The following is a 117789-nucleotide window of genomic DNA, read 5'->3' as shown; positions in this document are numbered from 1 at the left end:
TCTTTTACTCACCAGCATCACCATAGATAAATTTGTTTATTGATGCTGTTGTTCCGTTCTGAAAAAAATTGGCAACACACTCAAATCGATTCAGAGGGTTGAACCATTCCCAGGCTGGCATCCTCAGCCGGCTGGTCAGTGAGTAGGTGCTCCCATTCTGTGTGGAGTACTCGTCTGTCCCCACCCCTTCAGTCCTTTTCACACCATTCACCCTCCACCCCAGAGTCAGGTGGTCAGGGTAGAAACCAGAGGCCAGGCACACCAGCGTGGCCTTGCTCTTCTGCTGGATCTCCTGCTTTGATGGGGAAAAGATGGCCACAGCTGGAGGTAGGATTTCATCATTCTTCCCTGAAACACAAAACAACATGGTCCAGAGCCTCCATCCCTCTGTTCAACCAGAACCCCCTGAAAATGGTCCTGAGTTTCTGCCGTGTTACTCCTGAAACACCTGGCCTTTTAACTGCTGTCTATTGGACAATTAATGTCTATTGGATAGGACACACCAGGAAAGTGGAAGGATTTCTTTTCACTCGTTACACAGAAACATAAAGGGTCTGGCCACAGAAATGCATGAGCACCTGAATTTCTTGTATTGCCTCCGTCAGAAGGATACAAAGCAGCAAAGAAATTGAGCAAACAGATGGGCAGAAAAGTCCCCAGTTTTGCTGTAAGTAAGGCCTGTATTTGTAATATTGGGTGAATAGATAAGGGAGTCTCTTTTAAGGCACGAACGTCTTCAGGAAACAGAGTTACATTCCTGGGGATGGAGTTAAGACATGGTGGTCATTGCAGTGTTCAGAATTGTACTGTCATGGGATATCCTACTTGGGCCCCCATCTACACAATAGCAAGGAAGGGAGGAAGGGAGGAAGGGAGGAAGGGAGGAAGGGAGGAAGGGAGGAAGGGAGGAAGGGAGGAAGGGAGGAAGGAAGGAAGGAAGGAAGGAAGGAAGGAAGGAAGGAAGGAAGGAAGGAAGGAAGGAAGGAAGGAAGGAAGGAAGGAAGGAAGGAAGGAAGGAAGGAAGGAAGGAAGGAAGGAAGGAAGGAAGGAAGGAAGGAAGGAAGGAAGGAAGGAAGGAAGGAAGGAAGGAAGGAAGGAAGGAAGGAAGGAAGGAAGGAAGGAAGGAAGGAAGGAAGGAAGGAAGGAAGGAAGGAAGGAAGGAAGGAAGGAAGGAAGGAAGGAAGGAAGGAAGGAAGGAAGGAAGGAAGGAAGGAAGGAAGGAAGGAAGGAAGGAAGGAAGGAAGGAAGGAAGGAAGGAAGGAAGGAAGGAAGGAAGGAAGGAGCTGATCCTTCTCTCAGTCTGAAGTGAAAAACAATTGAGGCAGGTAACATGAATCTGCCAGGGACAGGTTTTGCCCTGGGTCTTAACCAATCAGTTTCTAAGAATATTAACATGTCTATATGTAATTTGATTTCTACATTATTGTAGGTAATGAGATAGTGATCTGATCCTAGGCTACACGCCTTCCCCAAATGATGCAAGGTTCTACAGACTTGCAAATCAAGCATTGTTCCCTGTCCTAAGGTGTTTAATACCTACTTTTAAGATTAATGAGAACTGACCTCAGCCAAAAGGATCTACAAGGCAGCCATGAGAAGTTACTCAGAAGCCAAGCAGGGACCCTAAAAGCCAGGACGTTTTCATATACTGCATCTCATGCTAGATGAGTCAAAAAAATAGTTTTGACTCATCTAGCATGAGAAACCCATGAGGTCTGTAGAGTGCTGCTGGAAAAAGGAATGTAGGGAAACCTATGAAGCCAAAGAGAAAATTATTACTCTGGGTTGGTTTTTTTTTTTTTGTATCAAGGTACTGTTAATTGTGGTTGTTCTTTCTGACCACTCTCTCCTTTGCAGAGGAAGAGAGGTAGCAGAATGAGCAGAAATTAGTATCTTGCAGACATCTTGTCCCCTAAGCCCTTGTGTTTGCATTCAAATGATGCCTTAATTGTGACCACCAGTGCTTGCTCTGCAAAGATCCCTGGGCTGCTTCTGTATGAGCTTGTACAGACTTCAGATGACCTGGATATTAAATAGAGATAACTCCCTAGAGGGTTTAATATTGCTCTCTTTCCTTTTAGTGGGTATGGAGAGAGGTTGATCACTTCTGCTTCTCTCTTCCAGCACTTGGTGTTATGATGTTTTTTCCTATATTAGTAGTATCTCTGACAAATTTTACAGCTCATAGCCCTAATGGCTATTGAGTGAAGAGATGGAAACAGATAGGAGGACAAAAGAAAAAGGAGAAATTTAATAGCTTAAAGTAAAAAAGAAACAATCATACATGGATGGTAGGTGAAAAAGAGAGACAGAAAAAAGATTTATAAAAGTACTGAAACTACTGGAGAGACAAAGAAAATCAGTAAATTAGCATGCTTGAAATGGGATAAAGGGATTGGTAAATGCAAGGACTAGAAAAAAAAGTCTGATCAGCAGCCTATTGTGTTTTGGTCATCCATGCTGCTCATGGTAGACACTGACACAAAGCTTGATCACTTCCATGCATTAACTCATTCCCTGTCAGACAGACTTCACCCACCTGAGAGAAAAAGTATCACAGTTCCTTCATTCCCATCATTGCAAGGTCAGTTTCACAATTTCTTGTTATCTTTCTCTCCTACTCTCATTTTAAAATCATCTCCGTATATGCTACGTATCATGAATGAAAGGGCAATTTTCAGGTGTCCTCCACACTGAGCACTTGGGTTAACAACAGCTCCTTACCTATGACTCTGAGCACAGTACCGACTCCAAAGTTAAGCGGCTGGTTTGCACAGCTGTACAAAGTCAGGCTCTAACCCCCAGTGTCATTATGCTTTTCCTGCCAGCCACATAGTTCCTTAAAATAGTACTGTTTAAAGGAGCAGGCATCAGTGAATATTTCTACAGTTTGCTATCAGATGGGGCAGTAGCAGATAGAAAAGGTTACTTTTCCTTGTGATTCTGAAATCCCCTGATATAGGTGATGTTAAATCCTTTGCTGGGATGGGGGAAAACAAAGAAAGAAAATGGGGAAAAATAAAAAGAATAGAGGGAAAAAGTATACTAAGAGAAAAATAATACAGTCCTTGCTGAGCAGCAGAAGTTGTGGAAAGGATTGCTAGCAGAAGCCAGCGTCCCAAAGCAACTTTAGACAGCCTGCCAAACATCCATGGACAGGCAAGCAAAATGCCAGCAAGATTACTCCTTCCCTCCATGGTTTAGCACACAGGAGAATCCAGACTCTACCTCCAAAATGCTGCTTTGGATCATTACACAGATAAACTATAAAAACCTGCAGACTAGAGAGGCATTTTTCATTCCCAACCTCTATAATATTTCCTTGGAGAATGAGAGGAAACAGAATTATTTATTCCCTTCTCCCTTCATGAAGTTCCCTGAAATGAAAGACAAAGACTGCAGACACAAGGACCTCAGAATTTGTACCTGTAAATCCTACATTTCCATAATGGCACATCTCATTTTAATAAGCAACCAATAAAACATTAATCCTGTTCTCATGGCTGCATGAAAAATTATCATTATTAAGCTTTTAATTAAGAATGTTCTTGTCCCCTAAACCAGTATCACATAGATCACAGAGATCTGACTTCTTACTTACCTATGACTGTAAGTTTTGTCCCACTGCCAAAGAACAGTCTATTATTATTCACACCATTTTGCAGCCGCAGAAAAACCTCTCCTCTACTCCCAGTCCTCTGAGCCAAGCCTGTGTACTAACCCTCCCCTCATGTGGTACCAGAAAAGAAGAAATACGGTGTACATTTATCTCAGGTCTCCTAGAAAACAGGTCTGAAAGGGAACACCACCAAATCTGTGTGTCTAAACAGCTGTGATCAACATCAGAAATGCCCTGTCCAGAGCCCTTTTGCCCCAGGCTCAATCAGTTGTTGGAGGTTCCAACAATTTTTTGGATTATATTTATCTATTTATTTAGGTGTCATATTAGAATATTAGGAAAATATATCCCATATGTTGACATTCCCTGAGACCTCTTTCACTTTGAAATGAATCTTATATTATTTTTCTGTGGTTTTCAGTGGCTGTTTAGCACCCATTCTGAAATAGTAAGACCACTGTCCTTTGTGGTCTTTGTATCACCATCCTGGTGAGCCTGTACAGTGGAAAGAAACTGGCTGTGCTGTGGAGAGCGACTTTCTATAACAACAAGGACTTAAAAAGCTGCAGACAGATTTTAGTATTGCTTACAGCTCAGCACTTATTAATACCTTCTTTTTTATAAGTTAAAAATGCTAGCACATGTGTTTTTCCCGGTTATCTGAGACAACACATTCTTTAATTTACCCTGGGAAGATCCATGATAATTTAAGCTTGTATTGTCTTGATCTTGTTTTCTAGACCCCTTCAAAGTGCAACTCTAAGTCAGTTCTTTCCAGACAGATAGACAGCTTTTCACTGACTTGTCCTTAATCATCTCTAGCCCCAGCAAAACCAGTGTTATAGAGAGTAGCTATACTTTTGGGGAATTTTTGCATGTGTTGATTCATTAGGACAATTTTTTTTTTTTTTATGTCATGCACATATTATTTATACTATTCCTTATCCTCATTCTTTCTAGTGACAGCTTTTTCTTTACTGGAAACACATTCATTCAGTTCTCCAAAATGAAAGGTGTGTCCCTACCTAGAGGACACAACTTATTCTATGCTCAGAAGTAGACAGGGCTGCTAACACACACCAGTTTAATAATGATAGGGAAGTTAATGATTACATTCTCTAAAGAGAAGACATGGCCTTTGAAGCGAATTAAAAGTGGAAACTAAAGTTTCTTACCCATTACAGTAAGTTTTGTGCCACTGCCGAAAATCATATCAGCAGCATTCACAGTGACAAAGTGATGGATCATAAACTAAGAGAAGGCATGCACTGCAGCTGCACTGCTATAAGCACAAACTTTAAAAACCATTACTGTTTTTGGAATCCCACACATCACTCATTTTCTATTTGAGGTGGTTTGCCTGCAACAGAGAACTAAAACAAATGCCATTGTTTTCCCTTCCATGGCAGGCCAGCTGTCTTGAATAGTCTTTCAGGATCCCATTCAGTTTTCTGATAGGTTAAAATAATCCACACAAGGAGAGCCCAGAAGAATCTGTTGACTGGTCTCAGACAAACCCTTCATAGCCATTAGGAAGAACTGCAGTGAGACAGCAGGGACAGGGATTACAGGCAACCTTTGTTCTCACACACATGAGGCAGTCAGCAGATATTGGAGGATTATTTAAGACAGAAAACCCCAACACATTTTATGTAGTGCCTCTGAGAGATACCCGCTACATGTCAGAATTCTTTTTCTAACACTTGTACCACATTAAGAAAGAACCATTTTGTCATCTATCGCAAACAATGTTGCATCAGGAAAAAATAATAATTCCAGCTTTGCATGGTTGATTGGCTTTAGATGCATCAGCAGTCACAGTTTGGTTTGGTGAAAATTAATTTTGATATCTCAGAATTTCCTAGCTTTCTTGCCAGGGAGGGCAGGCTCAGTTCTCAGATGATGAAAGTAAATCCCAACATACAAGGTCTGTTACGAGAGACCAAGGCAGAGCACGTCTGTTCTGCTGCAGAATTCTCTGCAGCTGCCTTAACATGCTCTGCCACAAGGTTCATATACCCATGGGTTTTTGTAAAGGCTTCCTGGGGAATGTATCATCGTGGCCCCCCGCTGTTGTGCCACAATGATACAACCTGGTACAAGAACAATCCCACCCATGACTCCACCCCCTGTTTTTGTTAACCAGGAAGGATTGCCATGATTACCTATGCTGGTTTGGACTGTGGTACAGTTAATTTACTTGAAAGAGACTGCTTTGGGGCTGTCTTTTGGGCATGTTCTGCAAATACTGTTGACAAGATAGAAATGTTTTTGTTATTGCTAAAGTGGTTACACAACATTCAAGGACGTTTGTGCTTCTCATACCACCATGCTGGCAAGGAGGCTGGTGGTGCATGGGAACTTGGGAGGAGGGACAGCAGGGAGAGCTGATCCCAACTGATCCAAGGGATAGTCCATATCCCATGGTGTCATGTTCACTATGTGAAAGGGACAAGTAGGAGAAAGTAGAAGGAAGAGAGAGAGATTTGGAGTGATGGTGTTTGCCTTTCCAAGTCACCATTATGGGTGATGAGGCCCTGCCATCCTGGGAATGGCTGAACACCTGCCTGCCCATCAGAAGTGGAGAATGAATTCCTTGTTATGCTTTGCTTGTGTGCAGTTTTTGCTTTACCTCTTAAACTGTCTTTATCTCAAGCCATGAGTTTTTCACTTGTTCTTTCTGATTCTCTCCCCAGTCCTACTGGTGGGGAGTGAGCAAGCAGCTGCTTGGGGCTTGGTCCTGGCTGAGGCTAAACCATGACAGAACCACAGACCACATCCTTCCTTTGCCATTGCTGTTTCTATGTGATTAGTCCAATTACCTCTCAGTGTATCCAATATTCCTCAATTTATAATCTCAAGATTTTTTTTCTTATACTCAAAAAGGTAACCCTTTTTATTCTATCATTGTTTGGCTTTAAATGCAGTCATTTTTCACTTGGTAATGCCATGGCAGTGTTCATGCTGCTTTTCTTTCTACTCTTTCTCCCTTTACCCCCAGGAGGATGCCAAAAAATTTAACCCACCCTAACTGGTTTGCAATGAGAGTAATTTGCTTACAATGGGCTGGTGTTTGTCATTGTAGCTTGGTGTTGCTTGAGAGTCCTCCCAGGGCTTGTGATGCTGAAAAGGCTTCATCTAGGAGTAAGAGCAAGCCTTCATTTTGCAGACTGTGTGAAGGGACAAAAACTGATTGGGAGAGGTAACAGGCTACGTTTACCTCCTCCCTTATATATAAGTGGTGCAGTTTTGTCTCACAAAATGTCAACACATAGTTAGCAACCTAACCAAACATCTTTATATATTGTTCTTTAACAGCTTCACTTGAATTTTTATATATGAAAAATAGACTACAAAGCACAGAACAAAGTACTTCAAAACAAAGCCATTCTACTAGGAAAAATCACAATATGTTTTTTCTATTATTTTCATGTATCCCAGATCTTCTGCACTCAAATTTACACTGTTGCATCTCTACCATAGTCTGTGTTATTCATACATCTATGCAGGAAACATTTATACATAAAATATATACTCTGTTCTTCATTTAGCCCTGTGGGAGCTTCCACTGAACTACTAATGGTTCAACTTGTGGTGTGAGGTAATAATGAGATGCAAAGTGGATGAAAGATCTCCAGAAAGACTCTCCACATTTACTAATCCCTTGAGTATATAGCTTATGGTGCACAGAAAAGGTCACCACAAACACTGTTTTACAGAAACGGACTCTGGTTCCCTTTGCTTCGCCTCCACTAAAGGCTAGATTCTCTTCCTTATCTCTCAATTGCATCAGTTTTACTCTGTCTCTGAGTTATGTGTTTATTTATTTCTTTTCATTCTTTAAATGAATGTCTTTATTTTCTTACTCTTCCTAATCTTCCATTTTGCTCTTCTTTGAAAAGTCAACACAATTTAATCATACTTGATCCATTGTCTAGTGCACCTGGCATTCTCTCATACTTTATGCCTAAAAGCCCCACCTTCATTCTCACTAGCTGGTTTCTTGAAAATTGTAAGAGACACAGTGTAATTGTAGAGAAGTGGACTTTCATAAATATCACCCTGAAGACATCACTTTGTCCAAAGTGGTCTCCTGTATGGCTAGAAGGAGTGCCAACAAATGGGTGCAGAGCAGAATTCTACTTCTCTCCTTGGACCTAAGCTTCAGCCCCATCACAAACATCGTCTGTAGAATACACTCTTGAAATAGAGCTTGATGGACAAAAACTTTCCTTTAAACATACTTCAATTAAAAAAAAAAAAAAAAAGAGAGATATTATATGAGCCCAGATATGTGTCTGTCTCTCTTTTAAAGTGGTCTCTTTGCACAATCACCTCTGTAACAGCAGGAGTGTGTGAGAATGAGAATTACATGGCTTGTAGCAAGCTGGGAAAAGAACAGGATTGGATTGCTGACCTTGGTCTCAATTTCCAGTGACTGAGAGATATGAATTCACTGTGGGAACATTCTTCATATTCCAGAGTCTAAAGGGAAGCCTCTGTCATTTGCCAGATTCTTTTCTTCCAATGAACTGCTTAGTTATGTCCCTCCTTCACACCGTAGCTTGTCTGCTCCAAAATTCCTATGCCCAAGTCTGTGCTCTGTTCACTTTAACCAAGTTCTGCTGCCATGACCACTCTAAAAGTCTGTGTGTGTGAGGACAAGATTGATCTGGGCCTTTTTCTGACAGCCCTGATAAATTCAGCCATTTTCACCAAATGTCCTAATAAATCTTAATGTGTTTCAGGCTGAGCTGGAATTATTTCAGAATATTCCATTCTGCTGTGCTCCAGTCCATTCTAACTTCATAGAGCATGAATAAGGGGGTATTTCTTTTTCTTGGAAAAAGGACCCATCCTCAGAATGAAAATATGAATCTGTTTGTTTATCTTTGCCACACCCCCTGAAATGTGCCCCCCTTTGTACAACCTTCTCACGATTCCCACTTGCCGAGAACTGTTCCTTTTGTTTCGTCTCCAAAGAATAAGGGACGCCTTTCCCTAGACCAGCACGTTCACATCTTGTGAATGTAAGACCCCTTGAAGCACTTTTGTTAAAAGTATTTTTCAGGAAACAGTTCTCTGTTTTGTTTGGAGCAGCCACGAGATTACTTAAGTAATTTCTGTACTCAGAACACCAAATAAATCTCTTGAGTAGGCTGAGTTGGATATTTTCTCCTCCTCTGAAGTGTTTTGAGGAGATTGAAAGAGTGGCAAACACTGAGCAGGACAACAACTCCATTTTACAGCATTATACCCACCTGTCCTCTAGCCATAAGATACAGCTTTTTTCTTTAATGACATGAATAGAGGTATGACAGATTCCTCTCAAGCCTGTCATCAGATCCTTTTGAAACAAAACCATTAAGTTTCAGATGACTTATAATCTATTCACCAAGTTTGTCTTCAATACCACAGGGAATCTGGTGCCATCACCAAGGTAATCCCACAAAAGAACCAAGTGAAAGAAAAAGCAGCTCCCATGCCTTTCCCAAGAGGATGTCACTTCTCATCTGGCTGGAGTGCTCTTTCCTTCTCTACCACCTTTGAATTATGCAGCTGCTCTGGCTCCAAATCAGCCCCTGGCAAGGGCAAGCCTCCAAAGCCTGCAGCCCTGCTCTGCTTGTTGGTACACAGTGTAAGTACTGGATGAGTCTCTGCTGTTCCCATATCTGGTAAGTTATTTCTACAGGGACTGTCAGTGAATGATCTTTAATGTGCATTCCTTATGGCACTATTCATCACTGAAAGTTGTGCGGTAGGACATTATTACTACAGAAGACCAAATTTGAAAACAACAACTCATGCTTTTCAAGGGAAAAGAAGCAAAAACTTTATTCCTAAATCAAGGAGATGAGTTCTCAGCCTCAGAGCATTAAGAAGGTGCTACTTTTAAAGATATGTTACAATGAAATACGATACATTATGATATGGAAGTACAGGGAAAGCTCAGCAGTGATTACAAAAATGTGAAGAACAGGATGGCAACAGACAATTACAAAAAAATTATATTCCGAATTTCGTAGAAGCATCACTATTTTGCTATGGAAAGGTAGTGAACTTTTCATGCTCCTGCTGATGTGATGACAAGGGCTCTTCATTTATTCTCTAGATAACTTGACACCAGTCTAATTGAAAACAAAATGGGATAAAATAAAGAAGAACAATAAAATAGTAATGGTAACAACAACAACCACCAAACAACAGAAACAAATACAGGAACTGGCTGGATGACCTTGCCCAAAGAGTTACCATTAATGGTTGAATGTTCAAGAGGTTTCCCAGAGAAGCTGTGGATGTCCCACCCCTGGAAGTCTTTAAGGCCTGGTTGCATGGGGCTTTGAGCAACCTGGTCTAGCGAAGGATGTCCTTGCCCATGTCAGTGTGGGGATGGAACTAGATAATCTTTAAATGTTCTTTCTATCCTAAACCATTCTGGGATTCTATGACTATGATCCAGAATTAGACAAATCTATTCCCTCCAGTATATCTTTGCCAAAGGACCAAAAAATATAACTGAGATTGTCCTCCTCCTTGCCCCCAGCTCAACCAGGTCACTTTTCAAATACATCTCCCTGTTCTGCTTTTAAATGGACAAGTGCTGAGACTTCTGCTGCTCTCGCTGTGTGTATGTTTCCGCCATAGGAGAAACTTACTAATAAAAAGCATTCCCTGGCAGTTAGTTCAATTTATCCCATTTGTTCAGATCGATCCGCTGTTCTTTTTAAATCTTTGTAAATGTTTGATCAGATTTATCCTCTGCATCACCTCCAAGACCTGCCTATTATTATCACTGCTGGCGTAAGCCCCTTTGCAATGGTTACACAAATGTATGATACAGCTGCTCTTTCCCTTATTTACTTTCTGGGCAACTTGTCCTTAATTCGCATCTTTTTCACGTGTTTAAAGAAGATTGTGAGAAGGAATTTTTTCTTCTAGATAGCATTGATTTGATTTGAGTTCTGGAAAAACAGCAAGAGAAAACCCATCACTTGAGATTTTTCAAGTCGAACTGCACAAAGCCTGGCAGAGCAGCTGCAGAACAGCTACACCTCTGAGAAAAGGTTTAGCCTGCATGCACTGATCCTTGACTAGTGAGTAAGCCCTGCCTTCCAGGGCCACTCTGACTTACCTTGGCTGTCCACACCAGACCACTCACCAAAACTGCATAGACCAAGGCTTTGCCACAGAGGATGAGGTAAGTGAGCTTCAGGGAATTTCCATACCGCAAGTACGACTCTGCAAGTCAAACACCATTTGTATTTGTGTTTTCAATTTTCATCATCATCATTACAAGATGGTAGTTTTAATGGAGCTTTCATCAAATGAGAACCCTTGAAATCTTTAGCTAAGCAACATAAAGGAACTCGAGCCAAATGAGTGGCTCTGTTGACACCAGAGAAGCAGGGAAGGGACAGAACATAGTGACTTAAAGAACCAAAAGAGAAAGCAAGTCTAGGAAAGACAGAGATTGGCTTTATGCTGGGAAAGTACTGAGTTCCACACCTACTGATGAACTGGGCACTTCATCTGAGTCCCTAGTTAGGAACGCAAAATAGGCTGAACCGCAAGATACAAATGTTTTATTTTGTCCCGTTATTGTCAGTGGCCTTATGAGTGCTGACAATGTATCAGGAAAGTTTTACAAAGCCCAGAATAAGACAGCTTCTAGAAGTTTTATTCTCGTGGATTTTTCACTCTTAAGGGGTTGCCATAGTATTGAGATACAAGATCTGTCTTGGCTCAGCCTTAAGGTTCCTGAAGCATTAAAGAAGTTCTTGAAAACCAGGAGTGTGGAAATATGTGTACAAAGAGGAAAGAAATGTAATTTCTACTATGGATATCCTCCATACATGACAGCAGTGTGGAGCGGAATGTGACTTGTCATGGGAATTGTTCTGAGTTTGATACTGAGAAATATTCAGAATATCATATCCTAAATCTTGATGCCAGAATCTCTTGGGTAAGTATGGATCATTTCTTGCCTGGCTGAGCAAGAATATTCCCAATGGAAGTCAGTTTCTAGGACTGGAGGAGACGATAAAGAGTACATTTCAGTCTACAGGAAGGTACCATGGTTTCTTCTATTTTCAAAATGGAATCATATGGGAGAGCTAAACCCCAAAGCTGAGCTACATACAATGTGCACAAACAGCCCTCCAAAAAACTTTTCTTCTTTTTCTTTTTTTTTTTTTTAATATCACATACAAATCACTTACAGGGGAAAGAAGAAGCTATTCATACAGCAGATATCTCCCACACGTTGTACTTAATGTCAGTAAAACTGGCATTGAAATACACACTGATAATTGCCTGAGAGAAGAGGCAAAATTCTCTTTACGTGAGAAGCCACACGTACCTTCTGTGAGTGCACAACCTGAAAGGCAAAAATGAATTGAAAGTCATCTTTCTCTTCAGAGCAAACAGAATACAGGTTTTAAAAGTTTCACTTTACAAAACACTGCCTCATTCTTCCTACTGCTCTAGGTGTTTCATGATACTGTGCAATTTACTCTACTACAGAGATTTCTTAGTGGAAAGCCTGAAGAAACTCTACATGTAGAATGGTAACACAGGGACAAAGGCCCAGGAATGGGAAGAGACATATGCTAATGCCTAGATATTTAGGTCTGTATTTGTGCCAGAAGAACACCTTGTATGGAACCTATATATAGACGTGGTTCGTATCATAACACTTGCTCTTTTGATTTGTGATTTCTATCTTAGCCAGCATGGTAGGAGATATCTTTTACTCACCAGCATCACCATAGATAAATTTGTTTATTGATGCTGTTGTTCCGTTCTGAAAAAAATTGGCAACACACTCAAATCGATTCAGAGGGTTGAACCATTCCCAGGCTGGCATCCTCAGCCGGCTGGTCAGTGAGTAGGTGCTCCCATTCTGTGTGGAGTACTCGTCTGTCCCCACCCCTTCAGTCCTTTTCACACCATTCACCCTCCACCCCAGAGTCAGGTGGTCAGGGTAGAAACCAGAGGCCAGGCACACCAGCGTGGCCTTGCTCTTCTGCTGGATCTCCTGCTTTGATGGGGAAAAGATGGCCACAGCTGGAGGTAGGATTTCGTCATTCTTCCCTGAAACACAAAACAACATGGTCCAGAGCCTCCATCCCTCTGTTCAACCAGAACCCCCTGAAAATGGTCCTGAGTTTGTGCCGTGTTACTCCTGAAACACCTGGCCTTTTAACTGCTGTCTATTGGACAATTAATGTCTATTGGATAGGACACACCAGGAAAGTGGAAGGATTTCTTTTCACTCGTTACACAGAAACATAAAGGGTCTGGCCACAGAAATGCACGAGCACCTGAATTTCTTGTATTGCCTCTGTCAGAAGGATACAAAGCAGCAAAGAAATTGAGCAAACAGATGGGCAGAAAAGTCCCCAGTTTTGCTGTAAGTAAGGCCTGTATTTGTAATATTGGGTGAATAGATAAGGGAGTCTCTTTTAAGGCACGAACGTCTTCAGGAAACAGAGTTACATTCCTGGGGATGGAGTTAAGACATGGTGGTCATTGCAGTGTTCAGAATTGTACTGTCATGGGATATCCTACTTGGGCCCCCATCTACACAATAACAAGGAAGGGAGGAAGGAAGGAAGGAAGGAAGGAGCGAGCTGATCCTTCTCTCAGTCTGAAGTGAAAAACAATTGAGGCAGGTAACATGAATCTGCCAGGGACAGGTTTTGCCTTGGGTCTTAACCAATCAATTTCTAAGAATATTAACATGTCTATATGTAATTTGATTTCTACATTATTGTAGGTAATGAGATAGTGATCTGATCCTAGGCTACAGGCCTTCCCCAAATGATGCAAGGTTCTACAGACTTGCAAATCAAGCATTGTTCCCTGTCCTAAGGTGTTTAATACCTACTTTTAAGATTAATGAGAACTGACCTCAGCCAAAAGGATCTACAAGGCAGCCATGAGAAGTTACTCAGAAGCCAAGCAGGGACCCTAAAAGCCAGGACGTTTTCATATACTGCATCTCATGCTAGATGAGTCAAAAAAATAGTTTTGACTCATCTAGCATGAGAAACCCATGAGGTCTGTAGAGTGCTGCTGGAAAAAGGAATGTAGGGAAACCTATGGAGACAAAGAAAATTATTACTCTGGGTTGTTTTTTTTTTTTTTTTTTTTGTATCAAGGTACTGTTAATTGTGGTTGTTCTTTCTGACCACTCTCTCCTTTGCAGAGGAAGAGGGGTAGCAGAAATTAGTATCTTGCAGACATCTTGTCCCCTAAGCCCTTGTGTTTGCATTCAAATGATGCCTTAATTGTGACCACCAGTGCTTGCTCTGCAAAGATCCCTGGGCTGCTTCTGTATGAGCTTGTACAGACTTTAGATGACCTGGATATTAAATAGAGATAACTCCCTAGAGGGTTTAGTACTGCTCTCTTTCCTTTTAGTGGGTATGGAGAGAGGTTGATCACTTCTACTTCTCTCTTCCAGCACTTCGTGTTATGATTTTTTTTTTCCTATTCTAAAATTATTTCTGACAAATTTTACAGCTCATAGCCTTAACGACTAATGATTGAAGAGGTGGAAACAGATAGTAGGACACCAAGGAAAAGATTAAAACTGAAAAAAGTATACCCCACTAAAAAAACAAAAAAAGAAGGGCAGGTAAAAAGGAACACAGAAAGAATGACAAATCTGCTAGAAAGACAAAGGAAATGAGCAGGTTAGAAATGTAATAAGGGGACTACTGAAAGCAAGAACTGGAAGAAGTGTCTGATCCACAGCCCATTGTGTCTGGTCTTCTACACTGGCCATTTTCATTCCCCACTTCTATAATATTTCCTTGGAGAATGAGAGGAAACAGAATTATTTATTCCCTTCTCCCTTCATTAAGTTCCCAGGCTTAGAAAGGCTGCAGAAAGAGGGATCTCAAAAATCTGTGCCTGCAAATTCTACAGTTTCATAGTAGCACATCTCATTTTAATAAGCATCCAATAAAGCATCAATCCTGTTCTCATGGCTGCATGAAAAATTATCATTATTAAGCTTTTAATTAAGAATGTTCTTGTCCCCTAAACCAGTATCACATAGATCACAGAGATCTGACTTCTTACTTACCTATGACTGTAAGTTTTGTCCCACTGCCAAAGAACAATTGCTCATTATTCACACCATTTTGCAGCTGCAGAAAAACCTCTCCTCTACTCCCAGTCCTCTAAGCCAAGCCTGTGGACTAACCCTCCCCTCATGTGGTACCAGAAAAGAAGAAACCCAAACTACTCAGGTCCCCTTAAAAAGCAAGTCTGTAAGGGAACACCACCAAATCTGTGTGTCTAAACAGCTGTGATCAACATCAGAAATATCCTGTCCAGAGCCCTTTTGTTTTAGGCGTTGTTGAATTAGTTGTTGGAGGTTCCACCATTTCTTCAAATTATATTTATCTATTAATCTTGGTGTCATATTAGAATATTAGAAAATATTTTCCATATGCTGACTGAGTAATTTCTTTTTCTCAGCTAAATAGCCACATTTCTTTTAAATTTTGTTCCACATTTTGAATATTTTTCACTTGTAAAATAAATGCCTTTTTTTTACTTGCAAAAATTTTTTTTATATATTGCACAGTGTCCTGATCTACTCTGCCCTTCATAGAAGTTCCTAAACATGCTCCCTTTCCATTTCCCTTTCCCTGGAAGGCCTTCCTTGAAAGGAAGTCTTACTTTTATTCTCTGTCCTTCCTTGGAGATGATTATTCAAGTTTGCTGCATAAATGACTGTTGTCAGTGAGAGGTCAGCATATTCATTTTTACCAGCTCAGGCAGCACAGATAAACTTTGGATTTCAAAAAATGAGCTGATCATTTTTTTCCTATGGAGACTGAATTTTGCCGCTTGTTATCAATTCATTCTGTAGTGGCACAATGTGGTAGAAATATCTGAGGCATCAATTCTTTGAACTCCAGGAGCAACACAAGGAGTAGAAGAGATCTCCATCGTTTATCAGCATCTGAGCAGCAGCCTTCCTTTCCCCAGATTTGGACAATCCAGATCCATAAATGTGGCTCAGAAATAAACATTCTCTGAGAGCTCCTTCCCCTTGAAATGAATCATATATTCCTCTTCTGTGGTTTTCAGTGGCTGTTTAGCACCTATTCTGAAATAGTAAGATTGTAAGACTGTTGTCTTTAATGATCTTTTTATCACCATCCTAGTGAGCCTGTACAGTGGAAAGAAACTGGCTGTGCTGTGGAGAGCGACTTTCTATAACAACAAGGACTTAAAAAGCTGCAGACAGATTTTAGTATTGCTTATTATATAGTTGAGCATTTATTTTTGCCTTCTGTTTTATCAACCAAAAATGCTAGCACACGTGTTTTTCTTGTTTATCTGAGACATCACATTCTTTAATTTACCCTGGGAAGATCCATGATAATTTAAGCTTGTATTGTCTTGATCTTGTTTTCTAGACCCCTTCAAAGTGCAACTCTAAGTCAGTTCTTTCCAGACAGATAGACAGCTTTTCACTGACTTGTCCTTAATCATCTCTAGCCCCAGCAAAACCAGTGTTATAGAGAGTAGCTATACTTTTGGGGAATTTTTGCATGTGTTGATTCATTAGGACAACTTTTTTTTATGTCATGCACACTTTATTTATCCTATTCCTTATCCTCATTCTTTCTAGTGACAGCTTTTTCTTTACTGGAAATGCACTAATTCCATTCTCCAAAATGAAAGGTGTACTGCTACCTGGAGGACCCAACTTTATGAAGTAGACAGGGTTACTAGCACACCAGGAGAACATCAGTTTAATAATAAAAGGGAGGATAATCATGAAATTCTCTAAAGAGAAACATGGCATTTGAAGTGAATTAAAAGAGGAAATAAAAATTTCTTACCCATTACTGTAAGTTTTGTGCCACTGCCAAAAGAGAAACCAGAGGTGTACACCGTGACTGAGTGATGTATCATAAGCTAAGAGGAGGCAAGCACTGCAGCTGCCTTACGATAATCGAAGCCTAAGAAATCTGCATTTGGAATTCTAAAAATCACTCAATCTCTGTCTAAAGGGATATCACAAAAAACCAGCTTGAAATCAGTTTTATAGCCTATAGAATTCATAAAAGCATTTCCCAGATTTGTTTGATACTTTGTCTACATTTTACCCCAAGCTGTTTTTGCCACTTTACTCCAATCTCCCATGTTACATCACGATTTTCACTGCTGTACTCATTTTGCACATCTCGAAAACAATCAGACAAACACACAGACTGCCACTGTCTAGGAATAAAACTCTTCTACGCCTAGAACTTCCTCATTGTCAGTCTTGTATTCCAAACATTGTGATGCCTTATTTTCTGCAACTTGTGAAGTTAATAATCGAATTTTGTGGTTTTCATAGTCAAATGCAGGTGGTTGACCTTTGGCAGGGAACTAAAACAAATGCCATTGTTTTCCCTTCCATGGCAGGCCAGCTGTCTTGAATAGTCTTTCAGGATCCCATTCAGTTTTCTGATAGGTTAAAATAATCCACACAAGGAGAGCCCAGAAGAATCTGTTGACTGGTCTCAGACAAACCCTTCATAGCCATTAGGAAGAACTGCAGTGAGACAGCAGGGACAGGGATTACAGGCAACCTTTGTTCTCACACACATGAGGCAGTCAGCAGATATTGGAGGATTATTTAAGACAGAAAACCCCAACACATTTTATGTAGTGCCTCTGAGAGATACCCGCTACATGTCAGAATTCTTTTTCTAACACTTGTACCACATTAAGAAAGAACCATTTTGTCATCTATTGCAAACAATGTTGCATCAGGAAAAAATAATAATTCCAGCTTTGCATGGTTGATTGGCTTTAGATGCATCAGCAGTCACAGTTTGGTTTGGTGAAAATTAATTTTGATATCTCAGAATTTCCTAGCTTGCTTGCCAGGGAGGGCAGGCTCAGTTCTCAGATGATGAAAGTAAATCCCAACATACAAGGTCTGTTAAGAGAAACCAAGGCAGAGCACGCCTGTTCTGCTGCAGAATTCTCTGCAGCTGCCTTAACATGCTCTGCCACAAGGTTGCTGTACCCATGGGTTTTTGTAAAGGCTTCCTGGGGAATGTATCATCGTGGATCCCCCTGTCCCCACAATGATACAATCTCCTACAAAAACAATCTCACCCATGACTCCACCCCCTGTTTTTGTTAACCAGGAAGGATTGCCATGATTACCTATGCTGGTTTGGACTGTGGTACAGTTAATTTACTTGAAAGAGGCTGCTTTGGGGCTGTCTTTTGGGCGTGTTCTGCAAATACTGTTGACAAGATAGAAATGTTTTTGTTATTGCTAAAGTGGTTACACAACATTCAAGGACATTTGTGCTTCTCATACCACCATGCTGGCAAGGAAGCTGGTGGTGCATGGGAACTTGGGAGGAGGGACAGCAGGGAGAGCTGATCCCAACTGATCCAAGGGATTGAAACATAAACTTTAATAGATTTAGAGATTTTAGAGGGGCTAAGATTTTAGATAGAGATGAGCATTACTAGAGTTAATTAAAATAAGTGCGTAGGCCTTGATGAAGTTAAGAGTTAGTAGTTAACTAATAATTGATTGCTTGTCAACACAATGTTTAATTAGCTGGGTTTATAATGAAGAATATAGAAATTGACAAATAGCTTTTAGGAACATAAGACATTTGTGGGCCTCCTCTGTTCTGAAACCAATTGAAGACAGGGAATGGGAGTTCTGCCAAGAGTTCATTTGTCACATTTGCATTGAAAATGTAGAAAGGTCAGAATGAGGAAGACTTCATTTACTTCATCATTTTGGGACCCCTCCCCATGAAAGGAACCACCTAGCCATTTCAAGGAACAAACTATGCATGATTTATAGCTTTTGAAATGATTAGCATACGAAGCGAGGAATGGGATGTACCAAAATTATGAATATGTATTTCTATTTTGGGTATTTAATACTTGTATGGATAAAAGGACTCTGTAATCATTTGAAAGGTGCAGTGTGTGTTTGGGAGTTATCCCGCACGCTGCCCAGCGTCGCAATAAACATACACTTTCTAACTTTAAACTGTTAGAGAGTTTGTGTCCATCACAGTTGGATATTGGTACTAGATCAAAACCCATATTTCTTTAATAAATCAGGATAATCCATATCCCTTGGTGTCATGTTCACTATGTGAAAGGGACAAGTAGGAGAAAGTAGAAGGAAGATAGAGATATTTGGAGTGATGGTGTTTGCCTTTCCAAGTCACCATTATGGGTGATGAGGCCCTGCCATCCTGGGAATGGCTGAACACCTGCCTGCCCATCAGAAGTGGAGAATGAATTCCTTGTTATGCTTTGCTTGTGTGCAGTTTTTGCTTTACCTCTTAAACTGTCTTTATCTCAAGCCATGAGTTTTTCACTTGTTCTTTCTGATTCTCTCCCCAGTCCTGCTGGTGGGGAGTGAGCAAGCAGCTGCTTGGGGCTTGGTCCTGGCTGAGGCTAAACCATGACAGAACCACAGACCACATCCTTCCTTTGCCATTGCTGTTTCTATGTGATTAGTCCAATTACCTCTCAGTGTATCCAATATTCCTCAATTTACAATCTCAAGATTTTTTTTCTTATACTCAAAAAGGTAACCCTTTTTATTCTATCATTGTTTGGCTTTAAATGCAGTCATTTTTCACTTGGTAATGCTATGGCAGTGTTCATGCTGCTTTTCTTTCTACTCTTTCTCCCTTTACCCCCAGGAGGATGCCAAAAACTTTTAACCCACTCTAACTGGTTTGCAATGAAAGTAATTTGCTTACAATGGACTGGTGTTTGTCTTTGTAGCTTGAGAGCATCCTCCTAGGGCTTGTGACTCTGCCTATGAAAAGGCTTCATCTAGGAGTAAGAGCAAGTCTTCATTTTGCAAACTGTCTGAAGGGATAGGAAATGATGGGGAGAGGTAACAGGCTACATTTATCTCCCCTCCTTATACGTAAGTGTCAGGGTCTTGTCTCACAAATTTTCGGCACATAGTTACAAACCTGACCAAGTACTTGTAGTAACCCTGTTTTTCATATTGGTCTTTAATGGCTTCCTTTGAGTTTGTCTGGACATGAAAAATAGACTGTAAATCACAGGACAAAATCCCTCAAAACAAGATCATTCTACTAGGAGAATCACAAAATATTTTTTTCTATTATTTTCAGATATCAGAGAAGAACCCATAATTTCTGATACAGCCTGTTTAGCTGGGAAGAGGTGTTAGTGTCCCAGAGAAGGGAATGAGAAACATAGACTAAGGTGTAATATGTAGGACCAAGAGATAGGAGTACAGAACACAGAGTATCAGGCAGGTCATCTCAGCATGCTCCTGGGTTGCTCTCTCTTCTACAACACTGAACAGAGTACTTAAGTCACTAAATATGTCTGTTTATGCAGAACGTTTGTTTGTATATATTGAATTTTTCAAAAAAATACATTTAGGATTTTTTTTTGGCTGTCACTGCCTAAATAATAAAACCAATAATGGAGTTTTATTTTCCTGCCTTGGCCTTAGTATGCCTGTCACCTCAACACTATTTATTCAGGGTCTTAACCCATTGGACTAAAATTCATTTAAGATAATTCTGTCTGCATATTAGTCTAGAGCCCCATTAGTGTCCTTACTGTCACTTACACACTCTCTTCCATGAGGTGTCTTTAATTTAAAAAGAAGGAAGTCACCTCTCTATTAGTATTGATGGAGTATGTGGTGCTAGCAGCTCCTCAGGTCATGTTCAAAAAGCAATTTCCAAGACATGCCAGCAGAGACCAGTCTTGTTGCACCTTAATGTTCCGTGATAACCTGTCAAAAGGAAAGGACTTGCAGGCCATGAATTCAAATAAATGTGAGTGACAGAACAAAAGGGAGGGAGATCCTTGATTTTTATTTCCACGTCTTCCACAGTAGGCGTTTGAGCTTTGGAGGCTATGCTGCCTAAGACTTCAGACAAATAAAAAACAAGAATCTGTAAGGAAGAAATATTTAGGGATATATTTTCTAACAATTATATTATTTTGTGGGAAAATTTCACAGGAAACTAGAAATTGCATCAGTCATATCTGTCCTGCATTCTTTGGATTTTACAGAAGCAGCAAGTACAAAGAAGCAGGCCATACTACAGAGACTCCCTGAGCTTTACAGATTTGTTTTAGAGACACTAGGACACTTTCCATAAACATCCAGTGCTTTTGACCACAACCCCATAAAGTTAAGCAACAACTCTTCTTCGGGGCATATGTGTGCAATGAAAAGATATGATGGTGGAAGGAGGGATCTGATTAATAATTTGTCTTCAAAGAAGAGGTTGCTGCACCCCTCTGTCTCTCTCCCATTCAAAACATCCTGGGTCCATTGCATCAACGTCTACATTCTCTTTTTTCTGCTCTTCCTCTGCCCCTCTCCTGACTGTCTCACAATTTTCAAAGACTCCATCTCTCACTCAGAGAAGGTGGGGATTTTATCTTAGTGTTCAACCCCGTCGCTACACCGTGCGATCGCTTGCAGCACAGAAATATGTGGCTTCATCCTGGGGTGTCACATTCTTGATTGTCATCAGAGAGTAATCAGTATTCTGTCTGGATACTTCAAACTTGGCCTGAGAGTAACCATCTTCATAAGAGTTATGACTCCATGTACTACTACTGACTATTAACTTCAAACCATTTCTTGGAGGCTGCTGGTACCAGTACATATAGGCAAGGTTACTATAATTCTGGTAGCAGGAGATGGTCAAAAAGCCTCCAGGTCTCTGAAGGATTTTTTCAGGCCACTGAGCAATGTAGGCTCCAATCCCAACACCTGCATTAATAAGAGATAACAAGAGAGAGTGAGGAGTAGGAGTACAGATGATGACCAAAGGGATCCTCTACCTAACAATAGCCCTGCATGGCGTGGATGAGAGCCCTGCTGCAGATGGATTCGTTGTCTCTCACCAGGTAAAAGAGCAAGCACAACAGCCAGCATGGCCCTCCACCTCTCCCAGGACAGTGTGCTCCTGCTCATTGTGAGATAAGAGTTAAGAGAGACCAAAGCCCCTCCCCTTGCTCTGTCTGTCAAATTTGGGCAGGGAAGAGAGAAGGGACTGTCCAGCTTTGATAGTTTCTTTGGTGATACTTTCTTTGAGGCTCCAAGGTCTGCTTTAGCTTTTCCACAAGTCAGTGTTCTGAGCTCCTGACACAAATGTGGAATTTCTCACAGACCAGTATGTTGCTGGCTGAATGCTGAGCTGTCATTCCATGATTGAGAGGATCTCGGTGTCGGAGCTCAGACAGGAATCTAGGATTAGTGGATTCATAAGTGATTTTTTGGACCCATTTACATCAGTGGCTATAACTTAGGCCCTCTTTGCAGAAGGATTTCCAGCAAAAGTACACCTGTACTGTTTCATTCTGAAGAGTTGTTCATATCTGGAGCACGGCATTTCACAACTCGGATCTTATTAGTCAGAAGCAAAGATGATAGATCAAGATAGCAAAGGCACAGAAATTGCCTAAGATATGATATTAATCATATCTTAGTTTCTTCAGTTTTCCAGCCAGGGATGCATATTCCCTGCCAGTTAATCTTCCTGGGAGCTCTGATTCACTTTTACAAAAATCAAGGCATCTCCACCAGCCGTTTTTTCTCAAAACAAAAACCTATGTAGTTAAACATAAACCTCATGAACACTCTGTTTGTTTCTAGCCTGCCAGATACATCCTACTTAGCATGTTCTCTATACAGAATATATTCTATTTTGTTCTATACAGTTCTATATATTCGACCTATACACTATCCATTCTTTTATGAATATGTAAGATTCAAAATTATTGTTGCAACTGCTTCTTTTCTCCCTAGTACTTTTAAATAAACACACACATTTAATTCTAATGACCTTCAGTAGTCCTGATATTGCAACTTCCAAAAACTGTGGGATACTTCAGAGGTTTTCCCCTTTTTCTTCACATTTTGTTATTATCCCCTCTCCTCTATTTGCCTGATGCTCTAGAGATTTATATCTTCCCTTGGCCTCTAGACCTTTAAAAGGCGTGTTCTTTCTATGAGCCTGGCAATGTTGTACTTTCTTAGAGCCTAAGACTTAGTTCCTGAATCCTCCGGGATTCAGAGCAGTGCAAATCTCAAAAAGTTGGTAGTGAATGTTTCCTCTCTCACTTTTTAAATCATTCTTTTTAAGGGAGTTAACAGAACTTACCTGAGAAGCTATAGCTTCTCCCCAGTCAGGAATGAAAATTCATTTTATATGATGTGTCAAAGTTTTGTATGATCTCCAGTGTCATGAACATTTTGCATCTTAGAAATAGGGGTTTGGCCAGTTCTTGGGTTTTCTCAGGAGAAATTATTCCTTACCTGTGCTGCCATAAGGTTAAACCTTGTGCTGGAGATATTACAGTTTCAGTGACTTGTCAAGTAATTGCAGATGATATGGACCTTTTTGGTTTTTGAATTACCTTCCACAACATTTATATTTTTCTTTGAATTTTTATTCTGTTTTCAAAGTCAATACATCAGTTAGCAAATAAATTTGAACAAATTTAATATACTTCCATATCCTTTTATGTTTCAATACTAATTATTCTTTGATGCATATTTTTAGCTTTTACTCCTCATAAGCTTTTCTTCTTTTTATGGAAGGTTTATTTTGATTTTGCTTGTTCTTCATTTTATTTTATTGACATTTTGCCCTTTCACCTTACTGCTAGGATGGGACACTTTTAGACACTTCCATGGACCCTGCTGAGACAGTTTCATAGGACACTGCTGCTTTGATCAATTCCCCAAAATGCATGACTTTTGCATGAAGATAGTACAGGATTTTTAGTTTGATTATTGTCTGCCATGCCAAACCTGTTAAAAGCCTTTTTTTTTCCAGTAGTAATCAGACCTTAAATTCTGGAAGGAGAAACGGTTTCAGAGACTTGATGGGAAATGAAACAGATTGTGGAGGCTGTGGGAATTAATTCTAGGACTGTTCTGTGTAAGAACTCTGAGACAAGGCAAAAAACATTTCAATGCAGTTGGGCTACACCTTCTTCTTTAATCACTTATGTTAGAATTTATTACTCATTCCAGGATGAAGATTTTTATTCAGATTAGCTTTTCTGTCTCAGGAAACAAAAGATTGCAGACTCTCCAAAGGAAGGAAGCAACTGGAAGATGTAACTCAGGACATCTAGTGTGTCTCTTGGGAATTGCTTAATATGTTACTGCCTTTTGAAGAGTAGCAAAATTGACAACCCTTTCATTTTTCAGTTCAAAATGTCTAATTCCTTCAGTCTATTTTCTTCTAAGATTAAAGATGAAACAAGGGAAAACAAAAAAGATGAAACAAGGGAAAACCATGATAAAGGCAGGTATGGCCAATCTTCCCAAGTAAGACTCTGAACTACTATACTTGGGGAAGAATAGATGCAGAAGAGTGGAGGAATACAGTTATAAAATGGGCCATTCACAGGTGAACAGGATGCTGGTGAGTATGCTTGTCTGGCTGTGCTTTGTACTGGCTTAGCTCAGTCTTACTAAGCCCTGTCTTACTAAGTTCCATTTCTAAGTATTTACCTGAGGGAGGAACTGTCTATTCTATGTGCATGTGTTTTGTGTCTGGACATCTAAAGGCTAGCAACTGGAGTCAGACCACAGGCACCAGCAGCTGGAGAGAGCAGAGTAGGTGGACTTAAGCAGCAGACACAGGAGTAGGGCCACAGACTAGAGGGGCCATGTGTTCCCTGTGCCTGCAGCTGGGGAGAGGGAGGGTGTGTGAGTGCGTGATCACTAGTGAACATGAAGCCAGACTACCTGGCAAGTAAGTGAGGTGACCTGGGCTCCAGGGGTGTGTCTCTAATGCCAAGACAAGTGAGAGGTGGTAACCAGAAGGAGCAGGGGAGTTCCAGGCATTTTTAGGAGAGGGATCTGTGTGAGAGGTGTGTGTGTGAACATAATGATGACTGGACTGCAGCACTAGGGGACTCAGAGGTCCAAGGGCTGGCACGTGTGACTGGGATCCAGTGACAGCTACTGGACTCAGTATTTCAGCATGGAAACATATGGAAAGCTTGCACACTCTACATGTGTATACGTATATTTCCCACTTTTGAATCCTTGTCTAGAACTCTGATTTCCCACTGTGTACCCTAGCCAGAGAGGGAAAAAAGATGAGGCCATCGGTGCTGTTCTGTGGGTGTATCTATGTTGATCCATGTGTTCAGCTGTGTATACATGTATGTATGCTTGGTATTTATCTGTATAAATATCAGGGAGACATTCTTACTGCCAGCTGGGCCAGGGGGCCTGGAGCTGTGGCAGCTTCCCCTCTGTCAGCCCAGCCTAACAGTGAGCCTTGGGGGAAAACTGTGAGATCTCCTCCCTAAGGGTAAAAGAGACCATAGAAGAGTTATGACAATGAGGAAAGGGCTGAGGTACGTTGCCCACATGGAAGAGAACCAAGGGAATGAGGAAAAGATTCCTACTAAAGAGTGTTTAACATACACTGGGAATAGTAAGTACTGGCTTAGCAGGGGTTTGTGCTGGATTTGGAAACTAATGTCATGAAACAGAGCATCAGGCAGACGTGGTCTTCCCTGTCCCAAATGATAGAGAAAAATGCGTGTTGCAAAGCAGGAAGGCACTGACAACCCATTATCTGACCTACATGTAGGCTTAGTCCGTAAAGTCCAGACTAGAACTGCATCCAAGTCAGTGGCAATTTGCTGAAAGTTCCTTTTCCTCTATTCCTCTAATCCATTCTATTTCCCTGTGCCAGCTTTGCTGGCTACCACCTCTAAACTTCTTCCCAAGTTTTTCAGATCATCTGACTTTCCACATCACTACCTTTACACTTTTCCCAGTCCTTCTTTGTCTTTCTTTTTGTTTCCCAAACTCTCCATCCCATATTTTTATAGCAAAGAGTCAGCTTCTAGGTTTAGAGATGTTAAAATTGCCCAGTTTGTATAGGCTTGGGGTACAAAGACCTTCCAGGGAAGGTTCTTCACCTCTTCTGCTCTCTTGCAGATCATGTGCTGGATGAGATGGATTAATGTCACTGTGCCACTCCTTGTGTCCACTCGGGGACTCCCGGCTCGGTCCGGCACAGCGGACGGCAGGGGACAATCTCCCGTGCCTCGGGAGGCCAGGAGGGCAGCTAAGGCTTTTGGCCTTGCAGGGTGAGACAGTCGCGATGATGGTGGAAGTAAGGAGTAGACTCCAGTCAGGGGCAAAGTCCAGGTTTATGAAGGAGATCTCCGGGGAGATCCACAACCCAGGGGAACCAACCAACAGAAGCCCTGGATTGGGCTGTGCAGCACAATAAAAATGGGGGTGGAAACATGGGGAGAGATCACCCACCTACCAATGGGACTGTTCGGGACAGTGGACGGTGGGGAGACAGACACATGGGGAATTCAGTAGGGGAGGTGTGAAGGAGGGACCTCTGGCCCCCACCCAATCACTCGACGCCCTTTGTGGAAGGTCCTGGATGAGTGGGATGGGGAGTCAAGTGATGGACAAGGCACCAGGGAGGGGGCAGGGGAATGATCCAGCAAACTGGTTGGAGATTGACATCAGGGAAGGAGGAGGGGATTGACATACAAGGAAAGGGGTAGTTCAGGGTAAAACCATGGCGGGGGGGGGGGGTGGTGTAAAGGGATGAACCATTACAGAACTGGTACAAAAACATGAAACTTAAAACCACAATACAACAGATAAAATAAAGACTTTCAAATCTGATGTCCCCCTCTGCTACGTCCTTTCAAGGCCCTTCCTTTCTGGTCCAGCCATTTGCTGAAGATTACTGGGGCACAGTCTGTTTCCCACCTCAAAGGCTGAGGCTTTATATCCACATCTGGCTCAATGTAGGACCCCTATTATTAGGATTTTCCTACCCTTCTTCCTAGTACCATGCTATTTGCTTAATTTTTTATTCCCTCAGTGCCTCTGGCCATAGTCATCCAGAATCCCTTCCCAGTTCCTGAGCTCAGGCACTCTGAAAGAAGTCATAACTTTCCTTCTTCAACCCCCCAAAACCTAAAAAAACCCAGAATGGCTGCAAGGTAGTGAAGAAATCAGAGAGGACATGAAGGCTCTGCAGAATTGGACACTGTTGGACACTGGATGTTATAGCAAAATGTAAGAAACCGCAGGTAAAATATTTTTTGACAGTACCAGAACAGTGTTCTCCAAAAATTCTTAATTGTACACCCCTATCAGGAAAGTATTTTTAAACACATACACCCAGTACATGTACACTCAGTAGCTGATAATTAGATACATGTAACACTAAAGTCCTAATGCTTCCACCTCACACCTCAGTGCCTCATCTCGCACCCCACTTTGAAGACTCCTGCACAGGAACATCACAAGCCAGCAGTCTGTCATTGAATATGGATTTCAGATGCAAAGTCTAGAAGATTCACAGCCCTTCACCAAACAATCTCCTGATCCCCAGGAACTGAGGCGTTGATGTTCCAAGTCCTAGGTGTGCCTGTCCAGGAACACTTCACTGGCAGAAGACACTTGGGAAGAGAGGAGCAATTGCTCCTCCACCACAAAGGTCTGTGAGATCAGAGAATCACAGAATATTCTGAGGTGGAAGGGACCCACAAGGATCACAAGTCCAACTCATATGTGAATGGCTCATACAGTGATCAAACCCATGACTGAGATGCAAAATGACTAAGCTCAGAAACTTCGTGTTTTATGTTCATGGGAAGCTTTACCTCTGTCAGTCCATGGTTTTACCAGCTTTCTCTTTCCCAGGATCTTGCATCAGCCTGGACAAATATATTTCCTTTATCTGACTCCTGTGATGATACAGCTGATCAAAATACTTGAACTAGGAACATGGAGTTCCAGAAAAACAAGCTGCCATTGCTTATCCATTGATAATATCTAACAGAGCTACCTTTCAGTCACCAGTCCTCCCCCTTCCTGTGCCCCCAGGAGCCACCAGCTTTCTACTGTAGCATTACTGCATGAAATAAGAAACTTGTTTGCAGCAATGGGTGTACACCCTTAAGTGTATTCTTTGAAGGATATTATAAAAAGCCTTTCAAAACGTCTGTGGGATGTTCAGCAGCACTGAGCAGAAGGAGTTATTTATGTTTCAGACAGGGATTTCTTCTTCTAAAGAAATAAAGGAGAGTCATCAGAGGGTGTTCAAATTTCAGCTGTAATTCAAAGGGGTCTGTTCATCCTCCACATCCTTTCTCATGGAAAGGCCTGAAGGACTGCTCTGAGACTGCTTGATGGATGACTTCTGAATCATGCATCAGAAACATCATTTGCCTTCATTTGACATCAGTTTGCCCCATGAGCAGAACACCATGGAGCTCTGGGCTTTATGAGAGCCTCCAGAGGGGTGTCAGGGAGGCTGTTAGGAGAATGAGAGGGGCTTGGGTGAAATATGCTCACTAGATACCTGCCATCAAAGACTTAAGAACACAAGAGACACAGGAGCTATGATCCAGATCTTTGGCTGTGAGCTTTAGCAGTAGCCTAGGAAGAGGTCAGGAGTCTCCTCTTGCCAATTTAAGCAAGTAGCTTTGGGAACCTCAGAGATCATGTTCTGTTGCGGTTCAAATTTATTTTATTGATTCCTTGTTAAGTAGTTTGTTCTGTTGTACCCCCATGTTCTCCCCGAGTTGGTTTACCCGTGGGTTTTACCCTCCCTAAAAGCTGTCCCTCATGCCATTCCCCACCCCTTGTTCCAGCTCTTTCCCTGCCTGTCAAGGCAACCTAGGCCCTTTTGTTCCCAAACCTTCTCTGCCACTTTAACCACAGGCCAAACCCTGACTGCAACACCCTTTGGAATGCTCCTACTCCTGGAAGCCCCATTGGCCCATGTGACCCATCCTCTCCACCCTCCTACCCCAACTGGCCCCAGACACTTAATGTAATCCCTTCATTCCTCCCCTGAGGATTCCCTATTGATTAGCTGTTTGTGTCCACCCCCTGATTTGTATCTCTATAAAACCCTTTGCACAGGAGTGCACAAGGCTCTTTGTTTCTGATCTCTTTAGTTGGAATACACTGTTCCCTGTGGAACCTCAAGATGGAGAGCCTCCTCCATTCCCATCTGCCTGGTCCCTGTCACAGCTTGTATCTGACACCATAGAGCAAGTGGCTCTAAAGGTTCTGCCTCTTGTAAATCCCCATACCAAGGCAATTGCCCACTCCTGGCGTGGCACCAGAGTTCTAAGAGCTAGCCTGGCCTCCAGGTAGCCACTCAATGTTCTTCTTAGGGATTATCAGCAGCCCTATATGATGCACTTCCTGCTGTTAAGAATAATTTATATGTTAAAGACCAGAGAAGATTAAAAAAGTAGCAAAGAAAAAAAAATTAAAAGTGCCAAGATTAAGGCAGGTATGGTAAAGCTTCCTGATTCAAATGCTCACTTGCTAATTCACCTAAAATTCGTGTGGCTATTAAACCGAATGGAAAACCCTATGAAAGTAAGGAAAGGGAAGCAGTCATAGCCTAAGTGCTACCTTACAGGATATGAAAGCTATAGATCAGGAAAAATATTGCTTTAAAGCATGGGTCTGATTCTATGCCAATGGCATGTTTTGGACAAAGAAAATAGAAATCCACAGATCAAATGAAATACTATAGTAAACTGGAAATTTTTCTTGCTCCACTCAGTTACGATGGGATTGGACAGCTTTGGTAATTTTTGACCCTCTTAGACCGATTATGGGCATTTTCCTTTCCCACAGGAAGCTTCTAATTCTTCTTTCTTTCACAGAATAAAACATGCTTGTAAGAAAGCTGTGCATTAATACCAGTTTAAAGGCCAACAGAATTCATGCACCACCTTGGAGGAGTCCCTGGCCTTGGGCTTGGACTTCAACATGAAGGAAAATTTCCCTCTGGACAGTGACACAGTGCGTATCAGTCCTCCAGGGTCCATAAATAATTAACCAAGAAATGGAGAGGAAGTGTATTCCTGTTTAGTCTCCCAAGCTATTCCAGCATCTCCAAACCTATGGCTTCTCTTTAATGTCTCTGGAAAGAATCCTGTGTCTTTCAGGAGCTAACACGATGAAGTTGGCAGCTGCTTGGAGAATGAACATGATTATTCAGCAAAGCATTAAGCTTTAGTAAACTTTGCATCATGACAGAAATCCCCACTCCTGCAGAGAGGGATTTCAGAAGATCTCACTATTTGTATTCACAAGATTATTGCTCATCTACATTACACTCATCAATATCAGCATTGTACTGAAATTCTTGTGTGACAAAAATCAGTCTGTAGAATATTCCAAAGATGAATAAAAGCATGGTTTGGTACTTAGGCAGATATTTTAATGCAGGTTGGCAGAGAGAAATTAGAAAAGGGAGATGCTGAGCATTCCCACATTTGAACTATTTAACTTGGGAAGCAGTAGGAGGGCACAGGATTGTTTTTCTATCCTTCCTTTTGAAATTACAATGGAGGAATTTTATTTAGCAAAACACTGCGTTGCATATGATAAAAACACATTATTCAAGAAAAGGAATTTGCTAAAATAAACTGAACAAAGTTAACCACTGGGTTTGCTGGAGATTTGGGGTTTTTTTTCCCAAATAAATGCAATGTAACTTTCTGTCCACTACCTAAAATATGCAACTTTGGGTAAAAATGTGCATTTTTATGAAAGATACCATCAGCAGAGAGGAATCTGAAAGAGGTTTGAGAGTTGTTATTCCTGTTATACAGGTGCTGTGTATAAGAATGAGACAGACAAACAACTACACATCATCAAAGCCAGAAGGTATTTTTAGATTGAAGGCTACCTTACAGAATAATTAAAATAGCTCTCTATCTTAGCAGAGGTTTATGATTAACGGGTATGTTATTTGTACATTCTACCTATGCCTGTTAATGCCAGCATTTGGATCTTCAAATTTTCCACTGTGTACCTTTTGTCTGGAGAAAACCTTGGACTAGAGATAAGACCATTACCAAAAACATATTTCTAGCAGCTCCCAAGTCCAGTCAACCAGTCTGGGTTTGAGGTTGAATCAAGACCATGAAGTGCCTGCTGCTTCTCGCCTTTATTGGGGTGGCTGGTGAGTATATTTTTAATTTTTATTTCTGTCATTTAATAGGAAGCTGATTTTCTGAGCAAAACTGCAAGGTAGCCTATTGTGAGAAAGCCAAGTCCAGTTTTAACTTGCAAAAGTCAGACTCCTGCAACTTCCATCTTCTGTCTGTTCATAATGCCTTGTGCCACAAGCTGGGGAATGAACGCCTTCATAGGGGTTCCTGACCCAGCTATGGAGATGTGGCCACTGCTTCAGAAAAAAGGCTGCCTCCTTCTTCAGGACTATGGAGTGCACAGGGAATAGTTCTAGCCCAGGAAGTTCTGAGGCAATGGCAAAATTTTGGACCCTCAGTGGGTGCTCCAAGAAAATATCACTGCACACTTGTTTTTACTTTTTCCCTCAGTCAACCCTTGACTGTTTCAGTAGATGGGAACCAGGGAAAGACACACCCGTGATCCAATCCAACAAGAACATTTCTGCGTCCCTATGTTCCCTCAGGGAGTAGCCAGCAGGGCTTTCCTTGCAGATATGTGAGGCACCAGTGTAAGTCTGATCCCCTTCTCTGAGGGTGCAGCAAATGCATGTGCCTTAGAGCTGCCCACTAGTGCTGCCCTGAGTGTCCATAGAAGGGGAGCCTACAAGTGAGGGGCTGCAGACAGGCAGTGACAGGGCAGATTACAGGCCACATTACCTTAGGCCAGCTGTTGACACATGGCACTTCTTGTCCCCCAGTTGCCTTCCCCACCTTTGCTGAAGATGACGATGACAAGATTGTGGGAGGCTACACCTGTGCAAAGAACTCTGTGCCGTATCAGGTGTCCCTGAATTCTGGATATCACTTCTGTGGAGGTTCCCTCATCAGCAGCCAGTGGGTCCTGTCGGCTGGCCACTGCTACAAATCGTGAGTGGAAAAATTACATCCTTCTATAACCTACTCCTGTCTTCCAGTTCCCTTCTAGCAGGAATTCTGAGCTATGAGACAGAAATATGTAAGTGCCTCCATTCTTACCGGAGACAGCCAAGGGATGGGTGGATCATTCAGGAAGCCAGGCTGAGGCATCCTGAGGGGTTTCCACTTCTGCAAATGTTCCTGTGAAGGCAGAGCATTTTCTGAAATAACAATGGGATAATCAAGCAGAGAATTCTGGGCTGTGATTTCTTATCAATTGCATGAATCTTGCTAAGGCATTCTCCCTGGAGAGCAGGAAGAGGATCAAGGTCAGGCTGGAGCTGTTAGCTTTGTCCCAGAAGGTTTGTATCTAGTGCTGCTCTGCATTCAACTGCTGTCATGTATTTACAAACCTGCAGAAATTCACCACCCATGCAAGGAGTGGGTTAAGATCTCAGCGTGGATCCCTGTAGGACAAGAAAGATCCCTTGCCCTAGAAGGCTTCTGTGGCAGTGATGTTGGAGCGACTGCACTCAGTGACAGGGAGGTTTCTCTCAACCTGCCCATAGCAGTAAAGGACACGCTGTGCCTTCTGTTTTCCAGTCGCATCCAAGTGCAGCTCGGGAAACACAACCTGGAGGCCACCGAATCCACGCAGCAGTTTATCAACTCTGCTAAAGTCATCCGCCACTCTGGCTACAACCCCTACACCCTGGACAATGACATCATGCTCATCAAGCTGGCCACCCCAGCCACGCTCAACAAAGCTGTCCAAACCATTCCTCTGCCCACCAGCTGTGTGGCCACCGGCACCACCTGCCTGATCTCTGGCTGGGGCAACACTCTCAGCAGTGGCAGTGAGTACTCTGGGGAAACGTACAGACCCCTGGGGCCCAGGACAGTCTCTCAGACCTGGTCATTAACCCCCAACAGGACAGGCTAAAACACAGGGAAGTGCTGTGGGACAGGTTTTTTGAGCGATGGGTCAGTGTAGAGACTGCACAGTGGATTCAGCTAATGTCAACAGAGTTGTCAATTCTCTGAGAATAAGGGTGAAGTCTGGGACTGTAGATCTAGAATTCCTACTAGACATCTCTGTTTTCTCACACCAGTGGTCAGAGATATGCCTGGTGAGTGGTGTCTATTCCACTGATGACATCTAAACCTGCTCCAGGGGAGAGGATGGTTTTCCTGAGGCTCAGGTTTCTTCCAGTGTATGCATCACAGGAGTGGGCCCTCTCTTGCCAATTGATGAACTTCCAGGTACCAGAAAAGTTAAGGTTGCTGCAGTGTAGAATGGTGGCCCCATGGGTAGAATTTGTCCCAGATCTCTACAGAAGGGACCCATGCTGTACTTACTGCTGACAGGAAGCAGGATGGCTGCTAGAACGGGGTGTCCAGCATTTGCTTTTCTGCTAAGATCTTCTCTGAGCTCTGAAAAGGACTCAGCAATGCCATCAACCATCTTTCCCTATTTCTTCGTAGTCAACTACCCGGACCAATTGCAGTGCCTGAAGGCTCCGGTCCTCTCCGCTGCCGACTGCTCTGATGCCTACCCTGGGCAAATTACCAAGAACATGATGTGTGTAGGATTCCTGGAGGGAGGAAAAGACTCCTGCCAGGTAAATCATCTGCCTCTCCTTTCCCAGTCATTTCTGTCCTGCCTTTTGCCAGCTGAAGAGGCTTTCACATTACAGAGTCAGCTATAGTCACTGCACTGGTAACTCGGAGTTTTTGAATGACAGCAGAGGCTTCAGGCACACATATCCTGAAAGTTTGCCAAGTGCTGCATCTGGCAAAAACAGGCAGCTGATTCGTCCTTAGCTGTGGTGCCCTTGGAGCTCAAGTCAGACCGGGTAGCATCAGGTGCAGAGTGTGAATGAGGAACAGCCTTTGTAGAACTTTTGTACAGAGTACGCCGGGAGGGGCTTCCTCCAGAGTCAGTGATCTCAGGGATTTCTGGCTCATTGCTTAGGCTGATGCCATTTGCTGAATATCCATACCCTTTGTGTGCACAGGGAGATTCCGGCGGTCCCGTGGTCTGCGATGGAGAGCTCCAGGGCATTGTCTCCTGGGGATATGGATGCGCCCAGCAGGGCAGTCCCGGAGTTTACACCAAGGTTTGCAACTACGTCTCCTGGATCCAGTCCACCATTGCCTCCAACTGAGATGCTTGTTTAGTGTGACCTGTATTTTCTCGTCATCACTTCTGTTCTTTTGTGTCTGGACAAGCAAAAATTATGAGAAATTAATAAAGATTGTCAGGCACCTCTACTTTGTGCACCGTTTCTCTGGGAACTTCCAAAGGCTGTTATATGGAGCACTATGGCAGTGAACATCACTCAAGGGAAAATATTTATTATTTGTAGTGCCTCTCAATTGGCAGGGTCTGGGAACACTTTGCAGACTCATCAGCAGGAGTCTTTCAGTCAGTTACATGCTCTTGTTTCTGAAGCAGAACATAATTTCTGTTCTTTTTGAACAGGAAAACTAATAGCTCACATTTCAACCGTTCTTGATGTGATTCTGAAATTGGTCCTCAAACATTGCTTGTCCCCCTTCCTCTGGGAACACTAGCAGCTGCAGAATGTCATCCTTTCTTTGAGCCTGCTTATATCACTGCCTGAGGAATGGAAGAGGGATGTGGGTGGTGAGGGCCAGGAGGTCAGTAGCGGGCAGCGCAATGCAGTAGAGACTTTGGATCTGCCATATTGAAGTGTTAGTCCTTGCCAGGAGGCTGATTGGGATGTCATGTTTTGTGCTTGCAGAGTCCCAGAACGAGGCTGTAGTGTCCCAAATCCCAAGAAGAAAAGAAGGTCAGGAGAGAGGAGGGTGGGAAGTGAGGAGGGAAGCAGAAAAGCTGCAAGATGAAAGGACTTAGAACTGGGAGGGAAGTGGGAGCACAAGCCAGAAAGGGAGGAAGGCAAAGAAGAAATCAGGAAAGAAGGAAGGAAGATAAAAAGGCAAAAATCTGAAAAAGGATGAACACTAAATGGAAGACAGGAAATTAAAGTAGCAGGAGGGCAGGAAGAAAGGCTCAGGGAGTGATGGTAGCAATAGCAATAAGGATCTGCTCCTGCCTGGGGGTCTTTGCTTACAGTCCCTGGATACTGTCAAGATTGGGTTACATCATAAATATAAGAGTGTTCAGGTCACAGAATAGGGGTGGTAACTTGGGGCCCAGGTGCACAGCTATGTGTCCATTTCCATTTCAGACCAGTGGCAACAAGGACCAGCGGGCCTTGTCTTTCCAGCTTGCAAAGAAGAAAAGGGATGTGTAAACTATTCCACACCCTGCTTCCCAAGTCATGAGTTGACACAGCAGAAAGAAAGAAAGGAGAGATGGATGGGGAACGGAATAGGGAATAAAAGGAAACAAATAGGTGCAAGAGGACAGAATGGAAGGGTCAGGGGGGCAGACAGAAAGACGTGGAAGGAGGAAAGTGAAAAGCAGTCTGCGAATGGCAGAGAAATTAGGTGAGACAGTGGGGACAACAAGAAACCAGAGTCAGAAGGTGATTCAGAGATGAGAATGGACAGAAAAGCATCTAGAGACCATGCTAAAGACAGAAAGACAGACAGACAGACATACACTGTCTTTCCTGTAGAACTGGACAGCAAGTAAGAAAGCAGGGTCCTGTCAAACACAAGGCTCAGGGTGTGCTGGTGGCAGTTCCCTTTTTGCCTGGAAAGGTTTGTGCAATGCTGCACCTGCCTTTGAGTCTCTGTGGCTCTTGTTCAGCACAGAAATATGTGCCTGTGTCATTGAGCAGGGCATGCTCTATCTTCACAGATAAATGGTTGTTCCTTGTCCCATTACTCTGGAAGCGATTTTTGAATTCCTTCTCAATATCTGCTTTGCCACCTTCCATTGAATATACAACCAACTGCATACTGCCATCCTTCTCCACAGGTACCTTGTACCAGTACATGGTCTTGAGCGCATTCCCCAGTCCAGAACATTCCAGAGTCACGGTGTCTCCCACCCGGACGACTGTATCTGGGGATTGCTGAAGGGCCCAGCCTGGAAAGACAGGAGATGAAAAGTGGGAAGTGAAATGCATTGAAGAAAACAAACATACACATCCTTGAAGTATGAATGGCATGGAATGCCACCAGGATATCAGAAAGCTATGGGACAGTGCCCTCTGAAAAAGACACACAGGATCTTCTCTGGAAAAGACACACAGGATCAAGAAAACCCAACAAACCAGCTTCAAATGCAATAGAAAATCTGTTTTGAAAACTAATGACTTTGGAACACTCAAGTGAACCGTTAATAAGGGGCAGGAAAAAACAAATCTGCAGATTTGCAAAGTTTCCTGATCCAGTAGGTGGTGGAAAGGCTCACCTGGTTCATTGCCCACCTTCCCCCCTGGAAGCCTTAGGAAAGGAGCACTGCCAGCAAGTGGGAGCAGCAGCTCCAGTGCCGCTGCTGAAGAGGAACGGAAGCCCACTTACCCACAGGGAGCACCATGGCCACAAGGAACCACTGGAAATCCATAGAGAAAATCCCCTCCTTCCAGCAACCTGTCCCTGGTGACAGCACAGACACAGAGATGTGTAAAGAAGAGAGGTGGAGAGGAAGAGACACGTCTCTCTGTGGGTGGACAGGGGAGCGAGCGGGAGTCTGAAATGTCACAAGGCTGTTGGCTGTCCAGGAACGGTGGGGAATGACACCTGCAGGCTGTCATGAGGTGCTTGCACTCTGCTCCTCTGGCTCCCTGCTGTGTGTGAACGTGGCTGTGCAAGAGTAGGTGGGACTTCAGTAGGTGGCATAGTTCAGAGCTATCACGGAGCAGGATGGTTCTGTGTGGCAGCCTGAGCGTGTGCACAGGAATGCAGAAAACGGCAGAAATTGATGGGAAAAGAAGGAGATCTCAGGAATGCATGTTTGTGTCTGTGTCCCGCTGTTCGTCTCCTCCCTAGCCACCCTCACACTCACAGACTCCCAGCCCTGCAAGCTGCAATGTGGAATCACTGCTTCTCCCAGTCAGACCTGACGTGATACCCAGGAGTGGGGAAAGCTGCTGACCTGCCATGTGGGTGTGTCTTGGAGCCTGGCAGAGATTACTCCTGTAACTGGCCTTCTCTGACTCCAGAGGGGGATCTCAAAGAGAGAACAGGCTGCCTTTGCTTCTACACTGGGACTGCCCCTTGAGAGACTGCACCTCAGAAGGATGTGCTGAGGAGAAGGCTGTGTTCCACAGGATGTGCTGCTACACAGTGACCTTCTCCATGCCAGAGAAGAACGGATACTCTCCCTGCCTCTTCATTGCAGCACTCTGCAAAAGAGCACCAGCACACAAATGGACTAAGCTGGAGAAAACCATGTCCTCTTCTCTGCACACAGCCCGGTCGACCTGCCCAAGGCAGTGGGACATCTCTGTAGGCAGGAAGAGACACTTGTAGTTTGTGTGCCCTGAGTTTGGGCACAGAGGTCTGACAGAGACTCTGCACATCCGTGCTGTGCTGTGTGCACGGCAGTGTGAGGCTGTCCCGTACAGGACATCAAGTGATCCGGCTGCTCAAGGCTGTCCTGGGCTTTGCAGTGGAGACGTTCCTGCGTGTCCTGTGAGCAGAGGAGAGCAGCAATGCCTCCCGCTCCTCCCAAGACCTCTGCTGCAGCTCTGAGTGTGTCCCATTGCATTCATTTCCCCATGCTGCCGAGAGAAGATTCAGCAAATCCCCAGATTCCTGTAAAGAAGTGGGGGGAAAAGGAAAGAGATTGGGCTACTTTTCTTAGCAACCCCAAATCCTCACAGCACCAGCAGCACTCCAGCAGAGAGGAGGCTGTGCCCGATGTGTCCATGCAAAGGGTCTCCAATGGCCTGGGGTGTGCAGAGGGCAGGGCAATGCAGAGGGAGCCTTGAGGAAGACACGACACTTGAGGAGTTAGTGATGTTGAACAGGCAGGGCTGCTATGTGGGGCCCTGTGTTTAGGTGCTGAGAAGCTTGGACATTAGCATGGGAATCTGCAGGGTGGGAACCACCTGGAGTGCCCCATGCAGGCCTGTGCTGTGCATGGGTGTGTGTTATATACAACAGAACCATGGGATGGGCCAGCTAAGAAGGGACCTCAGGGGGCCACTGCTCCAACCTCCCTGCTCAAGCAGAGTCATCCCAGAGCACATGGCACACAGTTGTATCCTGATGGTTCTGGGATATCTCCCAATAGACTCCACAACTCATTTGGGCAATCTGCTCCAGTGCACGGTCACTCACATTGCAAAGCTCTGACCTTAGATTCAGGTGGAACTTCCTCTGCATAATTTTCTGCCCATTGCCTCTTGTCTGAGTGCTTGGCATCAAAGTGAAGTTCCTGGCTCCACCTCTTGGGACCCTCCCTTCAGATACTTGTAGACATTGATGAGGTGGCCACTTAGTTGTTCCTTCTCAAGGCAGAACAGGCCCAGCCCCCTCAGCCTTTGTTCACACTCCACTCTACAAATCATTATCTTTTGTACCAAGGAGCCCAGAAATGGACACAACCCAGCAGATTTGCCTCAGCAGAGCTGAGTGCAGCGGCAGGATGACCTCTGTCGTCCTGCTGGCAATACTCTTCCTAATGCATCCCAGAACACCACTGGCTTCTTGGCGACCAGGTCACACTGCTGGCTCATGGAAAACTTCTTGTCCACCAGGACCCCCAGATCCTGCTCTGAAGAGTTGCTCATCAGCAGGTCAGCCCCGAGCCTGTGCTGGTACATGGGGATATTTTTCCACTCACGTAGGAACCTGCATTTGCCATTGCTGAATTTCTGAAGGTTCCTCTCTGAGCATCCCTCCAACCTGTCAAGGCCCGTCTGAAGGGCTGCACAGCCCACTCAGGTATCGGAAACACCTCCTAACTTGGTGTTATCAGAGAACTTGATTAGGAGACTCTCTACCCCTTCATCTGAGTCACTTATGAACAGAACACTGTAACCTGTGGGAAATGCCTATTAGCTGCACAGCTTGCTAACATACCCTGTAATTTTTACAGTATGTTTGCTGAAGATAAACTGTTTGTGGATCAAGGGCTGGAAGGCAGGTGGATCCTGCCCCAGACACCACTCTACATGGAGGAGTTAGGGATTCACATAACACTTTACCTGAGTAAGCACAGGCTTGTGCTCTGCTCTTCATATTCCTTGGCCACAGAACAACCACAGACAAGTTGTGGTAACAGAGGAGCGTGTGGGCAGCTCCCACATGGTACTGGCTACTTCCACACCTGCCAGGCCTTGCCTTTATCTACAGGTGCACAAACAACGTCCCACAGAGCACTCGTTCAGTTTGGCAGTGAGAATTATGAGCAGGGTTGACTGGAGTTAAGTAAGAGGATTCCAGTGGAGTGCAGATTGAAGAGAGAAAAAAAGAAGGTATGGAATGGAAGGGAGACAGAGAGAAGGAGTAGGGTTGACATAAGTAAGTGTAGTGCAAGTAAGAGTTAAATGCAGAGGGAGGCCTGGAGAGGCACGGAGACGATGGACAAATAAACTGTCAGCATCTGAGGAGGAAGGCAAGGCTAGGAAGCCGTGGATCTAATGAGTAAAAAGTGATCACCCTGCCTCATGCAGCACCCACAAGGTGGAAAGCAGGTCCTGTATGTGCAGGGAGAAGTTTGTGCTCAGATCTCTCAGCAGTCTCACCACTGTGCTCACTCTCAGCACAGTAGTATGTGCCAGAGTCATTGAGAAAGGCATGTTCTATTGAGAGGGTGATACTGTCTCCTTTTATCTTGCTGCTCTTGAAATGGCTCTCAAAACCCTTCTCCACCACTGCGTTACCACCTTCGAATGCATAAACCAACTGGGTCAGACTGGAATTCTTCTCTGAAGGCCGTATGAACCAGTACATAGCTGTGTTGGAAGATTTCTTCTTGGAACATTCCAGATTCACGGACTGGCCTTCTTTTATCACCATGTCTGGTGACTGTTCCAGGGCTAACCCTGGAAAGGAAAAGTAGGAGCAGTGAGGAGAAAGAAAAAAATGGGAAAAATTTGAACTAGGCACTGCAGGTTGGTAGGGAAAGGGTGAGTAGAAATAGGGCAGCCAAGGGAGCAGTTCAAGGCATGAGACAGCTCTTCAGATCACCAGGTATATTTTATATCTCTCCTCAACAGACAAGAAACATTCCTGGGCAGTTTGAGTCCAAAACCAGGAACCATCTATGGGCTGCACAAAGAATGACAAATAGACAGCCATTGCAGAAGATTCAGGTATTCCTGCCCAACATATTCACTGCTTATCTTCTATGCAGAAAGCTCTGCAGAAGGAAGCACTGCCAGGAACTGGCTACACAGCTGGGAGAGCAGCAATGGGATCAATGGAGGTGCTCAGGGCAGCGTTGAGTTCACTTACCCAGAGGGGCCAGCATGGCCACAAAGAACCAACAGGGAACCATGGGGGAAATGCCCCTACCCTCTCAGCAACCTGCCTCTTGTAGCTGCCCAAAGATATGTGGAGAGGGAGCAGTGACTGAGTGAGTGTGAGACATCTCGGGGTGGGGCCGGCCAAGAAATGAGAGAAGGCATTGGCTGGCTGGGAACCCTGGGGTCTGACAGAGAGCATCTGTGTCATTGTCCCCTCTGCCCTGAGAATTGGCCTCTACATGGGGATTGGCTTTCCTGGCAGGACGGAGCTTGTCCTCCAGTGGGGTGTGGAGGCTGCCACTGGGATTCAGCCAGTGAGAGCACTGGGGTCTGAAAAGCAGCTGTACAGTGCAATTTCATTCACTCATGCTCTGCCAGGAGCTCCTCTGTGCTGCTCTGCTCACAGGCTGAGGAGACCCTGAGGAGACCCACTGCAGCCTCTCCACTGTGCCCTCAGGTGTTTCTGCTCTGAAGAAAATCCACGTGTCCTCTGCTCCACAAAGTCTGCATGGGATAGCTGGGGAACCCGATGAGCACAGGGATAAATAACATCTGGGACAGCAGCAAGGGGTGAAAGGGACACAGGGAAGGAGTGACAGGCCATTCTGACGAGGTCTGCTGGCAGCACATTTCCCTCATCCTTCTCCTTCCTGTGCGCAGAACTCTGCTGGACAATAGGGAAGGAGAAGCAAGTGGAAATGGGTGAGGATCCCTGGTGGAACTTCTGCCTCATAATGCTGGGAAGGAGAGGGCTCGTGGGGTGTCACCCAATTCAGTGTTACACTGAAGGAGACATTTCCATGGAAGTCCTGAGGAAAACTCTTTGCAAGTGCTAAGCAGGAGGCAGGATTAACAAGTGGAGACTGTGGAAGTGCTGTGTTCTGAATTCACTATGAGAATAATGGTGATAACAGAGTTTTAGTTGTAGTTAAGCACTGCTTACCCCAAATTCAGGACCTTACAGTGTCTCATGCTCTGCCAGAGAGCAGGTGCACAAGCAGCTGGAAGGGAGCATTTCTGAGAGAGCCGACCCAGATTGGCTAAATGGATTGTTCCTCCCATTCAGCCTCATGCTCAGTATGGAAACTGAAGGGAGCTGGCCAGGTGCTGCCTGTCACGGTTCTGGGGCGAGCTAGGCTCCAGGTCAGTGGGTGGTGAGTGACAGTATTGTGCATCCCATGGATTTGCTTGACTTTTATTTCTCTCTCTTTTCCTTTTTATTTACTCCTATTATTGCAATTATGCAATCCTATGATTGTTTGTATCTCATCCTGTAAGTTCTACCCGGACTTCTTCCTCCTGGTCCTTGTCCTGGTCACCAGGGACATTCCATGGCTAACCTGGGCAGTTTCCTGCTGTGGGCAGGGACAATTCTCAAACATCAGAGTGTTCAGGTCACAGGGTAGTGGAGAAACTTAGGCTGTGTGCTGATTCCCTGGGGACCACTGGGGCCAATGACCAGTGGGCCTTGTCTTTCCAGCTGGTATTAGAGGGAGAGGGAAAGCCCTGAGTGAACTATTCCACAGCCTGCTTCCCAGGCCATGAATTGATGGAACAGATTGTGAGGAAGGAGAGATGGATGAGGAAGGAACGAGGACATTACAAGGGACCAGGTATGAGAGGACAGAGAGGAAAGGCAGGGGGACAGACAGAAAAACATGAAAAGAGTAAAGTGAGAAGCAGTCTGTGAATGGCAGAAAAATGAGGTGAGATAGTGAGGACAAGAAGAAAGCAGAGTCAGAAGTTGATTCAGAGATGGGAAAGAAAAGCAGCTAGAGACCATGCTAAAGACAGACAGATGGACAGACACGTGGACAGATGGACAGATAGAGAGTCATGCCGTGTTTTTCCTAATGAGTTGAAGGGAAGGTAAGAAAGCGGGGTTCTGTGAAACACAGGGCTCAGGGTGTGCTGGTGGCAGTTCCCTGTTTGCCTGGAAAGGTTTGTGCAATGCTGCACCTGCCTTTGAGTCTCTGTGGCTCTTGTTCAGCACAGAAATATGTGCCTGTGTCATTGAGCAGGGCATGCTCTATCTTCACAGATAAATGGTTGTTCCTTGTCCCATTACTCTGGAAGCGATTTTTGAATTCCTTCTCAATATCTGCTTTGCCACCTTCCACTGAATATACAACCAACTGCATACTGCCATCCTTCTCCACAGGTAACTTGTACCAGTACATGTTTACAAAAGTTTTCCCTGATGCAGAACATTCCAGAGTCACGGTGTCTCCCACCCGGACGACTGTATCTGGGGATTGCTGAAGGGCCCAGCCTGGAAAGACAGGAGGTAAAAGGTAGGAAGTGAAATGCATTGAAGAAAACAAACATACACATCCTTGAAGTATGAATGAGATGGAATGCCACCAGGATATCAGACAGCTATGGGACAGTGCCCTGCTTCTCTAAAAAACCCCATACAAACCATAGTATGATAAAACCCCAAACAAACCAGCTCCAAATGCAACAGTAAATATGTTTTGAGAGGAAAGGACTTTGGTACTCTTAAGCAAAGTATTAAAAAGGGGCAGAAAAAAACAAATTTTCAGTCTTCCAGAGTTTCCTGATCCAATAGGTGGTGGAAAGGCTCATCTGGTTCATTGCCCACCTTCCCCCCCGGAAGCCTTAGGAAATGGGTACTGCCAGCAAGTGGAAGCACAGCTGAGGATGCAGCAGCAGATCCAGTGCCGCTGCTGAAGAGGAACGGAAGCCCACTTACCCACAGGGAGCACCATGGCCACAAGGAACCACTGGAAATCCATAGAGAAAATCCCCTCCTTCCAGCAACCTGTCCCTGGTGACAGCACAGACACAGAGATGTGTAAAGAAGAGAGGTGGAGAGGAAGAGACACGTCTCTCTGTGGGTGGGCAGGGGAGCGAGCGGGAGTCTGAAATGTCACAAGGCTGTTGGCTGTCCAGGAACGGTGGGGAATGACACCTGCAGGCTGTCATGAGGTGCTTGCACTCTGCTCCTCTGGCTCCCTGCTGTGTGTGAACGTGGCTGTGCAAGAGTAGGTGGGACTTCAGTAGGTGGCATAGTTCAGAGCTATCACGGAGCAGGATGGTGCTGTGTGGCAGCCTGAGCCTGTGCACAGGAATGCAGAAAACGGCAGAAATTGATGGGAAGAGAAGGAGATCTCAGGAATGCATGTTTGTGTCTGTGTCCCGCTGTTCGTCTCCTCCCTAGCCACCCTCACACTCACAGACTCCCAGCCCTGCAAGCTGCAATGTGGAATCACTGCTTCTCCCAGTCAGACCTGACGTGATACCCAGGAGTGGGGAAAGCTGCTGACCCGCTAAGCGGGTTTGTCTTGGAGCCTGGCAGAGAATACTCCTGTAACTGGCCTTCTCTGACTCCAGAGGGGGATCTCAAAGAGAGAACAGGCTGCCTTTGCTTCTACACTGGGACTGTCCCTTGAGAGACTGCACCTCAGAAGGATGTGCTGAGGAGAAGGCTGTGTTCCACAGGATGTGCTGCTACACAGTGACCTTCTCCATGCCAGAGAAGAACGGATACTCTCCCTGCCTCTTCATTGCAGCACTCTGCAAAAGAGCACCAGCACACAAATGGACTAAGCTGGAGAAAACCATGTCCTCTTCTCTGCACACAGCCCGGTCGACCTGCCCAAGGCAGTGGGACATCTCTGTAGGCAGGAAGAGACACTTGTAGTTTGTGTGCCCTGAGTTTGGACACAGAGGTCTGACAGAGACTCTGCACATCCGTGCAGTGCTGTGTGCACGGCAGTGTGAGGCTGTCCCGTACAGGACATCAAGTGATCCGGCTGCTCAAGGCTGTCCTGGGCTTTGCAGTGGAGACGTTCCTACGTGTCCTGTGAGCAGAGGAGAGCAGCAATGCCTCCCGCTCCTCCCAAGACCTCTGCTGCAGCTCTGAGTGTGTCCCATTGCATTCATTTCCCCATGCTGCCGAGAGAAGATTCAGCAAATCCCCAGATTCCTGTAAAGAAGTGGGGGGAAAAGGAAAGAGATTGGGCTACTTTTCTTAGCAACCCCAAATCCTCACAGCACCAGCAGCACTCCAGCAGAGAGGAGGCTGTGCCCGATGTGTCCATGCAAAGGGTCTCCAATGGCCTGGGGTGTGCAGAGGGCAGGGCAATGCAGAGGGAGCCTTGAGGAAGACACGACACTTGAGGAGTTAGTGATGTTGAACAGGCAGGGCTGCTATGTGGGGCCCTGTGTTTAGGTGCTGAGGAGCTTGGACATTAGCATGGGAATCTGCAGGGTGGGAACCACCTGGAGTGCCCCATGCAGGCCTGTGCTGTGCATGGGTGTGTGTTATATACAACAGAACCACGGGATGGGCCAGCTAAGAAGGGACCTCAGGGGGCCACTGCTCCAACCTCCCTGCTCAAGCAGAGTCATCCCAGAGCACATGGCACACAGTTGTATCCTGATGGTTCTGGGATATCTCCCAATAGACTCCACAACTCATTTGGGCAATCTGCTCCAGTGCACGGTCACTCACATTGCAAAGCTCTGACCTTAGATTCAGGTGGAACTTCCTCTGCATAATTTTCTGCCCATTGCCTCTTGTCCGAGTGCTTGGCATCAAAGTGAAGTTCCTGGCTCCACTTCTTGGGACCCTCCCTTCAGATACTTGTAGACATTGATGAGGTGGCCACTTAGTTGTTCCTTCTCAAGGCAGAACAGGCCCAGCCCCCTCAGCCTTTGTTCACACTCCACTCTACAAATCATCATCTTTTGTACCAAGGAGCCCAGAAATGGACACAACCCAGCAGATTTGCCTCAGCAGAGCCGAGTGCAGTGGCAGGATGACCTCTGTCGTCCTGCTGGCAATACTCTTCCTAATGCATCCCAGGACACCACTGGCTTCTTGGCGACCAGGTCACACTGCTGGCTCATGGAAAACTTCTTGTCCACCAGGACCCCCAGATCCTGCTCTGAAGAGTTGCTCATCAGCAGGTCAGCCCCGAGCCTGTGCTGGTACATGGGGATATTTTTCCACTCACGTAGGAACCTGCATTTGCCATTGCTGAATTTCTGAAGGTTCCTCTCTGAGCATCCCTCCAACCTGTCAAGGCCCGTCTGAAGGGCTGCACAGCCCACTCAGGTATCGGAAACACCTCCTAACTTGGTGTTATCAGAGAACTTGATTAGGAGACTCTCTACCCCTTCATCTGAGTCACTTATGAACAGAACACTGTAACCTGTGGGAAATGCCTATTAGCTGCACAGCTTGCTAACATACCCTGTAATTTTTACAGTATGTTTGCTGAAGATAAACTGTTTGTGGATCAAGGGCTGGAAGGCAGGTGGATCCTGCCCCAGACACCACTCTACATGGAGGAGTTAGGGATTCACATAACACTTTACCTGAGTAAGCACAGGCTTGTGCTCTGCTCTTCATATTCCTTGGCCACAGAACAACCACAGACAAGTTGTGGTAACAGAGGAGCATGTGGGCAGCTCCCACATGGTACTGGCTACTTCCACACCTGCCAGGCCTTGCCTTTATCTACAGGTGCACAAACAACGTCCCACAGAGCACTCGTTCAGTTTGACAGTGAGAATTATGAGCAGGGTTGACTGGAGTTAAGTAAGAGGATTCCAGTGGAGTGCAGATTGAAGAGAGAAAAAAAGAAGGTATGGAATGGAAGGGAGACAGAGAGAAGGAGTAGGGTTGACATAAGTAAGTGTAGTGCAAGTAAGAGTTAAATGCAGAGGGAGGCCTGGAGAGGCACGGAGACGATGGACAAATAAACTGTCAGCATCTGAGGAGGAAGGCAAGGCTAGGAAGCCGTGGAGCTAATGAGTAAAAAGTGATCACCCTGCCTCATGCAGCACCCACAAGGTGGAAAGCAGGTCCTGTATGTGCAGGGAGAAGTTTGTGCTCAGATCTCTCAGCAGTCTCACCACTGTGCTCACTCTCAGCACAGTAGTATGTGCCAGAGTCATTGAGAAAGGCATGTTCTATTGAGAGGGTGATACTGTCTCCTTTTATCTTGCTGCTCTTGAAATGGCTCTCAAAACCCTTCTCCACCACTGCGTTACCACCTTCGAATGCATAAACCAACTGGGTCAGACTGGAATTCTTCTCTGAAGGCCGTATGAACCAGTACATAGCTGTGCTGGAGGATTTCTTCTTGGAACATTCCAGATTCACGGACTGGCCTTCTTTTATCACCATGTCTGGTGACTGTTCCAGGGCTAACCCTGGAAAGGAAAAGTAGGAGCAGTGAGGAGAAAGAAAAAAATGGGAAATATTTGAACTAGGCACTGCAGGTTGGTAGGGAAAGGGTGAGTAGAAATAGGGCAGCCAAGGGAGCAGTTCAAGGCATGGGACAGCTCTTCAGATCACCAGGTATATTTTATATCTCTCCTCAACAGGCAAGAAACATTCCTGGGCAGTTTGAGTCCAAAACCAGGAACCATCTATGGGCTGCACAAAGAATGACAAATAGACGGCCATTGCAGAAGATTCAGGTATTCCTGCCCAACATATTCACTGCTTATCCTCTATGCAGAAAGCTCTGCAGAAGGAAGCACTGCCAGGAACTGGCTACACAGCTGGGAGAGCAGCAATGGGATCAATGGAGGTGCTCAGGGCAGCGTTGAGTTCACTTACCCAGAGGGGCCAGCATGGCCACAAAGAACCAACAGGGAACCATGGGGGAAATGCCCCTTCCCTCTCAGCAACCTGCCTCTTGTAGCTGCCCAAAGATATGTGGAGAGGGAGCAGTGACTGAGTGAGTGTGAGACATCTCGGGGTGGGGCCGGCCAAGAAATGAGAGAAGGCATTGGCTGGCTGGGAACCCTGGGGTCTGACAGAGAGCATCTGTGTCATTGTCCCCTCTGCCCTGAGAATTGGCCTCTACATGGGGATTGGCTTTCCTGGCAGGACGGAGCTTGTCCTCCAGTGGGGTGTGGAGGCTGCCACTGGGATTCAGCCAGTGAGAGCACTGGGGTCTGAAAAGCAGCTGTACAGTGCAATTTCATTCACTCATGCTCTGCCAGGAGCTCCTCTGTGCTGCTCTGCTCACAGGCTGAGGAGACCCTGAGGAGACCCACTGCAGCCTCTCCACTGTGCCCTCAGGTGTTTCTGCTCTGAAGAAAATCCACGTGTCCTCTGCTCCACAAAGTCTGCATGGGATAGCTGAGGAACCCGATGAGCACAGGATAAATAACATCTGGGACAGCAGCAAGGGGTGAAAGGGACACAGGGAAGGAGTGACAGGCCATTCTGACGAGGTCTGCTGGCAGCACATTTCCCTCATCCTTCTCCTTCCTGTGCGCAGAACTCTGCTGGACAATAGGGAAGGAGAAGCAAGTGGAAATGGGTGAGGATCCCTGGTGGAACTTCTGCCTCATAATGCTGGGAAGGAGAGGGCTCGTGGGGTGTCACCCAATTCAGTGTTACACTGAAGGAGACATTTCCGTGGAAGTCCTGAGGAAAACTCTTTGCAAGTGCTAAGCAGGAGGCAGGATTAACAAGTGGACACTGTGGCAGTGCTGTGTTCTGAATTCACTATGAGAATAATGGTGATAACAGAGTTTTAGTTGTAGTTAAGCACTGCTTACCCCAAATTCAGGACCTTACAGTGTCTCATGCTCTGCCAGAGAGCAGGTGCACAAGCAGCTGGAAGGGAGCATTTCTGAGAGAGCCGACCCAGATTGGCTAAATGGATTGTTCCTCCCATTCAGCCTCATGCTCAGTATGGAAACCTAAGGGAGCTGGCCAGGTGCTGCCTGTCACGGTTCTGGGGCGAGCCAGGATCCAGGTCAGTGGGTGGTGAGTGACAGTATTGTGCATCCCATGGATTTGCTTGACTTTTATTTCTCTCTCTTTTCCTTTTTATTTACTCCTATTATTGCAATTATGCAATCCTATTATTGTTTGTATCTCAACCTGTAAGTTCTACCCGGACTTCTTCCTCCTGGTCCTTGTCCTGGTCACCAGGGACATTCCATGGCTAACCTGGGCAGTTTCCTGCTGTGGGCAGGGACAATTCTCAAACATCAGAGTGTTCAGGTCACAGGGTAGTGGAGAAACTTAGGCTGTGTGCTGATTCCCTGGGGACCACTGGGGCCAATGACCAGTGGGCCTTGTCTTTCCAGCTGGTATTAGAGGGAGAGGGAAAGCCCTGAGTGAACTATTCCACAGCCTGCTTCCCAGGCCATGAATTGATGGAACAGATTGTGAGGAAGGAGAGATGGATGAGGAAGGAACGAGGACATTACAAGGGACCAGGTATGAGAGGACAGAGAGGAAAGGCAGGGGGACAGACAGAAAAACATGAAAAGAGTAAAGTGAGAAGCAGTCTGTGAATGGCAGAAAAATGAGGTGAGATAGTGAGGACAAGAAGAAAGCAGAGTCAGAAGTTGATTCAGAGATGGGAAAGAAAAGCAGCTAGAGACCATGCTAAAGACAGACAGATGGACAGACACGTGGACAGATGGACAGATAGAGAGTCATGCCGTGTTTTTCCTAATGAGTTGAAGGGAAGGTAAGAAAGCGGGGTTCTGTGAAACACAGGGCTCAGGGTGTGCTGGTGGCAGTTCCCTGTTTGCCTGGAAAGGTTTGTGCAATGCTGCACCTGCCTTTGAGTCTCTGTGGCTCTTGTTCAGCACAGAAATATGTGCCTGTGTCATTGAGCAGGGCATGCTCTATCTTCACAGATAAATGGTTGTTCCTTGTCCCATTACTCTGGAAGCGATTTTTGAATTCCTTCTCAATATCTGCTTTGCCACCTTCCACTGAATATACAACCAACTGCATACTGCCATCCTTCTCCACAGGTAACTTGTACCAGTACATGTATATGAAATCTTTCCCTGATGCAGAACATTCCAGAGTCACGGTGTCTCCCACCCGGACGACTGTATCTGGGGATTGCTGAAGGGCCCAGCCTGGAAAGACAGGAGGTAAAAGGTAGGAAGTGAAATGCATTGAAGAAGACGAACATACACATCCTTGAAATATGAATGGGATGGAATGCCACCAGGATATCAGACAGCTATGGGACAGTGCCCTGCTTCTCTAAAAAACCCCATACAAACCATAGTATGATAAAACCCCAAACAAACCAGCTCCAAATGCAACAGTAAATATGTTTTGAGAGGAAAGGACTTTGGTACTCTTAAGCAAAGTATTAAAAAGGGGCAGAAAAAAACAAATTTTCAGTCTTCCAGAGTTTCCTGATCCAATAGGTGGTGGAAAGGCTCATCTGGTTCATTGCCCACCTTCCCCCCCGGAAGCCTTAGGAAAGGGGCACTGCCAGCAAGTGGAAGCACAGCTGAGGATGCAGCAGCAGATCCAGTGCCGCTGCTGAAGAGGAACGGAAGCCCACTTACCCACAGGGAGCACCATGGCCACAAGGAACCACTGGAAATCCATAGAGAAAATCCCCTCCTTCCAGCAACCTGTCCCTGGTGACAGCACAGACACAGAGATGTGTAAAGAAGAGAGGTGGAGAGGAAGAGACACGTCTCTCTGTGGGTGGGCAGGGGAGCGAGCGGGAGTCTGAAATGTCACAAGGCTGTTGGCTGTCCAGGAACGGTGGGGAATGACACCTGCAGGCTGTCATGAGGTGCTTGCACTCTGCTCCTCTGGCTCCCTGCTGTGTGTGAACGTGGCTGTGCAAGAGTAGGTGGGACTTCAGTAGGTGGCATAGTTCAGAGCTATCACGGAGCAGGATGGTGCTGTGTGGCAGCCTGAGCCTGTGCACAGGAATGCAGAAAACGGCAGAAATTGATGGGAAGAGAAGGAGATCTCAGGAATGCATGTTTGTGTCTGTGTCCCGCTGTTCGTCTCCTCCCTAGCCACCCTCACACTCACAGACTCCCAGCCCTGCAAGCTGCAATGTGGAATCACTGCTTCTCCCAGTCAGGCCTGACGTGATACCCAGGAGTGGGAAAAGCTGCTGACCCGCTAAGCGGGTTTGTCTTGGAGCCTGGCAGAGAATACTCCTGTAACTGGCCTTCTCTGACTCCAGAGGGGGATCTCAAAGAGAGAACAGGCTGCCTTTGCTTCTACACTGGGACTGCCCCTTGAGAGACTGCACCTCAGAAGGATGTGCTGAGGAGAAGGCTGTGTTCCACAGGATGTGCTGCTACACAGTGACCTTCTCCATGCCAGAGAAGAACGGATACTCTCCCTGCCTCTTCATTGCAGCACTCTGCAAAAGAGCACCAGCACACAAATGGACTAAGCTGGAGAAAACCATGTCCTCTTCTCTGCACACAGCCCGGTCGACCTGCCCAAGGCAGTGGGATATCCCTGTAGGCAGGAAGAGACACTTGTAGTTTGTGTGCCCTGAGTTTGGACACAGAGGTCTGACAGAGACTCTGCACATCCGTGCTGTGCTGTGTGCACGGCAGTGTGAGGCTGTCCCGTACAGGACATCAAGTGATCCGGCTGCTCAAGGCTGTCCTGGGCTTTGCAGTGGAGACGTTCCTGCGTGTCCTGTGAGCAGAGGAGAGCAGCAATGCCTCCCGCTCCTCCCAAGACCTCTGCTGCAGCTCTGAGTGTGTCCCATTGCATTCATTTCCCCATGCTGCCGAGAGAAGATTCAGCAAATCCCCAGATTCCTGTAAAGAAGTGGGGGGAAAAGGAAAGAGATTGGGCTACTTTTCTTAGCAACCCCAAATCCTCACAGCACCAGCAGCACTCCAGCAGAGAGGAGGCTGTGCCCGATGTGTCCATGCAAAGGGTCTCCAATGGCCTGGGGTGTGCAGAGGGCAGGGCAATGCAGAGGGAGCCTTGAGGAAGACACGACACTTGAGGAGTTAGTGATGTTGAACAGGCAGGGCTGCTATGTGGGGCCCTGTGTTTAGGTGCTGAGGAGCTTGGACATTAGCATGGGAATCTGCAGGGTGGGAACCACCTGGAGTGCCCCATGCAGGCCTGTGCTGTGCATGGGTGTGTGTTATATACAACAGAACCATGGGATGGGCCAGCTAAGAAGGGACCTCAGGGGGCCACTGCTCCAACCTCCCTGCTCAAGCAGAGTCATCCCAGAGCACATGGCACACAGTTGTATCCTGATGGTTCTGGGATATCTCCCAATAGACTCCACAACTCATTTGGGCAATCTGCTCCAGTGCACGGTCACTCACATTGCAAAGCTCTGACCTTAGATTCAGGTGGAACTTCCTCTGCATAATTTTCTGCCCATTGCCTCTTGTCCGAGTGCTTGGCATCAAAGTGAAGTTCCTGGCTCCACCTCTTGGGACCCTCCTTTCAGATACTTGTAGACATTGATGAGGTGGCCACTTAGTTGTTCCTTCTCAAGGCAGAACAGCCCCAGCCCCCTCAGCCTTTGTTCACACTCCACTCTACAAATCATCATCTTTTGTACCAAGGAGCCCAGAAATGGACACAACCCAGCAGATTTGCCTCAGCAGAGCCGAGTGCAGCGGCAGGATGACCTCTGTCGTCCTGCTGGCAATACTCTTCCTAATGCATCCCAGGACACCACTGGCTTCTTGGCGACCAGGTCACACTGCTGGCTCATGAAAACATCTTGTCCACCAGGACCCCCAGATCCTGCTCTGAAGAGTTGCTCATCAGCAGGTCAGCCCCGAGCCTGTGCTGGTACATGGGGATATTTTTCCACTCACGTAGGAACCTGCATTTGCCATTGCTGAATTTCTGAAGGTTCCTCTCTAAGCATCCCTCCAACCTGTCAAGGCCCGTCTGAAGGGCTGCACAGCCCACTCAGGTATCGGAAACACCTCCTAACTTGGTGTTATCAGAGAACTTGATTAGGAGACTCTCTACCCCTTCATCTGAGTCACTTATGAACAGAACACTGTAACCTGTGGGAAATGCCTATTAGCTGCACAGCTTGCTAACATACCCTGTAATTTTTACAGTATGTTTGCTGAAGATAAACTGTTTGTGGATCAAGGGCTGGAAGGCAGGTGGATCCTGCCCCAGACACCACTCTACATGGAGGAGTTAGGGATTCACATAACACTTTACCTGAGTAAGCACAGGCTTGTGCTCTGCTCTTCATATTCCTTGGCCACAGAACAACCACAGACAAGTTGTGGTAACAGAGGAGCGTGTGGGCAGCTCCCACATGGTACTGGCTACTTCCACACCTGCCAGGCCTTGCCTTTATCTACAGGTGCACAAACAACGTCCCACAGAGCACTCGTTCAGTTTGACAGTGAGAATTATGAGCAGGGTTGACTGGAGTTAAGTAAGAGGATTCCAGTGGAGTGCAGATTGAAGACAGAAAAAAAGAAGGTATGGAACGGAAGGGAGACAGAGAGGAGAAGTAGGGCTGACATAAGTAAGTGTAGTGCAAGTAAGAGTTAAATGCAGAGGGAGACCTGGAGTGGAAAGAAGACAGTGATGGACAAATAAACTGTCAGCGTCTGAGAAGAGGAGGAAGGGAAGGCTAGGAAGCATATCATCTAATGAGAAGCCTCGTGCAGCACCCACAAGGTGGAAAGCAGGTCCTGTATGTGCAGGGAGAAGTTTGTGCTCGGATCTCTCAGCAGTCTCACCACTGTGCTCACCCTCAGTACAGTAGTATGTGCCAGAGTCATTGAGAAAGGCATGTTCTATTGAGAGGGTGATACTGTCTCCTTTTATCTTGCTGCTCTTGAAATGGCTCTCAAAACCCTTCTCCACCACTGCGTTACCACCTTCGACTGCAGAAGCCAGTAGGGTCAGACTGGAATTCTTCTCTGAAGGCAGCATAAACCAGTACAGAGCTGTGCTGGAAGATTTTTTCTTGGAACATTCCAGATTCATGGACTGGCCTTCTTTTATCACCATGTCTTCTGTCCGTTCCAGGGATAACACTGGAAAGGAAAAGTAGGAGCACTGAAGACAAGGAAAAAATGGGAAAAATTTGAACTAGGCACTGTGGGTTGGTAGGGAAAGGGTGAGTAGAAATAGGGCAGCCAAGGGAGCAGTTCAAGGCATGGGACAGCTCTTCAGATCACCAGGTATATTTTATATCTCTCCTCAACAGACAAGCAACATTCCTGGGCAGTTTGAGTCCAAAACCAGGAACCATCTATGGGCTGCACAAAGAATGACAAATAGACAGCCATTGCAGAAGATTCAGGTATTCCTGCCCAACATATTCACTGCTTATCCTCTATGTAGAAAGCTCTGCAGAAGGAAGCACTGCCAGGAACTGGCTACACAGCTGGGAGAGCAGCAATGGGATCAATGGAGGTGCTCAGGGCAGCGTTGAGTTCACTTACCCAGAGGGGCCAGCATGGCCACAAAGAACCAACAGGGAACCATGGGGGAAATGCCCCTACCCTCTCAGCAACCTGCCTCTTGTAGCTGCCCAAAGATATGTGGAGAGGGAGCAGTGACTGAGTGAGTGTGAGACATCTCGGGGTGGGGCCGGCCAAGAAATGAGAGAAGGCATTGGCTGGCTGGGAACCCTGGGGTCTGACAGAGAGCATCTGTGTCATTGTCCCCTCTGCCCTGAGAATTGGCCTCTACATGGGGATTGGCTTTCCTGGCAGGACGGAGCTTGTCCTCCAGTGGGGTGTGGAGGCTGCCACTGGGATTCAGCCAGTGAGAGCACTGGGGTCTGAAAAGCAGCTGTACAGTGCAATTTCATTCACTCATGCTCTGCCAGGAGCTCCTCTGTGCTGCTCTGCTCACAGGCTGAGGAGACCCTGAGGAGACCCACTGCAGCCTCTCCACTGTGCCCTCAGGTGTTTCTGCTCTGAAGAAAATCCACGTGTCCTCTGCTCCACAAAGTCTGCATGGGATAGCTGAGGAACCCGATGAGCACAGGGATAAATAACATCTGGGACAGCAGCAAGGGGTGAAAGGGACACAGGGAAGGAGTGACAGGCCATTCTGACGAGGTCTGCTGGCAGCACATTTCCCTCATCCTTCTCCTTCCTGTGCGCAGAACTCTGCTGGACAATAGGGAAGGAGAAGCAAGTGGAAATGGGTGAGGATCCCTGGTGGAACTTCTGCCTCATAATGCTGGGAAGGAGAGGGCTCGTGGGGTGTCACCCAATTCAGTGTTACACTGAAGGAGACATTTCCGTGGAAGTCCTGAGGAAAACTCTTTGCAAGTGCTAAGCAGGAGGCAGGATTAACAAGTGGACACTGTGGCAGTGCTGTGTTCTGAATTCACTATGAGAATCATGGTGATAACAGAGTTTTAGTTGTAGTTAAGCACTGCTTACCCCAAATTCAGGACCTTACAGTGTCTCATGCTCTGCCAGAGAGCAGGTGCACAAGCAGCTGGAAGGGAGCATTTCTGAGAGAGCCGACCCAGATTGGCTAAATGGATCGTTCCTCCCATTCAGCCTTATGCTCAGTATGGAAACCTAAGGGAGCTGGCCAGGTGCTGCCTGTCACGGTTCTGGGGCGAGCTAGGCTCCAGGTCAGTGGGTGGTGAGTGACAGTATTGTGCATCCCATGGATTTGCTTGACTTTTATTTCTCTCTCTTTTCCTTTTTATTTACTCCTATTATTGCTCTGTTTGTATCTCAACCTGTAAGTTCTACCCGGACTTCTTCCTCCTGGTCCTTGTCCTGGTCACCAGGGACATTCCATGGCTATCCTGGGCAGTTTCCTGCTGTGGGCAGGGACAATTCTCAAACATCAGAGTGTTCAGGTCACAGGGTAGTGGAGAAACTTAGGCTGTGTGCTGATTCCCTGGGGACCACTGGGGCCAATGACCAGTGGGCCTTGTCTTTCCAGCTGGTATTAGAGGGAGAGGGAAAGCCCTGAGTGAACTATTCCACAGCCTGCTTCCCAGGCCATGAATTGATGGAACAGATTGTGAGGAAGGAGAGATGGATGAGGAAGGAACAAGGACATTACAAGGGACCAGGTATGAGAGGACAGAGAGGAAAGGCAGGGGGACAGACAGAAAAACATGAAAAGAGTAAAGTGAGAAGCAGTCTGTGAATGGCAGAAAAATGAGGTGAGATAGTGAGGACAAGAAGAAAGCAGAGTCAGAAGTTGATTCAGAGATGGGAAAGAAAAGCGGCTAGAGACCATGCTAAAGACAGACAGATGGACAGACACGTGGACAGATGGACAGATAGAGAGTCATGCCGTGTTTTTCCTAATGAGTTGAAGGGAAGGTAAGAAAGCAGGGTTCTGTGAAACACAGGGCTCAGGCTATGCTGGTGGCAGTTCCCTGTTTGCCTGGAAAGGTTTGTGCAATGCTGCACCTGCCTTTGAGTCTCTGTGGCTTTTGTTCAGCGCAGAAATATGTGCCTGTGTCATTGAGCAGGGCATGCTCTATCTTCACAGATAAATGGTTGTTCCTTGTCCCATTACTCTGGAAGTGATTTTTGAATTCCTTCTCAATATCTGCTTTGCCACCTTCCATTGAATATACAACCAACTGCATACTGCCATCCTTCTCCACAGGTAACTTGTACCAGTACATGTATATGAAATCTTTCCCTGATGCAGAACATTCCAGAGTCACGGTGTCTCCCACCCGGACGACTGTATCTGGGGATTGCTGAAGGGCCCAGCCTGGAAAGACAGGAGGTAAAAGGTAGGAAGTGAAATGCATTGAAGAAGACGAACATACACATCCTTGAAATATGAATGGGATGGAATGCCACCAGGATATCAGACAGCTATGGGACAGTGCCCTGCTTCTCTAAAAAACCCCATACAAACCATAGTTTGATAAAACCCCAAACAAACCAGCTCCAAATGCAACAGTAAATATGTTTTGAGAGGAAAGGACTTCGGTACTCTTAAGCAAAGTATTAAAAAGGGGCAGGAAAAAAACAAATTTTCAGTCTTCCAGAGTTTCCTGATCCAATAGGTGGTGGAAAGGCTCATCTGGTTCATTGCCCACCTTCCACCCCAGAAGCCTTAGGAAAGGGGCACTGCCAGCAAGTGGAAGCACAGCTGAGGATGCAGCAGCAGCTCCAGTGCCGCTGCTGAAGAGGAACAGAAGCCCACTTACCCACAGGGAGCACCATGGCCACAAGGAACCACTGGAAATCCATAGAGAAAATCCCCTCCTTCCAGCAACCTGTCCCTGGTGACAGCACAGACACAGAGATGTGTAAAGAAGAGAGGTGGAGAGGAAGAGACACGTCTCTCTGTGGGTGGGCAGGGGAGCGAGCGGGAGTCTGAAATGTCACAAGGCTGTTGGCTGTCCAGGAACGGTGGGGAATGACACCTGCAGGCTGTCATGAGGTGCTTGCACTCTGCTCCTCTGGCTCCCTGCTGTGTGTGAACGTGGCTGTGCAAGAGTAGGTGGGACTTCAGTAGGTGGCATAGTTCAGAGCTATCACGGAGCAGGATGGTGCTGTGTGGCAGCCTGAGCGTGTGCACAGGAATGCAGAAAACGGCAGAAATTGATGGGAAGAGAAGGAGATCTCAGGAATGCATGTTTGTGTCTGTGTCCCGCTGTTCGTCTCCTCCCTAGCCACCCTCACACTCACAGACTCCCAGCCCTGCCAGCTGCAATGTGGAATCACTGCTTCTCCCAGTCAGGCCTGACGTGATACCCAGGAGTGGGAAAAGCTGCTGACCCGCTAAGCGGGTGTGTCTTGGAGCCTGGCAGAGATTACTCCTGTAACTGGCCTTCTCTGACTCCAGAGGGGGATCTCAAAGAGAGAACAGGCTGCCTTTGCTTCTACACTGGGACTGTCCCTTGCGAGACTGCACCTCAGAAGGATGTGCTGAGGAGAAGGCTGTGTTCCACAGGATGTGCTGCTACACAGTGACCTTCTCCATGCCAGAGAAGAACGGATACTCTCCCTGCCTCTTCATTGCAGCACTCTGCAAAAGAGCACCAGCACACAAATGGACAAAGCTGGAGAAAACCATGTCCTCTTCTCTGCACACAGCCCGGTCGACCTGCCCAAGGCAGTGGGACATCTCTGTAGGCAGGAAGAGACACTTGTAGTTTGTGTGCCCTGAGTTTGGACACAGAGGTCTGTCAGAGACTCTGTACATCCGTGCTGTGCTGTGTGCACGGCAGTGTGAGGCTGTCCCGTACAGGACATCAAGTGATCCGGCTGCTCAAGGCTGTCCTGGGCTTTGCAGTGGAGACGTTCCTGCGTGTCCTGTGAGCAGAGGAGAGCAGCAATGCCTCCCGCTCCTCCCAAGACCTCTGCTGCAGCTCTGAGTGTGTCCCATTGCATTCATTTCCCCATGCTGCCGAGAGAAGATTCAGCAAATCCCCAGATTCCTGTAAAGAAGTGGGGGGAAAAGGAAAGAGATTGGGCTACTTTTCTTAGCAACCCCAAATCCTCACAGCACCAGCAGCACTCCAGCAGAGAGGAGGCTGTGCCCGATGTGTCCATGCAAAGGGTCTCCAATGGCCTGGGGTGTGCAGAGGGCAGGGCAATGCAGAGGGAGCCTTGAGGAAGACACGACACTTGAGGAGTTAGTGATGTTGAACAGGCAGGGCTGCTATGTGGGGCCCTGTGTTTAGGTGCTGAGGAGCTTGGACATTAGCATGGGAATCTGCAGGGTGGGAACCACCTGGAGTGCCCCATGCAGGCCTGTGCTGTGCATGGGTGTGTGTTATATACAACAGAACCATGGGATGGGCCAGCTAAGAAGGGACCTCAGGGGGCCACTGCTCCAACCTCCCTGCTCAAGCAGAGTCATCCCAGAGCACATGGCACACAGTTGTATCCTGATGGTTCTGGGATATCTCCCAATAGACTCCACAACTCATTTGGGCAATCTGCTCCAGTGCACGGTCACTCACATTGCAAAGCTCTGACCTTAGATTCAGGTGGAACTTCCTCTGCATAATTTTCTGCCCATTGCCTCTTGTCTGAGTGCTTGGCATCAAAGTGAAGTTCCTGGCTCCACCTCTTGGGACCCTCCCTTCAGATGCTTCTAGACATTGATGAGGTGGCCACTTAGTTGTTCCTTCTCAAGGCAGAACAGTCCCAGCCCCCTAAGCCCTTGTTCTCAGTCCACTCTACAAATCATCTACTAGTAGGTGCTCCACTCTACTAATCATCATTCATCTTCCCTCTAGAACATTATCCAGGAGCTCCATCTCTCTTTTGTACCAAGGAGCCCAGAAATGGACACAACCCAGCAGATTTGCCTCAGCAGAGCTGAGTGCAGTGGCAGGATGACCTCTGTCGTCCTGCTGGCATTGCTTTTCCTAATGCATCCCAGAACAACACTGGCTTCTTGGAGACCAGGTCACACTGCTGGCTCATGGAATGTTTCTTGTCCACCAGGACCCCCAGATCCTGCTCTGAAGAGTTGCTCATCAGCAGGTCAGCCCCGAGCCTGTGCTGGTACATGGGGATATTTTTCTACACACAGAAATTCTGAAGGTTCCACTCTGAGCATCCCTCCAACCTGTCAAGGCCCGTCTGAAGGGCTGCACAACCCTCTGGGCTATCAGCAAGTCCTCCTAACTTTCTCTATTCTGTGAAGTCCCTGATGAGACTCTCTACCCCTTCATCTGAGTCACTTATGAACAGAACACTGTAACCTGTGGGAAATGCCTATTAGCTGCACAGCTTGCTAACATACCCTGTAATTTTTACAGTATGTTTGCTGAAGATAAACTGTTTGTGGATCAAGGGCTGGAAGGCAGGTGGATCCTGCCCCAGACACCACTCTACATAGAGGAGTTAGGGATTCACATAACACTTTACCTGAGTAAGCACAGGCTTGTGCTCTGCTCTTCATATTCCTTGGCCACAGAACAACCACAGACAAGTTGTTGTAACAGAGGAGCGTGTGGGCAGCTCCCACATGGTACTGGCTACTTGCCTTTATCTACAGGTGCACAAACAACATCCCACAGAGCACTCGTTCAGTTTGACAGTGAGAATTATGAGCAGGGTTGACTGGAGTTAAGTAAGAGGATTCCAGTGGAGTGCAGATTGAAGACAGAAAAAAAGAAGGTATGGAACGGAAGGGAGACAGAGAGGAGAAGTAGGGCTGACATAAGTAAGTGTAGTGCAAGTAAGAGTTAAATGCAGAGGGAGACCTGGAGTGGAAAGAAGACAGTGATGGACAAATAAACTTTCAGCGTCTGAGAAGAGGAGGAAGGCAAGGCTAGGAAGCCGTGGAGCTAATGAGTAAAAAGTGATCACCCTTCCTCATGCAGCACCCACAAGGTGGAAAGCAGGTCCTGTATGTGCAGGGAGAAGTTTGTGCTCAGATCTCTCAGCAGTCTCACCACTGTGCTCACTCTCAGCACAGTAGTATGTGCCAGAGTCATTGAGAAAGGCATGTTCTATTGAGAGGGTGATACTGTCTCCTTTTATCTTGCTGCTCTTGAAATGGCTCTCAAAACCCTTCTCCACCACTGCGTTACCACCTTCGAATGCATAAACCAACTGGGTCAGACTGGAATTCTTCTCTGAAGGCCGTATGAACCAGTACATAGCTGTGCTGGAGGATTTCTTCTTGGAACATTCCAGATTCACGGACTGGCCTTCTTTTATCACCATGTCTGGTGACTGTTCCAGGGCTAACCCTGGAAAAGAAAAGTAGAAGCAGTGAAGAGAAGGAAAAAATAAGAAAATTTTGAACAAGGCACTGCAGGTTGGTAGGGAAAGGGTGAGTAGAAATAGGGCAGCCAAGGGAGCAGTTCAAGGCATGGGACAGCTCTTCAGATCACCAGGTATATTTTATATCTCTCCTCAACAGACAAGCAACATTCCTGGGCAGTTTGAGTCCAAAACCAGGAACCATCTATGGGCTGCACAAAGAATGACAAATAGACAGCCATTGCAGAAGATTCAAGTATTCCTGCCCAACATATTCACTGCTTATCCTCTATGTAGAAAGCTCTGCAGAAGGAAGCACTGCCAGGAACTGGCTACACAGCTGGGAGAGCAGCAATGGGATCAATGGAGGTGCTCAGGGCAGCGTTGAGTTCACTTACCCAGAGGGGCCAGCATGGCCACAAAGAACCAACAGGGAACCATGGGGGAAATGCCCCTACCCTCTCAGCAACCTGCCTCTTGTAGCTGCCCAAAGATATGTGGAGAGGGAGCAGTGACTGAGTGAGTGTGAGACATCTCGGGGTGGGGCCGGCCAAGAAATGAGAGAAGGCATTGGCTGGCTGGGAACCCTGGGGTCTGACAGAGAGCATCTGTGTCATTGTCCCCTCTGCCCTGAGAATTGGCCTCTACATGGGGATTGGCTTTCCTGGCAGGACGGAGCTTGTCCTCCAGTGGGGTGTGGAGGCTGCCACTGGGATTCAGCCAGTGAGAGCACTGGGGTCTGAAAAGCAGCTGTACAGTGCAATTTCATTCACTCATGCTCTGCCAGGAGCTCCTCTGTGCTGCTCTGCTCACAGGCTGAGGAGACCCTGAGGAGACCCACTGCAGCCTCTCCACTGTGCCCTCAGGTGTTTCTGCTCTGAAGAAAATCCTCGTGTCCTCTGCTCCACAAAGTCTGCATGGGATAGCTGGGGAACCCGATGAGCACAGGGATAAATAACATCTGGGACAGCAGCAAGGGGTGAAAGGGACACAGGGAAGGAGTGACAGGCCATTCTGACGAGGTCTGCTGGCAGCACATTTCCCTCATCCTTCTCCTTCCTGTGCGCAGAACTCTGCTGGACAATAGGGAAGGAGAAGCAAGTGGAAATGGGTGAGGATCCCTGGTGGAACTTCTGCCTCATAATGCTGGGAAGGAGAGGGCTCGTGGGGTGTCACCCAATTCAGTGTTACACTGAAGGAGACATTTCCATGGAAGTCCTGAGGAAAACTCTTTGCAAGTGCTAAGCAGGAGGCAGGATTAACAAGTGGAGACTGTGGAAGTGCTGTGTTCTGAATTCACTATGAGAATAATGGTGATAACAGAGTTTTAGTTGTAGTTAAGCACTGCTTACCCCAAATTCAGGACCTTACAGTGTCTCATGCTCTGCCAGAGAGCAGGTGCACAAGCAGCTGGAAGGGAGCATTTCTGAGAGAGCCGACCCAGATTGGCTAAATGGATTGTTCCTCCCATTCAGCCTCATGCTCAGTATGGAAACTGAAGGGAGCTGGCCAGGTGCTGCCTGTCACGGTTCTGGGGCGAGCTAGGCTCCAGGTCAGTGGGTGGTGAGTGACAGTATTGTGCATCCCATGGATTTGCTTGACTTTTATTTCTCTCTCTTTTCCTTTTTATTTACTCCTATTATTGCTCTGTTTGTATCTCAACCTGTAAGTTCTACCCTTTTTCCTATCCCACCAGGGGAGGAGGGTAGTGAATGAATGGCTGTAACACGTAGTGGTTGACTGGGCTTAAACCACAAGCACTTGAGCACTAGACAACATCTCTGTGTCCCCACAGCTATGGCGTGAACTACAGCACCCCTGACCAAGGCTGTTCTTCACACTCCAGTAAGGAATTTCCAGCTTCTCTTCTGGATGGATTATGAAAATTTTGTTGAGCATCAGATTCTTCTGAGTCCCTGCACTGTCTTTTGCATTGAATATAATTAAATGTTGGCAAGTCAGGGCAGCCCTTGTATCTAGAAGCATGTAGCATCCTCCACAGTGAATGGACTAGAGAGCTATAGAAAGAGGAGGCAGAAACCTGAAATTCCTTTTAAAAGTGAGAAATGTGGAGTAACTGACATAAATGAAAGGTTTCAGAAACAACTGAAAATAACTGATGGGAAGTCTTCTAAAAATGAGTCTGTAAAGTTTTCCAGGATGCTTCCAGTTCTACATGCACTGCAAATAATAAATACTCCTGTGTGGTATTCATTATCTGTGTGCTCCATATATCAGCCTTTGGAAGTTCCCAGAGAAACGGTGCACAAAGTAGAGGTGCCTGACAATCTTTATTAATTTCTCATAATTTTTGCTTGTCCAGACACAAAAGAACAGAAGTGATGACGAGAAAATACAGGTCACACTAAACAAGCATCTCAGTTGGAGGCAATGGTGGACTGGATCCAGGAGACGTAGTTGCAAACCTTGGTGTAAACTCCGGGATTGCCCTGCTGGGCGCATCCATATCCCCAGGAGACAATGCCCTGGAGCTCTCCATCGCAGACCACGGGACCGCCGGAATCTCCCTGTGCACACAAAGGGTATGGATATTCAGCAAATGGCATCAGCCTAAGCAATGAGCCAGAAATCCCTGAGATCACTGACTCTGGAGGAAGCCCCTCCCGGCGTACTCTGTACAAAAGTTCTACAAAGGCTGTTCCTCATTCACACTCTGCACCTGATGCTACCCGGTCTGACTTGAGCTCCAAGGGCACCACAGCTAAGGACGAGTCAGCTGCCTGTTTTTGCCGGATGCAGCACTTGGCAAACTTTCAGGATATGTGTGCCTGAAGCCTCTGCTGTCATTCAAAAACTCCGAGTTACCAGTGCAGTGACTATAGCTGACTCTGTAATGTGAAAGCCTCTTCAGCTGGCAAAAGGCAGGACAGAAATGACTGGGAAAGGAGAGGCAGATGATTTACCTGGCAGGAGTCTTTTCCTCCCTCCAGGAATCCTACACACATCATGTTCTTGGTAATTTGCCCAGGGTAGGCATCAGAGCAGTCGGCGGCGGAGAGGACCGGAGCCTTCAGGCACTGCAATTGGTCCGGGTAGTTGACTACGAAGAAATAGGGAAAGATGGTTGATGGCATTGCTGAGTCCTTTTCAGAGCTCAGAGAAGATCTTAGCAGAAAAGCAAATGCTGGACACCCCGTTCTAGCAGCCATCCTGCTTCCTGTCAGCAGTAAGTACAGCATGGGTCCCTTCTGTAGAGATCTGGGACAAATTCTACCCATGGGGCCACCATTCTACACTGCAGCAACCTTAACTTTTCTGGTACCTGGAAGTTCATCAATTGGCAAGAGAGGGCCCACTCCTGTGATGCATACACTGGAAGAAACCTGAGCCTCAGGAAAACCATCCTCTCCCCTGGAGCAGGTTTAGATGTCATCAATGGAATAGACACCACTCACCAGGCATATCTCTGACCACTGGTGTGAGAGAACAGAGATCTCTAGTAGGAATTCTAGATCTACAGTCCCAGACTTCACCCTTATTCTCAGAGAATTGACAACTCTGTTGACATTAGCTGAATCCACTGTGCAGTCTCTACACTGACCCATCGCTCAAAAAACCTGTCCCACAGCACTTCCCTGTGTTTTAGCCTGTCCTGTTGGGGGTTAATGACCAGGTCTGAGAGACTGTCCTGGGCCCCAGGGGTCTGTACGTTTCCCCAGAGTACTCACTGCCACTGCTGAGAGTGTTGCCCCAGCCAGAGATCAGGCAGGTGGTGCCGGTGGCCACACAGCTGGTGGGCAGAGGAATGGTTTGGACAGCTTTGTTGAGCGTGGCTGGGGTGGCCAGCTTGATGAGCATGATGTCATTGTCCAGGGTGTAGGGGTTGTAGCCAGAGTGGCGGATGACTTTAGCAGAGTTGATAAACTGCTGCGTGGATTCGGTGGCCTCCAGGTTGTGTTTCCCGAGCTGCACTTGGATGCGACTGGAAAACAGAAGGCACAGCGTGTCCTTTACTGCTATGGGCAGGTTGAGAGAAACCTCCCTGTCACTGAGTGCAGTCGCTCCAACATCACTGCCACAGAAGCCTTCTAGGGCAAGGGATCTTTCTTGTCCTACAGGGATCCACGCTGAGATCTTAACCCACTCCTTGCATGGGTGGTGAATTTCTGCAGGTTTGTAAATACATGACAGCAGTTGAATGCAGAGCAGCACTAGATACAAACCTTCTGGGACAAAGCTAACAGCTCCAGCCTGACCTTGATCCTCTTCCTGCTCTCCAGGGAGAATGCCTTAGCAAGATTCACGCAATTGATAAGAAATCACAGCCCAGAATTCTCTGCTTGATTATCCCATTGTTATTTCAGAAAATGCTCTGCCTTCACAGGAACATTTGCAGAAGTGGAAACCCCTCAGGATGCCTCAGCCTGGCTTCCTGAATGATCCACCCATCCCTTGGCTGTCTCCGGTAAGAATGGAGGCACTTACATATTTCTGTCTCATAGCTCAGAATTCCTGCTAGAAGGGAACTGGAAGACAGGAGTAGGTTATAGAAGGATGTAATTTTTCCACTCACGATTTGTAGCAGTGGCCAGCCGACAGGACCCACTGGCTGCTGATGAGGGAACCTCCACAGAAGTGATATCCAGAATTCAGGGACACCTGATACGGCACAGAGTTCTTTGCACAGGTGTAGCCTCCCACAATCTTGTCATCGTCATCTTCAGCAAAGGTGGGGAAGGCAACTGGGGGACAAGAAGTGCCATGTGTCAACAGCTGGCCTAAGGTAATGTGGCCTGTAATCTGCCCTGTCACTGCCTGTCTGCAGCCCCTCACTTGTAGGCTCCCCTTCTATGGACACTCAGGGCAGCACTAGTGGGCAGCTCTAAGGCACATGCATTTGCTGCACCCTCAGAGAAGGGGATCAGACTTACACTGGTGCCTCACATATCTGCAAGGAAAGCCCTGCTGGCTACTCCCTGAGGGAACATAGGGACGCAGAAATGTTCTTGTTGGATTGGATCACGGGTGTGTCTTTCCCTGGTTCCCATCTACTGAAACAGTCAAGGGTTGACTGAGGGAAAAAGTAAAAACAAGTGTGCAGTGATATTTTCTTGGAGCACCCACTGAGGGTCCAAAATTTTGCCATTGCCTCAGAACTTCCTGGGCTAGAACTATTCCCTGTGCACTCCATAGTCCTGAAGAAGGAGGCAGCCTTTTTTCTGAAGCAGTGGCCACATCTCCATAGCTGGGTCAGGAACCCCTATGAAGGCGTTCATTCCCCAGCTTGTGGCACAAGGCATTATGAACAGACAGAAGATGGAAGTTGCAGGAGTCTGACTTTTGCAAGTTAAAACTGGACTTGGCTTTCTCACAATAGGCTACCTTGCAGTTTTGCTCAGAAAATCAGCTGCCTATTAAATGACAGAAATAAAAATTAAAAATATACTCACCAGCCACCCCAATAAAGGCGAGAAGCAGCAGGCACTTCATGGTCTTGATTCGACCTCAAACCCAGACTGGTTGACTGGACTTGGGAGCTGCTAGAAATATGTTTTTGGTAATGGTCTTATCTCTAGTCCAAGGTTTTCTCCAGACAAAAGGTACACAGTGGAAAATTTGAAGATCCAAATGCTGGCATTAACAGGCATAGGTAGAATGTACAAATAACATACCCGTTAATCATAAACCTCTGCTAAGATAGAGAGCTATTTTAATTATTCTGTAAGGTAGCCTTCAATCTAAAAATACCTTCTGGCTTTGATGATGTGTAGTTGTTTGTCTGTCTCATTCTTATACACAGCACCTGTATAACAGGAATAACAACTCTCAAACCTCTTTCAGATTCCTCTCTGCTGATGGTATCTTTCATAAAAATGCACATTTTTACCCAAAGTTGCATATTTTAGGTAGTGGACAGAAAGTTACATTGCATTTATTTGGGAAAAAAAAAAACCCCAAATCTCCAGCAAACCCAGTGGTTAACTTTGTTCAGTTTATTTTAGCAAATTCCTTTTCTTGAATAATGTGTTTTTATCATATGCAACACAGTGTTTTGCTAAATAAAATTCCTCCATTGTAATTTCAAAAGGAAGGATAGAAAAACGATCCTGTGCCCTCCTACTGCTTCCCAAGTTAAATAGTTCAAATGTGGGAATGCTCAGCATCTCCCTTTTCTAATTTCTCTCTGCCAACCTGCATTAAAATATCTGCCTAAGTACTAAACCATGCTTTTATTCATCTTTGGAATATTCTACAGACTGATTTTTGTCACACAAGAATTTCAGTACAATGCTGATATTGATGAGTGTAATGTAGATGAGCAATAATCTTGTGAATACAAATAGTGAGATCTTCTGAAATCCCTCTCTACAGGAGTGGGGATTTCTGTCATGATGCAAAGTTTACTAAAGCTTAATGCTTTGCTGAATAATCATGTTCATTCTCCAAGCAGCTGCCAACTTCATCATGTTAGCTCCTGAAAGACACAGGATTCTTTCCAGAGACATTAAAGAGAAGCCATAGGTTTGGAGATGCTGGAATAGCTTGGGAGACTAAACAGGAATACACTTCCTCTCCATTTCTTGGTTAATTATTTATGGACCCTGGAGGACTGATACGCACTGTGTCACTGTCCAGAGGGAAATTTTCCTTCATGTTGAAGTCCAAGTCCAAGGCCAGGGACTTCTCCAAGGTGGTGCATGAATTCTGTTGGCCTTTAAACTGGTATTAATGCACAGCTTTCTTACAAGCATGTTTTATTCTGTGAAAGAAAGAAGAATTAGAAGCTTCCTGTGGGAAAGGAAAATGCCCATAATCGGTCTAAGAGGGTAAAAAATTACCAAAGCTGTCCAATCCCATCATAACTAAGTGGAGCAAGAAAAATTTCCAGTTTTACTATAGTGTTTAGTTTGAAATTTCTATTTTCTTTGTCCAAAACATGCCATTGGCATAGACAAGGGCTGTCATCAGATATGCTGCTGAACATTCCATAGACCCAGTGTAACGTTTTTTTGCAGTCTCTTTCAAAGAATACACTCAAGGTTGTACATCTGTTGTTGCAAACAAGTTTCTCATTTCATGCAGTGATGCTGCAGTAGAAAGCTGGTGGCTCCAAGGTACAGAAAGGGGGAGATATGGTGACTGAAGAGCAGCTGTGTTAGGTATTATTAATGGACAAGCAGTGGCAGCTTGTACTTCTAGAACTTCATGTTCCTGGTTGAAATATTTAAGTCAGCTGTATCATCACAGGACTCAGATAAAGGAAATATATTTGTCCATGCTGATGCAAGATCCTGGGAAAGAGAAACCTGGTAAAACTGTGGGCTGGCAGAGATAAAGCTTCTTAGGAGTATAAATCAGGAGAATTTTCTGAGTCCTTTTATACCTCACAGAACTTGGTGGTGGAGGTTGCATTGATTCTTTCTTCCCACCTGTCTCCTTTCTGGGAGAAGCTGGTACATTCTCCTAAGCTTCTTATCCTTCCTCTCTGCACACCTGAACAAAAACTGCTGTCACAGCCTCTTGCCTTGTTCTCTATGCCTGCATTTCTCTTTAACCTGTGGCAACAATGCTTTTCTTCTATTTCTGCCCTTGCCAAAGGCGTGGATTCTTAGTGTCCTAGAGAGAAAGAGGATGTAGGACATGATAGGGATTTATAAAATTGTGAGTGGCCTGGGAAGCCTGGGGAACGATGGATTGCTTATTGTCTCTTATGGAGTAGCATGGAAAACTTGGTGGGGGTGGCTTGTTCAGAGAGCAAGCAAAGGACACTTCCTCTATTTTAGGAAAGCTATGAAGTCCTTTCCACAGGTTTTTATGGATGCAAAACATTTACATAACCTCAGAAAGAGAAGGAACACATAGAAGAAAAATCCTTGGAGGGCTATGAGGTTGAAGAACATCCGATCCAATCTCCCTTGTCCCCTGGAATGGCCTGGTGTTGGAATGTTCCCTGCTACTACAGCCCAGCAAGTGACCAAAAATGATTACTTATCTCTCTGGACTGTCCCCCTTCTGCCAACCTGTCACTCGTCACCCAGAGAAGGAAAGTCAGGGTTGCTTAAATCCTGCAAAGGTTTGGAGAGTTAACCAAACTCATGCCTTCATTTGCTGCAGCATAGAAGGTCTCCTAGGAGCATATCAGCCCCTTTTGAGCAGCATGGGAAGGCACAGGTCAAGTCTGACCTGAGAAAGATATGTGTTAGAAGGTGGATTTATCTGACAGTACTCCTGGGCTGCTCTTGATCAGGTATATATGGAAGTGGAGATAGGGCATAAATGGTGGGAACACTTGCCCTAATGATTCTGAGTTACAAAGGGTTTGCTGGGGGAGTAAAATGCCTGTCTTTCCTGAGAAACATAAAGACTACTCAGAACACTGCTTTCCATACAACTTCTCTTCTCTCTCTCTCAGAAAGGATACCTAGACAGAGATGCTTATGTCTTTCTTCCCCTAAAGCTTGTTTCTCTATTACTCATTATTTAAATCTGATCCAGAGAGCAACGGATGGTGATGCACATTTTCTTCTCCAGCCTTTGAGCAAAATTTCCCTGTGTCCTGGAAAGTCTCCATTTGCTTTGGTATAATTTTGTCCTGCACTCTTCTTGCTTCCAAGGCAGAGAAACCAGGCATCTAGAGAGTGTGACCAAGCAAGGCTGTGGCAACCAAGGTACAGTCTCCAGTTTTGGTGAAGAAGGAACTGGGAAAGTAGGAGTGTTGCCACATTATATCACAGTAGAAGCTGGCTTGTACTGGGCAAATGAATTCAGCTACCAAGCCAAATCCATAAACTGGCCCCTGGGTTAACTGACAGGAACTTGAACCAATTACGTTCCTTCCTAAGCTGCAAGTATATCACTGGTCCAGGTGTAGAAGATCAGACAAATGAGCTATCCAGACCAGGTTTTTTAAAAGCCCTTTATAAAGAAGAGCTGAAGAATAATCTCTTTCTGTTGCCACATGAATAAGTGGTTCTCTTTGTCTCCAAGCATCTCCCCGCCCTCCCCCCGGCCCTCGGGAGGGAGGGAAGGAAAAGGAAGGAAGGGGAGGAAGGAAGGAAGGAAGGAAGGGGAGGAAGGAAGGGGAGGAAGGGGAGGAAGGGGAGGAAGGGGAGGAAGGAAGGAGAGGAAGGAAGGAGAGGAAGGAAGGAAGGAGAGGAAGGAAGGAGAGGAAGGAAGGAAGGAGAGGAAGGAAGGAAGGAAGGAGAGGAAGGAAGGAAGGAAGGAGAGGAAGGAGAGGAAGGAAGGAAGGAGAGGAAGGAAGGAGAGGAAGGAAGGAAGGAGAGGAAGGAAGGAGAGGAAGGAAGGAAGGAAGGAAGGAAGGAGAGGAAGGAAGGAAGGAAGGAAGGAGAGGAAGGAAGGAAGGAAGGAAGGAAGGAAGGAGAGGAAGGAGAGGAAGGAGAGGAAGGAAGGAAGGAAGGAAGGAAGGAAGGAAGGAAGGAAGGAAGGAAGGAAGGAAGGAAGGAAGGAAGGAAGGAAGGAAGGAAGGAAGGAAGGAAGGAAGGAAGGAAGGAAGGAAGGAAGGAAGGAAGGAAGGAAGGAAGGAAGGAAGGAAGGAAGGAAGGAAGGAAGGAAGGAAGGAAGGAAGGAAGGAAGGAAGGAAGGAAGGAAGGAAGGAAGGAAGGAAGGAAGGAAGGAAGGAAGGAAGGAAGGAAGGAAGGAAGGAAGGAAGGAAGGAAGGAAGGAAGGAAGGAAGGAAGGAAGGAAGGAAGGAAGGAAGGAAGGAAGGAAGGAAGGAAGGAAGGAAGGAAGGAAGGAAGGAAGGAAGGAAGGAAGGAAGGAAGGAAGGAAGGAAGGAAGGAAGGAAGGAAGGAAGGAAGGAAGGAAGGAAGGAAGGAAGGAAGGAAGGAAGGAAGGAAGGGCAAAGCATGTAATTATTAATAGTTCCCAATAGGTGGCTCCCAAAACACAGAGGTGACAGCAATGCTGAGCACACAGATCAGATTAGTTTCAAGACTAGCAATTCTATCGTATCATAAACTGATAAAAATGAATTCTTTTTTCTTTTTGAAAGTATGCAAGAATATTTTGTTTCCTCTCAACCCTTTGTGCCCCACATTGGCACCAAAAAATAATCATTATGCTTTAACTCCAGCCAGCTACTAGGTACAATGCAGCTGCTCACTCACTCCCTCGCTTCCAGTCCTCCAGCTGGATTGAGAGAAGAATCAGGAAAAAAAAAAAACAAAACAAAACAAAACAAAACAAAAAAAAAAAAAAAAAAAAAAAAAACAAAACCAAAAAAAACCTTTGTGGCTTGAGAGAAGAACTGTTTAATTATTGAGAAAAAAAGTATAACAATAACAGAAAAGAAAACACCAGAAAAACAAAGTGCAATTGCTTACCACCTGCTGAGCGATGCTCAGCCTGTCTCTGGACAGTGATTAGTTCTGTCTGTCCAACTCCTCCCAGTTTACATTCTAAGGATGACGTTCTGTGGTGTGGAATATCCTGTTAGCCAGTTAGTGTCAGTTCTCCCAGCTTTGCTCACCCACAGCTTCATGTTCACCTTCCTGCTGGTAGAGCATGGAAAGCTGAAATGTCCTTGACGTGGAGTAAGCACTACATAGGAATGACCAAAACATCAGGGTGTTATCAATATTATTCCCATATTAAAAACATAGTGCTGTACCAACTACTAAGAAGAAAATTAACTCTATGCCAGGTAAAATAAGAACAGTCACCTCCCCCATCTCCTCCCTCATCTTTTCCTAATCTTCCAACATTTTCTTCCATTGCTTCCTCCTTCCTTTCTGCTGCCCCCTTCTTCCACTTCCTTATTCTATTCTATCTCTTCTGTCTCCTTCTCCTTTTCTTCTTACACCACCTTCTTCTACCACTTTCATCCTCTGCTTTCTTCTGTGGCCTTCTCCTCACACTGCCTTGTTCCATTGCCTCCTGCTTTTTTTCCAGCACCTTCTTCCATCAAGTCTTCAGTTTGGTTTTTTGCTGCCTTCTTCTGAGACTTTATTCCACCACTTTCTCCATTCCCTCTGCCTTCTTTTCCTCTGCCATCTTCTTTTGTCACCTGTACCATCATGTCCTCCTTTTCTTCCACCACATTTTTCTGATGTCTTCTTCCATCATTTACCTCATCACATTCTTCATCACTTCCTTCATTCCTAATTCCAGCACCTTCTTCCATTCCCTTCTTTCACGTCCTCCTTTTCCTTTTCCATCACACACTTCTGCTGCATTCTGCTGCATTTTGTCTGCCCTCTCTTCCTTCACTGCCTTTTTCCACCACTGCCTTTGCTTTCTCCTTCACTTCTTCTGCCACCTTTTTCCTTCACCTCTTTTGTTGTCTCTTGCTTCTTCTTCCATTGCCTTCTTCACCATTGTCTTCTATTGCCTCCTCAGTTGTTTCTTCCTTCTTTACTTTCACAGCCACCTCCTCCCCCTCCTTCATTGTCTTCTTCCATAGCCTCCTTTTTCTTTTCTTCCAAGGTCTTCTGCCACCTTCCTTCATTGCCTTGTCTGTAGCCTTCTCCTTCTCTTCTTACAATATTTTTTCTTTGCCTCCTCCATTTTCTTCTTCTTTATTCTGTGGCTTTCTTCCTCTGCCTTTTTTTGTTTCCTCCACTATTGCCTCCTCCTTCTATTTTTCTGCCTGCTTCTGTTGCCTTCATCTGCCACAGCCACCTTCCAACGCAAATGCCTTCCTTCTGCCACCTCCACCTTCTTCTGTCTTCTTCCACCACCATTTTTTGATGCCTCCTTCCACCGCTGCTGCCTTCATACACTGCCTGTCTCCGCTGTCTTCCTCCACTGCTTTCTGCCACCACCAGCTCCTGTCATTGCAGTCTGCTGTCACATTTCATCACTGCCTCCTGTTGCTGCCTTCTGCCACCTCCCACTGCTGCCACCTTCCACTGCTGAATTAATCAGCCACTGCCTCCAAATGCTGAAGCTGCCTCCTGTCTCACTGCCTTTACCACTGCATTTCACCACCACACCATTCCATGACTTCCATCCTTTTAGCAACTGTATACCTCCACCTTTGGCCTCTGCCACCTTCCACTCCCTCCACCTTCTGTTATTCACCACCTTCTTCCAGCTTCTTCTGTCACCTACTCTGTCATCTCATTCACCATCTTCTTCTCTTCCACCACCTTCTTCTGCTTCCTTTCCTACATCACTTCCTCTGTCACCTCCTTCTTCTCTGCTTTTGCTGCAGCCCTTTGCAACTTCTTTTGTCACCTTCTCCATTGCCTCCTCCTTCTTCTCCTCTATGGCCTTCTGCTGCCCACTGCCACTCCTTGCTTCTGCAAGCTCTTCCACCATTTCCTCCTTTTCTTCTGCATTTCCAAGACATCCTAATGAAACTGTAATTGGCAAGCCCAATAATCGTAACTGTAGTTGTTAATGACTGTATAGGAATGTCTGTATCAGCTCATTGGCAAATTATTACATTGGAAAACTTACATTTTTAATTATACCTATGAGAGGAGTGTTACATTTTAACAGCATAAAGAAAATAGGTTTTCCCCCTAGAATATTGCTCAATGGTACACGTCTTAACTCTGCCTCTGAGAGTATTCTTGTACTATTCCACTGATCCTTGAGTAAATAACATTACCCTTCTATCTATTAATCTTCCTGCCTTTTTTGTGTGTCTTAGCTAGACATACTGGAGATCTTAAGACAGGGTCACTTTACATTAATTATTTTCACTTTGCCCAGCATGAAAGAAATACAACGGGATGTTTGTAGCAAAAAGTAGTATTGAAGTGTCATATCAAGTTTAAATGTCTATATACTTTGTGTTCTTTGACAATTAAGAGACAATTTCATAGAATCACAAAATATTTTTTGGCTGAAAGAACATCCACGGGGTGGAGGTCTGTGGTCCAACCTCCAACTTAAAGCAATTCTGGTTTGTAACCTAGAAGAGGTTGCTTAGGAACTTACCCATCTGAGAACTGGAAACCTCCAAGGAGGGAGATTCTACAATCTTTCTGGGGACTTTCTGTTCTGGCACAGTAGGACCCTCAAGGGCAAATTCTTCTCCTTTTGTTCCTGCAACCCATAACCATTCCAACTTGTCATTATGGCATGCATTGTCTCTATTTCCCTACATCTGCCTTTTTTGGTAGTGAAAGGTTGGAATTACACCTCCCTTAGACCCACCTGCCCTTAGCTTTCTTCTCTCCAAGCCAAAGAATAGGAAGTATATTTTTTTTCATGTATGTCATGTGCCACCTAATATCTTGGACACTAATCAACTTGTTGGCCATCTGCTGGAAATTCTCAGGTATTTAACACTACTTTTGCATGGAGGGGAAGGTGTGAACAAAATTGGACTTTATTCAGCCCTTTACAATAGTCAGCTCTCCATATGGAGCAGAAGGGCTTCGTCATCAAAGTCAGCAACACAGATCATGAAGAAAATGGACAAAAATGCTTTTTTTTAATGACATAGTAGATGTACTATTGACCTAGCAATGATAAAGAGTCTATGATCCATCTTGCCCTTAATTATCAAAGAGACAGATAATTTTTTTCACTAGTTTTACATGTTGCAAAAGAAATTTAATTTTTTTTTTTCCTAGCCTAGGAAGCAGAGTAAGAATAATTTTGCATTTTTCCCAGAAATTTAAATTTCAGTCTCCTGGAACATGAGATGTTTTTTTCTACAAATAATAATTACATCATCATAGCAGACTAGATTATTTCTGTAGTGTGTACTTGTTTACCAGTAGCATTGGTATTTGAAATGCATGAGAGAATGGGCAGGTCCAAGTCCCAATTCTTTGACAGTTGTGCAATCATTTTCATTAGCCAATACAATAAGAGTCAAATAATTTACTAGAGTCTGTTGTTACTGTTGCTCACACACAAAATGAAATCATTCCATGAAATGCACATCAAGTAACATGTCCAGGAGATTTTCATTGAAACACATTGTGTTGATTTAAAAATCCATCCTCTTGGATGCACCAGCATTTGAACTGGGAGAAGCACATGTGCATTTGCCCTGCAGGTGCTTCAGGGGAACCTCTCTTTCTGCAGCATAATGTAAGTAAGACACCAACTCACTTAGGGCAAGTGAAAACTAGAGCTTTAAAAAATCATGTCCTGGAAATACGGTTCTTGACTGAAATCAAGAACTAGATCGATTCCAGTGAAACACAACACAGAATCAAAGAATTACAGAATCATATAATCACAGAATGTTAAGGGACTGGAATGGACCTTAAAGACCATGTAGTCCCAACCCTTTTCATCTCCCACCACATCTCTGGGTCACTAGCACTTTATTTCTAATGCTACTCACACAGCCTCTTCTTATGCCTGTGACTGATCCCTCCTCATTAGCCAGTTGTCTTGCTTTAGACCAGCAAGTGAATGTGGTATTGAAATGTTCTGGGTTTCAGTACAATTTAAATGTGAAACTTAAAGGGTCTTGTGGACCTTGCACTTAACATTGGTGTCTTAGTTCCAGCAAAGCTATAACATGTCATTTTACAGTTGTAGAGGGGACTCTTCAAATGCAGCTGATAATTTATTATAGTGTGTAAATCTGCAGAGAGGTTAGGAAGACTTCCAGCAGGACAAATTTCCTAAGTTTTTAATTGATTCAGAAAACTATTCTGGCTTTGTAAGGCCTTTTCACTATTTTCTTCCTCCTGCCCAAATATTTTATTAACTTTCTAAGGACTATGAATTAAAACTCAGACAATTGCTTTCTACTTACTATATATTATATGAGGTGTTACTAGTATGACACTCAAGAAAATTCTCTCAGGAGTAAGGCTAATCAAGAGCAGAAGTCTCACTTTACCAGTATCACAGAGGCTGGAGTCAGCCAGTCTTCCCCAGCAAGAGTCCTGTCTTGTCAGGGAGATTTCATGCAATGAAGCTCTCACAGAGAGGTTCATTTTGAGTAAGCAATTAGTTATTTTACACCTTTTTGGTGTAGATACATAAGTAGGCATAGGGCATCAGTGCCTGCAAGAGTTGTTGCTGACTCCTTTTGTTTTGTTTTGTTTTGTTTTTCTGAGAGGAACATACTCTTTTTTATAAGACTGTTCCCAAGAGAACTCTGTCACTGCAGAAGACATGTTTGCCAGTGAAAGAGATTATATATTTGCTAAAATACTCTTTGCTATGGAGAACGTTTGCTATTGTTACCTATCATTCTTCACTGCAGTGCCTGAAAATGATGATTGATGCCATCCATCTCTTGTACAGAACAAGTTAACATTTTCAATAATGAGTTGGGCAGATAGACAGAGTCCACCCTCAGCAATTTTGCAGATTATATAAAACTATGAGGACTGATTGATACACCTGTTGAGAGAAAGGGAACATCCTGTACATGGGAAAGAATAACCTCATGCGCCAAATATGGAAAGCAATTTTGCAAAAAAAAAAAAAAAGGATGTAGGAGTCCTCAAGGAAAGTTTGAAGATGAGTCAGCAACATGCCCTTGCAGCAAGTAAGTCCAACAGCATTTCTGACATTTCTGACTGCACTAAGAAAAGTATTCCCAGATCAAGGAAGTTATTACCCCTATTATGCACCAGCAAGATCACATCTGAGATATGTATTTAGTTCTGGACTCCACAGCACAAGAATTATAGGGACATGCTGGAGCAAGTCCAGCAAAGGGCCACTAAGATCATGAAGGGGCTGGAGCACCTTTCATATGAGGAGAGGCTGAGAGATCTGGGATTATTTAGCCTTAAAAAAAAGGTTCAGGAAGAACCTTATTGATTCTCAGTTTTGTAAGAGACATAAATTCAATGAATTCAGAAAATTCTGTTTAAAAATAACCCCGCTCATTTTTTACTGTGAGGGTAATCAAACCTGATATGGATATGGAATATCTCTGGAGATGTTTCAAACCTGATTGAATACTGAGCAAGCTGCTCTAGCTGACTATTATTCAAGAGCAGAGGTCAGCCTAGATAATCTCCAGAGATTCCTACCAACCTCAAGATATTCACCGTGATTCCATAAATGGAATCTCAAAGCTGAAGAGTCTTAAATATTCTTTTAATTTTTGAGATCTTTGCATAAATAAATTATAATTTCTAAATTGACTCTCACAAACCCAGGAAAGAGGAAGATATGTTTTTCTGTACCAAATAAGTTGACTCTGTATCTGCACTACATTTCAACTTTCCTTTTGGAAGTTACTGTTATGCTGCCTGCAGTGCACTGAATTAAGATACATTAAAAACAATAAAATTGTTCCATTAAACTGTATAGGTTTATGATTGAGGTCCTGCTCTCCTAGCACTTTTAATAAGTTGGAAGAAGCAAATCCTAGTCCTAGTCTCATAGGATTAGGTCTATTACCTGCTGAAACTACCAGGAATATATATTCCATTTACTGACTTTAAAGTCAAATAGGAGAGGTTTTATGTGCGATTTTAGCTGCAAGACTGTCATTTCTGTCACCATTAGTCCTATAAAAAATTACGTAGACCACTGCAAAGTGAAAACTTCATTTATCTTGGACTCTATAGACATACAAGCGTTCCTCAAATTCTGGATATGCCTATCCCAGCCCAGACTACTTCACGTGATAGGTCCCCCTCAAATCCTAATGCTAATTTACTTCTTACTTTCTCTTGAAGAAGCTAAATGGAAGACACAGCTAAGTCTATAATGGTTCCTTCTGAAATGTCTAAGCTTGTGTAAGTTAAATGCTTTAAAAGACACAACCTATTATACAAATCCCACTTAACAACCATTAAAGCTAAATGAATTCTAAGCAGGAAGAAGAATTATCTTGTGGGCCACCATTCGTTCACTAAGCAGCTCTCTCTTTCTTCATCTCTCTGTTTCTCTTCTGCATTTTTTCCTCTTTAATCATGTCAAAATGACTGAGGAAAATAAAAACAATTGAAAGTGTTTGTAGTTCCTACAGAGAACAGAGCTGTGAAGAATTCATCTCACTACTTCCTGAAGCCAATGTGTAGGAAACCAGGATGGGTTTGAAGAAAAGATTCTGTGGGAACAGATATGAAAATCCTAGCTCAACCATTCTGATCCTTGCTATTCCCTATTTTTTTCACCATCTCATCAAAAAGTCCCTTTGGGCAGTTCATTCTTGAGCTACTGCATGAAAAGAATCTCTCAACATAAAATTATTTTAGTTGCAGAGGCAAAGTGAGCAAGATAAGTGTTTGGCATGGGCTTCCAGAATCTGGAATGCTACCAGTAAGCACTGCACAGTTGACAGCTTCATGATGATATAATTGCTAAATGATAATGGCTTCAACAGCTGTGACACAGACCAAATGTTTTACACACTCTTATTCAGGTCATATTTATCCTAGTCCATGCAATTCCAAGCCCCAGAGTCTGTTTATGAGATTATTTCAAGCTCCATGACTTGGTTAACAGGAACACAGTGAAGATTGTTCACTAGACCTATTGATTAAGGGACTAGAGCTCCTCTGCATCTACTGAGCTTAGTGAAAAGTAAATCCTTCCCCTATGGGATGCATCTCATGATCTGCACCCCATATAAGGAGAGTATACCATTCACAAAGTGGATACATAGTCTTACAGACACAAACTACTGCTAGTTCTGCTATGAATTTTACTGAAAAAAAAGATTGACACAGTTTTTGACATTTTTTCCTGTCCTCCAAAGGCCAGTATATTTTCTTAAATAAAACCACAGTTTTAATTCAATGCAATTTCAGTCTTCAGCATAGGAGTAATCTTAAGGTATAAAAGTTGTATCAGCCCTAGCATGCATCCTGAGTTGCAAGGCTACTATTTAGAGCTAGTCAATATTCTCTACAGGTAAGTTGTAGGTAACTCTCTTAAAAGTCAGACGAAGAAGATACAGAAAGACAATGCTTTGACGCAAGCTATTTGTGAAGGAGATAACACTTCCATTTGCAATTCTGCAAGTGCAGGTCAGTTAACAGTGGAATCAAGTTCGAGGGTATTTATTATTCCTATCTCACTCTATTGCTGTATTAAGAGCTAGTGCTCATGGGACTTGGAAATATCATTCTTATTGGACAGTGCAATTCTTTACAGCTCTGTATTGATTTCAATGTTCTATAATTGGGTTTCTATGGTATTGTAACCCAACACATCGGGCAGAACTTCTGTTATTTGAGGTTCATAGGAAGTCACTGGCGGGAAGATGATACTTTAATCAGTTTGACCAACACATTAATGTCTTTGGAATAAAAATACTCTCTGGATCACATCCTGTGATTTCAGAGCTCTTTTTTATTTGAGTTGCTCTCACTGTTTGGGCTTTCACTTGATGTTTTTCTAGCCTTTTTTAAACTAAGAGTGATAATTATTAAATATTTTATTGTGCAACATACTGCAGCTTCAGGGCATACTGAAGGGCACTGCTATTATGTTTTATTGCAGTTGACAATGAATGTGGTAATATTTTGGTGTGCTTGTCTCTGGAGTGTTCCCTTTACATTCTGTTACCCTACTTATTTCCCCATTCCTGGATGCTAAAATGAATCTCTTTTTAACTGTAAACAAAACAAAATTTGAATCCTGTGAGTGATTCTGGGTGCTCTCTGAGTAGGATGGTGTTTTACTGGAACAGAAACTCACATGGGCCTCCTGCACAGCTGGATATAAGTGGTCAAAAATTATCTTGGCTTGCCTGTACTCTTGGCAGGACATAAAACAAAATCTGTTCTCAAAGCCATTTATACATGTTAACATAGGACTGAGCCTGATCACAGAAACTCTCAATCTCAACGCTGCAAAAACCTTCTCATCCAGAGGCAGTATATGGCAAGAGAAAACTTAAATCAAAACCAGCTAATTAAGAAAAGTTTGTCTTGCTATTAAATCTTTATTTTAAAGCAACTTATTTTGCACAATTGTATTTCCACCTCTCCCAATAAAATGCATCGGCATGGCAAAGTGCATGGCCAATGACGTTTTTGGTGGAACTTACTACTTAGCCCCACAGCTTTTTATTAGTAGTCACAGGTAGAGCATGCTTAGATGGGTAGTTTGCAATGTCTTGCATTCATAGCATGCATTTTACATTTGTCAAACTCAGAGCAGAAACTGACCAAGTAAACAGAATCCTTTACTGTAACTACTGCATATTATCCAGCTCTCATCAGTTCATGCTACATCCAGTCTTTATATGCTCCTACTGAATATTTACAAATATTCTTTAAGAACAGCTTTCCTTTCTCTTTTCCCAGTTTTCTGCTAGTTTTTTACTGCATTTCATTTTTCTCTTCCTCAGAACAAGGTCTTTGATCTTTCACGTGGTGACTCAATGACTTACTGAGATTTTAAACAAGATGGACTCAGAGAACTCACAGAAACCTGAGACTTATGAAATTATTAATATGTACTGAATTATACTATTAAGCCATTAGAAATGTTTGCTGCAAGCTAGCCCGAGAGAGGAATGAGTTCAAGAACACAAGAAAATCTTTGATTTGGCTTTGGCTCAGTTAGCTATCTGAAAGCCATTAAATCTTACAGGCGTGTCACACATGTGCTCTGTGTACCTTCTGAATTGTCTGGCTGACAAAGACAACTAAAACAGGGCTAAAGACCTTGGAAGTGAACATCAAATAAGATTTATATTTATCCTGTCATTGATGTTACTAAAGAATCATTCTTTTGATGCCATTGATCTTCAATACAAATGGAGAATTTGGCTCCCCCTGGACAAATATAGAAGAGAAGCTGACTTGGACCAAATAGCAGCAAAATCAAAGCTGCTGGATGTTGGCTCAGTTTTTCAGAGCTCAGGTATGACTGATATCTTTTTCATGCCTCAAATGAGAAGTTTTCATAGATTTCCCCAGTTACGGAAGGTGTTTCTTCACAAACTCACACCAATTAAAAAAAAGTAATAATAATAATCACTTCATTTTGGAAAACAATATAATAATATAATAAATATAATAAAACAATATAATAAAATATAATAAAACAACCTATTATGTCTCTCAGTCAGACATCTCTGGCAAGAGGATCTGAATCTGACTGTCAGACAGATAGGATTATTGAATCTCTTCCCTTGGCTGACTATACTGTTCTTAGTTCAGGTAAACAGTCTGGTCAAGTTGATGTTAATGCCAGTGCAGAACACAAACATTGATAGTGAATGCAGAATTTCTTTCCATGTTTCATTATTTTTAAAGCATGAAAAGATTACAGAAACAATATTCATGTTTACTAAAAGAGATCACATTCTTCAGATCCAATGTACTTACATATTCACATATCTGCTCACAGGTATGTAACTGTGCACAGCTGGAGCTCTTCTAGGGAACTGTCAGAGACATCGTGTCTCAGGAAACAAAACTTGGCTCTGCCAAGGCACAAGATTTGCAACCAACAATGACCAGCAGAAACAGACTTTAACTATGAAGAATAAAAAAAAAACACCTCATAAACCCCAGCCAACCAAAATGCCCCAAACCACCAAACCAAAACATAGTTACATGAGTTCTAAATTTGTTTCCTTGATAAGCAGCGGCTTTGATTAGCACATGTGGAGGGTTTAAGAAACAGAACTACAAAAGAGTTAAAAGCCCATGTGTTTCTGGATGAAAGTCATCTTTAATCCAGGATGAGAGAAAAGTTGCAGGGCAACTAGTAACTTTCCCTTTGAGAAAGTCATTTTGTAGCTGTTTAATCTGAGGCTTCTTGCATCTCCTTCTGAAGCACCAGGTACTGGCCTCAGGGCCAGTCTGTTCCTTCTGTGTTATCTTTAGCATGTGATGAACTCTTTCTGGTTGGTTGTAGGTTTGAAAAGAAGTGGAAGAAACATGCATTTACTTCCTTTATCATCCTAATTACAGCAAAAATATACTGTCTTTACTGACATCTTAGGTGTCAAAGTACGAGTTAAAGACAAATAAAGGCCAAGCATATTTTGCTGCAAAATTGCATTTATTCTTGCCGCATTTAGATGGATATCCCATGTTCAATTTGCAGTGAAGGAAGATGAAAACCATGATGTTCTGCTTCAGATCCATTAACCTAGGGGATGTTTAGAAAACACCTGTACTTTGATCCCCTTCAAAGCTCCAGACATCACTGCTAGGAATATTTTATGACTTCCAGAACTACGTGCTCTCTAGCATTGGCAGTTTGCAATTGCCTGGCCACATGATGTTAAAGGGATTCATCAGAAACAAAAGGATCGTTTGGTGCCTTAGGTTTTCTTGCCAAGTGAAACAGAGAGACCTCACTTAAAATTAATTTTAAGCACATTACTAATGGGATATTCTCCTGGTAGCTTCAATATTTGTTTTCTTAATAGGTACTTTCTGGAGCCCAAGAGAGCTATCATACTTCTTGTGCAGGGTTGTGCATTGAGGAGATTGTGCCTCCATGTCTTTGGCAAAGTATGTTTCCCCATGTGTATTGATGTAGCTCTTTATTCCATGCTGCTGCTTCCTTCATTCAGGATGGTATGCTTAAAAATGAAAATTTGATAACAGCTGTTTACTCCCTCTAATCCCTGCAGCATATCAACTAGATAGAAAGTGCCACGTGACTGATTCCCATGCTCCCTTGTGCTATACTTCAGAAGAATCAGGAAAAAATAGTACTATCTCTCCACACTCCCCTTTCTTTTTGTTTGGTAGCATTTCCCAGCCTCAACAGGGTAAAAGAGGGATGCACAGCAAGCAGGAAGATTTTTGCCACAAGCTTATCTGAAAGAAGTCTAAAAAGTTCCCAAGCTTAATTTTTTGCCTTGCTCTTGATTGCTCTTTATAGCTCAGCAGAAACCAGAAGCCAGCCCTAACTTCCAAGACCTGGGGGCTGACTATTACTTTTTATGTTTGGGCAATTCCTAAACAGGGCAGAGTGAGGTGCAAAGAGACAAGGGATCACAGAAAGCATTTTAATGAAATGCTGAAGCATTGATAAAATACTGGCATTGATAAAATTCAGATTGCAGCAGTGGGTTCGAAAAAGAATCAAAAGCAAGGGACAAGGAGGGACAGCATGGGTGTCCTATGGATATAAGAATATTACATAGTCAGCTTTGTTGGGAATCTGCTGTAGGCCTTAATTTAATATAAAGTACTAATTTGGTATTAATGAATGTCAGTAAATAATAAAATAGTAATAATTATTACTAATTAATAAATTAGTAATAATAAATTATTATTACTAATTACTAATTTTATACTAATTAATTTAGACTGCAGGCTTAAATTAATATAGAGTATTTATTAGTTTTGTGGCATGTTCTAGTGATTGTTCCTTAGCAGGAGCATTCCAAACAACCAAAATGAAAATACAGGCTTGTATGAAAAAATCTTCTCAACCAACCACTGCTCTGATGAAGTGCATGAAAGAGGTGGTGCCCAAATGCAGCTGTGCAGAATGTTGTGATACACGAATGTATGTTTTTTACATGACTATGATTATGAGTTTGTGATGAAAGACCAAAAGAAGAGTTTGTTTGAGAAGAAAAAGAAGCAACAATAAAGTAGTCTGAAGGTTAGCCTTTTAAAAAATGCAGAGCAAGAAATCTTGCATTATATTTCCACTCTGATCACTTGCTTGTTTGATCTACAGCCACCAGAGAACTGCAGGGTTCCTCAGTTTGTTCACCTGTAAAAATTTACATATATACTATTCTGTGCACATTGTGGTGCTCTTTTATTGCTTTGCTTTGCACCAAACCTGGCTAGCCTGACTAATAAGGAGACAGTCTACTCATACCATAAGTACTGCCAAAGTTTTGTTTCTAATTTTTCCTTTTCCAGAGATCTTTATATACCTGATTCGTAATAGCTAGAGACATAATAAACCTTTGTTGGATTTTTTCCTTTTGGAGAGCATAGTTTGATTACACTGAATTTGTGTTTTGCAGCAATTGAAATACACTGAATATAGGTCTGAATATATATTATTCTAATGTAACTTCTTGAAAGTCTAGTGGCTGAAAGGCAGCTGTTGTAAAGCCATATAACAGATATTTTCCACCAGTAATTGCCTAGCTTTTTTTACTTCCTTTATGTACTTCAGTTGCTTAAAAATCTTTTTATGCACCTTTATTGATGCTGATATGTGTTCATTATATTTGATATCAGTGCCTGTGTTTTGGTATTCCTGCCTATTGAGTATTCATTCCTTGACCCAATAAAGTTTTAATATTATCACTTAAAAAGTGAGTTAGAGTCAGCTGCCCTAAATCCTCAGAATGTTTGTGATTCTCAGGATGTGAGCGCAATCAGTCAGCAGTTCCAGCCAGCAGACTTTAATGAATCATATGCTTTGGTCTACTTTTGGTGGTTGTATAAGATACATTAATCAACAATCCATGCATGTTTAGAAAATACTAGAATCAGTCAGCCTTTACTTTGGGATTTTAATTTTTCGCATTGCTTTGATGATTACAACATCATTTGGTATAGAGGGTGGTTTGCTCATCATGGTCTGATGATTTGCTTATGATTTAATCAAGCACTAAATTCAGAGAGGAATGTGACTGCATCTGGCTTCCCTTACTATTTTTAAAGAGATGGGGGGCAGTCAGTATTCCAGGAGCATGACAGCTTTGCAATCATAGTGCTTATATTTAAGGTTTTTGCAAAGAGGTTCATTATGTGAAATGTTTACGCTAAGGATGATTATGAAATCAGTGGTGAAAAAGGGACTGACATTCCCATTTATGAAGTCTTAATGGGACCCTGGACCACTCTTGCAATGCCCAGCACAGCAGAGTATCAAGAGACTGGCAAGGGGTCTTCCGTAAAACTTCATATGACATTTGAGGAGCTGGTAGTGCAAGGTGTCTGCTCAGAGGAGATTTATTTCAGTGACTATTGTCAGAGAGAAAAGCATCCTGACCTGACTGATATAGAGAAAAACATTCCTTAAGATCCTACAAGAATTTACAATATCAGTATACAAGTTTTTAAAACATTTTCAAATTATTTGGAAAGGTTTTTGTTTTGTTTTGTTTTGTTTTGTTTTTTTGTGTGTGTTTGCATGAAATTTAAGAGTAATATGAGATTGTTTTCAAAAAAAATCAGTGGTAATCTCTGCATAAAGAGCTATCTAGAAGACATGTTAGTGGTGAAAAAGAAATTAACTTTATAAGATTTTTGTTGAAAGAGTTTGGAACATAATGTTGACTTTATGGCTGTTCATCACTTGCCAGCCTACCTTGCAAGTTTCTTATTTATTATCTGATTTAATACTTAATCTATGCCCAGTTTCCATTGCACATAGCAGCTAAAAGTCCAGTCATCATTGATCATTTTTTAAATAACATGGTTCCAGAAGTAATTTTCTGACTAATTATCACTGCTTTGGCTTCACCCATCAAGTGTGATCTAACTAAAATTACTACCTTGTCGTATAAGCAAGACTGAACCATCCTTTCCTGATTCTCATGAACAAGTTGTGACATGTAAATTGTTATACATGATGCTCCTCTGACTGGCATTAACATTCTCTGACAGAGTCTGAAGAAATGGATGGGGCACAATTTTAGTCACTTTGTCTCATGGTCTAGCACGTTGTCTTAAAATATAGCTTAAAATGGAATTTTGCTATGATATTAGACCATGGACATGGGTGTCTGAGGCTCATATCTATCCTGGTTACTCTACAAATCACTACCTCCCACCACCCTCATTATGTTGTATTATTGTAAGAGTCTTTCAGGTAGCAAATCTGCTGTGATAAATGTCTGTGTGAAGATGGTGATTTCTTGTTGAATAGACTTGTTCCCTGTGTATTTTCCTTTCCTCCTTGTTTTCACTGGAACATCTCTTATTGCTGGTTTTTATCTTTATTTGTCTTTCAAAGCCTGAAGAGAGCAAAGAGAAGACTTGGAAAGAGTGATGACATGCTTTCTTTCATGTTATCAGTCTTTTTGACGTAGTAGAAAATCACTTACTGCAGAAGGTAAATAGAATTCCCTGGGAGTTGTTACAAGAATGGGACTGAGGTAGTACATTTGTAAAGAAGGGGAATTAGTCACTTTGTGTAACTTACTAGCATTAGTAAGTGGACATGCTGAAGCCTCAGACTACAAGTTGTAAACTTCTTCTTAAATATGCTGAGATTTTTATCTACTTAGGTAAAGGGAGGCTCCACAGCTAGTTCACAGTGGAAGATAAGGAAGCAAGGAAGGTCACTACCCCGGTCAGCAGAGGCTGCAGCCTTAGAGAAGAAGGAGAAATAGTCTGTCTAGAGACAGTGAAGACAACCAGAAGAGAACAAGAAGACCTCAGACACTAATACAAATATTGGACCAAACTGTCACATGAGGGGTGGGAAACTTAGATTGTAACAGCATAATTCCTATGGATTCCTTTGTTTGGGGTACTCAGTTTGAGCCAATCCTATTGTTGTACCTCTCAAATATTAAATTATTTTTTAATGGTATCAGACATCTGAGACTCTGCTGTGGGAAACCTATGGTGAAGACATTTCTTTAACACATTTACATAGATTCCAGTGAGCATCTTAATTTATTCTGCAGAATTTTATTGCTTGTGGCAATAGAAAGAAAACTCACTTTAGCTCAGACTCCAGATCGTATTTCGATGAATGACACCTAAACTATAAGCAAAAACTATCTTGACTATTCTTTCACCTAAAGCTTAATCTTGGTACTTGATTTTTTTTTTTTGTGCAATTAGAATACAACAAAGCTTTATGAATGATAAACAACAAATTCTTGTTAATATTGGTTAACGTGTCATATTACCAATACATATAGCCCTTTATATAGTCCAAGAAAGAAGTCCATACCTTTGCAACCCATTCTGCTTGGGAATGGAAAAGCAAAAGAAATCCTTTCACAAGAATGACATGGGTTCATAAAATCACAGAATGGGTCAGTTTGGAAAGGACAGCAGTGGATCATCTGGTCAAAACCCCTGCTTAAGTGGATCATCTGGTCAAAACAGTGGATCATCTGGTCAAAACCCCTTCTTAAACAGAGTCATCCTAGAGCACATGGCACAGGATTGCATCCAGATGGTTCTGGAATATCTCCAGTGAGGGAGACTCCACAACCTCTCTTAGCAATCAAGTGCTCGGTCACCTGCAGAGAAAAAAGTTCCTCTTAATGTTCAGGTGGAACTTCCTCTGCAGACAGCTCACTCTTGGACACGTCTAGTAGTGGAAATTACCCTTTTTGTTCCTGCCCATACAAGCTTCTTATAGACAAAAAGGAGAGCAAATTTTTTTTTGTTTGGTTTTGTTTTTTGGTTATGGGTTGTTTTGTTTTTGTCTGTTTTGTTTGTTTTGTTCTGACTTCATGATTCATGCCTGAAAACTTTCTCACATATGGTGAATTTTCTATACCTTGTGGTGAAAACAGTACTCCATCTGTGAGAGAACACAGGGAGAGTGCTGATAGGAAGTAGCTATCTGTTTACTGTCACTGTTGGCAGTGTAAATTATAAGGGTCTCTGAGCCCTGCAAGGAGTGTTTTTGCAGTTTGCTTAACTATGACCAGCAAAAGAACGAGATACCAAATCAGCAGAACTAAAAAAAGAAAAAGAGCAGTATTGGCAAGTATTGCCACTACTGGAAATGGCCTTAAATTGCATCAAGGGAGGTTTAGATTAGATATTAGGAAAAAAAAAAAAAAAAAACTTCACCAAAAGGTTTATAAAGCACTGGAACAGACTTGCCATGGAAGTGGTGAAGTCGCCACCCCTGGAAGTGTTCAAAGAATGTGTGGATATGGCACTTGAGAACATGTTTTATATCATCATGGTGGTGGTGCTGGGTAGGACCTAGTGGTCCTAAAGGTCTTTTCCAACCTTTATGGTTCTATGGTTCTATGATTCTATGATTCTAAGAACCAGGATTTTGAGCATGATAACTGACAATATGAAGTGATTGCGGAATATGGGACAGCAGCAAGGAACAGCAGTCTTTTCCCTGTGATCTCTCTTCAGGGAAAACATCTTGTTTCTACCATGGTTTCTATGTAAGTTTGCATCAGAACTGCTTCTTATAGGAAGCTGGAATATCACATGCTGCACCTCACAAGGTCAACAATGAGCAACTGACAATAGTGTGTGATATTCAGCTTGGTGCCACCCTCATAATTCAAAAAATGCTTACATGTTCTTCTCAAGTCCCTCATTCTTGTTGGATGAGCTACTGTGTGAAGATGGTAGCAGGCTGACTCCAGAGAGACTCAGCTTTCTTGGCATCTTAGATGCCTTCTAGCCAGTACTGGAAGTTGAATGTGTTGAGAGAAAGCAGTTGTATTTTGTCAGTGAATTGTCTACAAGGAACTGCAGCTCTAGGCCAAGAATCCAGAATCCACCGTTCAATTTGATATGGAATAACACAAATTATACTAGGAAAAACCCTAAACCATGAGGATTACTCCATTCTTCAATGTTACAGCATTGCTCTCTGCAGCATACTTCCTTTTGTTTTCAGTACTGCTGACCATTATTTATTGACTTGCAAGGATTTTAAGTATTAAATTGCCATTCTATACTCATCTCTGCCCAATCCCAAAGGCTGCTGATTGCAGCTATGCTCTTTTCTTATCCCTTTAAGTTATTCCTATGAAGTGCAGTGTTCAGCTTTATTATGTTATTAATTAAATGTCTTCAGTTACTCAGCAACACCACAGTAGTGTATGGCATTTTGTAAATGAGTTCTTGTCCTAGTTTCATATCGGAAAGAGTTCATTTTCCTCTCAGTAGCTGGCACAGTGCTGTGTTTCGGGTTTATGAGAAAAACATTGATTACACACTGATGTTTCAGTTGTTGCTGTGTGGTGTTTACTCTAAATCAAGAACTTCTCTGCTTCCCATGCTCTGCCAGCGAGGACATGCACAAGAAACTAGGAGGGAGCATGGCCAGGACAGCTGACCTGAATTGGCCAAAGGGATATTCCACACCATGGAATGTCATGCTCAGCATATAAACCGGGGAGAGCTGGCCAGGAGTTGTTGATTGCTGCTTAGGGATGGGCTGGGCATCCGTCAGGAAGTGGTGAATGACTGTATTGTACATCACTTGTAGAATATTTAAATTTCATTGTGTTTCAGTTATAAAACTTTTCCTATCTCATTTTTTCTTGATCCTCCTCCCCAGGGGGAAGGTGGGGCCAAGGCAGCTGGGGTGTGAGAGAGCAGCTGTGGTACCTCGTTGCTGGCTGGGGTTAAACCACAATCGTTTTATATGTTAAACACATCCTGCTTTCATACCTTCCGTGGTGAATATAAATCCTCATGTTTCCCAGTTCAGACCCTATGAAATGAAAGCAGTAGCTAAGGTAGTCAATTAAAAAGAAGCTTAAAAAAGGTGAAGATTGCATTTTTAGGACAGGAATATTTTTAGGTTTTTTAAATTTTTTCTTTTTCTCTTCCTTTTCTTCACCTGGTTTTGTTTTTCTGAAAAGGTATATATTTTTAGAGATTAATGTAATCAAGCTAAAGAACAATGTTTTGTTCAACTTCAGCCTTTTTCTGTAGGCATTTTGAACAGAACTATTGCATCATTGAATGACTGAAGGTAAAGACTGACTCACTGCCCTGTTTTTATTGTCTAAGCTGAGTGCTATGAAAATGGTAAATGCTTGGTGCTGACACTAAAAAAACTGCTTAAAACCATCACCCTTTTTATTTGCCCCAAATTCATCTTAGGGTATTATTACAATTATCAGATTCAATTTTGATTATGGCATCACAATGGTATTTGTTATTCTTACTCTGCTTCTGGAGAGTTTCCATTCAACAATATTTAGTGTCCCTACATGTTGCTGGCAGAGTTTGCTGTTTAGTTGTGATGTGTATTGGCACCATCCTGTAGAACTTGTGTCTATTCTTTTTAACAAGAATATTCTCTGAATTCATAAATTATATATATATATATTTTAAGCCTAGAGGTTATCAGCTATTAGACATTTTTTTATGAATGTATTATGGTTGTCATGGTCCCTTCATGCATATGCCTTCTTTATACATAGCCCAAAACCTTTAGCAGTGACAGACCATACCATGCTACATAGGATATTAAAAAAAATAGTAATGGATTGGACTCCTTGTAGTGCTGTTCCAGTTTACATCACTGAAACTGTGGCCAAGGGTCTTTTTAGACCTCTTTAAAGGTAAATTCAGCCACATTTTTTATGACAGCTTTTTAATACAGGTTTTCTGCTTCACTTTGCTTAAAAGATGCCTATTTCTAGAAACTCACTAAAATTTTCTTGAACTTTTATTACCATTTTAATTACACTATTTTTGGCTATAGATTGCAATTAAGCACAATTCTACTGTAATGTTGAGGCAGAACAGGTTGTTTGCCTTTTAGATTTGCTTTTTATTAGCTTTTTTTAGCTCTTGGGAGAAGTATTTTCAGCTATTTGCTCTATTTACTCTCTTCGACCTGTTCTGACTTAAGCAGAAGTTTTTATCTGAAAGAGACAAAATTTGTTCACCTCTAATTTCAGCTTATATCACGCTACCAGAACTTGGTGTAAGTTGAATTGAACTCAATTTTCACTTTGGGAAGATTAAAAGACTGAACATAGAGTAATGGAGAGAATCAAGGGTTGAATCTCTATAGTTCATATTGCATAGGTAGTTGGAGTACTTACATCTTATCCAGCTCTTAGTTAAATATGAGAATACAAACTGAATTTAAGAACCTTGCTGAGATGTCAAGTCTAGGTATTTTCTGTAAGCATCTTTCTATAGCAAATGTATATAAATGTATATATACCTTTGCATAACATTATAAACAGTGAAGGATATTTGAGAATCGGGATGAAGCCTCTTTAACAGCAACAGCACCAACCAAAGAATTTTGTTTCCTAGAGGTCAATTGCATTCACACCAACAAATGACAGAAAATGCCTGAGAATTAGTTTATGTCTTCATAGGTTTAGATTTGACTGAATTCAGTGGAAAACCCCATGACTTTTAGGGAAGTCAGTATTTTAAAATAATGTTTAGTCAAATTAGTCAGATTTTTAAGACCAAGAGGAAGCAATAAAATCTTTTGTGGTCTTCTCCAAAATGCAGAATGTAAAATTTATTTCCCTGATATCTGCACTGAATCAGTTCTGATTGCTCTTAGAGGTATATCTCGTGGAAAGATGCAAAGTAATTTAGCTGTTGCAAAAGAATGAATAACATCTAGACCCTGGCTGAATTGTGTGGGTTCTGCAAGGAGACAGGACAGGAATAAAAGTTGTAAAGGCATATTTTTGTCTTTGAGGTAAATAGATCTGACTCTGAATAAACACAGCAATCAAATCTGTTGAGTAGGAAGGTGCAGTTTTTATGTAATCACTTTTGGAATAGAACTTCCAATGTTCTATCCAGTTATCCAGTTTTTAGTTAAGTAAGTGAGTACAATCTGGCTTTAAGTACCTAATGTCCATTTAAAGTCTTTTCTGCAAAATAATATATTCAACATTCCCACTTGAACTTTCAATATGAACATGAGTGCTCTCCTCATATCTCCTTCATATCTCCTTGTTCTTACAGTAGCAATTTAAATTTTACTGTCAACTTTTTTAGGGTTTCACTTCAGCATTGCCATCTCTTCCTGAACACTTCTCAAGACTCTGCACCTCTTGAGTCTAATGTGAAGTGTGTATCTTCTTTCTTTATCCCTTTGTTTGGCTTGCTCTCTGGTTTTTGTTTGCCCACTGAAGATGCACATTGTCTTTCAAACAACGCATAACTCATGCAGAACAACAAACTGCCATTGAGATTGAGAGCATTGTGTTCTTAAAGTACTCTTTGCACTTGCCTTCTCTGATCTGTGTGCCTTAGTTCAGAAGTCAAAAACCAGAGTGCACCACTGCATGCAATTTTCCTCTTTCCCACTACATTTGACAGGTAAAAACTGTTCACTTTGGGCATTTATTTTGTTCAAGCATACAACTCTCAAAGAGATGTTCCTATTTGGAGTCTGCTTGTCTGCCTCATTTCTCTACACTTGGTTGATTTCACCTGTTTTCTAATAACTGCAACATTAACTGATTTTCATGGTCTAATTTGCATAAACTGACAATAAAGTTCTAGCTTTCCCTCCACAAAATTCAACATAAAGCTCTTGTCCATAACTTCTAGTCTGTTTCCAGGCTTTCACATGGACCCAAATCAATCTCCTTACTCCTAACTTTGCCAATACATGCAGGGACACCTGAGTGAATGTTCTCTAGTTTTCTGACAGTGCAGCTCTTACTAGGAATTGAAAGATCCTTTGTTCTGTAGTTGGTTTCAGCACAGAAACCAATTTTAACACCTCCTACCTTCACTATAAACAGCCCAAAACTTTCTTGCACCAAATATCAAATCAGGAATTTTTAAAAAATCTTTAAAAATTAGTCAATGGCTTAGTTAGCAAAGATATCTCAATTTTCCCAGTATTTATTTTCCAGAAAATTCTCATAAAGGTTTGGATTGGGTTCATTTTAGTTTAGTTTTTGGTGTGAAATTTCAAAGACATACAGTGAATTTGTATTTAACTGATGTTTCCCATGTATGGAATAACAGTGCCAGTGGAAAGGAAGAGGAAATTGCAGAATATTGCAATCAACATGTAGTTGTTTATTTTACAGTAAATTCTGGCTTGTTTCTAGTGTATTTTTCCTGGAAAAGGCCACCAAAAATCCCCATACATGTCCCACATCACCTTGTCTTTTATCAGCTGTTGAAGTGTAGGGGCTGCCTTGCTCAGAGACAAGGTGTCACTGCTCATTGTTAATCTTTCACAATGTGAGCTGGTATTTCTAAATCCCTTAAATCTTCTGCAGGAACTCAGATGGTGTTGAACGTCCGGGCAAGGACAGAGTGGTGATGTTCAGGCAGAGGGAGATATTTGTCCTGATATCAGTTGGGATGGAGTTATTTTCTTAGTAGATGGCACAGTGCTGTGTTTTGTATTTAGTATGAGAATAATGTTGATAACACACTGATGTTTTCATTGTTGCTAAGCAGAGCTTACTCTAAATGAAGGACTTTTCAGTTTCCCTTGCTCTGTCAAGTGAGCAGATGCACAAGAAGTTGGGAGGGAGCATGGCCAGGACAGCTGACACAAACTGGCCCGAGGGATATTCTGTACTAGAGAACATCATGCCCAGTACATACACTGAGGAGAGTTTTGCCAGAAGCCACCAAATGCTGCACAGGTGTAGGCTGGGGAGTCAGTGGGTGGTGAGTATTGTGCATCACTCTTTTTTGGGGAGGTTTTAATTTGCTTTCTCCTTTTCCTTTTAAAATTATTTTTGCCATGACTATTATTATTAAGCTGCTTTTTTCTCCACCCACGAATTTTATGTTTTTCCAATTCCCTTCTTTATTCCATTGTGTGTGGGAGAAGCATGAGTATGTGGCTGTGTAGTACTTAGTTGCCAGCAGGGGTTAAACCACGACCATCTTTCTTAGTGCCCAGTGTGAGGCAAAAAGATTCGAGGAAACAACAGATCTGACTAGACCATATTAAAACAAAATTATTTTAAGTATTCATTTTATTAGTTCAATAGTCACTGGCCACACTGCTGATCTATTTGCTCTCAGAGTTTCTGCATGTGTGTTCATATAACACTTCACTTGACGTATGTGTCCCCTGTGGTGCTGTCTATCCTTCTCAGGGTCTGTGCAAAACTGGTTTATGATTAGATAGAATCACTGGTTGTGAAACTAATCTGGTATGCGTGATCCGTGTGCTCAGCATTGCTGTCACCTCTGTGTTTCGGGAGCCATCTATTGGGAACTATTAATAACTACACTTTCCACCTTTTCTCCTTCCTTTCCTTCCTTTCCTTCCTTCCTTCCTTTCCTTCCTTCCTTTCCTTCCTTCCTTCCTTTCCTTCCTTCCTTCCTTCCTTCCTTCCTTCCTTCCTTCCTTCCTTCCTTCCTTCCTTCCTTCCTTCCTTCCTCCCTTCCTCCCTTCCTCCCTTCCTCCCTTCCTCCCTTCCTCCCTTCCTCCCTTCCTCCCTTCCTCCCTTCCTCCCTTCCTCCCTTCCTCCCTTCCTCCCTCCCTTCCTCCCTCCCTCCCTCCCTCCCTTCCCTCCCTTCCCTCCCTTCCCTCCTTCCTTCATCCCTCCCTCCTCCAGGCTGTTTACAGTAGTGTGTGGGATTTTTAAAGGTATTGAATATCCTTTGAATTACCTCAAAACAAACCTGGTCTGTCTGCTAGAATCCAGCCTATGGTTGAATTCCGTTCAGATCTTGTTTAGGGCTAAGCAAATGTCTAACATGGTACTCCAGAAAGAACTCCAGACAATGGACTCATGTCCAACAGAACCTTATAGACCCCTGGTCCAAAGAAAAGGATATTGAGTGGTATATCATATGCCCTCTCATGCACCAGCCTCTGGAAAAATGGAACGATGCAATGGACTATTAAAGGCTACACTGAAAGCAGTGGATGGTGTGACCCTCAAACTTTGAGTTACACATTTGGCAAAGGTGACCTGGTTAGTCAGCACTAGGCAATCTGCCAATTGATCTAGCCCTTCCCAAATTTTTATGCCTGTAGAATGGGATAAAGTTCCTGAAGTGGACATAAAAAGTACTCCAGGGAAAACAGTCTGGGTTATTATTCCTGCCTCAGGCAAAGGCTGATCCATCCATAGGATTGCTTTTACTCAGGAGCCTGAGTGCCCTTGGTGGGTAAAGTGGGACGATAGGGAGGATGGGTGTGTGCCACAGAGGGATTTGATTTGGGGTAAGAATAGCCAATGAATTAAATTGCATGATGTTAATTGCTAGATAACACTATATATCTCATTTGTTCAGTGGCAGTATGTTCATCACACTGGGATTTGAGCCCCACTTCGCTTTGATTGCCACATTAATGAAAACTGAATTTTGATGAAACTGGACAAGTGCAGTAGTGATGGAATCAGAACTGACTTCAACATGCAACAATTCACACACCATCTTTGCTGCCTTGAAAGATTGTTATGACAGATGGAGCCCAATTTCACAGACTAAATGAACTCAATAAATGGTCCATACACTAAGAGGATATATCTGTGTGCATCTATCCAAAAACAGGAAAGATGATAGATAGGGTATTGGAAGTGTGGCATGACATACATTATATGGAACAAGTGATGTAGTACAGGTTTTAGCTGGGATAGAACTAATTTTGTTCTTAGTAGCTGGCACAGTGCTGTGTCTTGGATTTAATGTGAAGTAATGTTGATAACACACTGATGTTTCAGTTGTTGCTAAGTAGTGCTTACTCTACATCAAGACCTTTTCAATTTCTCATGATCTGCCAGCAAGCAGGTGCAGAAGCTGGGAGGGAGCATGGCCAGGACAGCTGACCTGAACTGGCCAAAGACACATTCCCTACGATGCAATGTAATTCTCACTATTTAAATGGAGGGGAGTTGGCTGCGAGCCACCAATTGCTGCTCAGGGATGGGATGGGCATTGGTCAGTGGGTGGTGAGTGACTGTGTTGTGCATCATTTGTTTTCCTTTCCCCCTTTTTAAATTGTTTTTCAGTATCACCATCGTCATCATATTTTACTTTATTTCAATAATTAAGGCGTTCTTAACCTGTGAATTTTACCTTTTTCTAGTTCCCCTCCCCATCCTGCTGAGGGGAGAGGAAGGAGCATGTGGCTGCGTGATACTTACTGGGTGGCTGGAATTAAAGCACAGCAGTATTCCAGACATGGAAGCAGGGAAGCACAGGATAAAGAACAGAGGAAATAGCAGTGTGAGGTGAAGGTGAATAAGGTTAATTCGTCTTTTGGGTGAGTTGAGGGGCAGTGACAGGAACATGGGTTTGGATTTCTGTTTAGGAGGTGTAAAAATATGTGATATAAGGGTTTGGAATTGGTAAGATATGAGATGTAGGATCACACAGTATTTCAAGTGAAATTTCTACTTCTGCCCTCTCAAAGGGATGTAAAATCAGGAGTGATCTGTAAGATAATCTTAGAGACAACAGTGTGTCTTTGGATTACAGCAGTGTACCTTTCTCAGGAATTATTTAGTCATCCCAAAATAGCACATATATGGTATCTAGAGGCATGCAATAAAAACAATGAGAAGTTGAGGACCACAGGCTGAATATTCCTTTATGAGAAGGAGTTAACCTGCTAGACCCACTTGGCTTAGAAGAGAGAGTCGCAGAAAGAGTTGTGAAACCACAGTGTTTAATACAATAAACTTGGAAGGAGGATTTGGAAGGATTCTTGTTTTCATGATAAATTTTCAATAGCACAGCTAACTGATTAATTAATTAGTATTTATGAGTGTCCTTATCCAAGCATATGTGGCATACCAAGAATATTTGGTGCAAGAACATAATGCAGGATTGGGAACAGTTATGAAAGAAATATTGGTGTTGAGGGGGAAGAGATAACTAAAAATGTACCGTTGTGGTATAACCCGGGTAGGCAGCTAAGCACCACCCAGCCACACGCTCACTCCCCTGCAGTGGGATGGGGGAGATGAACGGAAGGGTAGAAGTGTGAAAACTCATGGGTTGAGATAAAGATGGTTTAATAGGTAAAGCAAAGGCTGCATACACAGCAAAAATAAGGAGTTCATTCATTACTTCCCATCAACAGGAAAATATTTTGCCATCTCCAGGCAAGCAGTGCTCCATCTCACATAATGGGAAGACAAATGCCAACACGCTGATCTTTCCCCTTTCTCCTTCTTTCCCCAGTTCTTATTGCTCGGCATGATGCCATATGGTATGGACATCCCTTTGGTCATTGGGATCAGCTGTCCTGGCTCTGTCCTCCCCCAACTTCTTCCACACTATCAACCTACTCATGGGCAGGGCCATATGAGAAACAAAAAAAAGCCTCAATATTGTGTAATTGCTACTCAGCAGTAATGAAACCTTTTATGTATTATTGACACTGTTTTGGTCACAAATCCAAAGCATGGCACCATAACCTATTATGAAGAAAATTAACTCTCCCTTAGCCCAACAATGAGAACTTATAAAATTTTAATCTTGTTAGTTGCTAGTGGGACATCTGCAAATAATGAATATTCATAAAAATCATGGACTTTTCTTCTAGCAGTTCCTTAAGAGTCAAATTCTTCTCCCATTATGAAAGGAGAAATGGACAAACAGATTTTGCATTTCTATCAGAGATAGTAACTATTGACCAAACCCAGTCTGCTTCTTGTTTTTTCAAAGAGAACTGTTATACTGTACCTTGGAGCACTTTGGATCATGCTAACTTTGGATATATTGTCTAGCTGCAGATGGTTCATTTTATTTAGAGTGCAGAAATAGAAGGCATTCATTTAAATGCAAATTTGCCACTATGTCCTATGGAATTTCCTCTCACTGAACAGTGTTTTTGTAACTGGAAAAATACTGACACTCATGTATGCATGCCCCTATTTTTCTGCAGTAAAGTGCAAAAGCTGTTAACCATTATAATTTGTGACAAACAACTGCCAAAAAGAAATCTTACATTAAACATCTTGACATACTGATGTATGAGTGGGGGATATCTGCCCAGCTTAATGTTTTAATTAAAGCAGAACATTAGACTATTAGCTTTTTGTAGAATCAAAAATTCACATTCTCTGGATTTTTCTTGACTGATGCAGAAGTTTTCAAAAGATGATAACCAAATTTAATATTTCATGACAGATAATTTGCATATTTTCAAAGTCCCACCTTCTCACAGTTGTCAAATCTTTCATATTTCTTTCAAAAAATGTCATGAGTCTCATTGCTTTAACAAATATTAACCAGATTACATCACATCATTTGTATCTCTGTTCATGTTGTATCAGCATTGAAAAATGAATCTCTGAACCTCAAGTTATTGTGACATTAATGTTTTCAAAGAGAGTGTCTGGCTGTTTGTTTTGTTGGTTTCATCTGTATTGGGTTGCTTGTTTGGTTTATCTTATTTTGTTTTTCATTTGAAAAAGGAATCAGGAGGCAGCCAACAGCTTTAGGACAAGTATGATCAGTATCATGTAATGTCAATGTTGCTTCAAGCTTCACTTTTCTCTTATGTAGTCTACAAAAAATCCCCTTATGTATTCTACAAAACTATACAACAATGAAGCAAACTTACTCATGAAGTGTCTATCTGGTTGTGTGGTGGCCTGGATTCTGATCTCACACTCACTATGAAATATTTATTTTGTTTATTTGCTTCCATACTTCTTGAACAAACTGCAGCACCTAGTCCTGCAGATAAACCTCAACATACCACTCTAGTCAAAGTTACACTGGGCCTGGAATCTAAGCATATATTTATGAACTTTGCAGAATTATAATCCATAATTGTGTAAGAAATAATACTTTGGAAGATGCTATTCAGTATTACATTCTTTCATCCCTTTCCCTTTATATCATATTTCGAGCATACAATCAATTTGCTGTCCACAAAATCTTTTAGGTATCGCTTGCAAATATAGTTTGTTGGGTTTCTGTGTCCATGGAATATTTGTAAGGAGTAATCATATTTTTAAAAATGCTCCAGATTTGTTCTGAGAATTAAATATTATAGAATGCAATAAATCATACTCTAATTAGAATTCAAGGTGTTAAGATTAGATAGATGTTCTCCATGTTGGGTAGTGTTCCCCATTTTCCCCTTTCTGCGTTTTCTTCTTTATTGTAACGCCCTTTTCTTTAACCTGGGAAGTCCTCTTGTTTGATTTCTTGAGCCATGTCCTGGAGGATTTTTGATGTAAAAGTTCTAAATTACCTTTTTCAGTAGCAAATGTAATAAATGAAGCAGAGCTTGACACCAAAACTTTGCTACCCCTCCAGAGATGTTTCCCTCTAACCCTCCTCAGCATGGATCAGAAATACCATACGCACTGTAGTAACTTCCCAGGTTCTCCCTCACGCTGCTAAGTATGGAAGGAATCTCTCTCCTTTGCCAGCAAGTGTGTCTTTGGACTCTCTCTGAGTCTATCATGCACCTCTTTAGAGTGGTCAGTGAAGGAGTAGCACATGCTGTGCAAAACACTCACTCTATTGTTACCTGAGTGAGCTACACTTTACATCAGTGTGCTTGTTTATGCTTATTGTTTATTCTAAATTGTTATTGAGGAATATCAGATTATATTAGTGCACATTGTCCCCAGGTAAGAGAAAGCCCATGCTCTGATGAATTTACAGTCAAAATAGACAAACCAGGCTGGGGAACAGAAGAACCCTCTTTTGGTATGTGAGCACAAAAATTCTCATACAAGGTCCACATCTCCACCTCCTTTCTTATTTTGTACAACACATATTGTGTCACATGTGTTAATCAGTGACAGTGCCATCATTGCTCTGAACACAAAATCAAGCCTCAACCAAGATACAGATTTCACCATTATCTTACAGGCACCTGTTTGCTTAATTAGGTGATAACTCTGTGGCTGTAATAAACTATTTTGTGTCAGGACAAAATAGGTCAAAGAGGAATGATTTTGCAGTGTGAATTATTTCAGTGCACGAAGTTTGTGACTGAGGTTTGTAGATAAAAGTATTTTCATTTCATAAGAACAGTACAAACTGCAGCAGCATCAAAAATTCAGAACATTGATAAAACTCCAGGCATTGGCGTCCATGTTTCCTGTACATGCTACTTTTCAAAGAAAGGGAAAATTATGCAAAACCTCATATTCTGATGTATAGTTAACAAAGGCAAGAAAATCCAATGAGAATTCTCTCATTTGACAAAAAAAAAATCTATTTAACCATCACAGAGCCTTTTAATTGCTGGAGCATATATTGGTTCAAGAAAACCATCTTGAAAGTGAAGCTCTTCTGTGTTAAAACATGCAGATCTGTCTATAGGAAACTGTGACAGCCCTGCGAGGCACCACTTTGCATTTTTTAGCTACTATCAGCCTATAAAAATGCAATCTTGAGCTATGAGCTAGAACCCTCCTATAAGAGCTAGGCCACTTCTTTTGATCATATTACTTTGGATGAAGTACAGCACCCAGATCCATGTCTTGGAAGGCTAGGTCCCTAGGATCTTGCCTTGTTTTCCTAACAACTGAAAATACATCTAATTAGGGAAATGACTTGGGGAAACTTCAGACAGTTTTGAGCTGAAGAACTCATGATAAATGAAGGATGTGGAAAAACTTGAAAAGGGTGTAGGGTCTAGAGTACATGATCTGCAAAGGAGACGCTTAGTCTGGTAAAGGGAAAATGAAAACCATTATGTAGCAATCTCCAGGAGTACTTCCAATAACAGTTTTTAATTTTTTTCTTTTTCTTTTTCTTTTTCTTTTTCTTTTTCTTTTTCTTTTTCTTTTTCTTTTTTCTTTTTCATTTTAGTTTACTTTTTCTTCTGCTTCTGCTTTTGCATCTTCTGCTGCTGCTTCATACACTGCATCTGGTTCTTCTTTGTCTGCTTCTTCTGTTTCTGCTTCTACTTATTTTATTTCTTCTTCTTCTGCTTTTTCTGCTGCTGCTTCTGCTGCATTTCTGCTCCTTTTTCTCCTTCTTTTGCTTATGCTTCATCTTCTGCTGCTGCTGCTTTTGTTTCTTCTTCTTCTTCTTTCTTCTTCTTTCTTCTTTCTTCTTCTTCTTCTTCTGCTTCTTCTGCTTCTTCTTCTGCTTCTTCTGCTTCTTCTGCTTCTGCTTCTTCTTCTGCTTCTTCTGCTTCTTCTGCTTCTTCTGCTTTTTCTGCTTCTTCTGCTTCTTCTTCTTTCTCCTCCTCCTCCTGCTTCTTCTCCTCCTCCAGCAGACTAACCACTATGCCAACCAGCCACTATCTTTAGTCTTTTGGTTTTGGGTTTTTTTTATGTGAACAAGGCTTATACCATTCCTTTCTTGATCTGCCTTTACCAGATGAAACATTCCAAATACCTTTGATCTATCTTGCTGTCTACTCAAAGGAATCTACAATTCTCTGGAGGGAAAATTTAAATTATTTATACAGTTTAAAATCACTGTGTGTAGGCAAAGAGTATTAGAATCACTGTGAAACACACATAAATTAAAATTGTAAATGCAATTATTTGTTTCTTATTTAGATGTTGTTGTTTTTTTTTTTTAAATTCTGTGCAGTAGTTCTGCTTATGAGTGGATAACCTGGACAAGGATTATCTAGAGCATTATGATGGTGGATAGAACTGCCTTCCAAAGGGACCCTAGCAGACTGGAGAAATTACACAGGCTCCATGACCACATGGCCATGATTGACAGTGCCTGGATAGAGCCTTTTCTGGGAACAAGTTGGCCTTTATCTTCTCAGTCCAATTCACTGTGAGGACCATGGAGAGTACATGCAGGTATCTGTTGGCATACTGCTGGTTTGGGCTGAGACACAGGTAATTTTCTTCCTTATGTGATGCTGTGCTTTGGATTTGTGACCAAAACAGTGTCAATAATACATGAAACTTCTGTTATGGCTGAGCAGCACTTAGACAACATCAAGGCCTATTCTGTTTCTCACACAGCCCTGCCAGTGAGTAGCCTGGGCGTACAAGAAGATGTGAGAGCACACAGCCATGACAGCTGACCCCAGTGATCAAGAGGTGTGGGAATCAATGGATAATAAAAGCAATAAAAGGGATGTTCTATACATACCAAATCATGTTCAGTGTAAAAATCCAGGGAAAAGGAGGGAGGGTGGAGATTCAGTTTTACTGTGTTTGTCTTTCCAAGTAACCATTCTGTGTTATTAAACCCTGCTTTCCTGAAAGTATCAAAACGTCTGCCTGTTGACTGGAATGAATGAATGAATTCCTTATTTTTGATTTGCTCATGAACACAGTTTTTGTTTTATCTTCTTTCTATTCCCTGTCTCTTTTAAAATTTTTTGTTACTCATCCTGCCTGTGGGGAGTAAGAACCATCTTTTGATTCTCATGTTTTTTGTACAGTGTAAAAAAAAGTCTCTTGTATCTGCAGTTGCTTTTATGATTCCTTCACAGTCAAAGTGTTGTAAAGGGAACTCAGTATACATCCAAATCAGATCATCTATCTCTGATAAAACTTCAGCCTTTGAAGAAGGAAGGAATTTCTCCTTTCCAAGTGTAGCTACTTCTGAAATGACTGGAGCTTAACTTCGGTTCAGTAGCCAGATGTTAGAACAGAAGTAACTTTAAGAATGAAACTACACGTATTTATTGATGCATTATGAAATTCAAAACTCATGGGAATATGCAAGTAAAACATGATTATGATAAATTCAGCTATCTAAAATGTATTTTTTAATTGAAGAGATGTAAATTTAAGTAAGAGATAACCTCAGGTAAACATATCTTAATACATCTTTTATAGTAATGTCTCATAAAAACATGTATTTCTACTGCAGTCATCCTGACAGTAAGACTGCTATGCATTGAGGAGTTAGTGATGCACCCAACAGGTTCCTGAATAGGGCCAGGTTTGTGCTGTGCCACACATACAGAGTAGCCTTCAGGCTTGTGTTGGACACAAATTCCTCAGACACAGAAGAACCATTGTAACAGACGAGCCTCCAGGCAGCTTCCACTTGGTGCTGGCTTTTCTTCGATCTTACTGTACGCCGAGAAGTTCTCATGGGAAAACCCCAAAAGAGTAGGGACCAAGGTTTATTTTATTCTAGCATGTTTCAGATATTTTTACAGGCTCAACAAAAGTCTGTGAGACATACAGGTGACTAGAAGTACCCTCAAACAGTTGTACCTTCTGAGAGGAGTGTGTATTTGCAGAAATATCCTGCAGAATTATGCATTTAGAATTTTGGGGATTCTCTAAACGTTCATTAGCTTTGTCTTTGTGAGATTGCTTTCTTACTGCAGTGTCCACCAACACAGTACACAACAAATAATACCAGTCATCCAATTTCAGTTGTTTCTAAAAAACTTTGAGGAGCAAATAATAAAGGTTTAGACATAGTAAGTACAATTGCTAGTCATACACCGTAGAAATATTTCACAGATCTTTTGTGTGCCTTTTATTTGAAATCTTAGCACGTGTTTAGTCTCTAATAGTTAAAGTTCTGCCTCTCATGTCTCTCTCATACTTTCAGTTCAAAGAGGTAAGCAAAAGTACTTTCCTTTTGTATTTAATTGTTCTGTTCTCTTTTGTAAAACCTTTCTTTGGTCTAAATCAATCCAGTCTAAATTCTATCAATAACAAGAGATGTTTCCCTCCAGACCTTGCATAAAAATATTCTTTGAAATAGCAAAGACTGCATAACAAACACTTTCCAGAACTTTCAAGGCAGCCCATAAAGGCTCATTCAAAGGCATTGAGGCCTAGATAACCAGTGGGATTTTGTCTATCCTTTTATATCAGCATGGAAATTCTGGTATATTACAAAAGACAAGTTCTATATGCCATTCTGTAACTTTTTAAGATTATTAATTTTGCATGATTATGGAAGTTTTTTACATTATCAGTGTGCTAAGACCAAATACCTAAGAATTTCCAAACAGAAGTGCTTGATGAAAAACCTAGATTGTATGCATTTTCTAGCTAAGATCATTGGCACTTTGATTAGATGGGTTTACTTCTGGATATCAATGTTATCATCTTTCTACTACTTCTTGTTCCTAGATAATGATGAGAGTCCTTAAAGCTAAGATTCTTGACTCTTAATCCAAAATTTTATGGCCCTTGGGAGAGAAATTTTGGTGCATCTCAAAAATAAGTTTTAAAAGATAATGACTTCAGAATACCTAAGAGCATCAGAATTGAATATGCAAAAAGAATAATAAGAAAACCCCAAAACCCTCAAATATGTGGAAGAGGTTCTACTAATGAAGATAACATGGGAGGTCTCTCACAATAGAAAGTGTTCTTGGTTAAACAGTTGCTCATGTCTTCATGGCTTTCACATTCCTAGCAAAACTGGAGGAACTATCAAAAGAAAAAATTGAAATCCTTAGCCTCACTTTCTTTCCTGTCCTCGTGCTTATATCAAACATGCATATATGACAATAGAGACTGGATGCATGAGAAAAAACAAGAAATGATGGGCAAACTAAGTAGGAATGCTGAATGCCAAGATAAAATCTATAGCTAATGATTACCCCAATAAGTTTAAGTGCAGTGAAAAGAGTGGAGTGAAAATAAGACAATATGTCTTTAAAAAGTTACTTTGCAGCATGTTGCAAGGTGATACAGAAACTGCTAAAGTAGAACTCAAAATGAGCAAAATGCTTTTGCTGGATTTTCCCTAGAGAGAGATACTTTACAAAGCAGGTGTAAAAAAACCCACAGGAGTTTTTGTATAACAAATGAACTGTGCCTCTTAATTAAGAGACTCCCTCAGCACTCTTGGCAAGTCAAGGAAAAGCATGCTTATATCAAAATCAGCTGGCTGTTTAAAATGAATTTAGGATTTGTGCCATGTATTGGCCTGACAGCTCTGGAGACTGAAATCATTCAATAGTAAACAAGGAAGCAACTTTGCAGACTTTCCTACCTTCCTCCTGCAAAAGTGTTTGGTTTCCGTCCTCTCAGAGCTGTCCCAAGATGCTTCCATTCATTCTCCAAGCCTGTTGCATGCAAGGCTTTTTTGATGACTACTCAAGGTCTAGTCCTGTCACCACAAGGATTCCTGCTGTACTTAGGCATGTGACTTAAGGAGGGAGTAGGGAGTGCTAAGTTTGCTGCTGAGATATTCATGTTCTTGTAAATAAAGCAATATGCAATTTCTGAGAACATGCAAATGGATTTTTATCCTTCTTTACCCTGTAAGTGATTACTGTTTAAAACTTAAATAAGAATCAGGAGTTAAATTTAAATTTAGTCCCTACTTCTGTGCAGACTCTCAACTCCACTGTGTCTGTTCCACAGATTTATAAGGAGTCTGCACATGGAACTTTATTGACCCTTTCCCATCTTCCCAAAGAAAGCTTAAAGCTTGAAGAAGTTCAACCAATTTTAACATGTTTTTTTCTATCTAACAGTGCTGCTGATCCACAGCTACAAATGGTCAAATTTGCTTCATGTAAGAATTGCAACATCAGCATAAAGAGGCTCAAATAAATTTGAGAACACTTTAGTGAGATCTGTAAAAAAGACTGTTTCATCTCATTTTGCAGAGTAGAATAAATTAAATCCAGGAAAATCAAACAACTCATTTTGAGTAGGTCTGAAATATCTGGAAGAAGGAGAGCTTGATTCATATGATCTTATTATTCATTCTGTAATGTTTAGCTACTTTCTTTTATAAAGATGATTTCTTTCTAGATTTGTATAATATGGTTCTTTCACTAGACAAGATGAGACATTGCCTTTGTAAATTTGCTAAATCAATTGTGCATTAAAACATGACTAATGAAGCACGCAAATCAGAATCTTACTTTTGTCATTTTATTGTCTTTAGAAATTGTGACTTTCCTATTTGGTACATGAAAAGCTGTCTCATTCATTGTGTAGGTTAAGCAGGCTTTTGTAAAGAAATGGAGTTCAACTCAAAAGGATTTTAATTGATTTTATTCTTTAGTGAAGCTGCTGTAAAGATGTTGGCTATACAAAAATAAAGTAGCTTACCAAATTTCCTGCACTGAAACAGAATCCTCCTAGTGAGAAAGATAACTATTAGCTACAGTTACAGAATATAAATACATTGCTTTGGATGGATCACCATGCCTGATCTAACAAAAGAAAAACTAGGTTTGGAGATCTTTTTTTTGTTGTTGTTGTTTTGGAATATCAGTCAGTTTTTCTATTTTGGATAAATCAAATATCAAGCAGCCACAGATAAATCAACCCAAATGAAGTGACTGTTCTTTCTGTACCCAGAAGATACAAAATTAGTTGCCAAAGGCAACTGGTGGATTGATAGGAAAAGGAGAAACCTAAACTGAAAACAATGAGACACATGAATAGTGCATTGTCATTTAAGCATTCTACACAAAATATGATCATCACTGGCTTTGATGGATTTTTACAAGGTTATGAGAAAATTAATCTAATTTTAAAATGTTCATAAGCAGAACATAACACTTGTGAAGAAAGATTTCATTTCAGAGTTTATTTTTAGGGACATATTCAAAGAGTAAATCTGGAAAAAATATCACAGGTTCATAGAATGGTTTGCATTAGAAGGGACTTCAAAGACCATCTAATTCCAACCCCACTGCCATTGGTGAATTTTTAGGATCAATGCTTCATTTACCTGGTTGCAGCTGAAAAGAAAATGCATTTTCTAGTGACATTGAAAGCAAAACATTGTTTGGATTAGATAATCTCAACTTTTTTTTTCCTGACAGATCTTAATATTTAGCTTCCAACCTTCACTTTTGTGAAATTGTTTTCCTTTAACAATTGAAAGAGTTACATATTCAGGGATGCGCACATCGTCAAAAGCAAAATTTCCTTTTGTGAAAAAGACAGCCCTTCCCAACATATTTTCCCAAGAAAGGTGATTTTTAATTGATTGATGTGTTTTCACAAAGGAAATAGAGTTCTCTGATCGGCATTAGCTAATGCTTGCATGTTTAGAGTCACATTAAACTCCTAATAACTCTCCAGGTAAAAAACTGCTTAGATTTATGTCTGATAGTATATTCTGGGAGCAGACTTTTTAAAACAAAGGAGTGCATGCATTTGTAAAAGGCTGCTGCTTTTGAATATGCACTGAACTTGGCATTACACGAGCTGAAAAACTCCAGAAACGGGTCACTGGGGAGTCTAAGGTCTACGACAGAACAATCTGCTGAATACTGTTTCGCAGTTCAAGAGATTGCTGCCTGTGTCTCTCCCTCTTGGCCACTGTGCTGCTTGTGTCTGTTCTGGGAGGAAGGGAGATGCCAGGGAACACGAGCCTTCGAACGAACCACTGCAGCAAAAAATCTCGTCACTTAGCACATTCTGCCAGGAAAAGTGTCTTGGTCTAAAATATCATGCCATGAACTGGAGAGTTTGAAAAACAGACGTTTTTTTCTTCTTCTGTGGTTGAGTGGAAAGTTTCTAGCAGCAAGGACAAAAGGCAGTTGGGTTACTCTGTAAGCTCCTTCAGAAAAGGGAATACCAGAACTTGCTTATGTAGACCCAGGTTATTAACTAAGTCATAACCAGGTGTCACTTTGCATTTGCAGTAACTTGAAAAAGGAAAGTATTCTATTATGATTGTCCAGCTTCTCCTTTTCTTTAGCTGATGATTTTTATGGCACATAGGTTAAATTTATGGTTTATTTATTTACTGGATGTTTAGTACTGCAGATTGCACTTCTGTTCTTTAAACAGAACTTACAGTGCTTCTGAAAGCAAAGATGTATATATTTGCATTAGGAACAAGCAGAGTGCTTGGAAAATTTTCCAAGATTAACTTGAGTATGTCAAAGTGGGTATGTGTCTAATTTGATTAGCTCATTTGCTGTGTTAAGAAATTGACCCCAATTCCTTTGGGGTCATGTGCTTTCTTTTCTGGAACAATCTGATGGAAACTCATACTCTCAAAAAGCATAGTAAGTTGCACCTGGAAAAGAGAGTTTGTGTTCAACCATTATCTGCAGAAGTCATCCCCAGACAGTGATACACAAATCATGTTTGCATTCACAATCCTCACACAGACCACAGTACCATGATGCTATTGAGAAACAAAAATGCTCTGTCTCAGATATTATTTAGCATATTGGCTTAGTTTAAGACCTAACTCAGATTTTTTGGGTAAGCCTGCTTTTTCTTTCAGAATCAAGAATTCAAATTTTATCCTGTAGTCAAATATGTAAATTTACTATAATGCTGAAGTTATATTGGAGTTTATTTGGGTTTAAAATAGGCCAAGGCACTAATGATTCTGACACAGGGTTTGAAGGGTCTTAGGAATTGAGAATCTGATAGTCTTCTTTGTGCTTTTATTTTACATCTGTGCCAAAAGTATCACAGTCCCATTCTTTTCTGTGACATACTCAGAAAGAATATGCTGTGGAAAAGCAATTTTCCAATAGCCTTTTCTAGAGCAGAAGTGCATATTAATTACTTTAAAATTCATGTTTTCTCACTCACATGCAGTAAGTGATGATTTCTGACAAGAAAAAAGGCAGCAGACTGGAAATTGTCCCAACCTACAGCATTTGCTGTGTTTAAAGTGAGATAGCAGTGAGAGCTTTTCAAGTACTCTGCAACACAGGTATTCAAACTGTGTGAAGAAAAAGCTCTCCTTAGCACCTAACAGAGACTGGAAGTATTGGCTGGACTTCCTCTGCTGAAATCATAAAGTCAGGAGTACAAGTTACAAATTTCAAAGACTGGGAAGATCAACCACTGGTATGTCACCTCATTTCCATGAAAGCATAGACATTGAGAGAAATTTATTGTGTATCTTCCCAGCTCACTGGATGAGCACTGTTTGCCAAAGCTTTATCATTAGCAGTAGCATGTAGAACCCTTAAGACTCTAGAATTTTTCTCTGCCATGTCTGTGTTTTCCTTTTGAGGTAGATTCTTCTGCGCTGTTCTTATTTAAGAAGAAAATCTCCATTCAAATGGAGATTAAAATACAGAAAGGAAGTGCTGTAGTAGTGTGGGAAGGAAACTTAAGAGACTCTGAAAGGAAAGATGTTAAGGACCATTTAGGGAGTCTCAGAGTGACTTTGTTTTCATTACTGTGATTATATTCTTCATTATATCTTCATTATTGATTATGTTTGTATGAAGAGGTTAATGGATTTGGTCAAACTCAAAAGTAGATCTGCTTTATGAGGTGCTGCAAGATACTGATAAAAAAGGACAATTTTAAAGGGAATTACAGTTGTTAGAACTATGATAAGGAATATGTTTCAAAAAACCTCAGTTTTCTAGAAAAAAAAAAAAGCAGATGCACAATTGGTAGGAAATATTTAGGGAAAAAAGTGTTTAACATTATTAAATTTGAGAATATTACAGTGAAGAATTAGAGATGAGGAAATTTTTTAAAGGAATGTTCCAGTGAAAAAGGCCCATGGTATTGAACTTTGAAAACACACAGCAGTAGTCTCTCTTCCCCTGGTGCTGACAAAATTGTCCTCTGAGCAGTTCTAGACATGTCCTTAAAGACAGATAATCACATAAAAGATGAAGGAAAAGAAAGAAAGAAAAAAAATCTGATGGATCTGTTTGGAGGGATTAATTTATGGGGAAAGAATATGTGAAGAAGAATATAAAAATGCCTTGCTTGACTGAGACACCATTAAAAAGGAGTAGGGACAGAAGTATCTACATTTTTTTCCAAGAATAAACAAGTCTTAAGTTTATTTTTAGACCTGTTTTCTCCTTCAAACACATATTCCCATTGAAGTTTCCTAGGGAAAAAAAAATCTTCCCAGAACGAAACCCTTTCATATCAGCAAAACATAGATCTACTGTGTCTGACACCATCAATTAGTTTGCATTCTCTAGCATAGATTTTAATATCACACTTTATAAATAGATAAAACAGATTTCATGGGATTTATAAGCTGTGTATAAGTCAAAAATATGAAAAAGTAAAAATAAGAAAGAAATACTAATTTATAATTTTTAAGATACCTAGAGATTCCCTCATCTTCCCTATGATGCAAAAGGCCTTACAGAACCTGTGGGCATTGTTTAAAATACTGCATTAAAATGGGTAATCCTGAAACAGAGTAAGAATTCTCACCATCCTCTAGTGGAAGGCTTTTAGCCCTACCTCTTATTAACTTCAATGGTAGCATTTCCTCAGGAGTGCCGTCCTTGAAAAATTCTGGTCCTGTCTGACCTGTTCTTTGGATCTTTAGCTCAATGGATCTGAGAATCAGGCCCTTAGTGTTTAACTAGGATTGCTGCATTTGTCTCTTTTTTTATTTAAAATTGACTGTAAATTGACATTTATTTTTCTTTGAAGTAATTAATCTTCAGTTTTTGTTGAAGGTCAGCCTACCCACTTTCTTTTACCTTTGGAACAGAAACTGTCACAGGTGGTAGAGTTTTTGCATGGAGCAAGGGCAGTTTGGAGAAAGGAAAGGAGCAGAGGCTGACACCAAGCAGAAAATACCTAGCAGGTCTTAAACTGAAGAGGCAGGGCTGAAGGGAGTGAAAATGGACCTGCATTAAAATTTAAAAATAAAACCATATACTACTGGCTTGGACTGAATCAAGAAAAATATCATAGTAATACAATTAAATAATGTGATAATATATATAATAAGATTTGCCATGACACAGCTCTACTTTGCAGTGCATATGGCACGATGAGCAGAGTTAATTTTTCACTGCTTATGGGAATGTGATGTTCTCTTGTTAAGGTGCAAACTGACTTGTCATCACTTCTGGGAATTCAGTTTTAGTTATCTGGTATTATTTCTTGGGGTAAATATACACTGACATTACTTAACATACATTACCAGCAGAGTGTGTCTAGCTAAGAAAATGCAAATCCCGAGTTTTAAGACGTCAATATGGAACAAAAACTGCAACCTGGAAAAGAAAACTCCTAAATTTAAAGCAGTGAGATTGGCAGATTTTTTATTCTGTCATATGAGCTGATTACTCTTTTCACTTTGATACTGAAACCTTCTACAACAAAAAGCCAAATTTTAAAACATTTTGTGTCAAGAAACCAAAGTAGATAAAACACAATTTAAAATCATACTGGAATATCTTGCTTAATTAGCCATATTTTAAAAGCTAGTCTCCATGGTATTCTATAATAATTTGTTAGATGACCAGAACAGTTTGAAAGAAATGTCTCATTACAGTGTCCATGCTTTTATTTTAATCCACATTCCTCAATTTACTGCATGTGGACAATAAGACCAAGGTGATTTATTAAACAGGTCTCATGGTCAGTGAGATGCCCAATAGTGTCTCACTTAAATTCATAATAAGGTAATACAAGATAAAGTCCATAACCCTTAAACTGTTTTTTTTAAGCCTTGATTCAGAGATCTCAGTCCAAGAAGAAACCTTAGGCACATAAATTAAATATCACCAGATCCTGATGTTAAAATGTGTAAATAGTGGTTATTTTGTAGCCCAGATCTTCCTAATACTCAAAGGTATTTCGAAATTCAGTCACATGCACGCTTCAAAACTTAAGTATTTCCCCTTGTTTTTCTGTTTATTTCTGTTTCATAAACAAAATTGGTCTATACCACTGCCTACCAAATATGATTTTTCATGCCATACTAAGCTCAGTGGACTAGTATTCTTTTGTCAAGAATTTGTGATGCAAAGTAAGAAAATGTTAAGCTCAAAGCTACTAATAATAAATGTTATATAACAAGAAGAATCAGTGCTAAAAAGAAGCACTTAGACAGCAGCTAATGATGCAAGAATTGTAGAACCAGAGAAGCAGTGAATGGAATGAACCTCAGAGGTCTCCATCCAAATTTCATTATTGGAGTGGGAATGTTGCCAACACGCTATGAGATGAATCTTGAAAGTGCTCAGACGTGGAGATTATGCAGGCTCTCTGAAAGATATCTAGCGCTGCCCTACTCAACAACAACTCATTTTCTCTAAGAAAAAAACAGCTTTCCCCATGTTTTTGGGAATTCCCAAACTATTTGAAGCACCTTGGCCCTTTTTGTATCATCTACCCTAACTGAGAAGAGTTTTGCTCTGTCATCCTCCTAAACTGCTCTTCATGTAATTATGAACAAACTTTGCTCCAGCTTTAAGATCGGCTCCCACCTGTGGGACCAGGAAGGCCGGCGTGATGTCCTGCACTCCTCAGAGTGCCTCCTGGACAGGGAAGCTTGGCATGGTGCTCTGCTGCCCCTCAGGAGACCTTGCCTCTGAGACCCAGTGGTTTGTTGTGGTGCCCCTCTCGCCTCAAGGCTGAGCATTTTGGGCCAGCATAGTGCTCTAGTCCCACTGTGGTCCCATTCCTCTCCTAGCTGTCCTGCTTCCAGGGTCTGCTAGGCTGGAGGGGTGTCCTGCTCTCATTCAGGATGCCCTGCCTTGAGTTCCCTCAGAGAGCCCTGTTGTCCTCCAGGGCTCTGCAGGCTGCCCTACCTCCTGGCTGTATTAAGGAGTCCTGCCTCCCTCAAGGCTGCTCTGTTTCTGGATCAGTTCCTTTTAGGGGAAGCTGCCTGGTGTCCTTGGCCTGGCAGGTGGGCTAGTTCACTTTGAGACTGCCTCGTCTTCAGGGTCTGGTGTGGTGCCCCAGACCCCCTCAGCTCCTACACCTGACAGGCCAGCAACATGCTCCATGCTCCTAGAGGCTGTGCTGCCTCCATGCCCAGCATGCAAGCTCAGTGTCCTTTCAGCTGGAATCACTACGTGATCTTGATCTCTTGGTCAGGAGGTCATTACATCTCTTGATTATCACTTCAAAATATTGCACGTTGCAGTTCAGTAAGTGACTACAATTAGTAGTAGAAGAGTAGTTGTAAGTAAAACAGGTGTTGCTTGTGAGAGTAAGTGTAGACCAGCAGAGACATTAGAGATAGGGCCACCAAAGCCTTCGTTGAGCATAGAGGGTGTTCACTACAGCCTCTGGCCTCTCTGGCAGGGAGAGCCAGCAATCCTTCAAAGGCCCTTCTCTACAAATGATTCCTCTGAAATGGACACCCTCTCCTGGGGCAGGCCATTAGCCCCACTGATATGAAATCCTGAGAACAGCAACTGGAGTCAGACCACAGACTGGAGAGGCCTATATTTGTCTGTGATACCAAAATTGCTAATACAGGCATTAATGAATCACTGCCTCCACCATAAACACAGGACTGAAGCTGTGTCTTTAATCATGTTTTTTTTAGCACTAAAGGCAAAATTTCTGTCCCTTTCTCTTTGGACTTGCCCTCCAACACCCTCAGTATTGTGCTAGTTCAGCTCCTTTTTTTCAGATATGCAATGAATTTGTTCAGTGAATGAAATGGAATAAAAGTAAACCCTCCAAAAGAACAATGTCCCTAAAAACAAATTGGGTTTGTAATTTTAATCAGTGCCTTGATCTGGATTGGCTTACATCCACACAGACAAGTGAGTTTGCAAACCAAAAAAAAAAAAAAAAAAAAAAAAAGCAACAATGAGCAATAGATCTTGATGTTGAGAAAATTGCCGTCTTGAGCTGCATCTCAAACTCACCAAGTAATTTCATACACTGGTACACATAAATGCTCATTAGAGAACAATTACTTCTATAACTACCAGCTTCAGCAAATTTCTAGTTCTGTGATCTGGGATTAAAACTGTGTTCCTTTAATAAGTTCTTGTGTCACTGTCAAATTGATCCTTGTGATGTTGAAATAGGAGTCTCAGTGGAAGCAATTTCTTACCTTTCCAGAAAACAGATCTTCCCTAAATAGTACCAAGCTGCTCCAGAAAGTCTTCATATTTTGCAAAAGCAAAACAGAAAAGCCAAACTTGTCACTTTCTCCAGAACACAGAGCATGGGATTTTGCTGCTCTTCAGATAGGGACAGACTAGAGCATGCTTTAATTATTAAGGAATAATTGTATCCACATGAAGGACTTTGGGAACTTACTGCCTTTGTGAAAGAGTGCTTACTGATGCATGAAACACAACAACATTGCAAAGCCATGGTTATTTCTATTTCTCCTTTCCTTACTGACAAGAACAGCAGCTGTCAGTGCTCTGGAGGAGTAGGCTGTTAAGGGTAGGTTCTGGCTGCATGAGCTTGGTCCCAGGTATCCCTGGAGTATATCCAGAGTTAGGCATTCCAGCAGGTAAAGTTCTCCCCCTTCAGACAGAGGTGGATGAGCAAATTCTGGACTTTTAACATTATTATTGATGGGCTGCTCTGAGGTGTTATATGCTGATCAATGTAGCAGGTTGCCAGGCAAATATGAATAGTTAAGTTCTGTTATTTTTGCCACTTAGGTGTGTTTTCATAATACCTGTCTAACTACAATTTAACTAATAAAAGTTACATCCCTAACAACAACACAGCAGCATATCAAAGGTCAAATTCTGGGCCTCCAACACCAATCTAATTATTCTATCAATGTCAGCTCAGTAGGGATTTATCTCTCCATAAGAAAGTTTGCTTTTGAGACAAGTCCTAGGGGTTTCAGTGCCCCACATTCCCTCCCCTGTCAATACCTCCCTCTAAAAGTTCCATCAGAGGTGATGTACCTGAGAACAGCTGCACAGACAATCATAAGATATATTGCTTGTTTAAAAAATTATTTTCTGCATAAGATAATATTCACATAGAAAATAAAATCTCTCAAGCAGGTTGGTGAATTAGTATCTGAACATTGACCCGGCAAGTCTCTGTTGCAAGTGTCTTTGTAAAAGCATCTTCAGCTGAGTCTTGTGAGTCTCACTGAATTGCTTCTCTGCTGAATTCTTATAATACAACTGGCAGTCTTATGTGGAAACTTAGTCTAGATGTCTCAAGTGTTATGTTTGACCATTTCTGTAACTACAGAGACTAGTTACAAGTATCTATGCACAGTTTGGCCAATCCTGCAGCATCAATTACCTGGGAGCATCTCTGAGACAATAGTGCCATCAATCAGCTTGTAAACAGCAGGAGCTGCCTGAGGAAAACTCCAGGACCAAAATTCTCTCTTGGAGAGCTTCTGCAGTGGTTTGTCACTTTGTTGGAAGGCAACTAGGAGTTTGGTTGGCCCCCTCATGTCATGTCAGTCCATTATCTCAAATGAGTTGTCTCAGGCAGCAGGATCAGCCTGAAGAGTTCTTCAGCCACCCTGGGAATTTGTGATTGTGCTGCGTATGCACATTGGCATGGCCAGGGTACACAGCTACAGTGTGACTGCAACTGGTCACAAATGAGTATATCTGGATGTTATATATCAGTTAGGGAATTGCTGGCATGGCAATGTTTTGAAAACTGAGAGGTCAGGGTGAGACGTTCCAGTTTTAAATGAGAAAACCAGATTTTTCCTAAATTTATCCATCAGCAACAGACTTCTTGGCTACAGTCAGTGCATCTGCTATACTGACCATAATCACTTCATATACAGAACTTTAAGTCTTTAACAATTGTATTTTAAATTTCTGTGAGTACATGTGGACCTAATGGCTCAGAAGACAGGATGACTAGGACTGAGAGCACAGTACAAGCCATGTTGGAATATCCTGATTAGTACAATTATATGTTATTGTTTTCTAAGGCCTCTGCAATAGGCCCAAATTAGAGATCAAATGCAAAGTTCAATCTTACATCACAATTAAAACTTAAAATCCATAATTCTTTTCACAGGGAGAATTCTGTTTGCTTTTCTTTTGGGGTGTTCTCAGATGTGAGAGGCTTTGGGTCTTTCACTACTATATTTGTAGTAGTCTGCTGAAAATAAAATAGCTATTAAATGTAGCAGAAAGTCAAAAGAATCACTCAGAGAGACAAAAATAATTTTTAAATCATTAGATCAAATGCAAAGTTCAATCTTATGTCACAATTAAAACTTAAAATTCATAATTCTTTCCACAGGGGGAATTCTGTTTGCTTTTCTTTTGGGGCGTTCTCAGATGTGAGAGGTTTTGGGTCTTTCACTACTATATTTGTACTGAAGATAAAATAGCTATTAAATGTAGCAGAAAGGCAAAATAATCACTCAAAGAGACAAAATAATTTTTAAAATATCTAATATAAAAATATATTAAATACACATCCCTATAGAGAAACCATGATTAGGCTACTGTACTTGACAATGTTCTGGACTTGATCATATCTTCAATCTTTTTATCTTGTACTGGATAATGAAACATTTTGGTTTGCAGTGCATGAAATTATTTGTATAATTTTAATTTGAAGTCTATGTGTGTTTGCAATGATATTCCAAATATCATTATAATATGATACAATAATATTAAAATATTATTGTAATACCTATTTGGACTATGTCCAAATCCACTCCCTGAAATAATAATCCAGGTGGTCTCTCCCATTCTTGTGTCACATAGAAGAAGTGCTTTAAATAATACTTTGCACTTGGGGAGACTTTTATATTGTCTCTGCACATGTACAACACAAAACATGTGCTGCCGGCTGATCATCCCCGCCCCAAAAATGCAGGGTAATATTATAGATTAACTTAAATATTATTATAATAGATTACAAAACTTGAAGATAAAATCATCTAGTATTTTGGGATAGAGACAGGATGAAAATCTAATGCTTCTAACCATGTGTGTATTTCTAACTTAGGCATTAGAAATTTAAATATGCTTTCTCATTAAAAATGTTATTCAACGTTTATACTCCTATTTGACCATAATTTCCAGGAACCATTATGGGATTCATTGTGGCTTAAGGTTGTTGGTGTTCAGTTTTTTATTTATCCTGGCATCAAAAGACAGAACAGCTCAAATTCCTACTGAGCTCATACTCCTACAAAATGAACATGACCTTTCATATGCCATTTTAAAAGCACGCCTTACATTTGCTCCAAATTTAAATCTTCTTTGGTTTAGATTGCTGTAATTTCCCTTTTCCTCCTCACCAAGCTGGTAATTCTTTATAAGCTATACACACATGGATTTACTACCTATAAGTCATAATTTTTATGTATTTCCAGAGCATATTAGGTGCAAGGGAGAGAATGTGCCACTTTCTTATATTTTTTTCTGTAATTAAGATATTACATATTTTTTCAAACCTCTTGCAGGCTCCAATACTGCAGTAAAGATCAGCAGATTTTCATTTGGAGTTGCTGTGGTGTACCCTTCTTTTTAAACCCATCTAGAAAACCCATCTAACCAACCTGACAGAGCCATCTAAGTTATTTTCATAGATCTTCCAGTTAAAATGCTTTCCAAGAGTGCTCCCAAAGTGTTATGTTTATCACTGAAGGAGGCAAATAAATGCCTCATCCATTTTCTAGATGGGTTGAATAAGATGGAGTTTCTAGACCACCGAAACAATAACAGCATTTTTGTTTCCATAGTGAAGAAGGTAGTGTTCCCAATGAAAAGGAATGGATCACACAAGTTATCTTAGTCACAAAAAGAGCTCTAATTCTGCATTATTTCTTTTTTCTATGACCTCAATTTTAATTATGTGCTGTTTTGATCGAGCAGCTTGAATTTAATTTCAATTTTTTTCCAGAATGCCATTTCTTAGGTTTACAGACAGAAAGATCCTGTCATCTACTGAAATAGACCTGAAAACTGGCTCTGGCCCAGCCTTCCTGGAATTTGTTTTATGTTTCATGTAATTCACTTGAGCTCTGTGGCAAAACTGTAAAGCAAGAATCAGGGAAATAATGATTTGCTGTCATCTATTTTATGGCAAACTACCAAAGCAGGATCTGAAGGGCAATACCTGGAACAATGGGATTTGAAGATTGATGGGCTTCTCTAGGCCACATCTGGCATAAGAAACTCTTTCCTTAAGGAAGAGAACTCTTTCCTTTACCTCGCCTTTAAAAGTACTAGCAATGTTCTCAGAAGCAAGCCTTCACCCAAACTGTGAACTCTGATACACTGATTTCTCTAGCTTGATGAATTATGCCCAACACATCTGTACTTGTAGAGGCTTTTTATTATATCAAGCAGGTTTCTGAACACTACAAGCAAAACCATTAAATACTACTTATGAACTGTTTTTCTTCTGAAAGAAACTACAAATACACCACATATAAAGTTCATGTAATTCTCAATATTGGCTCCTTTATTATACCCCTTCTATTTTATGCAATTTGGAGAAAGAGAGAAAAGGAAGACCATAAACACCTAGGTCACATAATTATGCCTGTATTATGGAGAGTTTAATATAAATAAGTTGATCTTCTCCCTGGCAGCGATCACAGATGAATTAGCAGAGTCTCCCAATTCTGCCGAAGTCCACAGCCACATCAAATGCCAAGGTCTACTACCAGATCAATAATCCAGGAGGCTGAGCTCTGTTTGCAGCCAGAAAAATCATCAACTTAGGCACCTCAGAATGCTGACTCCATGCTATAACTTGGCCAAAGCCTGATTATATTTAATTTATTGGGAAACATCATCAAGCAACATTCTGAAGAGATATGACCTCACTTTTGCTTAGATATAGACAGTTCTGGAAAAATAGGTACATTGTTCTCAGCTCATGAAATACACAGCACTGATCACACTTTCTTATTTTTCATGTTTTAGTGGGAAGCAGCAGGATTTGGCAGTTTTCCTTATTGGAAGAGGAAGGAAAATACCAAACTGGGGAGAAAAAAATGCCAGCCCACTATCATAGTTACCGTTGGTTGCTTGTCAACAGTGGCAGCTGAACATGAAGAAAATTGTTCACAACAGGGAAACATGAGGAATGTAGCAGAATGCCTTACTGTACAAGACAGTTACGGAAGGGAAAGCAAGAAGACAGACAGCTATTTGCCAGACCTGATAGAGCCATCTCAGTTATTTTCATAGATCTTCCAGTTAAAATGCTTTACAGGAGTGTTCCCAAAGCATTATGTGTATCACTGAAGGAGCCAAATAAATGCCTCATCCATTTTCTGAAAAACAGAAATTGACAGAAACCAAGATGACAGAATGCCTGCTATTGGGCAAAGAAATAAAAGAGAGATGTAATTTCAATTATTGCAGCTACATCTGTGGTCTAGTTAAATTCCTCTAACCTCCTGTGACATAGCAATTCAAACGTTTAGGCACAGACTCTACCCTAAGAAGCAAAGAAACAACTAAGATTTGATATTTAGAAAGCAAGTATTCCTCTTGTTTGAATGAATAGTGACATTTTTACATATCTGCTCCTCATCTCAGACTTGTTAATCATGCTTTAATCCATCAGGACAGAAAGGCAGAGCAGATGAAAAAGAAATGGGTCTTTAAGTGTAGAAATTCCATCTCAGATACCAGCAAACAGTATAAGGCAGAAGGCAGAGTTTTTTTCAGAAAAGAAAGTTTCTTAAAGCTACCACACAAGAGAAGTGACAAGATAGGATGGACTCTAGTGATTTGCATTTCTTTTCAGTGAGTTTATGACTCTGAGAGTATTACTTCACTTTCTTTCTGATGAGCTGTGTGCCTGGGTACAATATTCTGCACCCATTGATAGCTTATGGGAGATGGCTCATGAGATTTAGCTCTTCAAACAACATCACACACCTTCTCTCTCCTGTGAGAACTCTAGAATAGAATACAAGCAACAGTCTGTCACTTCTCTCAGCATATTTTTTCTGTGAAAGTATTGGCTACACATATCAAATCACCATGGTATGAGATTGTACATATATAATCTTTTCTTTCCAAGGCTTCAGGAATAATACAGAAGAGAAAGCAAAAAGACAGATGCCCACTTGCCAGGTCTGGCAGAGCCATCTAAGTGATTTTCATGGCTCTTCCACAATCACACAGAATTAGATGATCACTGAAGTTAGAAAAGACATAAGGTAATCATCTAGTCCAACCCCCACTCAAAGGACTGTCAGCTACAGCTGGGGCCATTTGTAGCCAGGTTTTTAACACATCTAAGGAAGGAAACTACAAAATATCTTTGAATGCCTTCACAGTAAAAAAAGTATTAGTTTTTAATGTTTCAATGTCCTTCATTTCAATTTATGCTCATCTCCTCTTCTAATTTTGCTGAGTACCACTAAGAGTCTGGCTTCATCATTTTTAACCCCCTCCCACATCAGGCACTGTAAACCTACCTTCACACCAGAGTTCCTCAGTTACTTAGTAATTGTTGCAGCTCCTTCAGTGAACTCACTCCAATATACCCATGTTTTTCTTACCAAGGGAAAAGTTTTGCCTAACAAAATTTTTAGGCAGCTCATAACTTTAAGATAACTTTGACATCAAACTTCAGAAGTATTTTGC

At 42.6% G+C, this 117789-nt stretch overlaps 2 protein-coding genes, 1 long non-coding RNA gene and 1 gene segment (V, D, J or C); 2 read left to right on the top strand and 2 right to left on the bottom strand.

Annotated features, from left to right (window-relative positions):
- Positions 1-10634: 10634 nt before the first annotated feature.
- Positions 10635-53119, bottom strand: LOC137469777 (T-cell receptor beta-2 chain C region-like). The segment is given in 6 exon segments: positions 10635-10858; positions 11979-11996; positions 12377-12712; positions 16492-16548; positions 52390-52518; positions 53089-53119. Coding segments are annotated over 6 exon segments (729 nt in total).
- Positions 28949-56748, top strand: LOC137469783 (trypsin-like). Of its 3 annotated transcripts, none has more exons than XM_068182927.1 (5): positions 28949-30663; positions 31372-31540; positions 32132-32385; positions 33014-33150; positions 33547-34365. In XM_068182927.1, the coding sequence occupies exons 1-5, from the start codon at positions 30624-30626 to the stop codon at positions 33694-33696; spliced, it is 750 nt and encodes a 249-aa protein (XP_068039028.1). In that variant the 5' UTR covers positions 28949-30623; the 3' UTR covers positions 33697-34365. The 3 variants fall into 3 exon arrangements, with proteins under 3 accessions (XP_068039028.1, XP_068039029.1, XP_068039027.1); XM_068182928.1 differs by lacking the exons at positions 28949-30663; positions 33547-34365 and adding exons at positions 30686-30989; positions 56620-56748; XM_068182926.1 differs by lacking the exon at positions 28949-30663 and adding an exon at positions 30690-30989 and having other exon boundaries at positions 33547-34367.
- Positions 56749-61600: 4852 nt separating this feature from the next.
- LOC137469782 (trypsin-like) lies at positions 61601-110770 on the bottom strand. Of its 5 annotated transcripts, none has more exons than XM_068182922.1 (6): positions 110767-110770; positions 64408-64502; positions 63857-64025; positions 63012-63265; positions 62247-62383; positions 61601-61850 (listed from the first exon to the last, which is right to left on the bottom strand). In XM_068182922.1, the coding sequence occupies exons 2-6, from the start codon at positions 64472-64474 to the stop codon at positions 61701-61703; spliced, it is 777 nt and encodes a 258-aa protein (XP_068039023.1). In that variant the 5' UTR covers positions 64475-64502; positions 110767-110770; the 3' UTR covers positions 61601-61700. The 5 variants fall into 5 exon arrangements, with proteins under 5 accessions (XP_068039023.1, XP_068039026.1, XP_068039025.1 ...); XM_068182925.1 differs by lacking the exons at positions 64408-64502; positions 110767-110770 and adding exons at positions 64734-64823; positions 69627-70372; XM_068182924.1 differs by lacking the exons at positions 64408-64502; positions 110767-110770 and adding exons at positions 64734-64820; positions 69627-70372.
- LOC137466796 (uncharacterized) lies at positions 76527-78835 on the top strand. The gene is made up of 3 exons (XR_010995283.1): positions 76527-76789; positions 77081-77165; positions 78739-78835. It is a non-coding gene; the product is annotated as an uncharacterized lncRNA (long non-coding RNA).
- Positions 110771-117789: the final 7019 nt, after the last annotated feature.

The sequence above is a fragment of the Anomalospiza imberbis genome, chromosome 2 (genome assembly GCF_031753505.1).
Source record: "Anomalospiza imberbis isolate Cuckoo-Finch-1a 21T00152 chromosome 2, ASM3175350v1, whole genome shotgun sequence".
Taxonomy (NCBI): domain Eukaryota; kingdom Metazoa; phylum Chordata; class Aves; order Passeriformes; family Viduidae; genus Anomalospiza; species Anomalospiza imberbis.
This window is presented reverse-complemented; position numbering and strand designations above follow the sequence as displayed.

What these genes read in the sequence shown, in the direction of transcription:
- LOC137469783 (XM_068182926.1), top strand. Translation starts at nt 30,923, where the DNA reads ATGGAGTGCACAGGGAATAGTTCTAGCCCAGGAAGTTCTGAGGCAATG. An exon ending in GCTGGCCACTGCTACAAATC is followed by an intron (nt 31,541 to 32,131) that starts GTGAGTGGAAAA and finishes TCTGTTTTCCAG; the next exon opens with TCGCATCCAAGTGCAGCTCG. An exon ending in GAGGAAAAGACTCCTGCCAG is followed by an intron (nt 33,151 to 33,546) that starts GTAAATCATCTG and finishes TTGTGTGCACAG; the next exon opens with GGAGATTCCGGCGGTCCCGT.
- LOC137469782 (XM_068182922.1), bottom strand. Translation starts at nt 64,474, where the DNA reads ATGGAGTGCACAGGGAATAGTTCTAGCCCAGGAAGTTCTGAGGCAATG. An exon ending in CAACACTCTCAGCAGTGGCA is followed by an intron (nt 62,384 to 63,011) that starts GTGAGTACTCTG and finishes ATTTCTTCGTAG; the next exon opens with TCAACTACCCGGACCAATTG. An exon ending in GAGGAAAAGACTCCTGCCAG is followed by an intron (nt 61,851 to 62,246) that starts GTAAATCATCTG and finishes TTGTGTGCACAG; the next exon opens with GGAGATTCCGGCGGTCCCGT.